Source organism: Pogona vitticeps, chromosome 2 (assembly GCF_051106095.1).
Source record: "Pogona vitticeps strain Pit_001003342236 chromosome 2, PviZW2.1, whole genome shotgun sequence".
NCBI classification, from domain to species: domain Eukaryota; kingdom Metazoa; phylum Chordata; class Lepidosauria; order Squamata; family Agamidae; genus Pogona; species Pogona vitticeps.
In genome coordinates this window covers 290,959,784-291,103,962 of record NC_135784.1, presented here as the reverse complement: position 1 = coordinate 291,103,962, position 144,179 = coordinate 290,959,784, and the positions used below count along the sequence as shown (strand labels likewise).

At 42.5% G+C, this 144,179-nt stretch overlaps 1 protein-coding gene and 1 long non-coding RNA gene across 2 annotated transcripts; one reads left to right on the top strand and one right to left on the bottom strand.

Moving 5' to 3' along the window:
- Positions 1 to 46,809: 46,809 nt before the first annotated feature.
- OXCT1 (3-oxoacid CoA-transferase 1) lies at positions 46,810 to 135,817 on the bottom strand. The gene is made up of 17 exons (XM_020783632.3): positions 135,559 to 135,817; positions 126,453 to 126,561; positions 124,533 to 124,623; positions 111,898 to 112,033; positions 108,666 to 108,815; positions 100,198 to 100,304; positions 94,373 to 94,433; positions 86,454 to 86,561; positions 75,923 to 76,037; positions 74,820 to 74,914; positions 72,426 to 72,474; positions 69,986 to 70,058; positions 69,180 to 69,255; positions 61,108 to 61,197; positions 52,635 to 52,715; positions 50,741 to 50,842; positions 46,810 to 48,164 (listed from the first exon to the last, which is right to left on the bottom strand). The coding sequence occupies exons 1-17, from the start codon at positions 135,670 to 135,672 to the stop codon at positions 48,123 to 48,125; spliced, it is 1,599 nt and encodes a 532-aa protein (XP_020639291.3). The 5' UTR covers positions 135,673 to 135,817; the 3' UTR covers positions 46,810 to 48,122.
- Positions 103,686 to 107,096, top strand: LOC140704233 (uncharacterized). The gene is made up of 3 exons (XR_012083361.2): positions 103,686 to 103,739; positions 106,051 to 106,093; positions 107,014 to 107,096. It is a non-coding gene; the product is annotated as an uncharacterized LOC140704233 (long non-coding RNA).
- Positions 135,818 to 144,179: the final 8,362 nt, after the last annotated feature.

Genomic DNA, 144,179 nt, shown 5'->3' with positions numbered 1-144,179 from the left:
CCTTTGCTTTTTATTTCACCTGAAACAGACTAACACAGCTACCATTTTTAAAATTACCGGAAAATGTAGCACAGTGCAATGAATCTTGGCTGGATTTCTCCATGGCTTTCCAGTTTTGCTTCATGGCTTACATTGTTTCCTAATTTGGGATACTCAAAGGAATGCTCTCTATTTATGTGGTAATGAAGCACTCCCCAAAGGTGGTGAGAGCGCTCAGTGAGCATAATGAGATTTTATAAAAACTACTTAAATCGATATGTTGGTTTCAGTCCAAGTTACATCTTGTGAGATGTTAGGGGAGGGAGCTATGATGTTTTCTCCAATGCCTACCCTCGAGGCTACAGAGACCTAATCAAGCTGCACTCCAATGACTGTTTTTTCAGCACATTTCTCCAATTCCTGGTATTTTTATTTTCCTCCACTCTGTGCATGGCAAAGGGTGATTTAAGTACAATTATTGTTCAGTTCTTATCTCCTACTGATTTGTAGCAAGTTCATTTGGAAGTAGGCCCCACAGAGCATTCTCCCAATGAGTAAATTAGACACAGGTGTACAGCCACCAGCCTGCTGGGCTCAGCCCCATATTCTGTTTCTGGTGCCAGCAGAATATGCCATGTAACATGTCAAGAAACAGAATGCCGTGCTATAAGGCGAGTCCAACCCCCTGCTCAATGTAGGAATCCAAATCAAAGCAGATCTGAAAGATGGCTGTCCAATTTCTTCTTGGATGCCTCTAGCATTGGAACACTCAACACCTCCCAAGGTAATTGATTCTATTGTTGTACTGCTCTAACAATTAAGACATTTTTCCTGATATTCAGCCTAAATCTGGCTTCCTGTAGCTTGAGCCCTTGCTTTCCAGATTTTAATAAACAGTCAGGTGGTGGTGCAATTATATTCTGGTTTGCTCCAGTACACTTATTTCAGTATGACTGAAAGTATTACATTGTTCCATGTCAATCCATGTACTTTCTAGGTGTTTATCATTTGATGACATTTCCTTATGGGCATTTTTTTTTCTGCTCGTCAATCGCCACCTCTCCATGTCCTGTGGATGGAGAGTCTGTTGTTCTGTAGAATCAAGCTGCCGCTTATGGATCCCAGAGACAATATCGGATTCTGGTGAGGAGTCTAGTCCATACAGAAGATGCAAGTAAGAACAGTTTGTTAATACATATATATAATAAGCTAACAATCCCTGGTTGATATTTAATCCTTCTGGCATCAGGGATGGGGACTTGAGTCGTGGAGCTTGCTGTCAAGTCGGACTTCAGTCGGAATTGGCTCTAGTTTCTTTTTCAATGACTTCGATTCAACTAACAACTCAGAACCCGCCCACCTCTCTCTTTTTTCTGGGACAAAAGCTTGTTTTAAATAGAGACTTCGACTTGGGGGTTGGGGACTTGGTACCAACGTCTCAGACTCAGAGTTGGGATTTGGGTGCAAACACTTGCCAACATCCCTGTTTGATACGCAGTGGAATTTATTTATCCATCTTATCTCAGCTGTCTCTCCAGTCTCAATTTGTACTGATTTTTCTCTATGACATTCACTTGCAGGTCATTTAAAGTGCCTTGTGAGACTGAAATGTTCTGAAACAGGCTTTTGTGCTGCCATGTCTAATGCCTGATATACAGTATAAATGTAGCAAATTGCCTTGGTATTATCTGAAAGTGACAGAGGTCAGTTCTCTAACTGAAAGGCTGTAAGAAGGCAGGCCACTTTTTGAAGGTGTTGTTTGTTGGAAAGTATGTCCTGTCTAATTCTGATTTAAAGCTTGGGAGGGGGAGCATAAGGATGGAGTTTAGGGACTTGTCCAGTGAACACCTGGACAGCAGATGTAGCGACCATGTCAGTAACCAAGTCACTAGCTTTTCAGCTTAAATGAGATGCACTATAACCCTCTCTAATTTATTAAATCATTTCACATTTTGATCTGTGCATATGAATTAAGTCATGTTGGTGCATGCAAATATTTGCCCTCTGTTTGTCCTCTTTTTTAACAATACCTTTTCTGTACAGTGGTCCCTCGCAAGACAAAAGTAATTCATTCCGCAAGTAGCACTGTCTTGCGAAAATTTCATCTTGTGAAAAGCGGTTTCCCATAGGAATGCATTGCAATGCATTCCTATGGGAAACCTCGCAAGATGAATGAATTATTTTAATCTTGTGAGTTATCGGTCTTGCGGGAAAAAAATCATTTTGCGAAGCACGGCCATAGAAGAAACCGTCTTGCGAGTCACCAACACAATCGCAAAACACTTTTGTCTTGCGAGGTTTTTGTCCGGCAAGGCGTTCATCTTGTGAGGCACCACTGTATTCTCGAATGCTTTCACAGCTGGGATATGATGGTTGTTGTGGGTTTTTTGGGCTCTTTGGCCGTGTTCTGAAGGTTGTTCTTCCTAACATTTCACCAGTCTCTGTGGCCAGCATCTTCAGAGGAAAGGAGTCAGAACAGAGCACAGACAGATTCCTGTCCTCTGAAGATGCTGGCCAGAGAGACTGGCGAAACGTTAGGAAGAACAACCTTCAGAACATGGCCAAAGAGCCCAAAAAAACCCCACAACAACCAATACCTTTTCTCTCTTTTTTATGAGGAAGCCACCCATCTGATCCTCTTAGACCCTGATGAGCATCTTGCAGCTATTTCAAACCTATGTGCAGAACTAGGGACAAGTTAGTTTTTTGGACTGCAATTTTTGAAATTCCCTGGGCATGCTGGCTGGTAGATTCTGGGACTTTAACTCCAGGAAGGTGAGGACTCCAAGCTCAGCTTGTGCGTGGCAACTCAGAAGAGCCCCTGTGCTATACTAGCTGGACACTCCCTTAAGCTCCACTCATTTCAGGGCAGTAGCAGCAAAAAATTTCCAGATTCATTGTTGTCTGAGCTATAGCAGACCATGAAATGGTATGTCTATCTATCTAGCTAGCTAGCTTTCTTTCACTTTTACATTTCACTTCCTTACAGTATGTCTGGACACTCCTTTTCCACAACTACATTTGCTTGTTCATGCTCTATTCCTAAAAATAGGTTTGGTGAATATTTCAACCTTAACTTTATTTTACTTCAATTCTATTTTTGTGCTCCCCAAAAGGTAAGTTGCTGTTATATGGAAACGTTTCAAATGAATATGCTGAAATATTTTCATTAAACTTGGCATCGTTTTGGATTAGAAAGCTAATTAGGTGCTGGAAATGTAACAACAGTGGGGAAAATGAGAGATGAATTGCTAATAAAAAGTGCAATCCCTGTGGGAATGGATCTCATTATTTTTTCAATATAAGCAATGCGCTTTAGCTACAGGGTCTTGGAAAGTAAACTTACTGCCATTAGCAGAGAAGGATTAAGCAAGAAGCTAGCCTTCGGGAAACTTCTTCCATTTCCTCCTGAAAATCTAAAAATATTGTTCGGACTTTAAAATAAACAAAGGAGCAAAATAAAACTCAAAAGCTACAGAGTGAAAAATCCAGATGCATTCCCTTGAGAGCTCACATCCTGTAGGCAACACATTTATTTTTCTCAATCTGCATCCTTATGTAAACAATCAAGCACCACTTGAGCAACACACAGGTATCAGTAGATTGGAGGCAGGCAATTATCAAAATACAACTAGGTTTATGGAAGTACAGCTAAAGTTTGGGGTGCGGATATCTAAAAGGGACCAGTAATCCAAACCAGTCTACTGAAGACTGAACATGTAGCTCAGTGGTTTAAATATCTGGCTGCGGAGCTACAGGTTGGGAGTTCAATTCCCCGCTATGTCTTCTTGACAGGGACTGGCTTGGTGATCCATAGGTTCCCGTCCAGCTCTGCAGTTCTAAGATTATGCTGATGACAACTTACGATTGCTCTAGGAAGGCTTGTTTGTTTTTTGGTGTTTTTTTCCCATTTCCAATGGGTCTTGGGGGGGTTGTTTGCTTTTTTGGGTTGCCCCCCATTTCTTATAGGTCTTGTGGGGTTTGGTTGCTTTCTGCTTTGCTTTTTTTGCATTTCCGATGGGTCTTGCACAATTCACTTGCTTTTTGTTTTGCTTTTTTTGCATTTCTGATGGGTCTTGTATGCTTTCTGCTTTGCTTTTTTTCCATTTCTGATGGGTCTTGCACACTTTGCTTGCTTTTCTTCCACCACCCCCTTTTGGCTGGAACGGATTAACCACGTTTCTGATGGGTATTGCAGTGATATTGGGGGGGGGGGGGTGTTTGATTTTTTTCCTTTGGCCAGAATGGATTAATTGCATTTCTATGCATTCCTATGGGAAATGGTGCTTTGACTTATGACCATTTCGAGTTACGACCGGAGTTACGGAACCAATTAAGTTCGTGAGTTGAGGCACCTCTGTACAGGTCTCTCAGGTCCTGGTGCCAATGAGGAGTGGGAGGAAATGGGCATGCAATGCCCTATGATTTTTCTGCATGTGTAATCAGGTAAGCCTGACAATTTGCTGAGACTTTAGACAGTGACCTGAGACATGACACTCCCAGCCATCACTCTCACAGACATCCCTAAATGCAATATTGGGCTGAGGCCTTGGGAAAGGAGGAATTCAGTTCATTGTTGATAGGGTTAGAAATCTCTTCCCCTGAAACATAACAATGTAATGCCTATCTGTTTCTCTAGGGTACAAAAGATGTGGCTTTTGATTGGAAGGTTTTATGAAGTCATATTTTATAAGCCATGCTTGAAACAATTCAGAGGGGAGGATGAGAATCCTGCTATTTCATATGATTTTCAAGTTTTCATGTAAATTCTCTTGCACCACACACTGTCCTTGACACTTCATACACTTGACTTGCTGTTTTGAAATCTCTTGTCCTTTTTCTGCCAGATGTTGGCAAAGAAAAACCTTGTCTTTACTCTCTTTCATTGTTTAGCCATTTTCTGAAGTGCATGTTAACTTGACTTTATCCTATATGAAGTAGCCTTTCTTCTGAGTTCAAGTATATAATGTAGGCCCTGGAAACCTCAGATGCACCTGAAAGTCCTTATACACCAATTACCCAAAGGTTGTTTGTATATTTTATTTGGTTACAGGCAGAAATGAAGCTGCTGGGATAAATAAGTGGCTGAAAAAAATTAGGTCTTTGGTTGAATATGACTGTTCAGCCTTCCACTTGTTTCTGTGTTGATTCGCACGTAACCACCCAGTTGTACAACTCAAGGCTGTTGAGCATTGACGTATCAGGTATCTGGCACATCTGTTCGAGGTACATAGAAACCAGGGAGGGGACTTGAGTTGCAGGATTTGCTGTTAAGTTGGACTGAAGTCACACTCATGACTTTGACTCAGCTTGGGGGGGGGGGTTTCAATGACTTAGGCTCACCTTATGGCTTGGAATTCACCCACTGCTCCCAGCTCTATAGAAAACGAAAAACTGAATTGCCACTGAGCACCTCCCTCTCTCCCTTAAGGTCCAAATCCAAAACAAAACACATTGTTTCCTTTGAAAGGTTTAGTGTACAGTCACGATTAAACTCCTGTGAAGAGGAATCCTGTGACAAAGAACCTGCAGTTATAGAAAGTGAAGAGAAAGCTGCTCTGAAAGCACTAGGAAAAAATAAATTACCAGGGTAGATTGGATACTAATAGAACTATTTGGAGCCACAGAGACTGAATCTGTCAAAATTCTAACAAGAATATGCCAACAAATATAGAAAACAAAACAATGACTCACAGACTCTGAATGCTCAATATGCATTCCAGTCACCAAGAAAGGAGATATCAAGGAGTGCAGTAACTATAGGACTCATTGCTCTAATTTCCCATGCAAGTGAAGCGATGCTCATGGTTTTGCAACAAAGGTTTTACCTTATATGGAGTGAGAAATGCCTGATGTTCAAGCTGGATTTCAAAAAAGGAAGAGTCACTCAAGATCATATTGCAAATATCTGCTGGCTATTGGAGTAAGTTTCAGAAGAAGATCAGAATACAGCAGATAACAAGAAACTATGGGTTGTTCTGAAAGACATGGGTGTGCCTTAGCACTTGATTGTCCTGATGCATAACTTGTATTGTGGAGAAGAAGCTGCCATTAGGACACAATATGGAGAGACAGAATGGTACCTTTTAGGCAAAGGTGACAGACAAGGGTGCACTTCATCCTCTTATCTGCTCAACCTGTGTGCAGAACATATCATAAAAAAAGTCAGGCTAAATTCAAATGAAGGAGTGAAAACCGGTGGAAGAAATCTCAATAATTTAAGATATGCTGATGACTCCATCTCATTGACAGAAAGCGGCATTGGCTCTCCCCCCCCATTAGAAGACATGTCGTTGATGCTGTATCAGGTAACATGTTATTTCTCATCCAGTAATAGTAGTTTATCTTTTCTTTTCTTTTCTTTTCTTTTCTTTTCTTTTCTTTTCTTTTCTTTTCTTTTCTTTTCTTTTCTTTTCTTTTCTTTTCTTTCTTTCTTTCTTTCTTTCTTTCTTTCTTGCTCTTGCTCTCTCTCTCTCTCATATTCATCTCAGTCTCAGCTGGGTAAGGGATACTTCCTTATTCTGTAAGAGAAATGAACGGTTCTACCTTCTGCTAAGGTTCCTTTTTTATTATTATTATTTGTGCATTCCTGGGCTATTTATAGATTAATGGCCAGGAACCCACCTGGGAATTTTTTCCCAACAGTAATATAAAAGTCCTGCTTGGCAACCTAATTTATTCTATTGTCCTGAAGAGATCCAGAACCATATATTTATTATCAGCTCAGCTCTTGTGATGATCCCTCCCATGCTGTGGGGAAGAGACACAATAAAACAGTGAGTCTGGGTAAAAAGGAAATTTATGGCTTGGTCAGAGGCAGTGCAAGAGAATGGGCTGTTTCCCTGCTTGAGATATGATGCCCCTCCCCAAAGCAACAGCTCATTGCACTGGCCCATTAAACTGGTAAATTAGAAACTTTTTGTTAATGTTCTGGAATCAAAACTCATAGGTTGCTGCTGATATGATATAGCGCTATCTTTTATCAAATGTTACTTTTTTTGTAAACAATGTAGAAAGGCTCCTGTTAATCCAGCTGGCAGATGTGAAAAATACAACACCATTTCTCTCCTTCTGGATTCATTTATTTCCTTAAAGTACAGCTCCTGAAATTGAAACAAAAGCTTACTGAGGGTGCTTTGAAGGATTACCGTCTTAAGATGTACTACATTTTGACAGAAGTGATATGGCATTGAGGAGGGAGAGAGAATTAAGGGGATTCTGTTATCATGAGGGTGAAATATTTATTTAAAAAGATTTGTGACTGAACATGAAGGCTATAACAGAAAGCCATAAATCAATGTTTTCAGTAGAGCTAGTGAAGTTCACTCAATTCGGGTAAGAAAAAAAAATGAAAATTAGATGGGAGAATAATTGTTGGCACAGTTAATATCTCCATTCAATGGGGTCACAGTCCCCTGAAAAAACTGTTAGTGTCATGGTATCAATCCAGTAAAACCCGCCAGAGCTGACAAGCAACTGCTAGATTCTTGGTCTTTCTGCCGGCCATGTAACCCTGTTGTTGTCTCTTTCCTATATGTGACTTTAGCATTGCTAAACTACACTTCCTGGGCCATCCCTGTTTTGTGTTATTGGTACTGGATTGATTTGATTCTGGACTGTTCTCTGACTTTGCCTTGGGATCTCCAGTAGGAGTCTAGTTGCTTGCCTACATTCCCTACACCCTGGTTCTGGAATTCCCTGGTTAGATCTGTGTTGTCCTTCAGCCTGTCAAAACCTGTCTTCGGAGCTAGCTTACCAGGGAACAGCATCACAGGGGAGAGTTAGTTAGTTAGTTAGTTAGTTAGTTAGTTAGTTAGTTAGTTAGTTAGTTAGTTAGTTAGTTAGTTAGTTAGTTAGTTCGTTAGTTCGTTAGTTCGTTAGTTCGTTAGTTCGTTCGTTCGTTCGTTCGTTCGTTCGTTCGTTCGTTCGTTCGTTCGTGTACCACACCCATTAGTGCCTTTGGGTGGTCCATATAAAACATAGAATGAAAGAGCTAGAATGATAAAATCATTAACCCAACCATATAAAAACGGAGTGACCCAGAGCATTAATAAAACTGCCTAAAACAGAAAAAATAACACAGATAAAAGTAACTGAGCAGAGTACCTCAACTCAACTAGGGTGAGAATGGAAGCCCCCCCCTCCCCGAAGAGCCATGTCTTCAGTGGCCTCTTAAATGTAGCCAGGGAGGAGGCCAGGCAAAACTTCTCTAGGAGCTGTTTCCATAATGATGGAGCCACCATGAAGAAGGCCTACCTCTCACAGAAGATTTATGGGTCTCCCTCGGGGTGCCTACCAGAGGAGCCTTATCTATGGGGACCTGGTGGGTCAGGCAGTTGACATTGGGGCAAGCCACTCCGACAAGTAATGTGGGCCCAAACTGTGGAGGGCTTTGTACCTGAGAGTCAAAACCTTGAACTTCATCTGGAAACATATGCCAAAGTCCTTCATGGGGACAGGCTTTGTTCATTGCTTTTCCAAAAGTGAGAGAAATAGCCCAAGGGGTAGAGATTCCTCCTAAGGAAGGGCTTGTTATCAATTAAAATAATAGTAGAACCTCATTTTTAAAAAGTTCCAGAACAATAATGAGAACTTCCATTGGTGTTCACAAAAGATTACTGGAAGCCATAGCCAGCTGCATCTTTGAAAACTATCTCAATAAACCAGCTTTGTTTTTTTTCAAATTTCACAGTATACATCACACCATGGCATTTTTATGTTTCCCTTAAACAACTCCCTCACTGGGAAAATGATAAGGTTTTAAATGGCTTGGATTCTAATTATCTCAGGGATTCTCTCCTCCTACATGGAATATACCTCCTTCTAGCCTTTAAAGAATACCAATGAATCCCTCATTAAAGTATCATAGGCTTAGCCTAACTACTATCACTAGTACCAGCTACAGTCTGGAGTCTATCACCCATCTCCTGAAAAGGACAAAAGCTGATCTCATATCCATAAATACTCAACTCCCAAACAAACTGCACCAGAGCACAGAGTGCTGTCCTCTGAAGATGCCGGCCACAGAGACTGGGGAAACATTAGGAAAAGCAACCTTCAAAACATGGCCAAAGAGCCCGAAAAGCCCACAACAACCACCAGCTGCAGTGTCAAATAAATTACCCCTACAGAAACAAATGGTCCAACTGGATAAGACCGCCCCACACCCAATCATTACTGGTTTTAAATAAAACCATTAACATTTGGGATATTTAATTCCAGAACTTTAACGTCACTAGTAGTATATGGTCCAGCATCACTTTTACCTGCCTTTTGGACCTTGAAAAATTTTCAAGTTTAAAAAGAGGGAGGGGAGACAAAACCTTTCAAAAAGTAGTTAACTTCACTGAGAAATCAGCAGTGGCAAAAAGTTAAGCAAGTCAGGAATGTATAAAAGCCAACACTTCGCAATTTCCCCCAGCTTGCCACCAATAAACACCCCTTTTATAAACCACATCAGTGGCGAAAAGAGACTCTTTTTTTAACAACATATGCTTATAGTGTTTGGGAAGAAAGAAGCTGCAAAGAGAAAGAGCTTGTTCATTTTGCAGAACACCTGGTGCTGGCAAAATGAAGGTTCTCCTATGGTTCTGAAGGGAATTACGGATGCTAATATCTTGTACTGAGCTGTTTTGGGAAATGTGGTGTTTTACAACTCACTCAGCAGAAGGCCAAAGAAGAAGAAGAGGTAGAACATATGCTTTCGTTGTCCTCATGCTGAGATTGCTACCCAGCAGTTTCTATTCTTTAAAACTTTAAGAAGACCTGTCTGCCATCTTTAGTTCACTTTCTCCAGCCAGTTACTTTGTTCTACTCATTTGAGTAACTATTGATGCAAAATATTTAACAAGACTTATGTAAGAGGATTCGTTCAGTCTTTAATAAAGACATGTGGTGAAAAAACTTCAGTATTTATTTTGTTTTGACGTCTTTGGAGGGCTCATTTTCCAGTTTTTTGGTTGTGGTTCCCTTGATGCCGCTGGAACCTCACTGGTGCAAAAAGGCTGTCACTCACCGCTGTCGCCTCTGCCTCTCCTCCTCCTCCTGTGCAGGCAGACATCTGGGGACCGGGCCACGGCTCACACCAGGGACTGCACCTGGGCACAGGTAGGGCATTAAGCACAATCCCAGCTGGCACACAGTGAGACTCACCAGTCCAGGAGAGGGAGAGAGAGTGGCAGTGAAGGATGAGAGAATTCTGTGGCACCCCTGGCTAGGTTTGCCAACAGTGCACAGATTGGGGACTACTGCCCTACAAAACCTTCAAAATTAGTCAAAAAAAAATCGGGGGCAAGGTAGCAAACAATTATCTATGTCAAATGTGGAGAACAACAGTATATGAGGGGGGGAAATCAGTCATCCATAGACTTATGCAAGCAGTAACAGTACTTAAAAATTCACCTTTATCATCACATCACCATCTTCATCATCCTCACCAATTCATCAGCAGGAAACAATACAGATGAGAAAGAGGAATTATTATCATCATGATCATATTCAAAATAAACCCTTCCCCGAAAATAAGACTAGGGGTCTTATATTCATTTTTGCTCCAAAAATGCATTAGGGCTCATTTTCAGGTGATGTTTTATTTTTTTTCACGTACAACAATCTACATTTATTCAAATGCAGTCATACCATCTTCTGGTTGCTGCACAATGCTGCACAATAGTGGAGGCAGAGTCTCACTTAACTGGAGCTTATTTTGAGGGTAGGGCTTATATTACAAGCATCCTGAAAAATCATACTAGGGCTTATTTTCAGGGAAACAGAGTATCTAACTGTCCCAACCCCAAACTTCAAATATGAGGGAATGAAGAGAAGAGGTGTCGTCACTACCATTTTTATAGCTTCGGTTTAGCAGCAAGGCAGTAGTCCACCAGGTGAAAGAAGGCAGGCAGGCAGGCAACCATAATAGAAATGGTGGCGTAATCCCTCCGAATATAAGTAAAATGAAAGGCCAACACATACAAAACAATTAAGAAATACATAATTTTCATTATGCTCCCTTTTGGAATCTTGAATCTTTTGTACCTCAGAGGCTGTTGATCATATTGCCACAAAAGACTCTGGAAATGAAAGAAAAGGCCTCATTCATGTTTTTTTCCACTCAGGTTAAGTCCCATCTCTAGTCCTTGACATTCCTGCTTCAGTTTTCTCACATGGCCAGCCTGGGAAAGATTGATAGTGTAAGTCACACTCCCCATTGATGGAGACACTCTCCCCCAGAAGGATGAGGCCTGGAATCTAGGTGAGCTTCTGGGCCCAATCCTCTTAATGGAGAAACAAATCCTGGCCATGGCCACATCTCCCCTTTCCCATCTGAGACAGATTGCACATCTCACTGGTTCATGTGTTGGTGATCTTGAGGATTGGCTATTACAATGCTCTTTGTGTGGGAGTGCCCTTGAAGGCAGTTTGGAAGCTGCAGCAAGTACAAATTCCAGTGGCTAGGCTGGTCACAAATACCTCTAACTTTGACCATATTTCACCCATCCTGGACCAACATTAACCCCTGAGTTTCAGTGCTCAGTAGATAGCTAGCTACGGATTTGCCCTGTGCTATTTTAACATTCCAGTCACTTCATTGTATACCAACTTTACTGAATCAAAATTGAACTACAGATCATAAATGCTTCCCTAACATTGCTGCCTTTCCATCATATTCCGCCTTGCTGAGAAGGCAGAATATGTGGCCCCACATGGTTAATGACTTTCTTCTCTCTGAAGTGAGTTCCTATGAGCAAAATAAGGACTCTTAAATAGTTTCTCCCTTTCTCTCTCTCTCTCTCTCTGTGTGTGTCTCTTCCTTCCTTCCTTCCTTCCTTCCTTCCTTCCTTCCTTCCTTCCTTTCCTTCCTTCCTTCCTTCCTTTATTTATTTATTTATTTATTTATTTATTTATTTATTTATTTATTTATTTATTTATTTATTTATTTATTTCTATCCTGCCTTCCTCCCCAAAAGAACTCAATGTGGCTTACATAATTAAACCGATATTTAAAAGCTAAAAACAGTAATTGCAGTAAAAGGAATTAAACAAATATTATATTAAAATGGTAACTAAGATAAATATTAAAACACATTTACAAAACAGACGATAACAATCCACTTGGACCCTTTGGTGTTTCCGAACACCTTCCAAAAGCTGCCCCACATAGAGCGCATTACCGAGACATAAGTAGGACATGTGCCACCCTGGTCAGATCAGATCGCTCAAGAAATGGGTGCAGCTGGCACACTAGTATTAACTGTGCAAAGACCTTTCCTGGCCACTGCTGGAACCTGGGCATCCAGGCTCGGAGATGGAATGATTAAGAAAGCATTGTGCCTCAGTGAAAGGTGAGTGTAAAATTAACCAGATGGATCATCTCTGTAGCTGTGCCATAAAAGAAAAAGAATTGTGGAATAAATCATCTTAATTTGCCCATACTTCAAAGGCAATAAGTTTAAACATTAAAGAGCTCATTTCAGAAACATCAACTTTCTTTCCTCAAGCAGAACTGCTGCTTGGCCCGAGTAAATGAATTTCAAATGTAGTGGAAAGCTCAGAAGCAAGTCTCTTTGAGGGGAGCACTTTACTGGATTCGTGGGTTGGGGGGTGGGTGAAAGATGTATGTCAATCAATAACCTAATGGGAAAGGAGGACTCTTTAAAATGGTTATTTCCTTCCAAAACGAACAACTAATTTGCATTTAGTAAAAGAGAACTCTTTTAGTTCTTGAGGAAATTGTCCTTACTGTAAGACTGGGTGGCCTTCAACTGGGTGGCCTTCATTCTGCAACTATTTTAAATGTTAGAGTATTTACAGGCAGGGTGGTGGTGAGAAGAACAATAAAGGAAAGATGGAAGGCTGCGACCAGAAGACAAAGCTAACATAGTGTCATTAGCAGAAATCTCCCTCTTAAATAAGTCGATCAGAAAATCTCTAGTGGAATCCTATGATGTGGAAGTGCTGCAGCATGATCACAGCTCACCTTTGTTTTCTGTGAGAAGTTTTGTGGAGTTGCATTTAAAGAAGGGCCTCCTGGATGGCATTTATGCCATGGGTTTCAACAGACCATCCAAGATCCAAGAATCAGCTCTGCCAATGATGCTAGCTAACCCACCACAAAATCTCATCTCGCAGAGTCAGTCAGGGACAGGCAAAACTGCTGCTTTTGTTCTGGCTATGATGAGCAGAGTAGATCCAAACAACAAATTTCCCCAGGTCCAAGAGGGACTGTAATAGAAGAACAAATAGTGATTGGAAGTCCAGGAACCTTGCTTGATTGGTGTTTCAAGCTAAAAATTCTAGATGTGAAAAGGATCAAAGTATTTGTGTTGGATGAAACAGATGTCATGATTGACACACAAAATTTCTCAGACCAGAGTATCCGCATTGAGAGATGGGCTGCCTTCCAAGGCTGATGAGCCCCACCTCCCCAGCCTGCTCCCTCAAGGCATGGACGATGGTGGCACCTCCTCCTTCTTGTTGTTCCCCTGAGATGGCAGCCCAGCTTTTCTCCTATTGGCAGCGGCCTCCTCTTCCTCCTCATCCTGCTCTTCCTCCATCCCCTCCCCTCATGGGTCGGGGCAAAAACCGGAGCCGGAGTCCCGGAGGCAGTTCGTGTTCTGTCAGCTCCTGCGACGTTGCTGGAACCAGTTGTATTGTATTGGCTCTTGCCTTTCGATTGGACTATTTCAGAGACGTGGAGAGGGGGGATAGCTGGTTGGGTAACAGCCTATCCTCCATGTTATTTTACCCAAGCTTCATGCCCCGGAGAGGACACGCCAGCTCCTCCATACAGAGCATGTTACCATAGTCTCTCGAGACTGAAGGATGCCTAAGAAGAAGATGGTGAGCCATTTTCTCAACCCAAGAGCAAAATTCAGTATCAGAAGAGATGGGGGGAGCAAGTTCCATGGGCAGATGGGCAGGATAAAGAAGCCTATGAGGAGGTCCCAGAGGGCCCCAGTGTCCTCTCTCGTGCCTTCCACCCCAAGGACCTCTCTTGTGCCTTCCACTCCAAGGACCTCTCAGGAGATTTCCTCCACACCACCCTACTCTTGGAAGGTGGCCACACCACCCTCTCTGAAGCTGCCAACTCTGCTAGAATCACCAGTGGAGGTGGAAGAGGAGAAGATGGCAGAAGGGTCTTGCCCTTCTGGAAAGAGTGAGGGTCAGGGAAGAAAGTGAATGTCCAAAGAATCTAGAAGAGAAGAGAAAAATCCTGAGGCAAAATAGGAGGGAGAAGGCAGTAAGGGAGAGGACAGGTAGCGATGGATTGAGGAAAAGGAGGAAAGGGAGGAAGAACAGGAGACCTGGGTAGAAGCACTGGAGTGGCCCCAACCTGTGCCACCTAAGGAAATGCTGAAACCTTCAAGGTTCAGTCAGCCATGAGACACCATTGCTCAGAGGAGGCTTCAGTAGCCATCTACGTAACCTGGCCTGATGACTCCCACTCCCACCGAGCCGAAACACTGGAGAAGGCAGAGACTATTCAACCAGCCCAGGGAGCTAGAAGGTGAGATACAGGTTATCCATACATGACCTCCTCCTCCTCCCATAACAGAAGTGGAGACAATATTTAATTTCTAGAGGTTTGCATAGGGAGGCTGAAGCAAGTGCTCTGCGTCTTTGGAATTAAGGACTGTCTGTGAATGGACTGAGAGGGGAGGACTAGAGATGGAGTTGTTTAGTTAGAGCAATTTGTAGTTATTTCATTGGTTTATTAAAATTTAATCACAATAGAAACTTTGACTCTGACCCTTAAGTCTAGACCAGTGGACTCCTTCAGCACACCCTTTCCCATGGAGGACTTGAGGACACATATAAATGACCAGCATATTTTGAGCTTAAAGCTCTTACCACCAATCAATAAGGCTTAGATGAAAATTTTCAACTTTATACAATGGGTGAAAATCTGTTAAAATGCTGGGAACTTCCTAAACAAGAAGGACAACATCCTGTTTCTAGAGCACAATTGTCTGTGAGTCCAGAGCAAGGTCCTGTAAAGGGACAGTCCTGTCAAGATGCAAGAAGTCTACATCCCAGCTGAACTTGGGGGACATTACCCAGAGTCCAGAAAGCATGCATGTCAGTGTCAGTTCATAAACCAAGGCCTTGCTGGATCAACAGTACAGTTGGGTTGTGTTAGGGTCCGTAAAAGGTCTAACAGAACAAGGAATACTGAAAGCTGAAGTCAAGGCAGGCCAGAAACACAACCCCTCCATGCTGTTTGGGTCCTGCTTTTGTCTGACTGCAATGAGGTATGTCTTCCCTAACATTTATTTATTTATTTATTTATTTATTTATTTATTTATTTATTTATTTATTTATTTATTTGTTTGTTTGTTTGTTTGTTTGTTTGTTTGTTCGTTCCTTCCTTCCTTCCTTCCTTCCTTCCTTCCTTCCTTCCTTCCTTCCTTCCTTCCTTCCTTCCTTCCTTCCTTCCTTCCTTCCTTCCTTCCTTCCTTCCTTCATTCATTCATTCATTCATTCATTCATTCATTCATTCATTCTATTTATACCCCTCCTATCTGGTCTTGCGACCACTTTTGTACCACTTAGGTTAATCTCATTAGCTGGAATATCTAGTGAGCCAGGATATCCTTTCATGACTGGCTATTTTTCAACTGTCCTTTGAGTCCCCAGCATTCTCTGTGGGCTGGGATGGTGTTCTTCCTCAAAAGTTGTTTGTGGCTGTTTCTGGCTGAGTTAGACTTCAGCAAGCCCTCAACTTCATTCCCTGGGCTCTCCAGTTGAGGCATCACTGTGACTCTCAGAATTCCTTTCTACTGTATATGCTTGCTAAGACTAAAGAGAACTGCAGCCTAACAACATCTGGATGCCCACTCCTGGAATAAACTGAGGAGAAAGAGGACGTTGTTGTTGACGGTGGTGGAGGATCTAGGCTTAGTCATACTCAGACTATGTCTGCTGGCATTTTAGACACAGCTTCGTTACCAGTTCTGGCAATTATTGTCATGGTTCTCCTGGGTAATGTTAAAACATTATGAATCCGTCTGTGCCCTGTAATTCTTTGTAACTGATTAACAGACATAATAAACACAGTATTTATCTATTCATCAGTATTTCGTAATACAGAAGGGAACGGAATTCTCTTTCCTCCCAAGGTACAGTGTTAGACGCACCTGCCTCTTTCCACCCTTAGCCCACACATGGTCAATAAAATTGCCATCTTTTGCCAAGCTGATATTTTACTTTCTGAGCTACATGTGCTCACATTCATCAAATCAAATCAATAGATGTCCGTAACTGATTAATGTCATTGCTGTGTTTAGATTTATTCCCCATGTGATAGTTTAATGACCCCTCACCAGATAATAAAACAGCGTGTTTTATTAAGGGTGAAATTGATCCCAGGAGGATGGATTGGAGAAACGTCTATTTGTTCACAAATGCCATTTCAATCTACATCTGTGGGCTGATCAAAATCTCACAAGTTATTGAGTGCCATTATGGATTTGTAGTCAAATTACTAGAAAATGGATTCACATCATGCTTAGAGAGTTTTTAATGAGTGACTTACCATAAGCAAAACATTGTCTCCTGGCATCAGATCCTCCCCTTGAAAGTCTAACCACAGAGTTGGGGGAAGACATGAACCAAAGTGTGTTGCTTATATACCACCCCAGAGCACTTTAAGTTGTCACTGGGCGGTTTGCAATGTAATTATGCAGGCTACACATTTCCCCACCCACTCAGCTGGGTATTCAATTCACTGACTTCAGAAGGATAGAAGACTGAGTGAATCATGAGCTGGTTACCTAGGATTGAACCCAGATCATGAGCAGAGTTTTCGCTGCAGTACTGCAGTTTAACCACTGTGCTACAAAGCTCATAAATTGTGTGCTACTGGTGGAAATGCACCAGGATTTCAGAGATCATGTGTGAAGTTTGAAAAAGGACATTACAGTATAATTTTAAATGTTATAGTTGTATAATACAAATGTCTAGTTTGGACAATAATGATAATAAAAAATCAGTGTTGTATGTGTTATGTGCCATCAAGTTACGGACTTACAGCAAATCTATTAGAGTCTGCAAAGTAAGTGGGTTGTTCAAGTAGTGGTTTTACCCATTCCAACTGCACCCCATGATTTTCCAGGGCCAACCTGTGATTTGAACCCACGCCTCCTGAGTCCTAATCCATCACTCTGTCCACTAAACCACACAGGTAATCTCAGTATTGCATTGTCCTAGGATGTGAAATAGTACCACATAACAGATATTGAGAGAGAACTGGGCTTGGGGGTTTATCAGAAGTGTCTATGCATTAAAAGAATCCTATTGACTTTCATGTCACCTAAGCGTGATCATGCAAAAGATTCTATCTATTTTGCAGGCTGTCCATCATACTCCTAATCATCCTCAAGTTGTGTAATTGATTGCACACCTGGGCACATAATGGACAATGTACAGTACAAAAGGAGAAACTGTTTGTGCAAATTGCCCTCTTCCCCCCAGTTTTCCTCAACAGAATGTTGGACACTGAAATGAATAAATGTTGGGCAAGATCCTGAGGTAGAGTTCCACCACTTGGGCGGGGGGGGGGCGCAAAATTTAGCAGAATCAGTTCCAATGGTTGAAGAGGCAAATCTCACACAGGTCTAAAGTCTGCTTGTCTCTTTGGCTATAGTAACCACTCCAGCAAATAAAATACACATACAAAAGCCAGGTTTTGGATTCTCTTCATCCAGCTGCCTAGCATGTGCCAGTGAATGAACTATGATGAACCTTGTTGATGTTTAGTTGGTAAGTCGTGTCTGACTCTTTGTGACCCCATGGACCAGAGCATGCCAGGCCCTCCTGTCTTCCACTGCCTCCTGGAGTTGAGTCAAATTAATGTTGGTAGCTTCGATGACGCTGTCCACCCATCTCATCCTCTGTCATCCCCTTCTCCTCTTGCCTTCACTCTTTCCCAACATCAGGGTCTTTTCCAGGGAGATTTCTCTTCTCAAGAGATGGCCAAAGTATTGGAGCCTTAGCTTCAGGATCTGATGACGAATCTTACCCAGGTGAAATACGTATAGGTTTTACCAATGAGCTAAGAGCCATTCCATTCTTGAGTGGAAGTAATGTTAGACATCTCAAAGATAATTCTGCTGCCCTGGTTGCCCTCTGACATTTTCCCAAACTTGATTTTTAAAAAGCAAAACATAAGCTTAGCCTCAGGCACTACTCTTTGGAAGAAGTTCCCTGGGCTCAGACACAAAATCAAAATCAAGACATTGACCATTCTTTTGAGGTGTTGCTTCAGAATTCTCTATATCCTGTTGACAGTGAAAAATAAAAAGAGGGCTCTTGGTTCTGGTACAATGTGTTGCAGCCTGGCAGGATGGCATTCAGCAGTAACAAAGAAATAAAGTGTAGTGCTCTTATCATGTAGCGCCACTATATTCTATAACAATACAATCCCTTAAATTTCTTCTCCTAAGAGGAAAATATTATTGTGGAAAAATATTACACAGCTACATTGTCTCCACTGACTGCTGTCTCGGAAAGATTTAAGGCAGGTAGCTGTGTTCGCCTATTATAATAAGTACAAGCAAAAGTCTTGGCATAAACATCTGTAGATTGCGTTAAATGCCAGTGAATTGGGCTGTTATCCATAAAATCTGTTTGGCTCTTTTCTGCTTGTTTTGGAAGTACTGCTGTTTATTTGAGACAAGATAGATTGATTTATCAGTGGCCAGCCAGCCTGTGTAGCCTTGGACCAGCTGCACAGTCCCAGGGAGCCCCAGAAGAAAGAAATGGTAAAACACTTCTGGATAATTCTTACCTTTAAAACCCTGGAAAGGGCAGCCATAAGATGGTCCCAAATTATTGTTTTAATAGACAACGAAGAAATGGAAAATGATAAAGGTTTTGTGTACCTTGGTTCAAACATCAGTTCAAATGGAGACTGCAACCAAGAAATCAGAAGAGGGCTGAGACTTGGAAGGGTGGCAATGAAGGAATTAGAAAATATCATCGAATGTAAGGGCATGTCACTGCAGATCAAGACCAAGATCATGAAAAATAATGTACAACTATTTATTGTGTGAAATCTGGATAGTGAAGAAAGATAACAGAGAAAAATTGATTCGTTTGAAATATGGTGCTAGAGGAGAGCTTTCTGGATACTTTGGACTGTCAGAAAGACAAACAACTGGGTCCTAGATCAAACCAAGCCCATACTTCCTCTGGAGGCAAAAAATATCAAATTGAGGCTGTCAAATTTTGGCCATGGCATGATAAGGCAAGAGTAGCTGGAAAAGACAATAATGCTAGGAAATGTTTAAGGCAAAAGGAAAAGAGGAAGACCAAACATGAGATGGACTGATTCTCTAAAAGTAGCCACAGGCTTGAGTCTACAGGAGCTGAGCTGGGCTGTTGAGGACACAGTACATTTTGGAGGTCATTCAATCACAGAGTCACCATAGGTCAGAGACAACTTGACAGCACATAACAACACAACCATTATTATTTAATATTATTCTTTAGAAATTCATTTTTTAAAAAAATTTGACTTATTAAAACAGTTTTTTAAAAGTCAGAAATATATTACTTGGCATATTGACTACATTAAACCTGTAGGTTGTAGCCGCTTCTAAAAGAGGAACAATGGCTCCCCAACACTGTTTTCCAAACCCTACATTCCTGAGAGAAGTAACTCACCATAATAAGGAGCCCAGACAATGAAATTAGTCTTAGACACCTGCAGTCAATGATCCTGAAGGATGCTTCTATATCATTGACTGCAGGTGTCTAAGACTAATTTCATTGTGTGTACACACACACACACACACACACACACACACAAAGCTGAGCAGGGCTCAGCTATATATATAGAAGCATCCTTCATATGGCTATTTACTCTCCAGTTGTGTTTAAGTTCATGAATTGAGTTAAAATTGTGGGAATCTGGCATATGAATAAACAGATGATGGTCGTGATGATAGATTTTTCCTACCTTTAGCCACAAGCAGGATGGGTTCTTTTTAAGAAGAAAGGTGGGATACATACATACACGCATGCATGCATGCATGCATGCATGCATGCATGCATGCATGCATGCATACATGCATACATGCATACATGCATACATGCATACATACATACATACATACATACATACATACATACATACATACATACATACATACATACATACATACATGTCACCAGAAAGAGACAATGCTGGGATATAGCTTATAAAATTTCATAGGACCTCTCCACCACAATCAGTATGGAGAAGTACAATTCGAAGGGGACAATGTGAAAAAATGTGGAATTCAAGGCTTGAAAAAGCTCATTTTTTTGAACTAAAATTCCCAGACCACCCCCACCCCCAGGCATTGGAGTATTCTTCTGTAGTCCAAAAATGAATGTTCATGCTCTGATTTAAGGAATTTCTCACTAGCACCTGTTCTAAATAGCTTACTTTGCCTTTCTAAAAAAAAAAAATCTAGTTGCATAGCAACCTTTCTTGATCTCTGTCTTCCTTCATTTACATAGATGAATCTTAGCCTTTTGAGGCCATGCATTGATCACTTATATTTCTTTCCTGCATGCCAGTTTCAAAAAGTTTAGTGGAAAATATGCCCATGCTGTCTTGTAACCAGAGCACTCCAAGTGCTTTACTCAGTTTTGTAAATGGCTATTATGACAATACATTAGGCTTTCCATGCATTACTCTACGGTGTGAGAAGCAGAAGCACCTCTGATATTCATGGTTGATCCCAACATTAGAATTAATGGTGGAGAGTAGCGTTCCCTCTAAGCCAAGCAGGTGTGGTGCTCCATCAGGCATGCACTGTTGAACCAGTGTTGCCACCCATTTGTTGGATGATCAAGCAATCTAGATGTAAATTTCAAAGGGGAAGGGCCTGCAACACAAACTAACTTGTTTGCTTGTTTGTTTACATGCTGACCAATTAGAGGGAGTTTGTTGTTGTGGGGCTAGGGTAGCTCCACCCCTGTTTCCGGCCCTCCTGGCCATGAGGTGTTTGAACCACCTTTGTTGGCCACCATTCCTGCACACGCCTTTCACCTGGAGAGATGTAAGACTCCATGCCGGCCCACTGAGCCTGGAGATCCCTCCAGCCACGTGGGGCCAGAATAGAAGAACATTGTATTTGCTGTTTTTATTCCTGTATCTACCTGAAACCTTCTAAATGCTTATCTTCATGAGTAGAATATAGATTTCTTTCTTTTATACAAAAAGGCCTCCTGAGTGTTATTCTTAAGTGCTAGTGTTTGGTGAGGGGCGGGTACAAAAGGGAACTTCTAGCTAATTCTGCCTGAACCGGCTGGCACTTCTGCTGCGCATTGTACTGGAATTCAGTACAGTACCAAACTCTCAACACCATTTGCTTCCAGTTGCGTCTGGAAACCCACAAAAAGAGAAGAGACTCCACACAGAGCTCTGGAAAATTAGTGGGTATGTTCATGGAGAGCCATGCAAAAAAGGTAACTTTTTGGACAACAAATCCCAAATGTTCACAGCCAGGATGGCCATTACATTATTGGATGTGGGATTCTAGGAGACACGGTCCTTATTTTTCCTGTCTAGTATTGAACATCTTCTCCTTGGATGTGTTTGGAATTAACTCAACAGTTTCAAGAAGTTATTATAAATTCATGAGAGAGATATTTGTGTCCAATATTTTCTCGTCGCTCTTATTCAGAGCTTGAAAATGTTCTTTGTAGACTACCAAAAAAATAAAAAAAAATAAAAAGTCCAGTGCTCAGAAGTGGATCTGGAAGCTACAGTTCAAAAACTTCTCCAAGGTGCCACACATTATCATCTTCTGCCCTTAGAATTGTGACGGAGAGATCCTACCAAATTCTGCACACTTCTCCCTTCACAAGGCAATTAAAGTTAGTATATACGGGTTAGAAAAGGGCAACAAGCAGCTGAAACCTTTGGAAAAAATAGCTTGGCTGTGCAGTTCAAGCAATCAATTTATTTTATTTGACAGTAAAGGAGAAATGTTAAAGAATGCTGCATTACATGCCTGAGACTGAACTGCCTATTACAATATCGACCCTTATAAATCTTACCTTAGCTCTGCAGAGCTGGAAGGGACCCAGTGGATCATCCAGTCCAGCCCCTATCAAGCAGGCACAGTGTGGAATCAAACTTCCAACCTCTTGTTCCCTAGCTAGATGCCTAAGCCACTGAGTCCTTCAGCAGTTCAAAAAAGGGATGTATTTATTTTAAAGGGGAAAAAATTATCGTAGGACTCCAACTTGGAACATGCCTCTAATCTGCACCACAGACATGCAACAGTCCATTGCCTAATTTCTATCCCACTCCCATTTTTTTTAACCTTCAGGGGATTCAGCAGTTCTGGACCTAAAGCTGGATTAAGAAAAATATTCAATTTCATGGCCTCCACTGCTGTTTTTCCCCCTTCAATTGAAAGATGCTGTTGAGCCTAGAAATCAACAGAAGTGGTTCCCTACAGCAAATCTGCCTTACGGATAAGTGGCTTTCTCAGGGTCAAAGTAGACACCAAGGAAACAATAAATGCATTTTCTCTTCTACAACAAGATTTCTTAAGAGATATAAATACTTCAGCAATCGGACTCAGAACATAAACCTGTGCTATTTGTTTGTTTAACTTTTATGCCACTTTCCTCCTGGTGAAGGGATTCAAGGCGTCTCACAGATGGTTAAAACAAAAAAAAATGTAAGCAAAATTCATTAAAAAGTTATTTGGAAATATTAAAATCATTATCTAAAAAACAGATGTTAAAGTGTAAAAGCATTAAAAACACATTAAAAAAGGATACAACAGCACCAAGCCTAAGGCATCTAGTGATGCTAAAATTAAATATTAAAAGCCTGCCTGAAGAAAAATGTTTCCAGTTGTCTCTGAAATGAGAAGCAAAGAGGGTGACAGCCTGACCTCCTGAGAAAGGACATTCCGTAACCTGGGGCCAGCCACTGAGAAGGCTGTCTTTTGGGTCCCTAACTGGCATAACTGTAAAGGTGAGCTGCCTCTCTGGAAGGTCTTAAGACCTGAGGAGTATTACTTTACCATGGTGATTAAAAAAATTAAATTCACTGAATGATATGAAGTTAAGGAAAATCACATGGTATGATACATATATGTCTTCCACCATTTGGAGGAGCAGGTCTGTCACTCCACTAAATGTGATTTCATGCATCATCTAGTTGAACCCTCAGACAAGATAAAAGAGTGTCAGATACTGCCCCTTCATTTTGGAGCTTGATTCCTATTCACCCATTAAACTGAAAATCTTTCAAACATGCTTATTAACAAAAAAAATTATTTCTGTGTGAATTTTTGTGGCTATATAGACCACTTCTCCTGACAGCCTTGTCTGTGAGCAGTTTAGCTAGTCATAGTTATAGCATTACTGTTACTTTTAGTATTTTCACTGGCATGGCAATACAATTTTTATGGTATTGTGTATGGATGGGTTTTATTGGACAACAGTTCCCCAAATTTTGGGAGCGGTATTCCAAAGAAGGCAAATCTGCATGCGTTTTAGAAGACTGAACCAAATCTAGTCCAGAGGACTAAGCAGACATCACATCTATGTGTCAGATTTACCTGGCTTCTGAATCAGCCTGTCAATAAAAAATTCCACCTTCTCCTCATGAAACCATTCATACACTCCACTCACATTCTGTTCATAGCACCTTTGTAAAATAAACACCCACCAAAAAAAGCAACGATACATTAAGAGCATCCCATTCACTCCAGGACTCAGCAATATGTAAGTTGCCCAACCATTCAACTAACAATTTATAGACCTGGCATCACATGGATCTTTTAGTGTTGCATTTTAAAACTAGCTTACATCCTTGTTCATCTTCCTATGTGAAAATAGCAGCAGCTCAAGAGATGCAAGGGGAAGGTGCTAAATCTCCCAGGGGTGCACCTTATGTTCCAAAAGCTGCAAAAAGAAATTGAGTTTAAGGTGTGAATCTGCCTCTCCCCCTCCCCAGTCACAGTAGCCTAGGAATGGAGAAAAGCCAACTGGGAATTAAAATAGCCTGAAAGTATCCTTTTAGTAAACTTTGCTGCAGAGGACCGGAATTTTTTTTTAAAAAAATCTTCAGTTACAGCTTGACCTTTCCTAAAATAAAATCCTTTTACAATCAAGAAATGTGTCTTGGACTGGTGCCAAGAACTGGTATACAGTTCTTTAAGGAGAAAAAACAACAATGGTGCTTTGACCAAATTCTGCAAGTATAACAATACTCGAAAGCTTTCAGTCCTAGTTCTGTCAGCCAAGTAAATGGAGTCAGCGTTTTGTATAAGGGTTAATCAATTAATTGCATACATTTGCATGTGAATAAAAAATAGCAGTTCTGAAGAACCAGGCACACATTTTTTTCTTTTTTAAGTAATGTATTCAGAAATGTACATGTTCTTCTACTCCATAGAAAATTACATTTAGAACCCTTTTGAATGCAAGTCTGCTATCATGATGCTGTAGCCCTTCTCAAAATGCTATAGCCTTACTCAAAAGTTGTTGCTGTTGTTACATGCCATAATGGCACCTCTGACTTACAGGCAACTCTATGAATGAAGGACAGATCCTGGAATGACAGATCCTGAAGCTGAGGTTCCAATACTTTGGCCATCTCATGAGAAGAGAAGACTCCCTGGAAAAGACCCTGATGTTGGGAAAGTGTGAAGGCAAGAGGAGAATGAGACGACAGAGCATGAGTTATCGAAGCTATCAACATGAAATTGACCAAACTCTGGGAAGCAGTGGAAGACAGGAGGGCCTCGCGTGCTCTAGTCCACTGGTTCTTAACCTTGGGTTACTCAGGAGTTTTGGACTGCAATTCCCAGAAGCCTTCACCACCAGCTGTCCTGACTGGGGTTTCTGGGAGTTGCAGTTCAAAAGCATCCGAGTAACAAAGGTTAAGAACCACTGCTCTAGTCCATGGTGTCACAAAGAGTTGGACATGACTTAATGACAAAACAAAAAAAAAAATGAATGAGTGACTTCAAACATGTCCTGTCCACAACAACCCTGTTCAGCTCCTGTAAAGTCAAGCCTATGGCTTTCTTTCTGGAAGTCCAGGGTATCTCCAACTTTCCTCCAGCACCACATTTCAAATAAATCTCTCTCTTTTTTGTATTCTCAAAGGCTTCCATGGCCGGGATCCAATGGACACAGAATGTGTCCCCTCATTGCTCAGCAGGTGCCCCATTTGTTCCTTAGGATCGTTTTCATACAACATCTCCCATGTGTCCCCTCATGGCTCAGCAGCTAAGTGCTAGAAACAGACCATTCTCAGTGATCTACACTTCCTGGTTATGGAATGCTTTTCTCCAGGAAAACCTATGTGATGTCAACATTATTTTCTTTGTATCATCATGCTTAAAAAAACAAATCTCATGTGTCCTTTAAATTTTGCTATTTAATCCCTATGACATTTGGTTATTTGAATTCCAGTTTGTTTGCTTTCAGCTCCCCTGTTCCCAACTTGAATTTTACTTCTGTTGACTTTATACTGGCTTTCAATTATTTTGGTTTAGTGATTACCTTTGCATTTTTATTGTTTTGCCCTTCCATATCCTCTTTAAGCCACTGTTTCTCTATTGCTTGAACTGTTGTTTTACCTTAAAGTTGTATTCTATTTGTTTTAGAGGTGTCTTATAAATATAAATATATGCCTACATAGTGATGGGTGAGTTCAATGGCTGAAATCAAATTGTGAAAAACTGTAACAATGTGTGTGTGCACATGCGTGCATGCACGCGCACACGTGTGTCACTGGGAACATTGTCGGTTCTGTACAATCAATCAATCAATCAATCAATCAATCAATCAATCAATCAATCAATCAATCAATCAATCAATCCCTGGTGATAAACATACAGGGTAGGAGTGTTTAATCCTTCCCCTCATGATTTTCCTACAGAAAATCCCTCCTCCAGCTTGTATTTGCAACAAAATAATACCTTACACCTACAGGACTGAACAACAGATTGTGAGCCAATGAGTGCACAAATGGCACAGTGGAAAGGGTCGAAAGAAACACCCTATCCTCACCCTCAGCCACTATTTTAGATGTGGCATGAGAAGGCAATGAGAAATAAGAAGGAACCAAACAGTGCCCTTTTAAGGATAGGAGACACACAATTGAACAGCGTCCGCTCGCTGAGATCTGTCCAGGGTGCTGAACAGCCTGCCCTCTCCTGTCAGTGTGTGTCTGAGTGAGGGTTTGGCCCAAATCTACTTCTAATCTGATGATTGGTCCACCTCATTGTTCAGCTCCCTGTTTCAGACCCATTTTTGCCATCTGTTCTTGTCACATCTCCTTTTTCACAAACCTTCTTCAACAGGGTTTTCCTTGTGTGTGTGTCTCCAACACCCTCCATGGATGAGGAGGAGTTGAAGAGCTCTCTCAGAGTGGTCATCAGACATGGGAGAATACGCTAAGCAGCAACCAAACAGTCTTTATTGCAAAACTATATATGCAGGCCCTCTGGCCTTGAGCCCAGGTCCCTGAGGGGTGGTTTAAGTCCGTCCAGCAGGATTCACCCCCTTTCCCTACTCTGAGCTCTCAGACCCCTCAGTTAGGGGGGTTCACAAAGAGGTCCTGGCCAGGCTTGGACTTTCTTTAGCTTTGCCCTGCTCTTTACCCTCCAGCAGCTGGTTGTTGGTCCTTCTATGGCCTGCTCCAAATACCTCGGCCATTGAAATGTGCTGCTGCAGCCAGCATCACAGTTGGATCAGGGTGGGTGATGACACAGTGGCACGGCTGGCCAAGGATGCCACATCCTCAGCCAAGTGGGTATCCCCACGCCTTTGGGAATACCCACTCCCATTTCCTCTGGCAAGCTGGATTCCATGAGATCCATGGAGAGAACCCACAGTACTCTTGCCTGTGCAGAGACAGGATTTTAACTGTTATTTTTATTTCCTTGGGGATGCAATTAACATATTTAACCTCATTGCAACCTGAAGCAATCTACAGCAGGATAAGCCAGACCATGTGATTTTGTATCATCTTATGATGTGGTGAATGAGTGGATGAGAGAAACCCTAAAGTATACCACCCTCTCCCTGGAGAACAGCAAGTTTTTGAAAGGTGTGACTCCCAAAACCTAGAGTGCATGTTTTTAATGAAGGAAAGGTCCTGTATTACTCATTTGCAAATTGTGCTTTTACATTATTCAAGAGATGGAAATGGAAAGGTGGAACCTGTGAATTCCTCCGCCATATTCAACACCTCAGCTTCCCCGTCATTTCCACTTAACAGGCTTTTCTGTGCGAACTTTTATTTCATCAATTTCATCACTCTTTTCTGTCGCCCATAAGGGTGGCAAGGAGAAAATATGATTCAGGTTATAAATACAAATCTTGCTATTCCTGAAAACATGGAAATATAGAAACATAAGTAATGCAAGCAACATGATGATAAACTGTTCTCTAATCTGGGAGGCGGCACGACACATCCAATAAACGCAATGACTAATATATTTCTTCTGTACCAGGAAAAGAGATGGTAGTGTCCTTAAATAAGACAAAAACCACCCCTAGGGACTGTGAAAATAGGTAATGATTCTCTCTACAGTGCATTGACCCATTTACCATAGCCATCTGTGCATGCTTAACTGTCTGTTGAATTATAATGTACCCACTCCTTGGGGGCAATTGTGTGAAAGCTACCACAACTGATTGATGCGGGGGGGGGGGGGTTGCATGTTGGTCACATGTCCAACAGGCATTGGGCACTTCATTAATTAGCCATGGTGACACCTCCAAATTTCCCTTCCTTGTGTAGTTATAAACACCTCTGTATGTTATTATTCTTAGCCACACCCAGCACTATTTTTACTGGGAAAGTTGGATACAAATTTCATTTCAAAATAAATGTAGTGGGTTGAATGATGGAGCACGATTCTGGAGAACAGGGTTTGAATTCCCATTTGGTCATGGAAACTCACTTGGGGAATGGAACTGGTAAAAAACACTCCTTAAATAACTCACCTTGAAAGCTCTATTAGGGTCATTATAAATCAATTCCAACTTGATGACACAGAACAACTAGCCTCATAAACAGTGCCTGCAGCCCCTGTTTTGGTCACTTCAATATATGTTAAGGAATCAAGGGCCTCAGATCATGAAGTGAACCACGTTCAGATTCCATTGTCTTTCTTTTCACTCACAATACTCTGTAACCCAAAATAAATGTGCATAAGATACCTGGAGAGAAGGACTGCACCTTACTGAGGGTCTCCAAAACTTTCAGCTGGCCAGATATTGATACCATGCAACTAGAACTGTGTAGTCCTAGGGGCATATGACAAGAACCACAGATCACTGATTTCGGGGGAGACAAAATGGAAAACCACACCTCCAGAGGCTTCTGGGAGGCACAGTTCTGTATTACATCTTCTATTTCATTCTTTGAGAGGCCCAGAATGCAAAAAACCAAATGGTTTAAATAAATGAATGAATACACAACAACAACAACCCAAATAGAAAATTTTAAAAACTCAAAGTGACTAGCATATCACTTTCAGACTGGGATAAAAAATCAGTTATAGCTTAACAAGGAGGAAGAAATGAAGTGGGTGTATTCCCCAGATCTTCTGTGACCATTTATTATGCTGTAGGGTTACACCAGTGGTTTATAGTGTTGTGTTATGTGCTATACACAGAACTGGTTATGGGCCTTTTATGCATGACAACTGATGAGAGCTCTAAACTAAAGATGGGCTGAGAGATAATCAATATATCTGGATGTGGTAGCTTAGAATTAGGAAGGATGATTCATGTTTTATGAAGCACATTTAAAATCATCTTGTAGTTATCAGGAAACTTCACCCACACTAAGGTTCTGACAGCATGATACTCAGGCTCACATCTATAGCTGATTTAATATGCTTGGAGTGCCATGAATATAATATTTAGCAGCAACGGGCTTATTAAGTTTAACCTGTAACTACATATGTATGAAGTGCCAGCAGATTCTCTAAGACTCTGGCTATGCCGCTGACCAAAGGATCACAACAGAAGTTGAGGAATGCAAGAGGCAAAGCAATCTGGAGTAGGTGGAGGGGTTAAACACAGACGCTGAGGGCTTGGGCAGGAACTCAACCCCAGAAGGGTGTGAGTGGTAGAGAATGGATTCATGGAACAACTCCAGTCTGATTATCATCCCAGGACTATTTAGTTTAGGGGGGAAGCGGATAAAGGAAGAGATGACAGAAACGGACCCAATTCTGCACAATGTGAACAAACAAAGTGGGAGAACACTTTTCCTTCTTAAGATGAGATTGAGCTGGAGCCTACATTGCAGGAGATTCAGAGCATATACAAGATATGTCTTTGTGTAGACCATAGCCAAGTTGTGGAATTCACTGCTACAAGAAGTAGGGATGACTACCAACTGCGAAAAGGAGCGACGAATTCATAGAAAAGAAAGCTATCAGTGGCTTAAGAGTCATGATTATCGCACGCTGCTGGCAGTCTCAGCAGCACAACAGTTCTGTACACCTAATGTGTGCAGCCCATGCAGAACAGTGGTGCTGCATTAAAGTCCTGCTTGCAGGCTTGCGTTGGCATTTGGTTATCTGCCAGGCGAATAAAATTAGGGCAAAACCCTGGACTAGGGTGGCCTTTTTCATTGGGTGCAGCTAGGTTTTTCTTGTATCTTCAAGGCTGTTGTAGGCTAAATGTCTGTTTTATAAAAGAGAATCAGACGTACAAGGAGGCTTAGATGAAGTTTCTCTCCTCTCTTTTTTTGGCCAAAAATTGCTCTTCAGCAGCTGACAAAGGTTCATGTCTGAAATGCGGTGGACAAGGACAGATCCTGAAATGGAAGGCGATGCAGGAAAAGATGAATAGCTAGATTTGAGAAGGGACAGCTTGGAGGCTTCTGGGATGGGAAGGGAGTGGAAATTCATCACTCTGGGTAGCTCTAGTAGTAACAGCTGCATTCTAATGAATACACATGCTGAGGAGCACTGCAGTGCCATCAGGACATGATCAATAATGCTGGAGCTGTGCGGCTCTGTGTCACAAGGTGGAAAGAAAGCCAGCTCTCTAGGGTGGCTGTAAGTGATCAGGAATAATGATTGCTTTTTTTTTTAATTGGAGCAATTAGTTGCAACAAGACACCCTGCCCACAGTCCAAGCTAAGTGAACTACAACCAGTACTCAAATTCTGCCTCTCTTTGCTTGAAAATAAGTTCCTCTTAAATATCAGTGGAACTTACCCTGAGGTGACCATGCATAGGATTAGGCTGAAAGTCCCCTGGAAAACATCTAGTGTTCAACACATCAAGTTGCCTACCCTATCAGTTTCAACCGAGCACGGTCACAACTGACTGCTCAATACATGCTTACTTAAAAGTAAGCTTCATCCAGTTCAGTAAATGAATAAGTAAATGAAGCTACAAGGGCAACTTTCAGAGGATGGCTCTCTTCCAGAGCTCTTAGAATATGTCTTAGGTTGCCAGTCCTGCTGCATTCTGATTCACCAATGCAAATGTCATCATCACCAACCTGAGCTGCTAGCTATAAAGGGGGGAATGGAGAGATGGTATGGGTAGAGTAAGAGAGTGATGGCAGTGACTGTGTATTGGGACATAATCGTGGGACAAAGGGATAAAGACCAACCTACTTCTCTTGATTCTCTCTTGTGTAGACTGTGCATTTCATTCTCTTTCTTTTTAAGACAAACACACATATACACTTACATCCTTGCAAACATTCAGCTTTGATATGATTTTGTTTCACAGTTCTTCACAGAGGGAAAACATTTCAAAAATTTCAAGTATTTTCTAGCAAAGAACTTTTAGTGGTGATTTTGCAGTAGGAAACCTTATCTTCAACAGCTAAAAATCTATACTACAGCTAGATTATCCTAAAGTGCATGAGTGTTTTTTACAGTCTGCAGAGGTAGCTTAGTCTCTAAGGCAGCTTGATTTCAGTCCATTAAGAACACATGGACTGGGATTGTGCCAAGTGTATATTTAGGCTCCAGTGTTGAGTGCCCTGGTGGTAGTTTCAAAGTTGGATCCCTTACGGAAAAGACACTTTTTATCCATTTATTCAGTACAAATAGTTCTGAGGCTGAAGTGTTTAAGATGCAGTTTGCAGAAAATATTTAAAACAGAATATTCCTGCAGTGATTTCACCAACAACAGAACTACAGTCAGTATCCTGTTCATGTCAGTGTAACACAAATGTACACTCATGTAAATGTGCTGGGCATGAGACCTAGCAGCAAGGAATTGCACTCTGCCGTTGTTCAGCCAGTCACACATCTGTGGCACAACTGATTGTGCAATGGGTTGATGGAAATGCTTCAAGGATATCACTCCTGCTTCGGTGCAGATATAAGATGGATGACTCCCTAAAGGAAGACAGAGGCTTGAATTTACAAGAGCTGAGCACAGCTATTGAGGAAAGGACATTTTGGAAGTTCACCATTCATAGGGGTGCTGTAAGTCGGAGGTGACTTTATGGCATGTAACAATAACAACAGAAACAGAGTTTTGGGTGGAGTAATACTCTTATTGAATCACTAAACCAGGCTTGTCAAACCGGCGGCCCGCGGGCCACATGCAGTCCAGGTCAGCTCATAATGCGGCCCACTGCAATTTTTTATTTTTAAAGAAATTCCAGTTTCAAGTTACACAGCCGGCACTTGCGGCCGGAATGTGGCTGGGGCACGTCACAACGGTGGGGGGGGGAGAGGGAAGGAAGGAAGGAGTGGGAGGGGAGGGGAGAGGGGGCTGCGTGACTGCATTGCGCCATCCCCATCAGTAGGTGGACCCCCTCCCAGCCCCATAAAGCTACCGGAGTTGAAGCTGGCAGCCTCTGCTGTCTGAGATCGCAGCTGCCGGTAAGCGCACTTGGAGCGGGGCTACGGAGGATGGCTAGGGCTGCCCCACCATGCAGCCCAAACCAAATTTATGTGCAGCCCAAACCAAATTTTCATCTTCCAATGTGGCCCAGGGAAGGTGAAAAGTTGGACACCCCTGCACTAAACTATTAAAAACAGGGTGATTTTTCAAGTTCTCCAGAACTCTTTGTCAGGCAAAGATGCCATAAAATTTGGGGCAGATAGTCCAATGACTGGGGCTGATGTGAAGCCCACTGTTTTTGAATGAACTCTATAAAAAGAGTGGGTGGGTTGGCATGTAGATAAATCCCATTGATTCAGTCAGTCTATGCAAGTTGGAGCTACCAATAGCCTTGCATGCTGCTTTTGCGAACAGTCAGACACACAAGCAGTTTAGAGGACCAGTCATCTTTATCCCACCTTGTGAATGATATCTAACTTCCATTGCAGCAACAATCTCAGAGGCTTACTGCTGGCAGCTGGTCGCCACCAAAGGAGAACACAAAGGAGAACAGTCCTTTGGGTCATCCTTGTGGTTAATAAAAGGCTACAAGAGAAGCTACTCTTCTATCCTGAAAAATAAGCAGAACCAGTGCCACAGCAGAGTCAGCTGGAAGGCAAGGGCAAATATTGCTTCTTAAAGCATACATTCCCCTTATACTTTACATTAGAAGAATAAACAAAGAAAATGGCCCCAGGCATCTAACTACTGGCACATAAACTGATGGGTATTGTCTTTGAGGCAAACCAATGTTAGGGGGCAAGTCATTTAGAAGCAGGCCATCAGAAGAGAGGTAAGATATTACTGGTCTGTCTATACTGCTAGATTTGTGCCTAATGGGCAGCTGACAAACCTTTTCTAAAACACCCCTCCTCAACATTCAATCACCCAGCAACCACACCCAACATTTAACAACTCTCCTGGCCCATTGCTCGGAGTGACCTAATTGACGGGGCTCAGCAAGCACAGTCAATCTCCGTAGAGCTGCAAGCAGCCTAGCCAACAAAGGAGCTCCACCTGAAGCTCCCAATACATTGCAGATTTAGTCCCACCTTTTACTTAATACCAGTTCCCAGAAAGATTACGTAGACTCAAAAGATTCTGCAACAGGTTGCTGCACTCTTTAAACTTTAAATATCATATAATACTAACACATTGTACTCTTTCCTTTCCCAGTGCTTGGTTTTTTTTTTTCAATTTTGCAAAAGATCTTTTAAAAACAAAACACTTCTCTTGGCTCTGAAATACTTTGTCCTCAACAGCCCTGCTCAGTCTTGTAAACTCAAGGCTCTGTCTTCCTTTAAGGAGTCAATCCACCTCCCATTTAGTCTTCCTCTTTTCCTGCTGCCTTCAGCTTTTTGTAACATTGCTTTTCTTGGCTGTTTTCATGCATGAATATATGCCATTATATAATTGTTCTGCATCAAAGTCAGAACTGAATCACACTGTGGAAACAACAACTGCTCTTCCTGCTGCCTTAGGTTCTACAGGTCACTGCCTTAAGTGCGGCTGTACCATGCAAACATCACCCAAATCCCTATGATGTGAAAGAAAACAAGGATTCGGTCTTGTGCACATTTAGCTGAAAATATGTGCCACTGAACTCCATATAATAATACTGTACTTCTTAGTAGACATATGCAGAAATGCCATGAAAGTTGGCTTAAATGGAAATAATCCACCCACTAATTTATAGGATCCCAAACTCTTTGGTTCCTGGCATGATCAATGTAACAGATCTCACCTTGTTGCACCTCTGAATGCAGCATGATTGAACACTAAGGTAGGAAAGGAAGCAATTTAAGCTTTTTAACCTGCTTCTGAAAATCCAGAAAGAGTGAGTAATGTAATGTCTTTCATCTAAATGGAACTTAACACATTACCTCTTCTTGCCAATACCTCCTTCAAAAGATGACTTAAGTCAAAAACCGAGGAGTTGTGTGCATCAGCTATTAGGACAGTGGCAGAAGGTTGGCTGTGCAGTGAGAAGATCATTTGGCAGGTTATTGCTAAATTTATTTTGCAGTGACACGTCATGTCAGACACACTTAGCAGCATTCTCGATCCTATATATATCTGTACAATGAAAAGTCTGCTCCTTTCCCACAGCAGTGTTTTCAAATGGGTTATGGCTGAGATAGCTGTATCTCTCTGATGACGTTTATCCCAACTTTTCTGTTGTAAAGAACTCTACAAAAGGAGTGGCTGAACTTTTATTTCCCAGAAAGCAGCATTATTACAAAATGGGGACACAACTTTACACAGAAGCTGGCTGGAGAACTCAGTGGTTTAGGTCAGTGGTCCACAACCTTGGGCCTCCAGATGTTCTTGGACTACAACTCCCAGAAGCCTTCAGCAACACCTCTGCTGGCCAGGATTTCTGGGAGTTGAAGTCCAAGAACATCTGGAGGCCCAAGGTTGGGGACTACAGGTTTAGGTATCAGGCTGCAGAGTCAGAGGCTGGGAATTGGATTCCCCACTGTGGCTCCTTTGAGTAGAGCCAGCCTGTGTAGCCTTGGGCAATCTGCACAGTCCCAGGGCACCCACAGAAGAAAGGAATAATAAAGCACTTCTGAGTATTCTCTACCTAAAAAACCATGGAAAGGGGCACCATAAATCAGAACTGACTTGGCTGCACATGATTGTTATTATCTACACTCCTTATTAGACCTACCTGAGACTGAAGCCAAGTGGTCTAGGCTATTAACAAATTAGCTGATATAAACTATAATTTTAAATAGCTACAATCAAATATTGTAGACAAAGCCTATTCAAGACTATGCTATAGCGTGTTTTTCCTCCCATGTTAGACTGTATGGACACTGGAGTCCCAAACATGAGACTGTCTTCACTGAAGGCTAGGATGTTCATTAAAGAACTATGTAGTTGAAACCTGATAGTTATGCAGTGGAAAATATAGTAAGAAAAATAGACATGTTAAGTATATTTCCTTATTGAGAACACAGCATGCTGTGTCATGCAACACCATTTATGTAAGGGCTAAGAAGTACTTCATTTCCATGCTGAAATCAAACTGTCCAAACCATATTAAAATGACTTTTTTTTGGCTGGCAGCATTTTCTCTCCATCAGTGCTGCAAACTTGCGGGTCCCATTGACTGCAGTGTAAAATGAACCAGTTATATCCACTGGATGAGCTGAATGCTTTGCAGACAATCATGGTGAAAGATGGAGACAGTGGGAGCAGCCACTTCAACTGTACTTAGCAAACACTGAAGATCTGTGTTGGCTTTTGGGGTCAGGGGACGGGCCAACAGGGCATCCAAGCAGCTGGACATACAACATTATTATGCCCTCAAACTAAAGAGAATTAAATAAAACATTTTCTAACACAGCCCTTGGTGCAGCATAAAAGCAAGACATCAGTCAGCCATATCCTCTTTCGGGATATTATTCTTTGTCCCAACAAGTTGGAAACAGTTTATACTGACCCTATGTTGGACATAAAGATGGGAGTATTTGGGGGTGGGAGGTTTGTAGTCCTAAATAGAAACCTCCCCCAGTTTATGGATATCATTTTAAAAATATGGACCCATCTAGAGAACTGCTGGATAGCTCGGTGGTTTTGGTGTCTGGTTTCAGAGTCAGAGGTTGGGAGTCTGATTCCCCATGGTGTCTTTTGACAAAGGGCTGGACTTGATGATCCATAAGATCCCTTCCAGCTCAGCAGTTTTAAGATTATATGTCCACCAGTAATTATCGTTTGAGACGAACATCCCAGAAATATTAATGTACTCGTTGGTGAAACAAATGTCACCTTCACAACCATGGCTTCACAAGCTAAAAGATTTAGGTAACATGACAGTTAGATCTGCACATCAGCGCAGAGGGTAAAGACAGGTTTAATTAGGGCAGAGTAATGCCAAGGTAATGAAATTCTTACACACTTCAATGTCTTCCAGGATAGGGTATGTAAATGGCAAGGCATTTATGAGGAGCAGTGTATGGAGACAAATGGCTTGATTTTTCAATGCATCAGGAAACTGGCACAGATACAAATGCCACCATATGGCTGAGACGTGTTGATGCCAATTGTACGTAAAGGTTATACAATGAGTTCCTATAATGTCTGTAAACTTTCCTTTTAAAAATAAAGTTATGGTATATGCCATCCAAAAAACCCAGCCTCTTATTAGCTATTCTTTCCCGTATACAGTAAAGAACCTGCACATTCCCAGCCATGGGGTAAGCCTGTTTGCATTTGGAAGCAGGCTTTCCTTTTACAGACAAACTCCTGAAGCAGCAGGGTAGGGCCAGGAGACATGACAGCAGGGTGAGGCCAGCATGCAGGGATAGGGAGCTTTCAATTAGTTTTAATCTTTTTAGTGCCATATACCATTTATCCAGCATAACGCTATACAGTGGGGTCTTGACTTGAGAACTTAATCTGTATTGGAAGGCGGTTCTCAAGTCAAAAAGTTCTCAGGTCAAATCTGCATTTCCCATAGGAATGCATTGAAAACCATTTGATCCGTATCTGCTCTTTTCCGTCCATAGAAACTAATGGGAAGCTGCTATTCTGCTTTCGACCACTAGAGGGGGATATTTTGTTTCTTTTTTTCTTAGGTCAAGAAAGGTTCAGGGAAGGCAGGGAAAATACAGTCCAGGCAGTACAGTACCAGGCAGTCTGAAGACTGTCTCCCAATCCACTCTCTAAACGCTGGGAGGAGTGAGGAAGCAGACAGGCACCCTTTTCACTGGCCAACAGTTAACTGAAAGTTCACAGTTTGCACTTTCCCTGCCTCCCACGTGGGTTTTTTTCAGTTCTTAACTCAAATCTAAGTATGTAAGTCAAGTCAATATTTTCCTATGAGAGTGGTTCTTAAGTCAAAATGTTCTTAACTCAAGCCGTTCTTAAGTCAAGACCCCACTGTACAACAGGATCTTACCCATTGTTTTGTCTTTTTATGCTGCAACATCAGAATTGGCCACTAGGGGGTACCAGAGAGATATACTCTATCTTATTCTGGGACTGGTGCGCCAACAATGCAGTGCGTTAGTAATGCAGAGTGCAACAGATTTGAGACACAATAACAATAACAATCACCCTTTATCCCCAAAATAATGAATAACACAGCAAGTTCTTTTTAAACTAACATGTTCCAAACTTTGAAATTAAGGAATGAAAGCACATTCATTAGTAATAATAGCCTGATTGGTTAAAATGCATGACAGCAGATACTGAAAAGATGCAAGAATTCATGTGCAAGATGCCTGTCAATGGATAAGTCCTCCAGCTGCTATTCCTGGCAACCTAATGCTCTTGCAATTAGAGCAGCTCAAGTTGGATACTTGTCTTCCCAAAATTTGATACGAGGAGACAATCTGACAAAAACGTGTGCCAGATATGAAATACCGCACTGCTTGCAATGTGCACCTACCCAAACATGCATGAAATTTTAATTTGAACCACACACAATATTTTTAGGAGTTCAGCTGAAGTGGAACAAGTACAAAAAAGGGCAGATGAAAAATGCAAGAGTAATCTGAGCAGCCAATAGCCAAATCCATTTTAATGTTTATTTCAGCATGTGCTCAAAAGAGGAAGCAGAAAAGGATGTTCCATGGAAGACATGCTGGAAAAGAGAACTCATATAGAGACAAGAATAAATAGAATGGATAGTAAAACTGGGAGGAAACAATTGTCATTTTTCTTTGGCTGATCTTCAGAAGCTTCATATTCACAGTTACAGCATACCAAGTCGTCCCTGGTTTGATTTTTTTTTTTTTTGGACTAGAAAACAGCCATTTGCAGGGGACAGAACACAGGCCATTACAAAAAACATTGATGAAACACAAGCATTCTGATATTGGCTGCTATCACCTAGAACTGTTTTGTGAATGGGCACTGTTAATAACGTAATTGTTGTCTATATTTTATTTTTCTCAATCTGTTCGGCATTTCTTGTCCCGTGCTTGTCTAATCATCAGCATATGAGCCTATAGCCCTGGGTGACATATCATGCCTCTGATGAAATCAGCCATTCAAATGGGCCTAATCTAGCTGGGATTTACTATACTCAAGTAACTCACTGCTTGCTTGCTTGCTTGTTTTTACCCTGCCTTTAGTAAGTGACTGTAAGACAGGCCATGTTTAGACCTTCTCCTAAAAAGGGTTTAGGCAGTTTACATCATTTATTTAAAAGTTAGAGGAGGCCTTTTTGAATCAATGGAATTTTCAGAGGAATTGACTCACCAAATCTCTATTGATTCAATGGGCATACTCTAGAGCAACTGACTACGGTAACAAACAGGACTTGGGGCAGTCTATTTATTCATTTAAGTAGGGTATCCTCTTGAACATCATAAAAAAAAAGAGGACATGCACTGCCCCCAAAAAAGAACATGAAAGAAAATACTCTCGGAAATCCTATTGTACTACTGTGCAGAAGGTTTAATTTTTGGAAGCAAACTGCCCCAAGTTAAGAAATTTCTACAATATGTGTTGCATAACAAGTCACATAACTCCAGACAGTTTCCAGTGTCTACAGAAATTTCTTATCTTGAGGCAATATGCCCCCCAAAATTACTCATTTTATTCAAGAGTGCAAAGGATTTCAGCCACTGATTTGAAGAAAACTGCATACACTAATTTATTGGTTGTTTTTGTTATGTGCCATTAGGTCACCTCTGAGTTACGTAAGCTGATGAATGAGTGGCCTCCAAAATGTCCTGTCCTCAACAGCTTTACTCAGATCCTACAAGCTCAAGTCTGTGGTTTCTTTAGAGAGTCGGTCCAGCTCATATTTGGTCTTCCTTTTTCCTTGCTGCCTTCAACTTTTCCTTGCATTATATCTTCTCCAATGAATCTTGCCTTCTCATGATGTGCCCAAAGTATGACAGCTTGAGTTTCATCTTTTTTTGCTTCCAGAGATAGTTCAGGCTTGATTTGGTCTAGGACCCACTTCTTGGCTATTCTGGCAGTCCAGGGTATCTGCAAAGCTCTCCTCCAGCACCGTATTTCAAATTAATAATTTTCTTGTCAGCTTTCTTCACTGCCCAAGTTTCACACCCATACATACTGTAGAACTCAGGAATCCAACAAGATTGATGATCTTGGTCTTGATTTCCATACACTTTATAGGAACAAACACAAAATTAGAAGTTATTCTTTTATAGTATAAACAGAATTATAGTGCAGCACACTCAAGCAGGCAAGAGTGTGACCAGATGATCTATATGCCTGCTGAATCTGCTGGCTAGGAATTCTCTGTAGGTGAACACCATGAAGATTCTTAAACTACCTCCCCAGTGTTGTTTATTTTCTATGTATGGCTCTTTTGTAAAATGGGACTTATGTACAGTATAGTCTATGATGAGCAAGCATCATATGATGATCAAATGGTAACTATCATTTTTTCCTCTGTTAGTGATTCTCCAGCATGTGCTCAGTGGTCAACTTTAATGGGTAGTTTTCTTTTGTCTTTAATGGATGGCTTCTATTGCTCTGAAAGTCTTTCGGTATCGCTTATGTTCGTTTAGTATAGTATTTGTTTAATCTTTTTTGTGTTTCTCTGTTGTTAACTTTAAATATCAACATTTTAATGTACAGCAAATGACCAACAAGATTTATGCCAATTGTCTTATGCTGGTGTAAAAACTCAATAGGATTTTGTCCAATATCATGGAAACTCTTCAAGTTCCATGGGGTGAAGACCTGCATTCTAAATGCTGTGCAGTGGATTTGCTGTCATTATAGCTGCCATCTTAGTTTTTCCAGTGCATCCCTGCACACCTTCTGTTGTTCTGTCACATCACAGAAGAACAGGGAGAAAACATTTTTGCCAGATTTATGCCAGTTTTATTACACCAGCACTCTGAACTAACAAGTTTTTCATTTCAAGTTGAAATCTTAATTATTGTTGAGTACTCTTAGGGTACCTCTAGGAAAAGATTTTCCAATACATTATGAATCTGTTTTAATTATTCCTGCTTTAAAATGCTAAATGTTTAATAAGCATGGGCACCAGGCATAGTCTTTATTGGGGCTGATGCCTCCAGTTGCTTCAACAATAGAAATAATACGTAATGAAATTGCTAGCAGCCAAGGTAAGACACAGTGAAAAATAACTTTATTATTTAATGATTCCTTACCTGTGTTGCTTAGTCTTCCCACTGAAAGCTGATTAGCATTCTTGGCCATGTTTTCCAGCAGTACCTAATTGTCAACATTGAGCTTTCTATCATCCGGCTGTATGCAGAGGAGTAAATACAACTGCATTTTAACTACTTCAAAGCCAATCAAACTGGGGGCATCCGAAACAGGCTACATGTCGTGTTGAATACTAAAATGAGACAGATGTCACTGTGAACTGCTTTGGCTAGAGCTTGCAAAATTACTTTCCAAGAGGAATGTCTCACATTATTATTATTATTATTATTATTATTATTATTATTATTATTATTATTATTATTATTATTATTATTATTATTATTATTATTATTATTATTATTATTATTATTATTGGGCATACTTGTCACCACTATTGCTCCATTCATATTGCATTGTGCGTCATTAACACACTGGCTGAAATCATATTGTACTTGGAATAGCAAGAAATTGATTGCACAACTAGTTGCACAACTGCATCTGTGGAACTGCTTTTTAGGTACAGCTTCCACCTTGGTGCAAATTTTGCAACAGTTTGCACAGCTTCAAGTTATGGAGGCATAGCTATGCCACAGGATTTACCAACATACCAGAAAAATACAGGAAAATAGCCTCTGGCCCACTGTAGCAGCCAATTCTGTTTGGTCAATATTCTTTACTTGTAGCTCCTAATTTCTGCATTACTCTGTCATTTTGATGGGAGGAGGACAAACTACTTCTTTTTCTTTTTAACCTAGAAAATCATGCAAAGGTTCACCATCAGTCAGAATTGACTCAGTGGTATCTAATTATTATTATAGGCCAGTGGACGCCGCCGGTGCTGCTGCGAGTTAAATCGCTGATCCACTAGGCTGTCAATCAAAAGGTTGCCAGTTGGAATCTGCATGACAGGGTGAGCTCCTGTTGCTTGTCCCAGCTCCTGCCAACCTAGCAGTTGAAAAGCATACCAATGCCAGTAGATGAATAGCTACCACCTCAGTGGGAAGGTAATGGCATTTTGGGTCTAGTCATGCTGGCCATTTGACCACCAAAAGTGTCTATGGAGAAACACCAGTTCTTCAGCTTACAAAAGCAGATGAGCACCTGCTCCTAGAGTCAGACACGACTGGACTTAATTATCAAGGGGAACCTTTACCTTTAGGCAGTGGATGGCTGGGAACAGACTGTAAAACAAAATGTAAAATGAGAAGAAAAAGGTGGTGATATTGGTAGATGGGGATTGGTGGTGAAGGGAGACATTAGAAATGTTTTAATATCACCAACTGTGATTTTAGCATCCAGCTGGCTGGTTTAGCCCTGGGCACTCGTCACCATGTGCAATGTGTGAATTATAGAAGCGATATAGTCTATGAGTATGTGGTAGAAGAAGAGTGCATTAGAACAGAAACAATCACCCTGGTCTGGTGGCACCTTAAGTGACACCAAGTCCGAAGCAATGGGGTGGATGTGCAATCCTGCCATTTCCATCTTAACCAATTTTGCCTGCTATCTTCAGTTTCCAAATAACCCAATTCAGCTTGAATAATCACTGAAAAACAATGTGAAATTGGCTTTTTATGAGATAACAGCAACTTTCAGTTGATTGCTTGTACACTGGAAATTGCTCTCACAAAATGAGCTGTCATAGAGCTCCATCGAGCAAATTAGGTAATGTACAGCAGACTATGATCCGCAAATCCACGGATTTAAAATTGCTCTAGTTCAAGTCAATGGCATTCAGGAGTCCTTCCAACCTGGTACCAACACAACTGCTCAAGTCCATTAACACTTCTGGGAACGAGGATATGCCTGTTGCTTATGGTCCATGTCTCTCTAGCAAGGCAGGAAACATGTTCTCCAAATCTTTTATAAATATTTAGGTAACAACTACATTCCTAAGTGATTTTCTCTTACCTGATGTTTCATAGCAGGAATGTCATTGCCATATTGGGAACCCTGCATGGAATTTTTTGCGGGATTAAAGACTGCCTCTGGAAGGCCTGCTTCTATGAGAATCTTTGTTGTTGTCTGCTTGGTTTCTGTGTCTCCCTCCAGTTCTTATATTCAGTGTCTCAGATCCAGAACAGACTGTTCACAAAACAGAGGAGTTTGCCAGTCTTTCATCCCTTATATCACAATTCTAGGAGGTCTCCCAACATTCATGGGCTCCAATGGAAACTTTTCCCTTTTAAAATTACTTCTCACATATGAATAGGGTTAAATTAGGACTAATGCAGTCACTTGTTCCTCTCTACGCACTGCAGTCGCAATGTGGGGAAATTGTATGCCTTTACAATGTATATATCTGTGGTAACAGCAGACATTGTGCTAAGCACGCAAATCACGTACACAGCTACTAGCTTCCCTAAAGGATGATTCATTAACCTGCTTTGGTATCTAGGATAATTACCTGTCTCGGGGTAAATTGTATCTGTCTCTGTTTACCCTGCTCGTGTATCCAGGAATGTTTACCCTGCTTGTGTATTTAGGATTTACCTGCCTCTGTTTACCAGCCCCTCTGTTTACCATACTTGTGTATTCAAGATATTACCTGCCTGTGTTTAGAATGGTCACTGATTAATTTGTGCAAAGGTAGTAGAAAACAATAAAAGGGGGGCGCGGCGACGGATCGGGAGGAATTCCCACTGAACAGCATGTTGCACAGCATGCTGTTTTGTTCATCCAGATCCCCGTCCTGAAATCACTCGAGTGCCTCGCCTCTTTCTTTCTCCTTGCTGGTCAAGAGGGGAAAAAGGTTTCATCTGCAGATCCCGACATTAAGCTTCATCTGCAGATCCCTACAAGGCTTCATCTGCAGATCCCGACATCGCAATCCAGACCGAGCATTGCCTTTTCTCACTTTTATGTTCAAAGCAAACTACAGATGGCGCCACTCATACATCGACATACAGTTTGATCCTTAGTAGAGATGGGCAAGAGCCGCTGGTTCATCCTTTGGACCAACAGATGTTTGGAATTTCCCAGCCCCGCCCCCTGGCAGGTGCCCACTCAAAGACTGTGCCTGGAGAAGGCAGGGCAGGAAAGCTGGGGCACTGCCCTGAGTGGGCACCCACCAGAGAGGGCAGGTCTGTGAACCTCCAAACACTTGTTAGTCTGAAAGATGAACTGGCACAAACTACTGAACCGCAAATCATGCCTATCTCTAACCCTCAGGATGGGCCAAGATTATATATTTGCAGTCATGATTCTACTTGTTCTTAAGTTCTGAGCATGTTTTAGGTTTGCTAGCCAGAGAACAGAGAAGCAGCACCAATCCAACCCAGTCTAAGACTATAGGTAGACGGTGGAGGTTTCACACTTGCCCCATGTCAACGCTGAACCCCTCCCTGGTGAATCTGTTCTTCTCCCTCATTAAAATAAATGCAGCAAGGAGGGTTAGATAAAGAACAAATGGAGGGCAAGTTTCAGTAGCCAATCTTTGTTTCCTAAAATAGAGTACATCCCACATTTTTAAATATAAAAACTTGGAAGAGACAATCATATGGTGAGTGGATTTTCTAGTCAGGGCATAACTTGGTGTCAGTTTGTGGAAAAATGAATTAGTTTAAGTATTAACAGTCAGCATCTTTCTATAAAACACTTTGTCCATATGTACAGAATACTACATGCAAAGGTAGCGCAACGCTGGAGTATCTAAGTCTGCAATGGTTAGGCTGAATTTACTTGGGAGTACTCCCCTCTGAAATTAAAGTATACAATCCAGGCATACTATTTATTCAAGATCCCACCCCTTTTCCTGTGAAGTAAAGGATAAATGGCACCATGTTTTGAATCCTGCAGATCCACTCATTGTCTTTTTAGTCACTTCACAATATCCAAGGTGTATGACAGTTCAAAGTAGTAGAAATTGTAAAAAGATGTAGGAATTACCTCCCCTCCAGCGAAATGCCTATGTTTGCCTGAACAAAAACTGACAGCAAAGTACACCATCTTTGTGCGATTGTTTTATTAACTGTTTGCAAGTACACAAAAGAGACCTGCACACACAGTTTACAGTACATTCAGTTAGGTAAGCTGGCTGGTTCACTTTTCCCCCTTGACAGCGGACAAAACCAAAAATATGATAGTGCTCCAATCATGAAAGAAAACTTTAGAAATGGGTACAGGTCCAAAATTTCCAATCATCAGTTCAGTATAAGCTGCTTAAAATTCAAACAGGAAGTGCTTTCTAGTGTAAGAACATACGAGATTAGATAAGATGTCTTTGGGTAGTCAGAAAGCTTGAAATCAGTTGTTCTGTCTTTCCACAGTGGCCACTCTCCAGATGTATTAAGCAGTAGTTCCCAGCCTTGGATTCCCAGATGTTCTTAGACTACAACTCCCAGAAGCCTTCACCACTAGCTGTGCAGGGAGTTGTTGTCCAAGAACATCTGGAGACCCAAGGTTGGGAACCAGTGTATTAGCTAGCATATAACTCCCATCACCTGTAGCCATTTCCATTGTTGCCACCAGTAAACTGTCAATTACTTTGTACTACTAATGAAACAAGACATTGCTGTTTCAAGTAAGAGCCACTGAATGACATCTCTCCATCCATCTATAGATAGAACTCTGTCCTGGTCATTTGTCCAATCCTCTTTTAAAGTAATCTGAGCTAGCTGCCCTCTTCACCACATCTTGTGGCAGCAATGTCTATACATTAACCCTTCCTCCTACAAAGAATTGCTTCCATTTTGTTGCCTTGAGTCTACTGCCCATTGATTTCAGAAAGTGAAAGTTGTGATAGAATGAAAAAAATAAAAATTCTCAAGCCACCATACACGGTTTCACTAACAACCACCATTATTTACTTTATTTCTTTTACCTTTAAAAAAAAATGGACCAAAGGTGGCTTATATTATTAAAAACACAATCTCAAAAGCTTAAAGCAGTAAGTTGTGGAAATACAGTGATGCCTCGCAAGACGAATGCCTCATGCAATGAAAAACTCGCAAGATGAAAGTGTTTTGCAATTTTTTTGGTGACTCACAAGACAAATTTCAAAAGATGTTTTTTTTCCCTTTTTGGGGGGGGGGTTGTTGTTTTAAATCGCACAACCGTTAGTACCGTGCTTCGCAAGACGAAAATTTCACAATACATGACTCGCGGAACAAATTAATTTCATCTTGCGAGGCATCACTATTTAAAAAGAATAACATTTTAAAAATGTTAGGTAAAAGTATTACTAAAAACAGGTTTAGAAGCAACAAAATGCAAACAACCCCATTTAAAAATCTCTCCTAGACAATCAGTCACTAAGGAAAGTGTGCCTGAAGAAAAAAGGTCTTTACCTGCTTATGGAAAGACAGCAAAGATGGGACCAGCCAGAGCTTCCCGTCAGAGGGAGTTCCAGAGATTGAGAACGGAAAGAGAGAAGGCCCTCTCTCGTGTCCCACCAAGGGCGCCTGTGAAGGTGGCAGGGTTGAAAGAAAGGCCTCTCTTGATGATCTTAACACCTAGGCAGGCTCATAAAGGGTGACACAGTCCTTGAGACAGCTTGGACACAAGCTGTCTAGGGTTTTATGGGTTAAAACCAGCACTTTGAATTGGGCCCAGGAATGGATTGGCAGCCAGTGGAGCTGCTGTAACAGCATGTAGCATCAAGTGTTCCCTATGACTGGCATCTTTTTTCTAAACCATATGGGGTTTCCTTCTGCTTTGAGACGTTTTGCCATCCAGGACAACTCATACACTAGATTTTTTCCCCAGATTCATCAAGGAGAAATAAAGATACCATCACCTTCCAAAGACCTACCATAGCTTGACTACTACTTATATTGTATATTTAACAACTAAAAGGATAAGCATTTTGAAAGGAGGGGGGTCAAGCTGTCCTCTGTAAATCCTACTGTCTAAAAAGTGGGCACCGTTTGCTGAGAAGCTATCTTTATGTGTTTGCTTTGTCACAGAAAATGGTGACACAATAGAACACATACAGTACTGGTATGCTTTTGAGTTACTCAGCAGTCACAAAAGAATGCCAGTATCTATTTTCTGTTTTAGAAATTTCACACACAAAAAACACAGTATGGTAATTAGGAATTTGCTCTTAAAGTGATAATACTGAGATGGATCTAGACTCAGCCATACTTAGAGTAGATTAGAACTTGGAAAATAATTCCCCAGTCAACATAAAACGTAGGCCATGCTTCCTGGGGGATTCTGGGAGGCATAGTTCAAAAAAATGTAACATTTTTCGACTATGGTAATGGTGATGTGAAATGGGGGAAGGAATGGATTAGTGCATGAAACTTGAACTCATGTAAAATGTGGCCGGAACTCAATATTAGGACAACACCATGCACGAAGCAAGCTTTCCAAAGGAGCATTCAAAGACGAAGCATGTGTCCATGAATGAAGGATGCTATCTTTGTTTTTTTCTGTTTCTCCACCACCACTATGAAGGTAGTTACAGAAGTGGAAAATAGGGGAGGTGAGGCAAGGCTTCTTGAGGACATTTGTGTGTGTACATACAGCACCATGGAAACCCTGTTTCCAGGATAGTTTGGAAAACTTTGTGAAAACAGCCCCCTGACTGTAATGGCAAAGAAGCAGAACACCAGCTTCCTAAGACTATTTCCCCAGAAGAATATCCGATGAGCTTAACAGCTGAACCATGCTTTGAAATGAAGTTACCCAAATCCAGACCCATACCATACTGGTTTTCAGATTAGATCACTCACCAGTTAGAGTATGTGACTTCTCTAAATTGATTCCTTAAAGAAATCCATTACTGATTGTGTATGGCATCATCGCTAATTCGTACATTTTCACCTATTAATTCCTGATTTAAAGAAGCTTCGGAGTCAGAAAAAACGAGGCAAGGTAGACTTTTGGTACTGCCCAGAACAAGAAAGAAACAGAGACATTATCTGCCACTGTTTTAATTTTGATTTCAAATGGTTAAAAACTATACAACATGTAAATGGCACATACATTGAAGTAAAAAAGCGCTATTTCCCTCCCGGTGGTTCCATTGGACTTTGTGCGACTCAATTCACTGTTAATAATGGAAAGGCAGTATCCACACATTAGACAGACATTTGCAATTATGTTCACATTTAATTATGAGACCAAATCAAAAACCTCTCACCATGAGACCATCGTTTTTACAATATCCATTGCAACAGAAACTCTCCTATGAGAAAGTTGGTCAACTTCCCATCTCTTTCCTGTGTAACCCAAGATTTTGCACATTAAATTAAGAATAAACATACAATACCATTTTTGCAAAAAGTACCAGTATTTATGCTTTGCATATTTTTATTCTGGCTAGGAAGTTTATTTTTACCTTTGCACCTTCAGAAAATAAGTGCTATGAGTTCAGCTGATGGACTTATGTGGAACATTTGACACCCCAGCTTTTGAAAATCAAAAGCAAGCATTTTAACCATAATATATCCCACAGACTTTAAAATCTATCTTTTCACCTCTGTTTACTAGAAATATAAGGAGTTATTAAAAGTTTGACTTCCGATAGATAAAAAGTCTGGTATATTGCTTTTTTACTTATGTGACCTTTTGCAAACGGAACACCTTATGCCCATCAATAATTGCCCTATACCTCTTTAATTGTGCGTGTGTTCACAATTTCAATCATATATAGGCACTTGCAAGTTACCATGGTCTGTGTGTGAAAGCGACCTTTCCACAATGTGACAGAATCAAAATCACATCTAGAAGGCATTGACTGCATTTGGAAAGTTTGAAGTTAGCTTAAGATCCTGCATGTTTCTCCAGCTGGTAACCACATTTCCTCACTTCTAAGAAAATGAGAACCTGGCAAATTAGTGACTCCCCAATGTATCTCATATGAAAGAGTTGCATATACAGGGAAAAATAAGTGCATCTTTAAGAACTGCATCCACATGCTTTTCTCAGATTAATAAGCAAAGATATGATCACCCAAACAAGGTTATTTTCTTTTGCCACTGTATATTAAGGGTCAGATGTGCAGGACTATAATCATAACTATCCAGCTACCATACAGGGTTCATTTTTTGAAGCTGAATCGTACTGATGTGCGTGAATAAACATTTACAGGGTAATAGTTACAGAGTCAGCCTGATATGCTAACTACCAAAGGAACTACTTACAAAAAACTCTTTAAAATGCATAATTGCAAAACAGACATTTGATTCCCATTCATTGGACGCATGGACGATACGTTCGGTCTGTTCCTCAAGTTGAAATCTGCTTTATTGGCATAAGGTTGGGTGAAACCTAGTGGGGGAAAACCGGGGAAGGAATTAGAAAATGATATATAAATATTTTTATAATGCAACATACCTATACAAATATGACTTTTCATTCTTTTTCTTTTTTCCCCCACAGTGTTGTAATAATGTCTCTTATAAACTGGGTCTGCACAACAGATTGTTCTGCCAGAATGATCTAACCAGTTAAATCTGATTTAAGGATACTGATGACTTAAGGGTCTGATGTAAACACTAGGGAAACTCAGAGTGAACTGCTGTTGCTGATATAATGCTATGTTCATAATAATTATAGGTGGCTCTAACTCACTTCTCCTTTGTCATTGCTAGATATATTGTGTGGAAGATTTTTTCCCCTTTAAAAATTGCTAAAATATGAATCTACAGCTACATGTCTCCCCAAAAACCCACAATGTTGTTATGTAGATTTTCTTCTTAATGGATCTATTAATTGATCTTTAAGGAGAAGGAATTTACATAAACAAATCTGCCTAAAATGGAAGGCACAACAACATAGTTGTGGAGCCAATGGCTAATTTCCTGGCTGATTTGAACAATAATAAAACAAAATTCCACACTTTGTTTTTGCTGGCACTATGAAATAATAATCAGGTTTGGATTTCAAAACAAAATAAGGAGGTTAAGCAGAGAAAATATCCAGGTTTGAGGCAGTTACGAATCAGAAGGTGGGGGCCGGGGAACAATTTTAAGTTATCTTCCTAAGAAAACCCCTTTTGGTGACAGGCAAGACTCGTACTATGTTGCTGGCACTGGAAACCAAGCCACTTTTATGCCAAGGTTTATTGTGATAAATTGCTGCTCAAAATTATTGGAGTACAAATAATTTCAGGGTGTGTGAACAATACATGTAGGATTTGCTCCTCTTGCAATTACCTTAATAAGTTTTGCTAACTAGGAGACAAATACTATTAGGGGCGAGCCTCATGGTGCAGTGGTTCGACAGCAATACTGCAATCAAGCTTCTGCTCACAACCTGAGTTTGATCTCAATGGCCTCAGGTAGCTGGCTCAAGGTTGACTCAGGCTTCCATCCGTCCCACATCGGTAAATTGAGTTCCCAGCTCACTTGGGGGAGGGCAATATGTAGCTTGCATAATTAAATTGTAAATCACCCAAAGAGTGTGTTAAGTGCTATGGGGTGATGCATAAGCAACACACTTGCTTTAAAAGATATGGATTTGAAAGGAATCTTTAAGAGGTCCTGCTCAGAAAAGACTGACACGGAAAATTTCAAAGAAATCTAGTAGTAACTTAGGGCTTCACTCTTTGAAAATCTTCAAAGTAAAATAAATTATAAGAGAGGATCTTTGTATCCTTCTATTGACAAAGGGGCCGGCCCCCACCCAGAGTCACCACTCGCTATTGTCCTCTGACTGGGTGCTGCATTTTGCTACTACTGCCTGTCACCTCTTCCCGAATATGTTTACATGGAAGTTGGTGTTCCTGGAGAAGAGACAAGCCACCAGTTTTGTAGCATTGTCTATGGGCCTGGTGGCCGCTGAAGATCAGAGACAAATAATAATTCCCATCCAAAGTCCTACTGCTGCCCAACAAAACATCCTTGGTATTTGTGAAGGCTTTCACGGCCAGGATCTAATAGTTGTTGTGGGTTTTTCAGGCTCTTTGGCCCTGTTCTGAAGGTTGTTCGTCCTAACATTTTGCCAGTCTCTGTGGCCAGCATCTTCAGAGGACAGGAGTAGCACTCTGAGTGTTACTCCTGTCCTCTGAAGATGCCGGCCACAGAGACTGGAAAAACATTAGGAAGAACAACCTTCAGAACACGGCCAAAGAGCCCGAAAAACCCACAACAACCAAAACATACTTTTTTCCTCCCCTCCCTCCCTATCACTTTGTGATGTACATCATGTCTTTCAAATGGACAGACTGAGGTCAAGAACCATCTTGTCCTTGATATTTGTAAACCATCTCAGGAGTATTTTTGCCTGGAGAGCAGAGGAAAAACACATCAATCAAACTAACAAATCCAGAGAAAAGCAATGAAGTCTGGAATAAATGCCCCCAGAATTAGCAATCTTCTAAACCAGTGGTTCATAACCTTGCGTTCTCAGATGTTCTTGGACGAAAACCTTGGATTGAAGCCTTCACCACTACCTGTACTGACCAAGAACACCTGGGGACCCAAGGCTGGCAGCTACTGTTCTAAACCTGTTTCCACTCAACTAACCCCCTGTATCCTCCAGTCCCTGACTGTCAACAAAAATTGGTACTCCCAAATGTCCTTCCATATTCCCTTCAACTGCATGCTAATTTCACTTAAAAGCCCATGCACATGTCAAGCCACCTGTCCCATTCTCCCCACCAACATAAATCAGAAACCTTGTTCATCCCTGAAGCTTGTGTCTATAGGGCAGAGAGAAAGAGAGAGCTTTTTCATAAATAATTTCCAAAACATTCAAGAATATTTCCCAAATAAATCCCCGTAACAATTTTTTTTTTCAGAGCAAGAGGACTAATGGAAACTAGGACAAAAATTGCTGTTTGTTTATTGACAAAAGTAATTCTGAGCCAGAGATGAACGACAGTCAACCCAGTAATGACTTACCGTGAAATCAGCGCCAGTACTTTTCTTAATGTCATCCACTGTCAGCCCTTCCCAGATTTCAATCAGGGTGAGTCCCTTTTTCTGATCGACATCAAAAACAGCCTGCAGAATTTACATTAATTGTAATAAAATATTATAAGAAGAAGGAAAGGTAAAGGTTCCCCTTGACAGTTTTTGTCCAGTCGTGTTCGACTCTAGGGGGCGGTGCTCATCCCCGTTTCCAAGCCATAGAGCCAGCGTTTTGTCCGAAGTCAGTATTTCATGGTCACATGGCCAGTGCGACTTAGACACAGGACGCTGTTACCTTCCCACTGAGGTGGTCCCTATTTATCTACTCGCATTTGCATGCTTTCGAACCGCTAGGTTGGCGGGAGCTGGGACAAGCGACGGGAGCTCACTCCGTTGCGTGGATTTGATCTTACGACTCCTGGTCTTCTGACCCTGCAGCACAGGCTTCTGCGGTTTAGCCCGCAGCGCCACCACGTCCCTTAAGAAGGAAAGCCTTTGCTAAATAAAGAAAAACCCTTCAACCAATGTTGCAAGTTGAGCATGAACAATCACTCTTTCCTCCACTTGTCTAATGCATGGTTCCTCTTTTGTCCTTCATCTTCCTTCTCATATCAGCCCTTGTGTATTAATTTTGGCACTGGCATCAACAGCAGCCTTAAGAGAGGAGCTGATGATTGCCTTTTCTTTCCACCACAGATCTCACATTTGAGACAATTGAGCCTCTATAACAATCTATGATCAGAGCATGGAAAAAGCTACGATTTCCACAATAGGCCATGTTAGCTGAAGGATTGTGGTAAGTACAGTCCAAGCTCTGCAGGTAACTGCCCAAGATCTCACTGCGACTGCATGGCTTCCACTTGTACAAGGAGATACTGGACACTTTCTCATGCAAACATGAACAATAGTATGTTGTGCGAATTGTCCGAATCGGCATGATCTTCGTCGCAATATTTATGTGGCCCATGATGTAGGTACAGATATTAGGTCGGACTACACAGGGAAGATTTGCTTAAAGCGGCATAGTTTCAATGGGTACCTAAAACTCAAAATTATAAGTACATGTTGAATTTTTGAGGGAAGGATACTCCATAAAGCAGGGCACCATGACAGCAACACAGGCCTAAGGAAGAAGGCAATCTCTGAAGCACCCAGTCCTGTGATGCTGGTTTTCATAAAGTAATAACAAATCTTTACCAACTCTGATATCAAATAAGAGCTAGAGCATTCCCACAGCCACAATGTTGTGTGGTGGTGACAGGTCAGAATATTGAATCTCTGAGGAACAGTCAATGACAGAGCCAGGCTGTATTCTGCATTCCTGGGGGGGAAATGTTGCTTCCACCTCAAAGCAATGAAAATAATCAGAAACTTTGCACCAAAGCAGATGCTTGGCATAAATCAGCATCGGTGCTGATGCAACTCCAGTGCTAATCCCCAAGATCACATAAAATGACAGTACACTGGTGGAAGAATTCTTGATACTAGCATTCCACAAACCAGTAGCTGAGACTGACAGTCACTTCTTAAAGCAAAATAAGCAGCCTGTTCATAGGATATATTTTGACTGCCATACTCAGGCTACTGCCTCTGATATCATCAAACCAGAAATAAACTCTCTTACTTAGAATACACAGCTTGAGACATGAAGTGTGAGAAGAGCCGGGGGTGAGGAGTTACCTTCTATTAAGAGAATGGAATCAGAGCAGAGTTTAAATGAGTTTCTCACAAATGAAGCATAGGATCCTAACTATCCAGAGCTTGCCTTAGGCAACTGGCTGCCTAATATACTTTACAGGATTATTACATAGATAAAAAGACCCTTTGAAGTTCTTTGAAGGCCCCTGATTTTAAATCTAAGTATTTAAAAAGTAGAATATATTACCTTTTCTGTTATGATGCGATTCACACAGTTTTTCCCAGTAACTGGCAAAGTGCAGTTCTCCAGAATTTTGTGGGCATTACCCTATAATGGGGGGTGGGGAGACAGAAAAATTACCTTTTACAGAACATCTGAAATATATGCCAGTTTTGAAACACCTGAAATATATACCAATTCCGACAACAAACCATCTGCTATGATTGAACCTTTTATTACAGACATGGTAAAGCATGGTGTTTTTGCTTCAAAAAAAAGGACAGGTTACTTACCTGTAAACATGGTTCTTCAAGTGGATTCTCCATGAATACACACTAGTGGGTTTAGACAGCGCCTGCGCTGGCCTCTCGGAATTTTCTAGAGCTGTAAGAGAAAAGTAACAATGTTTGAGGCTACCCTTTACCGCGCATGACCAGCCCGCCAACGGCTCAGTTCCATATGCCCGCCACAAAGAAGAGTTGGGACTCGATTCCAATGACGGACATGTGGGGAGGCCGGGCGGGACGTGTGTATTCATGGAGAATCCACTTGAAGAACCATGTTTACAGGTAAGTAACCTGTCCTTCTTCAATGTGGTTCTCCATGAATCCACACTAGTGGGTGACTAGCAAGCAAACTTACTGGATGGTGGGCCGTCATTGTAGCAATGACGTAAGGACAGCCCTTCCAAACTTGGTCTCATTCTTGGCCCGAAGGTCCAACTTATAATGGGTGACAAATGTGGACACATTAGACCAGGTAGCCGATCTGCAAATCTCCTGAATATCGACTCCTCGTAGCAAAGCTGTAGACGTGGCCACAGCCCTAGTTGAATGGGCTTTAAGACCCTCAGGAATAGGTCTGTGTTGTAGTTCATAGGCCAAAGAAATAGTGGAGACCAACCACCTAGAAAGGGAGGACGACGAAGCAGCTGAACCCTTTTGCTGACCATAGAAGCACAGGAACAGTCTAGGAGACTTCCTAAAATCTTTAGTCCTGGAGACATAATAGGCAAGTGCCCTTCGAACGTCCAAAGAATGAAGCATGCGCTCAACATCTGTCACTGCTTCAGGAAACAATGTTGGTAAAACTAAAGGTTGGTTAACGTGGAATTCAGAAACCACCTTAGGGAGAAAGGAAACATCAGGATGCAAAACAACTTTATCCTTGTAGAATTGAAGATAGGGAGAATCCGCGCGCAAAGCTGCGAATTCACTAGCCCTCCTGGCCGAAGTGATGGCCACTAGGAACAATGCTTTGAATGACAGGAACTTAAGGTCACAAGAGGTCATAGGCTCAAAAGGAGGTCTGGTGAGGCTATATAAAACAGTCTGCAAAGACCATTGTGGTACTGGTTTCTTCAACGGTGGTCTCATATTGTTTAAACCCTTGAGGAAGGCTTTAAGCGTTGGATGCGAAAACCAGCGAGATGACTCAGAACCCTGAGGTTGAAAAGCCACAATAGCCGCTGTGTAAACCTTCAGGGTAGATTTGGACAGTCCAAAATCAAAAAGATGTCTGAGGTAGAGCAGGAGAGTAGACAAGGACACCGGGGACGACTGTAGGTTGCGTTCCTTAGCAAACTTCAGAAAATTTCGCCATTTGTATTGATAAAGCAACTTTGTTGCTGGTTTACGAGCTTTATCAATGACTTCAATTAGTGATGGGAAATCCTCCACGCTGTCAGATGGAGGGTCTCCAGGTCGGGATGCAGAATCTTCCCGTCGTCCAGAGTGAGAAGATGTGGATGCAATGGTAATGTCATGTAGTCCACTGCACTCTGAAATAGTGTGGAGAACCACGGTCGACGTGGCCACCAAGGGGCGATCAAGATTGCCTCTACTTTCATCCGCAGGGCCCTGATGATAGTTCTCTGCAGAAGAGGTAGCGGAGGGAACAGGTAGACCAGTCCCACGGCCCAAGGGATCATAAAAGCATCCCCGAGGGAGTCCTGTCCTCTCCCGGCCCGAGAAGCGTAATGCAGACACTTCTTGTTGCTGAGGGTCGCAAACACGTCTACTCGAGGTCGACCCCACATCCGACAAAGTTGGAGGAACACCTGTTGATCTAATTCCCACTCGTGGGTCTGAGCAGAGCGGCGACTCAAGTCGTCCGCCAGCTGATTGTCTGTTGTAGCAATGTGGATGGCTACCGGAAAGATGTGTTGCTGGTAGCACCACTCCCACAGCTGAACAGTGAGGAACAGAAGGGACTTTGATCTTGTGCCTCCCTGCTTGTTCACGTAGAACATCGTGGTGGTGTTGTCCGTGACTAGTTGTATGGCCCTGCCCTTCACCAAGGGAAGAAAAGCCCTGAGGGCTTTTATGACCGCCAACATCTCCAAATGGTTGATGTGCAGTGTCGATTCCTCTGCGGTCCAGAGGGCATTGATCCGATGACCCTCGCAGTGGGCTCCCCAACCCGTCGGGCTCGCATCTGTGGTGACCTGCCTGGTAAGTAGAATGGGTCTGAAAGGTCTGCCGACCAAGAGATGGGGAAGGAATGTCCACCACTGAAGTTGACTTGCCAGTTCTGGTGTGACCCTGAGACGCTTTCTTTGGCTGTCTGTCTCTGGATCGAACAGGGTGAGGAGCCAAATCTGTAGGGAGCGCATCTTTAACCGTGCATGAGACAAGGTGGCTGTTGTCGATGCCATGAGGCCAAGCAGATGTTGAGCTAGCCTGGCCGACACCGTGCGTCGTGGTTTGAACTTGTGCACTGCTTTTATGATTTTGTGGATGCGCTCTAGAGGCAGGAACATGCGGGCTTGCACTGCATCGAGACGTGCTCCTATGTAGTCCATCGTTTGGGAGGGCTTTAGATGAGACTTCTCGTAATTGATGGACAGACCCAAGGCTTGAAGAGTGTTGAGGACATAGCGAGTGTCCCGATATGCCCTTGCTTTGGATCTGGAGACGATGAGCCAATCGTCGATGTACGGGTAAATTTGGATGCCCTGCAACCTCAGGTAAGCCGCCACCGGGGCCATACATTTGGTAAAGGTCCTCGGTGCCGAGGCTAGACCGAAAGGAAGAGCCACGAATTGGTATACCGTGTCCTTGAACATGAGACGGAGATACTTTCTGTATTTCCGGTGTATCGTCACGTGAAAGTAGGCATCCTTGAGGTCCACCACCACAAACCAGTCTCCTTTTTTCAACAGGTGAAGGATCCCCTCTAAAGTGACCATCCTGAAGCGACGAGGCCTGAGGTAAGAATTGAGGTCCCTCAGATCTAGTATGGGACGCAGACCGCCGTCCTTCTTCGGAACAGTGAAGTACCGGGAGTAAAACCCGTTCAGGATGTCTCGCTGAGGTACCACCTGGATGGCCTGCTTCTCCAGAAGGGTGAGAATCTCGTCCTCTAGGATGGGATCGAACGAGGTAGGCTTGATCCAGCCTAGAGGAGGTAACTCTATAAACTCCAGGCGGTAGCCGGAGCTTATAATGTTCAAGACCCAGGTGTCTTGGGTAATCTTGTTCCAGTTCAGAAGGTAAGGAGAAAGTCTTGTGCGTGACCTGATGGACCGGATGGGATGATGAAAGTCAAAGATATTGTTTTGACCTTTTCCCCCCAGGTTTGAAAGACTGACGCTTGTAGGCCTGAGGCTTGAAGCTGGAAGCCGATGAAGAAGCCTGAGAAGAACGTGGGGCTGCTTGAGGGCGGAACGAGCAGTAAGTTGAAGGACCAGGTTGTTGGTAGGCCTGCTGTTGGTAGTGTTGTTGCTGGGATCTAGGCCTCCACTGAAATTTGGAGGTCTTAGATTGCTGCTGTACTGCATAGGATTTCGCTGTCTTTTTGCTTTTATGCAAGCTTTCAAGGTTCTCATCAGTGGAGCCATTGAATAACCCTGTGGCATCAAAGGGTAGATTCTTGATCCTAGCCTTGATGTCCTCCATAATGTTAGCGGAGCGTAGCCAGGCATGTCTCCTCAAAGTAACAATGGATGCCAGGTTTCTTGCATTGGCATCAGCTACATGGCGAGAGGCTAAGCGTTGGTGTTTGGATACGGTCAAGGCCTCCGCGTGGGCGTTGAGACAAGTCTGCCTGATGTCTTCTGGAGCTACTTGTAGAGCTGGTAAAACTCTCTCCCATAGTTGTTTCTGATATGCACCCATAGCTACTAAGTAATTGAGAGCTCTGAGCGCAAAGGTAGTCATGGAATAGAGGCGTCTACCCAAGACCTCCAAGTCCTTGCCCTCCTTGGTGGTTGGAGTTGGATGACCCTTAGCTGGCAGTCTGGAAACACTAGACTCTACCACCAAGGAATTAGGAGCTGGATGCTTCAAGAGGAACGAAGTGTTATCTCCGTGCACGCGGTACATGTTCTCAGTACGTCTGGACATATTAGGAGGCTCCGCAGGATGTTCCCAATATTCCTTGAGAAGGTCCATAAGCTCAGGCACATAGGAGAGACTGACGGGACGAGACCTGGCTAAATGGATGTCTCCAAAAATCAGGTCGTCCGCACGTGAGGGGGATTTCTCTACTTCCAACTTAAGCGCTGCAGCCATCCTTGAAACCATCTGAGGGTAAGAGGAGAAGTCCTCAGACGGGGAGGAGGGATGGATATCCGCTGCGTCTGAACCCAGGGGTTCTTCTGGAGGTGGCAATTCCAGAGAAGCCTCAGAAGTGTTGTCATCCTCTTGCTCAGAGGAGGTATGGGGGTCCTGACTATCCTCATCAGAAGACTGGAGAATGTTTGGACGCGAGTCAGTATCCTTAGCCTTGGAGGCTTTACGAGGTCGAGGTGCCTGGGGTACAGGTTCAGGCACTGGGCGCACCGGAGGAGAAGGCGGCGTCGGTCGACCTGGAGGATCAGTCGGCTTAGCCGGTGCCGAGGGGACAGGTTTGTCCACGACCGGACGCTTGCCGTGTCGACCTTTCCTAGGCGGCGAAGTAGAAGAGGATGAGGAAGAAGTATATCGAGACCTCTTCCGACGTCGACGCCGATCGCGTGAAGTCGAAGACGAGGACTCGGTGGAATAGTCTCGTCTACGACGCCGACGATGGGACCTCTTCCTATCCCTGCTATCATCAGAGTCGGAGGAGGAGTAGTCCCGATGTCGGTGTTTCTTATGCCTATCGGCACCAGAACCGCGTTTACGCTTGCGGTGGCGCCGGGGCTTCTTAGGCGCTGGCTCCTCCTCTAACTCGGATGCTGGAGGCCGAGGAGAGGGGGCCGGAACAGGCTTAGCAGGTCTCACTGGTGTGGATGGAGACCTGGAGCCTTGGGATCCCGGTGTGGAGGATCGGGATCCTGTCCCTAGCCCGGTCAGGATGGGGCTTCGAGGGACGCCCGGCAAATCAGCCACTATCTTCTCCAAGTGGCTCGTTGTCGGCGACTTCTCGACAACGGGGGGTGGTTCTTGATGAGGAGGCAACGAGGGAGCCAAGTCCGAAGCCGATTCTCGGTCCCGAGAAGAATCCTCAAGAATAGGAGAAGGCAATGACGTCGAGCAAGATGGGACGACGAGAGTAAGGTCTTTAGCCCTCGATGTTGACTTTGTCGACACCTTTTTCTTTTTCAGATATTCCGACACCGGTGGGACCGAGGACTCGGCCGATGAAAAGAGGGAGACCGATGCGGAGGTAAGAGCTGACGGGGTCTTCCTTTTCTTAGGCTTGTCTTTCGAAGACTGCTTAGGTCCCTTTCCCTTAGATGATTCCGGCGCCGAGACGACTTTTACTTCGGAGCGCACGGAGGAGGTAGAGGGTATAGCCTCCATTTGAGAAGGTTGGGAAGCGGACAAAGTCTGTTTCCACAAAAAATATTTTAGGCGTTGCTGGCGCGCCTTGAGAGTGACCTTTGTAAATTGTTTGCAATGCCTACAGTGGGACACCGCGTGCGATTCCCCCAGGCAGTACAAACAGAGGGAATGTCCGTCCTGGAAGGGAAGTTTTCTGGAACACGCGGTGCAGAGGCGAAAAGGTCCTCTCCTGGGGGACGGCTTTTCTTTAGGAGGCATAGACTAAGAGGAATAACTGACCGAGTAGAGGATCCGATCGACTGAGAGGAGAAGCGCGGCGAAACGAACGAGGAAAGAGGCTGAATAGACGATAATTGAAAAAATCCTGAAGGCGCGTGGCGCCTCAGCGGGAGGCCCGTTAAGGCCTATTAGGCCCCAGCGGGAGGCCGCCTGAATCAATCAGGGCCGGAGACAGTCAATCAGGGTCGGAAACCGTAAGAGTTCACCGAAAAAATCACCAGGCAAAAGAGTTGTCGAAGCGTTCCGTAGGTCAGGGTAGCCAAGTAAATAGAAATAGAAAATTAGTTCACTAGGAAAGCGAACTAATACACGAAGCTCTAACGAGAGGTCCCAACTTCACTGGTGGAAAAATGGAACTGAGCCGTTGGCGGGCTGGTCATGCGCGGTAAAGGGTAGCCTCAAACATTGTTACTTTTCTCTTACAGCTCTAGAAAATTCCGAGAGGCCAGCGCAGGCGCTGTCTAAACCCACTAGTGTGGATTCATGGAGAACCACGTTGAAGAATCTAAGTTTTGCCATTTAAACCCCCTCTAGCATTTTGCACAAAATTGTTTTTGCATTAAAAAAATTATTCCATGAACTTTTTGTGAAACATTTCAAAATTGAGGGGAGGGTCACAAGAACTCTCAGAATTTCACAGAGCATGGAAACAAGTTTTTAAATTTTCCAAAAAAGTAAAATTTATACTCCCTCTCTTAGAAGCTTCCTGTACAGCATAGTAAATGAAGGATGATAGGAATAGTTGTTAAGTAACATCTGAAAGACCACAGGTTCCACATCCAAGCACGTATGACTGAGTGGGGGTTACAATTCAACAAATACCTTTATCTAGAAAGGCTACTTTACCTCCAGATAAATTGCCTTGCATTTTAATTGGCAGAAGCAAACAACAACAACACAGTACTATTGTCTCCATTGTTTTTTCATCTACTCTCCACGTCCTTGAAGTGTTTTCCTATTGTCCATTTAAAAATAAAAATAATGAACACCTTGTTCATGGAAACAAATATTGTTCCTTCATCCATTTCCCGGCTTAGTTCTTTTTCCCCTCTTTGGTGAAAACCTGAGTGTAGTTACAGACGCATGCAAGCTATTTCAATATGTGCAGACCAGCAAAGCATAACACCTCTAATTATAGCGATAATTACTAAACAAATAGCTGCAGGTATTTTCATACATGGCATGGGCTGGAATACTAAACTCACATTCATTTTATTACAGTAGCAAGTCAGAAATAAAAGATTATTCATCTCCGTGTCTAGCTGCAAAGAATGACAATACATACAGGTGATGCCCTTTAAAAATTACCAAAACCAGCTTTTATGTGTCTTAATTAACAGCATTAATTTAAATGTGTGCATGCTCATACTAGCCAGTGATTAATTTTCTAGATTTCACAGCAATCAACTCCACTTATCACTGGGGCAACAATGTGTACCCTTGCTTTAAACGACATGTACTGTATTCTCAGAGATGGCACTCCCAGTCCTGTTCTTTCCTCTGCGGTAGAGAACAATAGATTTATTCCAATGCAGGCCATTTAACATATGCATCTGCTCTTCAAACAATCTACCTCCTTGATGAAAATGACTAATATTGAGGACAAATATCTGGAAGATCATCAGCAATGCTTTATTCAAGGTCTTGTGAGTTCTGATTCCTGCTAAATTAATTGTTTATTTGTACTATTTTAAAAAGATTCTTTTGGGTATACCTTTGAAGCAGGGCTGACAAACTCAGGTAGATCCAGAGCCTGATTTTCTACCTCTAGAATAATTCAAAATAAGTCTACTTCTAGCTTTAAGAAATAGATATTTTGGGGTGCAAAAAAGTAAAGAAAGGCACTATTTATAAAATGGATTGCTCCTCCAGGTTGCTTCTCCCTCTGCCCACTGACTCATGGGCATATAACACACACAGCACTGTCACTCCTAACTCTGCCCTGGAGAAGCCCCCTCTGGAACAGGTTTGGAGAACTGCTGGTGTGTTGTAGCTTTTAACCTATAGAAGCAATGTACAGTGGTGCCTCGCTTAACAATTACCTTGTTAAACGACGAAACTGCTTGACGATGAGGTTTTTGTGAACGCTTTTGCGATCGCAAAACGATGTTCTAATAGGAAAAATTTGTTTCATGATGATTGGTTCCCTGCTTCGGGAACCGATTTTTCGCTAGAGAACGATTTACAAACAGCTGATCAGCGGCTCTAAAATGGCCGCCCGCTGTGCAAAATGGCTCCCCGCTGTGCTTTAGGACGGATTCCTCACTATACAGGCACCGGAAGATGGCCGCCCAATGGAGGATCTTCACTTTACGATGAGGTACTTAGCCCATTGGAACGCACTGAAGGGTTTTCAATGCGTTTCAACGGGTTTTTAAAATTCACTTAACGACGATTTTGTTTAACAGTGATTTCGCTGGAACAGATTAACGTTGTCAAGCGAGGCACCACTGTATGTTCTCAAGCTGTGGGAGGAAGGCAAAATCTAGAAGAGATTGTTAACATTTTACCTTTGCTGAATGCTCCATTGTGACAACTACTTTTGTTCTTGCACTGGACACTAAGTCCATGGCACCACCCATTCCTTTCACCATTTTACCCTAAAAAAAAGCAACACATGTACATTTCAAACAATGAAAGGAAACACAGTTAAGCAGAAATAACAATACACTGAAGATGTTTGCTTTGTTTTTCAAAATTTGCAAAATAAGTCAACTCAACACTAAACATACACAGATATAAAGTGTATCAAATAGTCACAAAATAAATGATTGTAATAATCAGTTCTGGAGATTTGTTTGTTTGTTTATTAATTATATTTTTATATCACACCATCTAGCAGCCTTGCCACTACTCTGGGAAGGTTCCAGCTGTAAAAAAACAAACAAAGAACAGCCAAATCTCATCTCCCCCCCCCCAAAAAAAAGAAATATATACGTACATAACAAAAAAGAAAAATCAAGATGGCAGCAATGGATGAGATAAAGGTTACAGGGTATAACTGTCAAAATAAAACTAAATGACCAACAATTATAAGTGTCTCCCTGAAAAGCAAAGTTTTATGTGCTTCCTGAGCATTAGGAGGGAAGGAGCCTGGAGTACCTCCACAGCTAGAGCATTCAATAAAGACATTTAACTTTTAATGCTAAAATGCTCACATCTGTGTTAATTTATTTATTTAACATATTTTTGCCCTGTCTTTCTCCTCAAAAGGTCCCAAGGTGGCTTATCGGGAGTACATGATAAAATAACACACCAAAAGGGATATATAATCAAATAAACTTACCTAAAAATTAAGTGCTAGTTAAACAAAATACTATACAATATTTAACACCCAAAAGATGTTAAATGAAATGTTATGTTCTTCTTCCACCAAGCCTGTAAAATAATTACACTAAACCTAATGTTCAATTATGTGGTATTTTTGCTGGTTTCGAAATCATTTCCATTGGCAACAGCTACCTGTAAAGAGGCTCTGAACTATTCATTTTCTTCCCCCAGTGAATATATTTCCAGCAGAACATTTTCTGTACAATTTAAAATATATTGGCATCAACTGACCAATACTGCAGCTTAAGCTAAGGAAAAGAAAATATCAGCGCCACCTTAGGCGGGCAATTCATTTTCTGTTTTAGCAATAAAAAGTCCATGACTTGAGAAGACAAACAATAAATTGCTTTGAATTATATTTTATCTGTCACTTTCCCCCCCATTGACAATCAGCTGCAAAATGGCGCCATTATGGAATTACTGTCATCATACTGCTATCTCTGACAGCGAGATTAAAAGGAGAGGGAAAGGAAAAAGAAGGGCCCAGACAGCAGTCTCCGGGAATGCCAAGAAATCTCATTTTTTTTTCTCCAGTAAGAAGAAGAAAAGAAACCACAACTGGCTAAAGAACTTTGGAAGAAGATGCCGAAAGATCACAGGCCATTTCAAAAACACATGCTCAGCGAAAACACAAGGAATCAAGCCGGGCAAATGGCCCATATTGTGATACCTTCACTCTTCTTTCTAAGGTCCTAGGCAGCAAATGTGTTCTAAAACCTCTCTCTTCAAATTTCAAACGTTGCTCTCTTTGGCAAAATTCTGTTCTCAGCCCAATCAATTTCCTCCTGTTAGCAAAATGTCCCTGGACCTAGAGTTCTAAGATAACCAGTCCTGTGCCCACCAAAAATTGAAAAAGGAAGTCTTTAACCAGTGGCAAATCTACCTAGCAAGATTTTGGCCAATGTATCTATTTCCTGTCTTACTTCCATCACAGAAAAGAGTACCGTGGCACCTTAAAGCCCAACAAGCTGCTTATGACATAAGCTTTTCTGGGGTAGAGACTACCTCACCAGATACATCCAGAGATGCAGTGGTGCCTCGCTAGACAATGATAATCTGTTCCACTGAAATCGCTGTTTAGTGAAATCATTGTCTAGCGAAAAGCATTTCCCTATTGGAATGCATTGAAACCTGTTTAATGCGTTCCAATGGGGAAGAATCGTCATTGTCTAGCGAAGATCGGCCACAGGAAAGCCGCTTTGTGAACCGCCGATCAGCTGTTTAAATCGCTGTCTTGCGAAGCTTAGGACCCGAAAACACTCGTTTTGCAAGCACGGAGGGAGCTGTCAAAATCGTTGTCTAGCGAAAATTGGTTTGTGAAGCAGGGACCAAACATTGTCCAGCAAAATTCCCCCATAGGAACCACTGTTTTGCAAATCGCTATAGCGATCGCAAAAAGTCAATGTCTAGCAAAAAAACTGTCGTGCGGGTAACTGTCTAGTGAAGCACCATTGTACCCTGACACTGAGTCAATATTTCCCTTAGTAAGATGGATGCATTATATGCCCCATCCAGACCACTACTCCTTTTTTAAAAATGTCCATGTGACAAAAAACAAAGATCTCTTTTTCTCATCACTCCTCCCTCCTTCAAAATCTCTGCTCCAAACTGCCCCCACTGGAAGACTGGTTCACCATCTCCCAGCCATTAACACCTTTCCATCATGGATACTATGATTTTTGTAGAGCATGATGTTCTCGTTCGTTCTGCCCAGCAACCTCTTTTCTCTCTCTAGATGTGCTTCCAGCACGCATATCCGTAAAAAGATTTGTTTGAGAACCAATTCACACATGACAAACTCCTCCTCCCCCAGAATGAATTCATATATGAACCATGCATGGAGATAGTTTTCCAGGAGCCTCATGGCACGGTGATTAAACTGCAGTCCTGCAGTCGAGACTGCTCACAACCTGAATTCGATCTCGATGGGCTCAGGTACCTGGCTCAAGGTTGACTCAGTCTTCCATCCTTCTGAGGTCAATAAACTGAGTACGTTGCTCACTGGAGGCAAGGGCAATGTGTCGCCTGCTTATTTAAATTGTAAACTACCCAGAGAGTGCTTTAAACGCTATGGCGTGGTAATATAAGCAGCACACTTCATAATCCAAAGATGTGCAAACTTGATATGCATGCCAACTTTGTAATATCTGTTTATTTTTTCCTCTTTTTTTAAAAAAAACAAACATTAAAAAAATTTAAACTCTTTTAAAAATCAAATAATACAACTGAGCAGATGTGGGATATTACAATTCATGTTTTACTTAAACAGATCAACAGGTCATATTAAGATTTTACAAAGTCATTATTTGCACTTCAGTGGATCTTAACTTTTATTTAATGTTTTCCCCATGAAATGTGGATTGTTATTGTTTCATACCAGCAAGTCTCTTCCTAAGGTATCATGTAATGTTGTGGGAGTAATGAAGACTACCTATTCTTTGCATTTTCAATGAATAGATATCAAATACCACAAAACTCATTTTCCTTAGGATGGTACAAGAATTAATGCCAACTTTGCACTTAACGGCCCCTCTCATAGATGGAAAACATTACAATCCTGTTTCTGTTTAGCTGGAATAATTTAACCTACCATTTCTGAAGTGGGAAGCCACAATCTAACTCGTGGCGCCCCGATATTCACAGGGATGGTTGTGATGGTGACAGAGACTAAGAAGTTTAAGGTTATACTGAAAAGAGCAGTACTAGGGATTGTTACAAGGAGGGAACAGAAAGATCTCTCGTCTGACTCCTTAGCTGCTATAGGAAGAGGCTTGACTCTGAATAAGGCAGCTTCAACGGTGAAATTGAACCCAAGATAAAGAGCTTCCATAAGGACCCATTTCATAAGAATCATTTCTAAATACTGGGAAAGCATATAAAAAGTTGGCATCAAGTTTGTATACATACAAATGCCAACCATGGAACTTTGTCTGGATTTATTCTTAAAGATTCATCATGTTTGCCTAAGGGCATCTGCCACTGGCTCAGCAGTCTATTCACTGTTACATCATATCAGCAACACCAGTATTTATGATATTAATATTCATAAATCCCTAGGAGACCTCATCCATCACTTTTAATCTCTCTTCTACTTCTACCCCACTACTCTAGAAGTGGGATTTTTACTGGCTTTACTTGCCACTCTAAAAGCATCATTAGTCAAAGGAACCACAATAATCGTATTTAACGCTTCTCCCCCTGCCCTACCCATAGCACTATTTTCTCTCCAGAAAGACCACATTATTCATTGCAATGTGTGTTTTGCACTGCAGCAATACTTGGGAAATTAGCCCTGTCACCAAACAATTGGTGCAACTACTTTAAAAACAAACAAACAGTAAAGCTTTGGCATGAAAAGTTTGATGAAAAACCAATGGTTATTGACAGTAATTCTGCCTCCCTTTCCTGCTGCCCTCTGCCGCCTGTCCCCACTGCCTCTGCCGCTGCAGGAGGCAGTGGGGACGGGAGGCAAAGGGCAGTGGCAATGGCTTTGGAAACCCGAGAAGCTGAAAGCCGCCCCGACCGCCGCGCTGGGTGCCGGCTTCCAAAGGACTGGCACCCCACGTGGTGGTCGGGGAGGTGTTGGAAGCCCGGCAGGCTGAGCCTCCCTTTTCCTCACCATTGGGGCGAAGAAGCAGCCTCTTCGACACCAACGGTTTGAATTTCCCACCCTTTTCCCCTGCCTTGTTTCATTCATACGTCGAAGTTCCGGCCGCAAGTCAAAGCAAAATTTTGCGGCCGGAGCTTTTCGTAACTCGAAATTTTCATAAGTAGGGACATTCATAAGTCAAGGTCCCACTGTATTATCGGCCTCATTGTGTACAGAGTGCTTAATGCGATATGTGAATCCTTTCAGTTTCAGAATGCAGTGCTGTAAGTGTCGGCTCAAAAGCAGGCAGTCTTGTGTTCAGTGGGACTTGCTCCTACTTATGACAGCACACAATTGTACCCAAGGGCTTCCAAATAAGCCAGTGCTAAATCAACCAAGAGCAATATGAGCCAGAACTGAAGGAGGCTGCAGTAGAGAGCATCTGAAGGGAAGAAGGCTTATTATTAACACAGCAGGACCCTGTTATTAATGGGATCAGTATCTGCTGATTCTCTTATCCACAGTCTGAAAATATTAAAAGAAAAATCTCAAAAAATGCTTCTCTTAAAACGAAATCATATTTTTAATGATGCAGTTACTAGAACTGGCCATTAAAGGGAGCCAAATACTATGCTACAGAGAGTTCATTAGTAGAGAAATAAATTTACACTATGTCATTACCAGAACTGGCCACTAAATGGAGCTAGAGACCACGCTATAGATAGCGTTTGCTATTAAACTAGAGTTCCATATTTTCAAGTATCCACAGAGGGCCTTGGAACGGATCCCTCATGGATATGGGGGTCCTACTTCATTTATTTTATATAGTTCATTTTGGGTTGAAAAAAGATATATTATGTCTGATTTATTTAAAAAATCACTATAGCAAAAACAGTACATTTATTGTCAAAACTCTATTACATTCACAGTTGATACAGGGAAAAATTATCTCGTCCTTCATATACAGTGGTACCTCGCAAGACGAACACCTCGCCGGATGAAAAACTCGCAAGATCGCGATCACGATCACGATCGTGTTGGTGACTCGCAAGACGCCTTCTTCTATGGCCGTGCTTTGCAAGACAATTTTTTTTTCGCAAGACCAATGCCACACAAGACAAAAATAATTCATTTGTCTTGTGAGGTTTCCCATAGGAATGTATACCAATGAATTCCTATGGGAAACAGCTTTTCGCAAAATGAAAATTTCACAAGACGGCGCTATTCGCGGAACGAATTGCTTTCGTCTTGCGAGGCACTGCTGTATTGAAATTATGCACTACAATGCATGCATACAGGAACTGGGGGAGGAGACATGGATTTTTAATGGTAGGCAGTTTCTCAACAAGGCGAGCTACTGCCCTGTTGATACCTGCAACACATGAATACTAGTTTTCCTGGTTTGGACTTATAGAGTTGCAATCTAAAACATCTGGAAGGCATCTGGGTTTTCCACCCCTGGGAGGACAGGATGAAGTAGGACTCTCTTACTGATCTTAAATGTTCAGACAGATTCATATGGCCCTATTTTTAGTCAAAGAAATGAACTTTCTATTAGGCACCCTTAAAGGATAGGGCTCTTTAAGATACCATGTTGCTTATATCTGAAGAAAAGCAAAGAGCCTCTAAAGGTGAGGTTCTTTTCACCTTTTCCCAGATAAGCCTCATGAGTGCATCAGGCTGTTTTCCTTCCTCGGATCTCTAAACTGGTGTCAGCTGAGGATGTCTGGAAAAGCTGAATTGCTAACAGTGAAATACCACAAGCAGCAGGCTCACAGTGGGAAGTGGATTGACTCTGAACTTCAGTCCTACACAGTAATAAAAGGAAATTCTTGCAGGAAGAAAACAATCAGGCAGGTTTTGAAAACTTTTTTTTTTGCTCCCTCTCTTTCTTTCTTTTTAATTACAAATGGGTTTACCTTTGGAAACTGGTTAAATTCCTTCTGTCACTTATACTTTAGTTTTTATGTTGGTTTGGCTATGAAGAGCTAGTTTATTTGCTAGAAGGCGAAAAAACAAAAACTACCATGTCTGGAAGTGACCAGAACATAAAGGAGACGATCAAAGAGGCTTCAGCTGGCGGCTGACCACTGTTTTCCTACACAAAAGAGGACATTAAGGGACACATGGTCCTAAAAACCACCCCCTCAGTTGTGTTATAGGGGAGATGATCTCATGTATACAAAAGGTTACCAAGAAAAACAATGACCAAACCACCTGCTATAGGTACTTGCTTCCTTTCTAGATTTAAGGACATGCAAAAGTGGGAAATTTGTGGCTCTCCAGATACTTCTGCAATCACTGCTGAGAACCAGCCAGAAAGGTGGCAAAGGTGAGCCTGGCGGGCGTAGCATCCAACAGTATATGTAGGATTACTCTTGTTCATGCTAAAGTTAAAGAACTGATTCCAGGTCTCCACTTTACAGTGGACCCTCAACTTGCACACGGCTCCACTTAAGAACTTTTTGATTTACGGACTTCTCCGGCCGCACAATTTAACTTCGACTTGCGGCCGGAGAATCGACCTACGGACCAGAAGGAGGAGGCGGGGAAAGCGCCAAATCAAATTTGGCCTTTCCCTGCCTCCCCCTTCCGGTCCGTAGGGTGCCGATCACGCCCCTGGATGCCTTCCAGGGCTTCTCCACCGCCATGGGAGGCATCTCGGAGGTCCACCACCACCACCACGGATCGGCGGTGGAGTGCACCTCTGAGATGCCTCCCATGGTGGAAGAAAAGCCCTGGAAGGCGTCCAGAGGTCCCCCTCGCCGCCAATCACGCCTCCAGAGAAGCTCCAGAGGCACAATCGGCAGCGAGGGGGACCTCTGGAGGCCTTCCAGGGCTTCTCCGCCGCTACCAGAGGCCTCTTGGAGGTCGTCTGCTGCCAGAGGCTTTCCCAGGGTACACCGGGCCTACAAGGGGAGGGCTTCCCCCAGTAGGCCCGGTCTACTCCCTGGGAAAGCCTGGTAGACCGGGCCTACCACCTGATAGGCCCGGTCTACCAGGTTTTCCCAGGGAGTAGACCAGGCCTACCAGGGGAAGTCCTCCCCTAGTAAGGCCCGGTCCGCCCTGGGAAAGCCTGCATCGGTGGCAGTGGACAACCTCCGAGAGGCCTCCGGCAGCAGCAAGGAAGCCCTCCAAGGCCTCGGGCAGTGGCGATGGCGGCAGCAGGGCACCCCTGGAAGGCTTCGGACCGGTAAGGTGTATTTATTTTCTTTGGGGAGGGGTATTTTTTTTTCTTCAGCCGGTTACGGATTACAGGGTTTTCAATGCATTCCTATGGGAAATGGACCCTCAACCTACAGACTTTTCGACCTGTGGCCACCATTCCAATACAGATCAATTCTATAAGTCGAGGGCCCACTGTACCTTTGCGTGGGATGATTTTGAGAATGATTACTTTGATTACACCACAAAAATGCTTATTTTCATGGATTACACCACAAAAATGCTTACAACACAAAATCCTGCATCATGGGGTTTTTTTAAAAAAGATTCTCAATCACAAAAATATCGTATTTAGGTTGCTGAATGTCTTGTGTCAATTAAATGTGCACATGTTCAAAAGTAACCACCACACCTAATATATAATATAATATACAGTAATTTGTCCAAAATAAATGCAGTGATAAGAAAGAGAAATTAAGCTCTTCTCTATTTACTTACAGGAATCATCCAGTTGGCTAGATCACCATATTTAGACACCTGCATTGCTCCAAGCATGGTCAAATCAACATGTCCTCTGTTAAAAGAGCAAAGAGGGTGGGGAATCAACATAAGTTTGGATCAGCAACAGAATCAAGAATTTTGGCATGATCATCAGTTCTATCAACAAGCCCTCTAAATGTTCTTGAACAGCCTGAATACCAGCAGTGGGGACTAAAATTTCACTTTATGTGTAGCTAAATAAAGGCAGAACTGAAATACTAAGCACATTTAGGAACAGATCCCACTAAAATCTGCAGCTGGGACTAGTTATTTATGTTAAGCATTTGAGAAAGTTAACAAATATATGAAGCTATGTAAGTCATTGTCATGTTGTTATAAAGTCATAGTACAGTGATTTAGTTATCTGGCTGTGGAACCAGAGGTAGGATGTTTGATTTCCCCACTGTGCCTCCTTGACAGAAGCTGGACTTGATGATCCATAGGATCCCTTCCAGCTCTTCAGTTAGAAGATGATGATGATCATACCCTACACAATGCATGGAATCTTTGCAACAGCATGCTTACTATGTTCTCTTATTCCCATGCTGCAAATGAGTTGATCTCACAACATTCAAAAGTCACCTGTGTTGACTATTTTCAGATCCAGCTTCCAGCTATTAGGTCTATTGAGCTCCAACAGCCAGCTCCAAATTGCACAATTCTTTTGCAGGAGACTGATACATTAAGGTGTCTTACTAATAAGTTCAGCTACCTGCTGCATTTGTATTCCTGACATTCGACAAATTAGTTCTTTCATTACCTACCCTCGAATCATTGCAAAAGATTCATCACTAGAGAAGTACGAAGCTCCTGGAAGCACGGTGACTGTCTCTTTACCTATAGAAGAAAAACAAATGGCAAATGGCAAAAGCTTGGAGTGATACTGGAAATGAATCCTGTCTTTATCAACAGCCTTTTGCTCAAAGTACTGCAAAACCGTTAACATGGGCCCAAATCCAGTCGGGATGTTATGCCAACATAATGCAAACGGCGTAACTTTTGGGGACAAATTTCGTCAAGTTAAGATGGCAACATAGACATTACGTTGCTTGCTGAGTCACGTTAATCAGTGTGCAGCAGACAATGTCTACATTGATTTCTGAACTCAACACAGCTTGTCTCCCAAAATTATGCCATCTGTGTTACACTTGGGGACATAACCAATACAATTAGGCTGTCACGTCATGTCACATGGCAGCAGGGAGGACATAAAGGCAAGAACGTATACTTCTCCTGCAATGACAGGAACACCACCAACGTCAAGAGGACTATTTCAGAGGACCAAGTTTGAGAAAAGAATCCATGTCAGTGACTCAGAAGAAATGACAGTTGTGCAGCATGTCTTCTATCACTGTCAGTAACATTTTTTAAAAAAGTTGCACAGATATGAAGTCTGTAAGGAATATATGATAAGGTGGGCACAGAATATTGGGCACAATATAAGTTTGGATCAGTGGAAACAAATATGGAAAAACAATATAAAAACTCACTAGGTCAGTAGCTTTTAAAGAAAAAATATATAAAATGTTTTATAGATGGTATATAACTCCCACAAAACTAGCCAAAATGGATGCTAATATTTCAAATCTTTTTCGGACATGTAAAGAAAATGAAGATTCTTTTTATCATATGTGGTGGCCATGTGGGAAAGCTCAAAAATTTTGGGAAAGGGTTGAAATGCTTTTGTAAGAGATTCTAGAGACTCTGATAACTGTAACCCCTGAATTTTAGAATAGAATAGAATAACACTTTATTGTCATTGCATGTGCAATGAAATCACCAGAGTGCTACCCAGACAGTGCATCACTCGGTCAGCTAAAACTCCATATAAACTCCTTACAAAATGCCAACATAATACAACAGCAACAAAACACATTCACATGCAACCGTACTATAAATTAGATTAAATCTTAACTGAATTTTTTCTAAAAAGAATTTTTTTTCCTTCTAAATATAACCTCGGCTTCAATAGATCCAATGGAAATTTAGCCATCCATATCTTGACAGCTGCAAGAATTCGCTTTGTTATACGTTGGAAAGAGCCAGAGAATCCATCACAAGAGGAGTTAATAGCAAAAATCTTGGACACGGCAGAAATGGATAAACTATCAGAATAGCTAGACTCAACAAGAAAGATGAATCATGAAGATTGTTGGCATAAATGTTATGACTGGCTTAGAAATAGAATGCAAATTAATATTTGATAATTGAAAGCCTAAGATTAATTTAGAAATAGAATATGTATTATAAGTTATGCCTGAAACTTATGTATCTTTGAAATGTAATAGATAAGAATTAGTATTGTCAAATGTTCGTGTTGATTTACAACCCTTGTTCAATCCCCTGTCCCTACACCTAACCTATAAAATAATTAAAAAGGGAAAAAAAGAAAAGAAATGGTCTGTCTGAAAGCCAGTATGTTATAGTGGAATAATGGCCAAATGTGAACCAGTTAGGTCTGATTTGAAGTTCCAAGGCAGAAATGAAATTTGCTGGAAGACCACGGAATACTTTTTGTCCCTAACGTATCTCAGGCTGATACCCAGTGGTTTTCTCAATTCCGCGGGGTTCTCATTAAACCCATTCTATGGCTGACATTCTGTTGCTTAGCATAGCCATGTCACAACTAAAACAGGACTGGTGGATCAGTGGGGATATGGTGAGTCAAGCCCTCAATACATTCCATTGATTCCAACAGGCCTACTCTAGTGCTGTAAGTTACAACCGGAGTAGGCAAATTTAAATCAATGGAAATTACAGAGTTGGCTCACCAAAGTGCTGTTGATTCAGGGGACCTACTCTAGTGCGACTTACTACACTCATCAACAGAATTTCAGCCTACCTTTTCCTTTAAACCCTGAATCCTAAGCCCACCACCACTACTTAGCTCAGAGGATTCCAGCACTATTAAAGAAATGCCCTCACCCATTCCCGCCATCATGTTTGTTTTCCTCACAGCCTTTTGGGCTCTTTGACCAGTTGTCATGCTTTACAGCCTGTCCGTAGCCTATTACTACCATTTCATCACTTCGGCAGTAAACAAATATTTCCACACACCCTGTGTGATTCATCTCGTAATTCTCCCCAGCTCTCAGTAGTCTGAACTCTTTTCCCACTTTCCTCTACAGATTCCACCTGGAACCAAAGAGAAGACTTTTCTGAAGGAAGGCATGGATGGGAAAATGACTGATGAAACAGACTTACCGGCATTGATGAGGTCAGGGTCAACTTCGTTTTCAGTTGGATATGGTCCCTGGTTTGGCAACAAGAGAAGACAAAACAACCCAGAATTAGCCTTCTGCCCAAGCACTGAATGCTAGATATTATATACACATTACAGTGGTGCCTCGCTTAACGATGTTAATTGGTTAAAAAAACATTGCTATGGGAAAACATTGTTAAGCGAAACACCATTTCCCATAGGAATACATTGAAAACCAATTAATCCGTTCCAATGGGAACGAATTACCGTCCTTAAGTGAAAATCCTCATAGGAAACATCGCTAAGTGAAACAATGTTTCCCCCAACGGAAAGCCATTGAAATGCATTGAAGCTGACTCAATGCTTTTGAATGCCTTTGAACGGACAGTTCAATGGATTTAAATGGGGAAAACAAAAAATCACCAAAAATTAACGAAGACTCAGAACAAAGCCAAATTACGTTTGCACGTGTTTCACAAGGTGGACTACCGATTCCAAGCATTTAAAACAGGTTTCAAACATTTTAAGACACTTAAAAATGAGCGAAAACGGACATCGTTAAGTGAAAATCCCCCACAGAGAACATCGTTAAACGATGCGGAAAATGCCTCCAAGAAACACATCGTTAAGTGAATTCTTCGTTAAACGAAGCAATCGCTAAGCGAGGCACCACTGTATATAGTTACAAACACATTAACTCTCATGGCTCCATCCCATAGTACTACAAGCGAAGACCACCTTGGAGTTGTTGTAGATCACAAGCCGAATATGAGTTAACAGTGTGATGTAGCTACAAAAAAGGCAAATGCTATTTTAGGCTGCTTTAACAGACATATAGTCTCCAAATCCTGTGAGGTACTAGTTCCCTTCTTTTTGGCACTAGTTAGACCTCATCTTGCGTTCTATGTCCAGTTCTGGACACTGTAATTCAAGAAGGATGCTGGCAAATTGGAACAAGTTCAGAGACGGGCAACAAGGATGATCAGGGGGCTGGAAACCAAGCCTTGTGAGGAAAGACTGAAATAACTGGGCATGTTTAGCCTTGAGAAGGAAAGACTGAGGAAAAATATGATAGCATTTTTCAAGTACTTGAAAGGCTATCATACAGAGAAGGGGCAGGAACTGTTCTCAATCATCCCAGAGTACAGGACACACAAAAATGAGCTCAAGTTACAAGAAACCAGATTTTGGTTGAATTTCAGGAAAAACTTTCTGTTAGAACAGTACAGCAGTGGAACCAATTACCTCGAGAGGTGGTGAGTGCTCCAGGACTGGAGGCATTCAACAGAAACTTAGACAACCACCTGGCAGATATCTTTGCTTTGTATTTCCACATTGAGGAGGGGGTTGGACTCGATGGCCTTACAGGGCCCTTCCAACTTCAAGATTCTATGATTTGTAGTGTGATTGTGTATTAAACAATTCTTTGCTATCGATCAAGCGACTGCAATAGAACTCTCTAAGAAAGACTGTAACTGTAGATATGATATCCAAAATCCTACATAGTTGAAGCCACTGGCATAAGCCAAACTGGAGTTACATCTTACTGGCGAACTGCTGGAGGCGAGGAAGTTAGCATATGCATTTGTAGTTGCACCACAAGCCATATGACTTTGCAGCCAGCAGCGAATGCCTCTGCTAACTTGCAGCAATTCAACAGCAAAAAGTTATGCCAATTACATTCCATTGGCATTACATTCCACTGGCATAGAAACCCAGCAGGATTTTGGTTATTCTACAATATATTACTATATAATTTGTTGCCTCGGGTCAACAGGTTTTTGGGGATGAAGGTGGGATAAAAATTAAGCAAACAATAAGATGCTTCTTTCTGCCCACGAAGGCCAGGAGCTTTAAAAGATGTGCTGCACTTTCGTATTAGTTAATGGCAGCTTCTGTTTTTAACCGTGATGTTTGAAAATGGTTTTTAACTGCTTCCTGTTTAAAATAACAGCTGATTTATATTTAAAGCTTCTTTTCATCTAGCTACATTTGGTCCTTAGTTATACAGTACTATAGGGACCACGGTATCGGTGGGGATCAGTTCCAAGCCCCCGCGACAATGGTGAAAAACGCGGACGCAGGGAACACTGTACATACTAGCACTGTCTCTAGCTCCCTCTAGTGACTGGTTCTGGTAACGATACTGTATTATTTAATATTTTCAGGTAGTGGATAAGTGAATCTGTGGATGCTGATCTAGCAGATAGTGGGGTCGTACTGTAATCGGCCTTGGATTCCAGGTTTGGAAAGAAAGGCATGACGCAAATCAAATCAAATCAAATCTTATAAATGTTGTGCTATATTTATTTTAAAAATCCTTTCTCTGCCCCCCCCCCAAACATAGACCTCCAAAAATTACAGTGGTTTTTATAATAGCATCACTATTCTCTTACCAGGCCAAGGACTCCATTTTCACTCTGGAGATGAACTGTTATGTCTGGACTAATGAAGTTGCTGGCAAGCAATGGAATGCCAATGCCAAGGTTAGCTTAAGTGGACGAGTCAAGGTTTAACACATCCTTTACAGAATTTTATTCATTCACCTGTGTCTCTAATGATTTTTTAAAATAAAATTTAATAAGATACAATATGCTGAGGCCTAAAATAGTTATAAACCATCAAACCCTACATAGTAAACATATCAAATGCTATTACTAGCTAGCATAACTCACATTTCCATAAATCAGCATGAGTCGCTGGCAGGTTGCTAAGAGAATCAGTACAGTTATTACAATACTGAATAAAAGGAAGCCAGATTTTATAAAATGAGTCTATACTGGAATTCTGGTACCTCAGTTGTTAGTGGGCAATGGGATTTTCCATCAAAACTAATTTCCATGTGTCTCTATACCCTGTTTTCCCAAAAATAAGCCCTAACCTGAAAATAAGCCCTAGTATGATTTTTCAGGATGCTTGTAACATAAGCTCTACCCCCTAAAAAGCCCCAGTTAAGTGAAACCCCACCCTCCACCATTGTGCAGCAACCAGAAGATGACATGACTTTAAAATAAAACATCCCCTGAAAATAAGCCCTAATGCGTTTTTTTGGAGCAAAAACTACTATGAGACCCTGTCATATTTTCGGGGAAACATGGTAACCATAATATTCAGACAAGATGGGGGAAGGGAAATGAAATAAAAAACAAACACACGGAAAAAGTTCAGACATGTCTAAAGAATAATGCTTTCCAGTAGGTAGGTAGGTAGGTAGGTAGGTAGGTAGGTAGGTAGGTAGGTAGGTAGGTGGGAAGGAAGGAAGGAAGGAAGGAAGGAAGGAAGGAAGGAAGGAAGGAAGGAAGGAAGGAAGGAAGGAAGTGGACACACCGAAGAAAGCTCACATTGAAATATAACAGCTAGTCTTTATGGTGCCACAACATTTTTGATTTGTTTGTTTTTTAATTTGGTACAGATATGTTTGTCCAGACTAACATGAGTACTTTTTTGAAAACTCTAACAATGCGAGAAAGCAAAGGCAATAATTGCTGCCAAAGGATACCATACATGCCATCCTCAAATTCGAGTGCTGCTCGTCTAATGATTCTTTCTCGCACATTATCGCCACCTTTCTTCTGCTTCGATTGGGCATCTTCAGGTTTGCGAAGTGATAATCGCTGGAAAAAGAAGCAAAGCCAAATAAGTGGTGGTTAATGCCACTCTTACGTGGGTTATTACGTACTTACGATCTTCTGTTACAGATTGTGTCTTTTTTTTTTTTTCAATCAAGCCAAGCCCTGGGCACCTTGAAGGAGCAAGAAACACACGTTGTTAACTCATGGCAACTCTATGAAATAATGACCTCCAAGAGGTCCTGTCGGTGACAGCCCTGCTTAGCTCTAGCAAACTCACAGTTATGACTTCCCTTATTGAGTGAATCCTTTCTCATATTTGGTCTTTTCCTGGTGCTTTCAACTTTCCCCAGCATTGTTGTCTTTTCAAGTGAATCTTGTCTTCTCACGATATGTCCAAAGTACAGTTAGTTATTTCAGACTTTGCACTTAGTTTCTATGGGGCTCACCATCCTTAGAGAGTTAACATGTATTACTTTACAAAAAACACCTATTCTGCTCAATAGAGGACTTTGACACATACATACATACATACATACATACATACATACATACATACATACATACATACATACATACATACATACATACATACATACATACATACATACATACGTCATCTACTGCTCCAACTTTGTATAAATTGCCACTCACCTACCTAGCCCAAGGAAACACTGGCTCTGAGACAGCTGTTCTCAAATAGGGGGGTCAGAAAATGTGTGCATGCATGCACATGGATACATGCGCCCACACACTTCATTCTCTGAAACCAAACACCCAAGAAACGTTTTGCTCAAACTGAACATAGAGGGAATACAGAATTACAGAAGCTAAGAAACCTAGGCTTGGTTTTGCAGTAAATTATACAGTGGGGTCTCGACTTACGAACGGCTCGACATACGAACGTTTCGACTTACGAACTTCTCTCATAGGAATATATGGACTCGACTTACGAACTTAGATTCGAGTTACGAACTCTTTTTTTTCCCTTTTTTTAAAGCTAAGTCATCTTAGGTTAAAAGGAAAAAAGAAAAAAATATCCCCCTCTAGTGGCAGAAGGCGGAATAGCAGCTTCCCATTAGTTTCTATGGACGAAAAGAGCAGATACGGATTAAATGGTTTTCAATGCATTCCTATGGGAAATGCAGATTCGACTTAAGAACTTTTCGACTTGAGAACTGCCTTCCAATACGGATTAAGTTCTTAAGTCGAGACCCCACTGTATTGTAGAAGTTGATTCATTTGAAAAGTGATGCTGAAGGAGAGCTTTGCTGATTCCTTGGATTGCCAGAAAAACAAACAAGAATCCTAGATCATATCAAGCCTGAGCCACCTCTGGAGGCAAAAATGTTGAAACTTGAGGCCACCTGACTTTGGGCACATCATGAGAAGACAGGATTCTCCAGAAAAGACAATAATGCTGGGAAAGGCAGCAGGAAAAGAGGAAGACCAAATATGAGATGGACTGACTAACTAAAAGAGACCATGAGCTTGTGTCTGCAAGAGCTGAACAGGACAGCTGAGGACAAGACATTTAGGAAAACACTCATTCATAGGGTCGACATGAGTCAGAGGCGACCTGATGGCACTTCAAGCAGACTGCTTAGCTGGTGGCCTTTTTATCACTCCTTAGTAATGCTGCTGGATTCTGCCTTCTTCCACAGAGAGTGTCATTGCTTATATAAATGAGGTATTCTTAACCTTGGAAGGGAACCTTATCTGTGGATAGCCCCCAGATGAGTTGTCAGGGGCTTCCTGATTAGGGAGGAAGAAAGAAGAAGAAAAAAGTATGCAAAATTTTGTGTGCGTTTATGTGCATTTTTCTAGGGAGGAGGTCCATAGCATTCATCAGATTCTCAAAGGGATAGGTGACCCCAAAAAGGTTAAGAACATCGGTATACCCTAGACAAATTGAGAAGAGCACCAGCGTAAACATTTAGCAGTTCTCTCCTTCAAATGTCCTAGACGTGGGAGGATAACTGGGCCATGAATTGGTCTAACCAACAAAGCTTGGTATCTTGATTACAGCCAGCATGGGCCCACTGATGTCAGCTTATTTTTTCCACCCCTGTTATTTTGCTTGGCTAAACATACTTGAATCTCAGAAACATGCTTTCATTGCGAAGAACAGATTTCCAATAGAGACCAGTAAGGAAAATCCAACTCTCTTCATCTTCCCCTTTAAGGCACATGTAAAAGAAGCCTACATTGCTCCTACTTCTAGCATGCAGATCTGTAAGAACAGTGGTTCTCAAACTGGGGTCCTCAGATGTTCTTGAACTGTAATTCCCAGAAGGCTTTACCACTTGCTTTGTTGGACAGGATTTCTGGGAGCTGCAGTCCAAGAACATCTGAGGACCTAAGTTTGAGGACCACTATTTTAGCAGAGTTTGGAAACATTTACCTGACTATGTTTATGAACTACAACTCCCAGAATTCCTCAGTAGGCCTGGCCACAAAACCACCCAGTGGGGGATTCTAGAAATTATATTCCCCCCTTCCAGCAAAAAAAGAGATCTTTCTCATCTCTAGAAACCAGAGGCAAAAACTGGGTAAGAGCCAAATCATTTCCATGTTGTGCTCACCTGCCCTAGCTGCATAAAAAAACAAACAAACCCACAGACAGGGCTTCTGGTCTAAACCTGTAACCTGTCTGGAGCATCTGCTTTTTTCAATTTTGGAAATTATCAAGAAAACAGGCATTTGACAGAGCTACTTAACAAAGCTTTTAAAAGGAATTAGGTTCCCTTTTTTGCTATGTCGCTGTTCTTCCAACTGCAGCCGGGCCAAATAAATGACTATAATCATCCATCTTCTAATGTGATAAGAGCATATCTTCCTTTTCCAGACACTCTGCTTAAATCTGCTTCACATTGGAATTCTCTTCCCAACACTCGTGTGAGAAATGCATTCCATCCGATACAATTTATGTTTGAAATAATGCAGCTGAATCCTCCAGGACTGATGTTATGTTTATAATCCATCTCCCTCCCTAGCTCCCTCCCTCCCTCCTTTTCTCTCCAGCTGGTAAACACAGCAGCTTGAGGCTTCCTTGCCAATTTGACAAGACAAATCCCTACCAGGCTTGTAAAGTTCAACAGACCAAAATTAATCCCTGCTGTAACTTTGGTCTAGACAATATAAAACACTTAAAATGAGGCTAGGAACATTTAGAAAAAGTGGTGATGGGGCTGGAAGAGAAAAAGAATCAGGACGAAGAAGAGAAAAAACAGAAAACAATGGAAAATATGGCTAGATTTTGAAAGTCATCTCTCTCAGAAATAGACAATTCTGGTGTCTGGAGGGGGGGAGACGGTCTCCCAGCTCTGCTAGAACCCACCAAGGGCCGCCGTACTCCATTAAAATTTGGAAACAACCTACGGAGAACAATTCTGCCAGGTTCTGCCCTGCTCCTGAGTTGTTTTATGCCTAGGAGAAGCCTTTATTCAAAAGGACAAGTTGCTTCCAGTTTTCAGCAAAGCCACCGCCACCCCACCTAAAACAGCTCAAGGAGCGAAAAACATGGCAAAAATGCCTATTCCTGCCCTGCCAGAGGGCATGAGCGGACTTCCTGAGCAATTTTTAAAATTGATTTTGGAGTTTTAAAATGGAATGAGGGGTGGAGATTCTTGAGGGGAGACATGCCAGGTTGCCCAAACATGGGCCTTTGGGTACCATATGTAGCCCACAGTCCAGGGCAGAGCTAGTCCTACAAAAGGTCTAGAAGCCTTCCCAGCTAGGCCTTTTCTCCAGGTGAGCCATATGTCAGAATCTGTAGATGTGGTTCTGTTAGGTGGACCACTGAGAATGGAATCAAAAAATCTCGTGCCTATATATGCCAGGTGTGACAAACCCAGACCTACTGGGATGTGCCACACTTTCACTAAGCTGCCACCAACCATTCCCTGTAAGGAGTCACACAGACCAGGGATGGATTTTTAACAAACAAAGGAATAAGGTTTATTTAAACAACACACAGGGAAAATAAAATGATCAAGTGAATAAGATACAGTAACGTGGCTTAGTCTCAATCATACATACACCAGTTTGGTTCACACAGAACACCTTTAAATAAAGCACAGACCCTGAACCTATCAGTTCTGGCTACCCATACAGACACCTGAACCTATCAGGTAGGTACTGACTGACACACAGTAGTACCCTGTCTGACACACAGACTCCCACACCAGCTTCTTCTCTCAGCTCTCCTCCAGCTTCTAAACTTCTCCACACAAGCTCCACATATATATACAGTACAGCCCCTCCTCCTGATGTCCCGCCTTCCACTCCCCATAGGATGGAACTTTCCCTCCAAACCCATGACAGACAGGTAACATCAGTGCTGTATGTAACACCTCCCCTCTTTATAAGTTGTTTTGTAGGGGGAAAGCTAAAGTGCTTTTCACCAAAAAACAACCTGGATCCAAAACATACAAAAACAGTTATACATTAACATACACTACCATACTTACTTATACTTACACTAGGATAAACATATCAAGTAGGCATTTAAACATTTACCATTTACAATACATCAAGTTACCTTTATTCATACAAACCAAACATGTTTAATAAACAAGTACATTTAACCTTTGGTCACCAAAATATATACATAGTCCATGTTTCTTTCGCCGTCTTCATTCTTCAGGTCTTCTTGACAAGGCGTCAGCAACACAGTTCACTGACCCTCTGACCACCTTCACTTCAAAGTCATAGTCTTGCAGGTTTAAAGCCCACCTCATAAGTTTGCTATTGTGGGTTTTCATTGTCTTTAACCATTGCAGTGGTGAATGGTCAGTGCACAGAATAAAATGTCTTCCCCAGATGTAAGGCTTGGCCTTCTGGATCGCGTAGACTATGGCCAGACACTCCTTTTCCACGGTTGCCAAATGTCTCTCACCTTTCTGGAGTTTCCTACTCAGGTAGGACACTGGATGCTGGTCACCATTTTCATCCTCCTGGCAAAGAACTGCTCCTACCCCGCTGTTAGACGCATCGGTGTAGATGATGAACTCCCGGTCGAAGTCTGGAGCACGCAGCACTGGATAGTTGATGAGGGCCTCCTTCAACCTCTGGAACGCCTCCTCACAGTCGCTGGTCCACGGGATGCGGTCATCAGTCTTCTTCCGCGTCAGATCGGTCAGCGGAGTCGCTATCTCGCTAAACCTCGGGATGAACTTTCTGTAGTAGCCCACCAACCCAAGAAATGATTTGACTTTTTTCTTGGTGTTGGGTCTGGGCCAATCACGAACTGCTTCTATCTTGGCCTCTAGGGGTTTTATCACTCCTCCCTCTACTATGTGACCCAAGTATTTTATTTCTGGGCTACCCAGCTGACACTTGCTCGCCTTTACTGTTAGCCCTGCTGCACTTAACCTCTGCAGCACTATCTCCAGGTGTTTCAGGTGATCTTCCCAGGTATTGCTGAAGATCCCTATATCGTCAATGTAGGCCACAGTAAAGTCACTGAGCCCTGCTAAGGTCTGGTCCATCAGCCTTTGGAATGTGGCTGGTGCATTTCTGAGACCAAAACTCAGGACTCTAAACTCATAGAGACCAAAAGGGCTGCAAAAGGCGGTCTTTTCTTGATCCCTGGGATCAATCCTTAATTGCCAATATCCCTTTACCAGGTCCAATGATGAAATGAACCGACAACCCCCTATGGTTTCAATCAGGTTGTCTAGCCTGGGCATTGGGTAGGCATCAGGAGTGGTTACGCGGTTTAATTTCCTGTAATCTACACAAAACCTAATGCTCCCATCAGGCTTGTCCACTAGGACGATCGGAGAGGACCAAGGACTAGAAGAGGGGACGATTATGTTCTCTCTAAGCATCTCGTCCAGCTCCTTCCGCACCTTGTCCCTATAGGGTCCCGTCACTCGGTATGGGGATACTGCTTGCGGGGGTGCATCCCCTGTGTGGATCCGATGCATCACTCCCTTCACTATCCCCGGCTTATTGGAAAACACCTTTTGATATTTGATGAGCAGCATTTTTAGTTCTTGCTGCTGGTCTTGGGTGAGTGCAGGACTGATCTTTACCTCATCTGGGTTGTATTTTACTTCCCCTCTACCCTCCCAGAAAGGTAATTCAACTTCCTCACTCTCAGCTGCTTTTATTGCGAATAAAACCCTCTGCTCCCCTCTGTAGTAGGGTTTTAGGGCATTCACATGTACCACCCTCCTTGCTTGGTTCTCCTCCTGCTCTATAAGGTAGTTCAGGTCTGACATCTTGGAAATGACCCTGTATGGTCCTGCCCATTTGAGCTGCAGTTTGTTCTCTCTGCAGGGCCTAAGCCAAAGCACTTCCTCCCCTGGGTCAAAGTGCCTCTCCCTGGCTTTGTGGTCATACCAGGTTTTCTGTCTGACCTTCTGAGCTTGCAGGTTCTCTGCTGCTAGCTCTAGGTTTCTCTTTAGGTCATTCATCAAGGTGTCTATATATGTCACCACATCTTGTGGGTCATCCTGGGTGATCTGCTCCCAATTTTGTTTGATCAAATCGAGTGGCCCTTTCACCCTTCTCCCAAACAAAAGTTCAAACGGACTGAACCCGGTACTGGCTTGTGGCACTGATCGATAAGCAAACAAAAGGGATTGCAGCTTCTGGTCCCAATTGTTTGGATTCTCTGCCAAGTAAGCCCTAATCATGCGCATCAAAGTCCCATTGAACTTCTCCGTTAACCCATTACTTTCAGGGTGATAGGCAGTGGTTTCCTTGTGTTTAATTCCACAGATTTGCCATAACCGTTTCATGAGCTTCGATGTAAACGATGCGCCCAAATCTGTGATTATTTCTGAGGCGAATCCCATCCTGGACATATACCCCACCAAGGCATCTGCCACTGTGTTAGTTTCAATGTTAGTCAAGGGAATGGCTTCAGGGTACCTCGTGGCATGGTCCACAATGGTGAGAATGAACCTGTTCCCCCTCTTTGTGGCCTTGGGCAAAGGTCCCACAATATCCACCCCTATGCATTTGAACGGAGTGTCAATCACAGGCAAAGGGCACAACTTTGCTTTGGTCCTGTCACGGTTATTCCCCTGCCTCTGACACACATCACATTGTTTACAGAACTCCTTGATCTGCTTCCCTATTTCAGGCCAGTAAAAATTCTGTGTAATTCTCTGTTGTGTTTTGTTCACCCCTAAGTGCGCAGCAAACATGTCAGAGTGCCCCCTTTGTAAGATCATGGGGCGATACTTTTCAGGTACCACTAGCTGACTTCTGATCCCATCTCCCCCTTTTGAGATATTCCTCAGGGTCTCTCTATATAAAATTCCCTTTTCCTCTCGAAATCTCACTGGGGTTTCAGGTGTTAGCTGGGCATCTGTCACCTGTTCAAAACACTTTTGGAGAGTGGCGTCTGCCTTTTGCTCTTGGCCAAATCGGCTGTCTGTGGTTAAGGTTTCCACCACAGCTTCGGAACTCCCCTCTGCTTCCGTCTCGGGCTCATCAGTACCCCCCTGAACTGTCCCCGTGGTAGCTTGTGAACGTGTAATCACTAGCACCCGTTTCACATGTTCAGCCAGGTCATTTCCCACGAGCACGGCTGCTGGCAGAGTCGATGAAATCGCTAGCCGCCAAACTCCCCTCCAGCCTTGAAAGTTCACAGGTACCTCAGCTACTGGCAGCGAGATCACCTGTCCCTCAATCCCTGCCACCTTTATGCTCTCATTTGGGATTATATACTCCCTAGGAATAATATCTGGATGGCACAGGGTCACCTGGGAACAAGTATCCCTTAGCCCCCTATACTGATGGTCAAGTATTCCTACGTCCACCCCTGCGGTTTCAAACAACTGCGAATCTGTTCTCACTAGCAAGCAGCGCTTGACCTCCACAAGAGGACCATTTTCCTCAGCCTGATCAGCAGATGTAACTGTTCCAGATTGAGTAGCCATGGCAACAGGCTCCCTCAGTGACAAGGAGCTTTGCTCTTTCTGGACACAGAACACAGCTTTTGGCTTGGTTCCACTCAAATCATGAGGCACATTTCCCTTTATCTGCTTCCATTTCTCACACTCTGAGATTAGATGGCCCTTTCCCTGACAGAAATAACATTTTCTGCTGTACTTGGAGTCTTTCTCATCTGGTTTTGGTTTTCCCTCCAAAATCTGGTTCCTGGACTGGCTCTGCCCAGAAGTTTTATCAACAAAATGGCCGCCCATTTTTGGCGGGCTCTGAACTAACCCTTTGGAGTACTTAGGGTCCCATGTTTCCCTCATGTTTTCTTCAGAATAATTCAGGTTTTGATGTTGTGCCTTAACCTGTGTGCCTTCTTTTGGTTTCATGTCTGAGGGCTTCCCTTCACCATTATTGTTATTCCTATTTCTACTCATTATTTCCTTCTTCTTCAGCTCAAACACCATTTGGTCTACTTCCAACAGTCTCTGTTTCACTTCCCTTTCAAACGCCAGTTCCCTCACCCTCAGTTCACGCAGTTGGGCTCGGAGCATTTTTCTGATTTCTGGGGTCAGTTCTCCCGTGTTCTCATCCTGCACTGAGCCAAATTCATCCTCAGAACCTTGGTCCACCTGGGGTTCCCTCACTTCACCCATTTCTGCCATTTGGCTTCGAGTCAAGGGCATAATCCCCCCCCCGAACAGGCTGCTTTCAAAAGTCAAGCCTCAAAATAAAGCGACCACTTTTTTTTTCCTTTTTCTTTTTTTTTTCTTTTGCCTCAGAACCAGCCTTCTATAGATTGCTGCTGTTCTTCAGCACTAACTTGCAACTGTTGCCAGCCAGAGTCCACCCCCCTCTGCTAGGCCTCTCAGCAGACAGGCTAGATCACTGCTACTTCCCTCAGCTTTGCCTCAGCCTTTTCCCGCCAAAACAGGTTGCCTCAGAGCTCCCTAATCTAGTCCCACCAATCTGAGGTTACACATTCTTCCACTAGCGTACCTCCCCGTGAGGTAAGCCTAGAAGATTACCTACGCGCTCTCAGATTGTCCCTGACTAGACCCCCCTTGCTCTGGGCACACTTGCCAAGGCTTTGCTGTACCACTGGACAACTGGACCAGTCGTATCCCACACGCTGGACACCAATCAATGTGACAAACCCAGACCTACTGGGATGTGCCACACTTTCACTAAGCTGCCACCAACCATTCCCTGTAAGGAGTCACACAGACCAGGGATGGATTTTTAACAAACAAAGGAATAAGGTTTATTTAAACAACACACAGGGAAAATAAAATGATCAAGTGAATAAGATACAGTAACGTGGCTTAGTCTCAATCATACATACACCAGTTTGGTTCACACAGAACACCTTTAAATAAAGCACAGACCCTGAACCTATCAGTTCTGGCTACCCATACAGACACCTGAACCTATCAGGTAGGTACTGACTGACACACAGTAGTACCCTGTCTGACACACAGACTCCCACACCAGCTTCTTCTCTCAGCTCTCCTCCAGCTTCTAAACTTCTCCACACAAGCTCCACATATATATACAGTACAGCCCCTCCTCCTGATGTCCCGCCTTCCACTCCCCATAGGATGGAACTTTCCCTCCAAACCCATGACAGACAGGTAACATCAGTGCTGTATGTAACACCAGGTTTCTTCCTAAGCTGAAATATGGACATCGTTTTTTTTGTTTTGTTTTGTTTTGCATTAGCTGAAATCCAACCACTGAGTCTTAGCAAAGAATATTTTACACAGCTCTAGGTTTGGAGACTGTAAAATGAAGGTCATATATGACTGATTATTAAGAACAGGTTTTGTGTTTTGTTTAGTGAGGCGGTACCAAGTTTCACTGTGCATGCTGAGTTTTTGCAGCGACACAGAAAATATTGTATAGGGTACACAATCCATTTTCATGAGAACATCTGTCTTTCTTTCTAGGCCTTGTAACTGAGGAAATGCATGCAATTTCAAGAGTCTGCATCTTTGAAATTTCAGAATTCAGAGAGGTCAGACCAAGCCACCTTTGCTGTGCTTCGGACCACCTGGCTCTGTCATGATCCCCACGTGGCCCATTTGTTTCACCAAACTAGGAGCTCATGCTATGTGCCCCTCAGCTGCCACCAGTTGATTATATCAACACTACCTATTATTAATAATCAAGGTCCAGGCCAGATGTCATTTTCAAAGAACCAAATAGAAATTGTTTATTGTTACAGATGTTGATGGGACAAGCAACGTTGTTAACTCTTAAACAAACACCCTCCTTTATCCACTCTCAACCACCACTCTCCAGCCCAAACTCCAAAACCCTTCAAACTCTCAATCTCAACTTCTTCACTACTAAACTAAAAACCCTCTCCTGCTGAGTCATATCTCATGACTCCGCCCCTCCAGCACTCCCATTGGTCTATGCAGATATCATATGAATATTCATGACCTGGGCGGACGCCATAGACTCTTTGTCTTTCCTCATAAATAATATAAAAAAGCATAAAATGAGCTAAATAAAAATGTTTTTACAAATATCTCTACCCCCGTTTTAACTTACCTCAATCCTTTTTTCATACTTCTCCCCTTTGATGAGGCGATGAACATAGATCTTAGGGACATGAATGTCTTCTGGTGCAAAAGACCCAACATCAACTATTTCTTCTACCTGTGCATATATGAAAAACAGGAACAATTGAATCAGAGCGTGAGTGCAATATGATTTTGCAGATGGTGGCACACTAGGTCCTTCAGGTGCTTCTGAGTTAGCCAAGATGCCAAGAAGCCGCAGAATGGGAAACTGTTCCTGCAGTTCCAAGGTTTAGTCCATGCTCTCTGTGACAAGATAATTCATGAGAACAACTGAATGGTCTAAAGCTGAACCCCTTGGTTGGAATCCTTTGTGCAATTACCTGAAAATAAAGTTTCATCTTAAGTAGAGGCTGCAACAAGTCCCCCGTTAGAGAGCTGCAGGACATCTAGTGTGGCCCCAGGAAGTTGACCATCCCCACACTGATGGGTGGCCACCTCATATGGTCTCCTTTCCTGAGCATCAACTCTTAGCCATGGACATGCTGACTCCTAAATGTTTTGTAACTGATAAAAATAGAGCAACTACATCAGATCCCTCACATATTTTTGACATCTGAGGTCGCAAGGAAAAGAAACACAGTTGTGTCGTGCCAAATGGGATTTAGTGAACCACTAATACTCTGTAGACCTCTTCAGCATGCAGGACCTTGTAGAACATACAGTTTAAGACAGGGTGGACAAAGAGACCTAAATGTGACCCCACCCACACCCCTTTGGCCCTAACCTACACACACAGACAGACAGACAGACAGACAGACAGACAGACAGACACACACACACACACACACACCAAATTTTACCTCTGTAGGCAGAAAAGGTTCAAAAGTTCCTCTGTCCCTAACTCAGGGCGATTTCAGCAACTTTGCTTGTATTCTTACACACACAGCCTGGCTTCTCTATTTCTTCACATTCTAAAAAATATTTTAATGGCCACTAGAGGGCATGAGGAGGATTTTTCTACCAAAACGTCTTTAGTATACATTTATTATACCTAATATATACATGGCTGGATAGCTCAGTGAGTTAGGTATTTGGCTATCGAGCCCCCTGTTTGGAATTTGGTTCCCCACTATGTCTCCTAGGAGTAAAGGCAGCCTAACCAGTCTTGGGCAAACTGCTCAGTCCCAGAGTAAACCACTTTTAAGTTGTTGTTGTTTAGTCATGAAGTTCTGTCCGACTTTTCGTGACCCCATGGACCAGAGCACGCCAGGCCCTCCTGTCTTCCACTGTCTCTCGGAGATGGGTCAATGACACTGTTCAACCATCTCATCCTCTGTCGTCCCCTTCTCCTCTTGCCTTCACACTTTCCCAACATCAGGGTCTCTCAGTACTCTCTACCTAAAAAAACCTGGAAAGGGATGTTTTAAGTCAGAATTGGCTTGTAGCCATGTAAGTAAGCTGACTAAGCAGCTAAATGCCTCCTGGAAGGACCGCCAGCCTTTGTAGCCTTGGGCAAGCTGCACAGTGCCAGAGTGCTTCCTGAAGAGTAGAAAGGTAAATCACTTCTGGAGTATGCACAGAAAACTCTCAAGACAAGGTTGTTATAAATCAGCCCGAGTAGCCTATTATGACTCAAAATACATACAGTATTCCCACATTATAGTTGAAGCATACCTGTTTCCCACAGAAACTCTAAAAAAGCCTGTGAAGTACCCGGGGGGGGGGGGGGGACAAGCAATTTCCAATTTGGCAGAAGAAAACAACCTTCCTAGTTTACAGAACAGCAGCAGGTACCCAGCAGAAACCAAAACATCACAGGGTCTATCACATTCTGTTCTAGTCTTCAAAAGTCTATTGAACAATCAATTTCATCCTTGCTCTTCAATATAACAAAACTCTTAAATTCTGGAATTGAAACACAAGGGAACAAAATTAGTGTTTCATAGCAGTACATAAATGTACTTGTATAATCAAAACATGGAGGAACAACAACATGGATTCCTGTTCCAACAGTTTTGTGTATCACTATAATCTGGTGGATCTGGATCTCCTGGGTTCAAATACTTGTTCAAGGGTGGATATTGCAGAAAGGTCTCAGTTTAGTAACAGTCAAGGGTCTATGATTTTAAAGCTTATGCAGCAGGAGTTTGCACTGAGTGAGTTGTGAGGCATCTTCTACCTCAAAGAGAATTCAAATTTATGGAGGGTTATGGTTGTGGTTAAGTTTTCATATTTCCAGATCCTCATGAGTATTCCAGTCTTTCTCACCATGACTGGTATTAACCTCTTTGTAATCACTTCAACTTATTTCTGCTTCCCTGCAACATATTTTTTTTTCTTTGCTCAAATATTCAGTCCTAGAGGGGACGAAAACATACTTCAATTGCAAAAAGCAATGATTCTGCTAGACTTCCTTTCCATGGATGTTTTTTGCTTTTAAAAAGCACACAAGACTGGCTGAAATTCAGCAAAATTGTTTACAAACCATTCAGGTGGCAAAGTCACAAAAAGCCTGAATTTGTGTCTTAGAAATGCAGAGCTGGAAGGGATCCTATAGATCATCAAGCCCAGGCACAATGGAGAATCAAACCCCCAACCTCTGGCTCCAAAGCTAGATACCTAAACCACTGAACTATCCAGCCAGTTGGTAAGCATGTTTAGTTTCTTGTGAATTCTGCAACAAAATGTAGTTCTTGGGGATTAAGCCCCACCCTGCTGCAGGTCAGTTAGAGAGAAGATGGGATTTACAGCATGATGGAAATTCAAGGAGTTTATCAACGTCTGTTCATTTTATTGTACCATTTATAACTTCTTAAATGGTAAAAATTGCTTGGAGAGTTTTCAGTTTGGAGTCAATGAAACACCATTATATTTCACCTGAAGAGTGAATGTACCAATCCTAATGCTTGTTCAAGTGGCACCAAGCTATGGCTTAGCATTACAAGGTTGACCTTAGACTCCCCTCAGTGTTTCATGTTCTCCTCTCTCAGTTTTTCTGCAACACAGCCCCTAAGGAAGAAACTGGAAGCTTTCATTCTAATTTAGATTAACCACATATAGGTGAAATAAGCCTGCTTCACAAACTGTTGTTTGAAGTTGGCTTGCCTTTACTAATCACAGTTAAGAGTAACCATAATGTTTAGAAAATGAAGCAGAGTGGAATTAATCTAAACTAGAAACCAAATTTGAAATCTTCTTGGAACCATGCTGGAAGGAGGGTAAGTTCGGTCTCAGCCCAGTTCCCACTAAGCCCTGAAATTGGCCAAGGATTTAGGACATACAAGGTGTAGTGCAAGAAAAAACCCTTAGGTGTAAGGATGTGCCACTGGAGGCAAAAGTCACCCATATAATGTTATTCCCAATTACAGTGGGGTCTCGACTTACGAACTTAATCCGTATTGGAAGGCAGTTCTCAGGTCGAAAAGTTCTTAAGTTGAATCTGCATTTCCCATAGGAATGCATTGAAAACCATTTAATCCGTATCTGCTCTTTTCGTCCATAGAAACTAATGGGAAGCTGCTATTCCGCCTTCTGCCACTAGAGGGGGATATTTTTTCTTTTTTCCTTTTAACCTAAGATGACTTAGCTTTTAAAAAAAGGGGAAAAAAAAGAGTTCGTAACTAGAATCTAAGTTCGTAAGTCGAGTCCATATATTCCTATGAGAGGGGTTCGTAAGTCGAAACGTTCGTATGTCGAGTCGTTCGTAAGTCGAGACCCTACTGTACTATGTATGGATGTAAAAGCTGGACAATGAGAAAAGCTGACAGGAAAGACATGGAATTATGCAAAACATGATGTTGGAAGAGAGCTTTATGGATACCACAGAAAGACAAGTGAGTGGGTTCTAGATTTACCCAAGCTAGAACTCTCACTGGAAGCTTAAAAACATTGACGTTATATTTTGGATACACTGGCCAAAATACTGTTGCTCAGTATCGCAAATAACATTAAAGTAGTCCCACTGAGTCAATGGAGAGCTGGTGAGGCAGTTCCTCTGTATGTTCCATTAACTCAAACATGTCTATTCTACTCTCAACTGATTTTAGCATATGAAGTCATTATTAGAACTTGTCTATTTGAATCAAGGAACTTATGGAGGAATTGACTCATTAAATCTCCATTGATTCAATGCGGCTCCACTTGAGCAATTTGCTACACTAAGCAACAGAATTTTGGCTACTGTGAGAAAGAGACTGAATGGAAAAAAGCAGTAATGCTAGGAATGCTTAAAAGGCAGCAAGAAAAGAGAAAAATCTAACATTGAGCCCTTTGGCATCGTGGTTGAATTCCATAGTGGTATATAAATAACAACAACATGAAACGGGCTGACTTAATAAAGGAAATCACACATTTTCTTCTGTGAGACCTGAGCAGGCCAGATATTGGTAGGACTTTTTGGAGGTCACTAATTCATAGGGCCACTGTTAGGTTGGAAGCAACCTGACAATACATAACAATAGCGCAAGAAACATGGAGGGCACCAAGGTGGGGGAGCGTTGAGCTAAACTGTGGTTTAGCCTTATACCTAAACCACACTTAAGAGTCACTATATTCAGCTGGACAGGCCTGGAAACGTTTGATATGACTCCATGACATTTCAAGTGGTTAGCTGTTAAGATGATAAACCATAGCCAGTATTTTAAGCTGAGGAACACTTTGCCATGCATGGCAGGATAGTGGGGCGGGTTTTCCCACCGGAAGTACAGTATTCCATTCTAGAAAGTTTTGACGATTGTTTATACAGGCACAGAAGCACATTTCTGTGAGATACAGAGACCACAACGATGAACACAATGCATTTTTGGAAATGAATCACAGATGTTAACTAAATTAATAGGGTAAGGTCCCCTGTCTCTCTTGTGCTGATGCTGCTGTGCTAAGAGGTATGTGTAGGCAGGCTGCCACCGTGTGGTCTAGCAGCATTGCTAGGCTTCTTTTTAAGACTGCTCCAAGACAGATAGGTACAGATGTCCTTCCAAATCCTTTTAGAAAAGGCACAATAGACACATCTCAGATCTTGTAAAATAGAATTAGAATTAAGACACACAGATTACAGTTTTATTCATTATTAAAGTGTGTTTACAAGCACAGCTATTTCTCAACATCTCTGTTAACAATAAAACAAATGCCAAAATTTTAGGTAACTAATAGAAACCATTCATTTATGTTCCACAACATAATGAGGTCCATTGTACCTGTGATAGCAAAATGATAATGAAGCAGCAGTGTTGTTGCTAAGCAACCAGGGATAAATTGTAGGATTTTTAATTACATTTACTTAATGAGTTATGGGTGAAAGAGCAGTTCTTCACAGAATTGTAAGTTCCACCCTCTATGCGTTCCTCTTTCTTGCTACCTCAAAGGTAATCTCAACCCCCCTGACTATTCCAAAGTAAATGTATGCCTCAGAAATTTTTATAAAATGAACCTTAGTTATTCTTCCTTCTCCTCTATCTTTTGCTGGGTTTTTGTTTACATTTTTCAAGAACATTTTCCATTTATAAAGCATAGTCTGGGAGGAGACAAACTGGGGCACAAAAAAGATGGTGGAAAAGGAGAAAGAAGCAATTGAAAGCATATTAGGATACAAATACTGAATAGATGAGGTTCATTTATATCAGCTGAGTCAGACAATCACTAATCAACCTAGCTCAATGTTATATATACAATTCTTCGCAATCAAGAGCATTAGGCTCCTGCAGCCCAACATTCTCACTTCACAAGATACCCCTGCTGTTGACTTTAAATCAGTAGCAAACTTCATAAGATCAATGCAGAGTTCTCATTCTCTTTGTTCTCCAAATCCAGAGTGTGATCAGATGAGGAGAAAGGTGTGCAAAGGATCACCTTCCCACGAGTGACCTCCCTTAAAGCAACCCTTCTGTCTATCAGGGTCACTCACTCCAGCCCAGCCCCTCAAAATAGTAGCCCTCCTGCTGGACCAGAAAGGGCACAGGTCAAGGTCAGGCTGGAAGGTTATTGCCTGTATGTCATGTGATTGCTGGGAAAAAGCTCACACCCAACCATGCCACCACAAGCAGTCCAAAAGGCAAGCGATGTGACCATGTGATCACATCCCAACTGTGTGCTGGGCAAGGCCAGCCCTGCAATTAATCACCTCAGGCCGCAGATTCTGGATGTCAAAAACGCAGAGCAAATTACCATCTAATTCATCATTGCCAGAAATCTTTTCCTTATATCTGCATATATAAGTCCATTTGTGTAAATTTCAGAGGCGAACTGACACGAGTTAAGAAATTGGAGGTTGCTCTCTCACTGCGTAGCAGTCACATACACATTGGGGCATGACAGGCTATGCAAATGCCGACTTGTTAATTATTTGCCACTGAAATGTAAGCCAACGGCCTTGCACCAGTACAAATACTCAACTGGATTCCAACCAATCTTCAATGTTTCACTGCCAGGGAGTGATGTCTGTGAGACTGGCTGTGTCCGGTGCCAGTACAACTTGATTGGCTTTGGGCAGAACATACGAATTGTTCCAAGCCAAGTGATAAAATATTTTGGGCTGGACCTGCTTGTTGGCTACTCTTCATAAAGCTGTGTGCCTGTGCTATTCTACTTCAGAGTGCAAAGAGCAGCCCCCACAACTGAGTGCTCATCAGTTTAAACTAATCCCATCATGTTTTAAAAGAGACAAAACCTTCCTTATTTTACTAGTTTATGTGCAAAAGACTAAGCTGGAACCTTTTTGCATGGTTTGGCCAAAATCCTTTCGGCTGAAATCCTGTTGCGTATCTATGTCTGTGTCACTTCATCAAGTTACATAAGTGGCAGCAAAATTCATTCCAAAGTGTACATCATATTCAGCAAGCAGTTCCATAGGCAGAATGGGCAACTAGCTGCACAGGGAACTGCACCGTTAATTGTGAAACTCCCTGAAAACATTCATAGGCATAACTTTATGCTACACCACATGCAATAGGATTTCAGCCAATGGGATTTTATCCTAGTATATATCTTCGGGAGTGTAGCATTGGGTTTTACGCTGGAGTAATGTAAAAAGCATACAAATTACCTCAATTTTTTAAAAAATTACTGTAAGTAGTCTCTGTTGTGCACTGAATTGGTATCTACACCAATTTTATAACTTGGGGCAATCTGCCTCCAAAAATTACACTATTTGTGTTGCACTTGTGGGCACAGCAAGCAGGATTTGAGCCAACATTTTCTTTGGGAAAGATTTTGTTTTCTTTATATTTATTTATTTATTTGTTTGTTTATTTGTTTCCCACCTGTCTGGACTACCAGACGACTCTAGACGGCTATATGGGGGAACACTCAATCATGTTGGCCACTCAAGTATTTCGGTCACATGCGGAAGTCCTACCTCTATGTGGATGCCAGCCCACTTTCGGTCTGGTCCCTCCCACTGTTGGATGTGACTTCACCCAATGTGGAGCATCATAGGTTTCAAGTGAGATACTGACAGCCCAATAGGAAAAAGGTTTCCCACTGCTGCTGCTATGGAATAGCTTAGACCTCAAGGCACCAATCAGCTTTTTTCAGTTATTCTTGGAAACGTGTGTTCACTCATAATAATCCCATTTCTGCTCCAAGTGAAGGCAATATTAACAACTCGCCACTGTCACCAGCTGCTTGGTTTCAATTATGTATGTACATCATGTACAATGCTCTTTAAGCTCTGCACAATGGCCTAAGGGTCTTTGTAAACGGCTGCCAAAGGAGGCAAAGCACAACATGTTCTCTCATATGGACAAACACCCCATCTCACGAGATGAGGGAAAGCAGGCGAAAAGGAAAAATCAACAAAGACAAAGAACAACATTTGCAACAGTACATCTAATCTCGCATTAAGCCCTTCTTTTATCAATGGATTGCACCATGAGAAGGATTCATGGGTTTAAGCTTTGAAGAAAAATGTACAAATGATACAGGTGGAAAAAAGGATTTGTTCTACATTACCTCCACCACAGTTGTTCTGGCTGCTTTACACATGGGTTGGTTGAAATTTCTTGCAGTTTTCCTGTTCAAGAAAAAAAAAGCGGGTCGAAAGTGGTAAGATGGCTTAAAATAACAACTGTTCTGTTCATATTTAAGTTGCTGTTACATATTTTTGCAATACTAGGAAAAGCATTGTGCCAAATGAAAATAATTATGGGGCAAATATTAAAAGACTCTTCTGCCCAAGTCAACTTTAATGAAGATCTTTAAATTTTTTGACAAACATTGTACACACATAGCATTTGGAGAGAGGTCTTTCCAGAATTAAATTCTGTCAGGCTTACTCTCAGACAATGGTGTAGCATGGGTTGCCAGCAGGAAGAATAAAATAATAGTGATCACATACTGTCAAGCCAACTCTGACTTTCAGTGATCCATTTCAGGGTTTTCCAGGTACAAAATACTCTGGGACTTTGCAGCTTGATCAAGCCTTAACTGTTTTAAATTTTTGTCTTCAGGCTAAATTCAGTTCTTAGTTTGTTTATTTATTTAATTAATTAATTCCATGTTCAGAAGAGCAACACTACTTGTAGAAAACATTCAGTGGACAACCATGTAGTTGTGAATAACCTTTACTATATCACTGGCACCATTCTTTTAAAGATATTCCTCTGCTTGTGTTTCTCAGAAATGCTAACCTGCGAAAACTGGTTATCTATTTAATGGTGTAAAAATAATAATTTTGTAAACACATATGATTTGCCCAAATGTGGAATTTTCTCACAACATATTTCTAATGATAATGTAAGCCTTTGTGGAGAAGGATAAATAAAGAAGTTTCAAGAAGTTCTCTCTTAATCAAGAGCATCTCATTTATTGTAGAAAACTGGGTTTTTACTGCCCTCTCCTGGTTATTTCTGTTGTTTACAACAGTGGTTCTTAACCTGGGCAATATCGCCGATCCGGGCGTAATTTGGTTTTTCAGGGGGGTGATGGAACGAAAAGGGGCAATGCAGGGATGAAGGAATAGAAGGGGGGGCGATATGGGGGTGATGGAGTGAGCCAAACGGCGGTGCTGGCAGCGGATCCAGAACTCCCAACTTCTGACTAACGTGCTATTAATGAAAGGTTTGGTTTTAGGATGGACATGATGAAGCTGAATGTACCTCAAAACGGAAGTAGGGACTTTTTTTTCAGTGGCAGTCTACCGGCGTTCTCAATGTTCTTCCAGCGTTATCCATATAGCTTTGCAACAGGAGACATGCCAAGATGTTCTGGCTACAGAATCATATGTAAATTCTGACTGAGCCAGTGTAGAGTATAATTGTTTGAATATTAGATTTGGAAGAGATGGATACGGGTTGAGATCCCTGCATAGTCAAAAAGCTTAGTAGGTATCCCATAATATGGATGCTGGTTTTGGGTATCCATTTTTATTGATAGCAACAGAACTTCCTACAAATCTAAGTGAACCCCAGTGGGACCACATGCACACAAACACACACACACAAACACAAACAAGCAGTCGTTTAATTTTGTAAGCTACCAATGGCCCTTTTCAGAAGGAAGGCAAAGTAACAATATTTAAAATAACAACAACAAAAAAGATATGTCTTTACTGTGATTTTGGTTACGAACATTTCCTGGACTCCTCTTTCAGAGACCACCTAACCACTGTCTCTCACAACCTGGCCTGACCCAGGCTTCCATTGCAATAGTCCAAAGAATTTTAAAAAACGATGGTTCCAAAGCAAAGACAAGTGCTTTCTGTATACTTGTGTCCTTGTTTTCAATTTGCGACCAGTAAGGAAAACAAAGCAGGCCTCCCATGTTTTGGGTGCAGGGGCAACAGTACCTCAATCACTCTTTGTGATGTTACTTTGTGATGCAATTCATCACCTTCACAAACCTCTGGTCCAGGACAGCAACCATCCACCTGGTGGGTGACCAGCGCTCAGTCAACTGTGTTGATCCAGTGATGGTGAAGACCCAGCGCACGCTCCTGGTTACTCTCGGGAAAATGCTGGCAGCCCCAATCAGATATCTCATCTTTCTTCTTGTTATCACTTTGATAACATTATGTAATCAGCTTGTTCTCCTTTGGAAACTCCCTGCAGAGTTTTCCTTTGTTTCAGAACACGTTTGAATCCATGAGGAGGCTCTTTGCTATCACCATCTATTTGGTGGGTCACCCGCGCTCTGGCAGCTGTGTTGATCCAAGGATGGAGAAGACCCAGCATAGGGTTCCGGTTGCTCCCAAGGAAGCATTTGCAACCCTAATCAGATACCTCAACTTTACTCTTATTCTCTTGTTCATAACATTATGCTATCATATTGTTATCCTCTTGAAACTCGTACAGAGTTTCACTTTTATTCAAAAAATCTGTGAATCAACCAAGAGATGTTTCAGGTGCTTCTTTGCTGTCCCTGAAATGCCACCCCAGCTTTCCAATGACCAAACAAAGGTAGGTTGTTGCATTAGTGTTATCAGCTTGCTTTCCATAAGTAAGCGAAATGCAGAGAGACAGGAATCTGGTGTTCATCTCCAGAAAAAGAAAATGGGAAAACTAGTTTTTCTTTACTCTCATTAATGCTGGACCTTTCTCTTCATTTTCTCTTTATGGTAGGTCTATCAGCAAAGACCAGCAAAGGGGCAAGTGCCTGAGGGAATAAGGATTGGGAGAGAAGAACGGAGGACAAGTCTCTCCACCCCCAATTGAGGTCTGGCGTCTCCCATTCCTGAACCTCCCCAGAAAAGAAGACCTGGAAGCTCACTTGAGGAAGAGAACAGCCCAGCATAGGTGGGGACTTCCCAAATGGGCTCTTCAGTCCTTGAGGGTCCTTCTGACTCCCGGAGCAACTTCTAAAGCAGATTTGGAACACAGAATGTGGCTTCAGAGGACTCCGCAGGCCCTTACTGCCCAGGAAGAAAAAGAGAAGGGATGAAATGAAGAGGAGGAAGTCCATTCGGATTGTGTTCATCTGAAGCATCAAAAATCTCCTCTGGGAGAGACACAGTTTGAGTCTTCAGAAGGAAAGCATTCCGTGTTTGCGAGGAAGGATGGTTTTCGGAGAGCGGGAGAAGGCCACAAGCTCAGAATGGAGAGGTCACAAAGAAGAAATGGTGGCCAGTACCAGCATCCTGGATAGAAAACTGCATCTCCTGCGTCGAACGGAAGAATGGAGGGATAAACAAGGAATCTCAATGTTCACTTGGAGAGAGAAAGGTGGGAAGTGCCAGAAGGAAAGGGGTGTTTCAGCTGCCATGGAGGAAGAAAAGGTCTCCGAGAACAGTTGTTGGAGAACCCTCCACAATGGAGACTCCAGCTGGAGATGATTCAGTTTCTAGGAAAGACAAAGACCTAATTACCGGAGTCAAAGAGGAATCCATCAAAGCCCATTTTCCAGGCAAAGTCCCATTCATCCATAGTGGACCCAGCCCAGCGTTTGGGGTCACCAGAGAGGCAAAGGCCCCTGGCTATGAAGAAGGCCAACGTTCCATCATTAGGAGGTGCATCTTCTGTCTGTGCTGCATCTCTGTGCATGTGTGAAAATCTCCATCAGGGCTGCACACTAGGAGTCGCTCTTGATGCCCATTCAGTTCCAGTTTGGGATGACCCCTTCCCCTGTGTGCACACGGGGTGAGGTTCCCTTGCAGTGGGGACAAAAATTACACAGAACATTGGGCCAAATCCATATAGTGTTATTTTTATTATCATTACTATTATTGTCATTGTTATCATTACTATTATTATTAGTTGAGAAGAGATTGCTTTCCTACAGTAATCACATGTTAACCACTGATCTATTTCAATAAAAAACTCTTTTTGTGATGTATGCTTATGAAGATGCAAATCTGTGTGGCTTTGAGGGGGTCTCGTGTAGGAGAATGTAAAGTGTGCAAACCTCAGAGTCCATTGGAGTTCAGATGTTCAGAACCTGTATGTCTTGAGTCAACGCTCCTTGGCTGTTGCCACCCTGCAACACTCGTGTTTTCCATAGAGGTTGATCAGGCTGAAGAAGTCCCTTGTCTTGCTCAGACTCTTCAGATGCACCCCAGGTGGTGAGAGAAAGGCTGGGACTCTCCACATATGACATCCACTCAGATGTTACCGAATAAGGTATGGTCTCTAATTGTTGTTCGGAATCGACCCTGTCAGGTGAAGTAACTACAGAAGGGTTGCTCGAAAGAACAAAGTATTGAGGACTGGGAGGAGAAGATGTTAATCGATTGACTCTTGTCATCCCATTCCGGTGATTGGGAACAGGATTGAAGAGAGGGGATTCTGTCATCATCAGAAGGCGAACCAATAGAGATTGATTCGGTGGTTTGTTGAGGTTGCTGAGAGATGACTGCAGCTTTAGATTTATGCTGTTGAGGTCTTTTAGGCAGAGAGGGCTTCGGAACCAAAGAGGCTTCAGTGGACATTTGACATTTAGTGGAGGGCTTTGATATCGAGGATTTCGGTATAGAGCACTTCGATTTATGGTTTTTTGAAGTTTTAGACAAAGTGGATGGAGCATCGGAGTGGGATGGTGTGGACGATGGACGTTCTTCTGAGGCTTCAGAAAGAGCCTTCTCCATTGATTTGGTTTGTGAGGTGGCTGTAACGTTCAGCCCTGCCCTCACCTGTCCGTCACAGCTGGGCAGTGGAACAGCAGCCAATGAGGGGACGGAAGGTGGTGCTAAAGGGGGAGCAGCTGGGATATAAAGGTGTGGATGGTGTTTGAGAGTTCAGTTTTGAAAGATTAGAGATGAGAGTCTGAGCTGAGAGTTTAAAGTGATTAGTAGTTAGAGTGAGTGAGGGAGCCTGTCAGTGTGAAATAGTCTGTGTGAACCAGTATTTATTAACAGTGATTGATTACCTGATTCTTTACCAGTGATTTACCATTTTTATTTCTGTAATCAATAAACCAAGTTTTTGTTTTTCAAAGTTACACTTGTCCTTTTATGATTTTTAAGGATAAGTTGGTGGCAGCAGAGGTTTTTAAAGTGAAGTAGCGACCACTCTGTGAAGTGTGAGGGTGGCTGTTACAGTGGCCTTACAAGGAGGTTGGATCATTTTGGTCATCTGAAGGAATTGTCCCCAAAGACGGAGTTTTAATCTGGATAAGCGACAATGGAGAACTCCGCACTTGAAGTTCTTACAATGCTGGCAGGAGGACATCTGGTGTGCCTCTCCCCAGCAAACAAGATACTTGCCGTGGCCGTTGGAGAGTGTTATTTTGTTATCACAGACCATGCAGTGTTTAAACGGGCCCAAAGGGGCCATGAATAGGAGAAAAATAATTTGAGGAGATAAAACTATGGTTGGGGGGGGGGGTGCGGCTGGAGGCCGAGCAAAGCAGAAAGGAAAAAAAATCTGATGACAATGAATATGATCTAAAAGTTTAAAGGAAAAAAGATTGATAACAGGAAGGAATCAAGAATAAATTCTATTTTACTCACAGAAGCAGAACTATGAGGCTCTCAACACAGCGGTTAAAAGAAACTGAAAGGGGAACCTTGGCGCCAAGGTACTTATATGAGGGGGAGGGGCCTTATTCTAATGTGGCTTTTGCTACTGCAGAAGCTCTAGAACTTTCCAATGAGGCTCCGCGCAGGCGCGGATCACCCAGAGTGTGATTCACAGAGGCCACAAAGAAGAACCTTCATAACACAAACTCAGAAATTGCACTGTAGCCATCGATACTAGCCATGCCTTGGTAAGCTATCTCAGACCAACATTACCAAGCACCATGCAAGAGGTCTACATAAGTTCCAAAGAAACTCAGAAGATTTTCTGGGAAATAGTTTGAAAGCCACAGTTTTGCAAATTTGTGTCTACTTTGGGAATATACCATACCTGAAAATAATATTTCCAGCACGATCAGACTTCCATGCCTTCACTAGTGCAAAATCACCTGTGATTGACTTTTCCATGATATAGTGCCGACCATCAAACTCCTTCACCTGTAGGGATAGAATGGAGGGGAAAAAGACTTGTCAAATGATTTATGTCTGAAGGGCTGTAAGGCCACAATGGGATCTAATGCAATAGTCTTCTAGAATAACAATAATAACGATAAGGTTATGGAAGAAACATCAGTGGCAATTCACAATCAATTACTGGGTTATGTATTTTTAGAAGGGCAGAATATTAAGTGCTCCCATTTCAGCTTGACAGACGAGAGTAACGGTGCCAACCAACTGGCAGGTTTCCAAACTATAAGCTCAACAGCTGGCAAAAATTATGAGTGTACGGTTATTAACAAGAGGCAATGGGATGGACAACACAACGTATCATCTACTTCCACTGAAAAAACCCAGATTCGAATCATCACATCACATTTGGTGGCTTGGACAAGTTCACATAACTCCTGTATCTGACAGGTTGCTACCAGCATTAAAAATGTGATTCTCCTTCCCCAATATATGCTGTACAGGACAATTCAGAGGTACAGTAGGAAAAAAAATATGATAAACAAAAGGACAGGTTACTTACCTGTAAACATGGTTCTTCAAGTGGATTCTCCATGAATACACACTAATGGGTTAAGTCAGCACTTGTGCTGGCCTCTCGGAATCTTCTAGAGCTGCAAGAGAAAAGTAACAATGTTCAGGTTGCCCTGCACTGAGCATGCTCAGCCCGCCAATGGCTCAGTTCCCACTGTCCGCCATGTGAAGAGTTGGAACCCAGAACACTCCTCAGTGACAAACAAGTGGGGAGGCCGGGCAGGACGTGTGTATTCATGGAGAATCCACTTGAAGAACCATGTTTACAGGTAAGTAACCTGTCCTTCTTCAACGTGGTTCTCCATGAATCCACACTAATGGGTGACTAGCAAGCACACTTACAGGATGGTGGGCCGTCACTGAAGCAGTGAAGTCAAAACAGCCCTTCCAAATTTGGTCTCAGCTTTAGCCCGAAGGTCCAACTTGTAGTGGGTAACAAAGGTAGAAGCATTGGACCAAGTAGCAGACCGACAAATCTCTTGGATGTCGATTCCCTTGAGCAGGGCCGTAGATGTAGCCACGGCCCTAGTGGAATGGGCTTTGAGACCTTCCGGCACAGGTTTCCACAGCAGTTCATATGCCAGAGAAATGGTAGAGACTAGCCACCTGGAGAGGGAAGAGGAGGAAGCAGGAGCACCTTTGCGGGGCCCATAAAAACAAAGAAACAGTCTGTGGGCCTTCCTGAAATCTTTAGTCCTGGTAACATAATAGGCCAGTGCTCTACGAACATCTAAAGCATGGAGCATGCGTTCAACTTCCGTAAGCGGATTGGGAAATAGGGTTGGTAAAATCAATGGTTGGTTAACATGGAAGGTAGAGACAACCTTAGGCAGAAACGTGACATCAGGATAAAGGACAACTTTATCCTTAAAAAAACTGTAAATAAGGAGGATCTGCACGTAGGGCAGCTAACTCACTAGCTCTCCTGGCCGAAGTAATGGCCACCAAAAACAGCGTCTTGAAGGACAAGAATTTTAAGTCACAAGAGGCCATGGGTTTGAAAGGATGCCTCGTAAGACAATGCAAGACAGTCTGTAGCGACCACTGAGGTATTGGTCTTTTAGCTGGAGGCCGCATGTTGTCAAGTCCCTTGAAAAAGGCTTTAAGGGTTGGGTGAGAGAACCATCTGGATGACTCTGAACCCGTAGGTTGAAAAGCCACTATAGCTGCCGCGTAAACCTTCAGCGTTGACTTAGACAGGCCGAAGTCAAAAAGATGCCTAAGGTATAACAGTAGAGTCGATAAGGCCACAGGTGAAGGATGTAGACCACGTTCCTGAGCAAATCTAAGAAAGTTTCTCCACTTGTAGCTGTAAAGCAACTTAGTGGCAGGCTTCCGTGCCTTGTCGATGACCTCTGTCAATGATGGGAAATCCTCCACGCAGTCAAGTAGAGTGCATCGAGGTCTGGATGAAGAACATTCCCTCCGCTCTGAGTGAGTAAGTTGGGTTGCAATGGAAGTGTCACCCTGTCCGCTGACGCTTGAGACAGAGTGGAGAACCACGGTCGACGTGGCCACCAAGGGGCAATTAGTATTGCTTCTGCCCTCGTCTGTAGCAGTCTGACTATGACCCTCTGAAGGAGTGGCAGAGGGGGAAACAGGTAGATGATGCCTCTCTTCCATGGTACCATGAACGCGTCTCCGAGGGAGCCTTGTCCTCTGCCCGCGCGGGACGCATAGAGTGGACATTTCGTGTTGTGTTGCGTCGCAAACATGTCCACCAGTGGATGCCCCCACCGTTGGGAAAGGGAGGTGAACACCTTCTGGTCCAGTTGCCACTCGTGGGATTGGAACGGGCGACGACTGAGTTCGTCCGCCAACTGGTTGTCTGATGTGGCCACATGGATAGCCACTGGAAAAATGTGCCTCAGGTAGCACCATTCCCAGAAATGTACTGTGAGAAACAGCAGAGACTTGGACCTCGTGCCCCCTTGCTTGTTCAGGTAGTACATCGTGGTGGTATTGTCCGTTACTACCTGCACAGCTGTGCCTCTGAGAAGAGGAAGAAATGCCCTGAAGGCCTTTATCACCGCTAGCATCTCTAGATGGTTGATATGCAGGGATGCTTCCTGCGGGGACCACAGAGCATGTATCTGGTGATGTAGACAATGGGCTCCCCACCCCACCGGGCTGGCGTCCGTTGTCACCTGTATGGTAAGTTGTAGAGGACGAAAGGGTCTCCCGATTAGCAGATGCGGAAGAAAGAGCCACCACTGTAACTGCCTTGCCAGTTCTGGAGTGACCCTGAGGCGCTTGTGCTGACTGTCTGTTACATGCCATCAGCCAAGATTGTAGAGAGCGCATTTTGAGCCTCGCATGGGGCAAGGTGGCCGTTGTTGAGGCCATGAGGCCTAGCAGGTGTTGTGCTAGCTTTGCAGATACTGTCCTCCTTGGCTTGAACCTTAGAACTGCTTTTCCTATTTTCTGGACACGTTCTGGAAGTATAAACAGGCGGGCTTGCACAGCATCCAGCCTGGCCCCTATGTAGTCCATCACTTGAGAGGGTCGTAAATGAAACTTCTCGTAATTGATGGATAGGCCTAAGGCCTGTAGGGTCTGCAGAACTTGATGAGTGTCCTGGTAGGCTTGGTGTTTGGACTTTGACACGATCAGCCAATCGTCGATATATGGGTAAATTTGAATCCCCTGGAGACGTAGATAAGCTGCCACCGGGGCCATACATTTGGTGAAGATCCGTGGGGCAGTGGAAAGGCCGAATGGGAGAGCTACAAATTGGTATATGGTGTCCTGGAAAATCAGTCGAAGGTACTTTCTGTAGATCGTTACATGAAAGTAAGCATCCTTCAGATCCACCACTACAAACCAATCTCCTTTCTTGAGCAGGTGGACGATCCCTTCCAGAGTAACCATCCGGAACTTCCGAGGATTGAGGTAGGTGTTGAGATCCCTCAGATCCAGTATGGGTCGAAGACCCCCGTCCTTCTTTGGAACAGCAAAGTATCGGGAGTAAAACCCGTTCAGGATGTCCCTGTAAGGTACCTTCTGGATGGCTCGCTTCTGTAGCAGAGTGAGAATCTCTTCCTCTAGGACGGGGTCGAAGGATGTATGCCTGACCCATCCTAGAGGAGGCAATTCTATAAACTCCAGGCGGTAGCCGGAGCTGATAATTTTCAAGACCCAGGTGTCTCGAGTGATCTTGTGCCAGTTCTGAAGGTAAGGAGAAAGGCGAGTCAGATGGTGGTGGATCCGGATGCTGACTGGGAAGTCAAAGGTATTGCTTGAACTTCCGGCTAGAAGGCTTGAATGACTGGCGTTTGTTGTGTGTCTTGAAGCTAGAGGCGGAGGAAGAAGCCTGAGAAGATCTCGCAGGCGGTTGTGGCCTGAACTGTCGATAAGTGGAGGTTGTACCCTGCTGGTACGACTGCTGTTGTGGCCTGGTACGCCACTGAGGTTTTGAAGGCCTCGGCTGTTGCTGTATGGCATAAGATTTTGCCGTTTTCTTACTCTCATGGAGGGATTTCAAGTTCTCATCTGTTTTCTCACTGAAAAGACCAGTGGCGTCAAAGGCTAGATTCTTAATCCTGGCTTTAATGTCATCCATAATGTTGGCCGATCGTAACCAGGCGTGCCGTCTCAAAGTGATGATAGATGCCAGATTTCTAGCATTGGCATCTGCCACATGTCGTGAAGCCAGACGTTGGTGTTTAGACACAGTCTGTGCCTCAGCATAAGCGTCAAGGCATACTTGCCTGATGTCTTCTGGTGCCACTTGGAGCGCTGGGAGCACTCTCGCCCAGAGTTGTTTTTGATAAGCCCCCATGGCCACCAAGTAGTTGAGGGCTCTGAGGGCAAAGGTGGTCATTGAGTAGAGCCGCCTTCCAAGCACCTCTAGGTCTCTACCTTCTTTGTTAGTTGGCGTAGGATGACCCTTAGTGGGCAAACGTCCCGCACTAGACTCCACCACAAGAGAATTAGGGGCTGGGTGTTTTAGAAGGCACTCTGTCTTTGGACCATGGACCCGATACATGTTCTCAGTCCTCCTGGAAAAGTTGGGAGAATCAGCTGGATGGTCCCAATAGCCAGTGATAAGATCCATGAGCTCTGGCACATAAGAAAGGCTAACTGGACGAGACCTGTCCTTGTGAATGTCCCCAAAGATGAGGTCATCCTCACGAGAAGGAGACTTCTCAACCTCCATCCTCAAGGTAGCAGCCATTCTTGCGACCATCTGAGGATAAGACGAAAAATCCTCCGATGGAGATGACGGATGGATATCTGCCGCATCAGACCCCAATGGTTCAGCCGGTACCGGTGTCTCCAAGGAGGCGTCTGATGTACCTTCGTCCTCGTGTTCAGAAGAGGAAACCGAATCAGGTTCATCCTCCTCCTCCAAAAGCCGAGGGGCGACAGGCTGTGGTATGCCCTCTGTAGGCTTGGGAGGTTTAGTGGGTAACGGTCTACTCGGGCTCGGCAAGGGCGCCGAGGGCTTGTCAGTAGGTGTCGGCGTCGGGAGACCGTGCTTGGTAGACCGACCCTCCGCCGGAGTAGCGCGCTCCTCGTTATCTGGAAGAGGGCACTTTCGACGTCGACCCTTTTTTGGAGGCGGTGTGGTGGAAGTAGACGAGGAGGAAGAGTAGGTCCTCTTTCGTCGACGCCGTCTGTCCCTCGACGTGGAAGAGGAATCAGAAGTATAGTCCCGTTTATGCCGATGACGGCGGCGAGACCTCCGTCTCTCACGGCTGTCATCGGAGTCCGATGAAGAATAATCCCGACGTCGATGTTTCCGTCGTCTATCGCCATCCGCAGTACGCTTTCGCTTGCGATGGCGCTTAGGCTTCTTAGGGATAGTGTCCTCCTCGGTCTCGAGCGTCGGGCGTCGAGGAGGGACCGGTACATTCGGCTCCCCCGGTCTCCTCGGAGAGGGTGTCGGAGACTTAGTAGTCGGCGATCCCGGTGTAGACGACCGGGATCGAGACGCCTGCCCAGGTAGAATTGGGCTCCGAGGCGCATCGGTCAAGCCAGAGATGATTTTGTCAATCTGGCTTGCCGTGGGAGACCTCTCGACGACGACCAATGGTTCTTGTCGTGGAGGAAGAGAGGCTCCAGGCTCCGACGCGGACTCTCAGTCTCTCGAAGAGTCCTCCAGGAACGGAGAAGGGAGTGAGGAGGAGATGGGAGGCACTACCAATGTTACCTCCTTCGATGTCGATGCTCCCTTCAGCTTTTGTTTCTTCTTTTTCAGGTGTTCCGGCTTCGGTGGAGATATGGAGCCAGTCGACGCTGAGGTAAGTACCGTCTTGGACGAGGTTTTCGCCTTGGACTTGGTTTTAGCCTTCTTAGGAACATCCATAAGAGTATCCGATGAGGTGGATTGGACTACCCTAATCTCCGACCGTACTGAGGAGGAGGATTGGGCTACCTCCATTTCCGATGGTTGTGAGGCCGACAACGTTTGTTTCCAAAGGGAATACCTCAAACGTTGCTGCCGAGCCTTCAAAGTCACCTTAGTGAATCTTTTGCAGTGCCGACAGTTGGAGACCGAATGGGATTCTCCAAGACAGTACAGGCAAAGAGAATGTCCGTCCTGGAAGGGGAGTTTCCGGGAACAGGCGGTACAGAGGCGAAAGGGTCCTCTCCTCGGGGATGGTTTGTCCTTTGGAGGCATAGACTAACCGGTAGATGGAAGTAGACCAGGAGTCCCGAGTAGCGGATCGTTTGCTGGGCTTGGTAGAGGTCGGTAGACCGGGAGTCTCGAAGGCTATGAAGCTTTCGACTGATGTAGCGAAGGGTAGTAGACCAGGAATCCCAGGTAAAGGAAGGTAGGCCAAGACGACGGATACCAGAAGATTGAGGAAATCCGGCAGGCGCGTGGCGCCCCGCAGGTGGCCAATTACCGTTGATTGGTAAGTCCAACTGGCGCGTGGCGCCTCAGAGGGTGGCCTAAAAGGCCAAATAGGCCAAAAGAGGAGTAGGCAAAGCCGCCAGAGGCAAAAGCGAAGTCAAAATCCAGTCCAAAGTCAGGGCAACAACAGGCAGATCAGCGATTTCCAGTCCGGTCAAGATAAAACACGAAAAATATCCAAAAAAACAGGAGCTCAGTCCGAGAGGTTCCAACTTTCACAAGCGGAAAAAAGGAACTGAGCCGTTGGCGGGCTGAGCATGCTCAGTGCAGGGCAACCTGAACATTGTTACTTTTCTCTTGCAGCTCTAGAAGATTCCGAGAGGCCAGCACAAGTGCTGACTTAACCCATTAGTGTGGATTCATGGAGAACCACGTTGAAGAATCAATATCCATATTGGTTGAACTGTAGTATACACACACACAGGTACTGTACAAAAGCTGCTGTTTATGTTTTGGCTGTACTAACTTGCTTCATTCTAGAAGAGTGCTTCTGAACCTTTTGGAGTCGTGACCCCCTTTTATAAAAGTCAAGTAACCTGTGACCCACCACCACATTTACATAAAAGGGCATTTTAAAGGGGGTAAAGTATTTCCTTCTCAGAAATCAGCGGCTTCTTTCTCCCCCAAAGGATGTGTTTCTTATACATACACATACACACTAACTTTAATATTGTGCTCCAAAAGATCAAGGAAGAATTTATTTAACAAGGGATACAACACATATAAGGTGATCCAGGACCCTCTTCGGGGGTCACAAACTCCAGTCTGGGAAACAACATTCTAGAAGCAAGGCAAGTACAGTTTAAGTTTCTACTAGTCCATGAAAAGAAAGATTTACAGTAGTTGCAGTAGCTTACGATGAAGAACTGAAAACTCTTCTTAGTATGTTCACAGCATCCTACTACTTTTATTAAGAGAACTAAGTTTTGGATAGCATCACTAAGTTTTAAATACAAAGATGGATGCAAGAATGAGGATATCCCCTCAAATAGGTTTGATACAAATTATATAAGCCGTGAAATGGCAGATATTTTTATATTCCAAGCAAAAGAAGGTGTCACTCTCATGCTCTGGACTGTGCCTCATTTTAAAAGTAACTTTGCTGTATCTATACCAGCGGTGGCAAACCTTTTTGGGCTCACATGCCCAAACTGGGGCAGGGGGGGAGGGAAGCAGCGGAACTGGAAGTGGGGGTGACGGAATCAGAAGTGGCGGCAGCAGAGAGGGGAATCCCGGCATGGAGGTGCCTCACCCCACTCCGGATCCGCTGCCAGCACCAACTTTTCCAGATCTACCTGCCAAAGCGGCAGCAACGTGGCTGCAGCCACCTCTTGAGGTTTAGCTGCACGGGGGGGGGGGGATAGCAATCTGGCGGCCTATGGCTCGCGTGCCATTGCTGATCTATACTATACACCTGATAACACTTTAACAGCCATGGTAGGACAGACGTATCTATTTGTTTTATTTTGCTGCCTTCCTCTGTAAAAAAAACCCAAGGGGGTTTAGCTCAGTAAAAGACAATATTTAAAACCTAAAAACAATAAGTATACAAATATTACAAAAAGAAGCAAACGAGCACCAGACTAAAAAAAAAACTAAACAAAATCAATACCAAAAATGCACGCAAAAGCAACAAGGCACAACCCTCCATTTAAAAACGCTTCTCGTGCAGCCATTAAGGGAAAGCTTGCTTGAAGAGAAAGGTTTTCGCCTGCTTGTGGAAGGACAGCCAAGATGGGGGCCAGCCTGGCCTCCTGTGGGAGGGAGTTCCAGAGTCTGAGAGGGGCGCCAGAGAAGACCTTCTCCCACGTTCCTATGGTAGTGGGACCAAGAGAAAGGCCTATCTCGCGGAAAGGGCTTATGCAAAGTTCTTGAATGCCTGCCCCCTTCCAGTCTCAAGCCTCTGGTTCCAACCATTCCAACCCCATTCAAATCTACAGGAGTTTTTTTTTTACCTCTCTGGGCTCACTCGCAATGGCAACAGAGCCATCTTTGTTGTACTTGATAGGAGCGCCTCCTTCTTGCACCAAAGTTCCATACCCTGTGCTGGTGAAAAAAGCTGGGATGCCGGCTCCTCCTGCTCGAATCCGCTCAGCAAGGGTGCCCTACAAGACGAGAAAAACGATAATGATAGGAACCGATAACAAACACCCACCAAATACAGTGGTGCCTCGCTTAACGAGTGCCTCGCTCAACGATGAATTCGCATAACAATGGCCTTTGCTGGAAATTTTGCCGCCTCACCTAACGATGTTTCCTATGGGGGATTTTTGCATAATGATGTTTGGGACCTTGCTTCACTTAACGATGACAGTTTTAGGTCCCCTGTTTCGCTTAACCTTTTTTTTGACAGCCCTGTTTTCGCTATTTTAAAAATATTCTAAAATGTTTAAAAATGTTTAAAATGCTTGGAAACATTAGTGCACCTAATAAAACCTTCGTTAAAGTAATTTGGTTTCGTTCTGAGTCTTTTTGAATTTTTGGTGTTTTTTTTTTCACCATTGAAATGTATTGAATAGGCTCCTATTGGAACAGATTAACCGGTTTTCAATGCATTCCTATGGGAAATGGTGTTTCACTTAACGATGTTTTTCACATAACGATGTTTTTAATGGAACCAATTAACATCGTTATGCGAGGCACCACTGTAATAATAATAATAAAGAATTTAAATGCCACAATGCAACATTACAGTAAGCGCGCGGTATCCACAGGGATAGTAATATAAACTGCAGTAACAAACAAAACCTTCTGCTGAGAAGAGTAGCACAAATTCCTGCTTATTCTGAACCCACTGTGAAATGAAAAGATAATCACCCAGTGCTAAACAGTCCAAAAATATACGTTATCTGGGAGAATAAAAGCACAGTCATGGACAACTACAAGCCTGGTGGCAGCCATCTTTCTTTCGCGACCTGGTCTTTTCCAGGATTGAAATGATGACTATTTTGGTAGATTCAGAATCCAAATCTTTGGTTCAAAGGCCCACTAATGCACCAGCAGACCTGAAAATCCGTTAAGGAATCAAGTTCTTGGTTTCCGTAAGGCCTCAAAAACTTTCAGCAGATGACTGAAAAAATGAAAATACTTCTTTTCACTTTTGTACATGAGCTTTCTCCACCAGATGGCAACACAGATATTTATTCCAAAATATATTCCTGTCAAGTATATTCCTGGAATGTTCTGGTCCATGGGGTCACGAAGAGTCGGACACGACTAAACGACTAAACAACAACAACAACATATTCCTGTCGGCTGTCTGGATAGCTCTATGAGTTGGGTCTCCGGCTGCAGAGCCAGGAGTTGGGAGTCCGATGGCCCGCTGTGCCTCCTCGGAGTAGATCCCGCCTGTGCAGTTTTGGGCAAGCTAGACAGTCCAAGGGCACCCCCGAAAGAAAGGAGTGGCAAACTACTTTTGAATCTTCTCTACCCAGAAAACTCTGACATGGCTTGATGGCACACAACGACGATGATTATATTTCTGTATATAAAAATCTCCTTGATGGAGGATTCTCGACTATTCCATCTCCCAAACAGATAGGTGTCTTGTGCTAATGGCTCATTTTCTCCCATTTCTTCTCATAATGAAACCTGCCCGCTTACTAATTTTGCCATCCACTTGATTTTACTTTTTCCTGGAAAAAGGAACTCTTCTGTTGCACTGATCAGATTTGCCAGTGTTGTGAACAGGAGAGAGGGATGGAAGGATGCCCTGTGAGACCCAGACATGAAGGAGGATCTTGCACATGCTTCAAACTATGATTCCACAGTTTAGCAATGCACCATAAGGAGTAATACTTATTTTTGTCCTCTGTATCCAACAATTTAGCTTCACTGGATGACTCAATTCTGAAACTACAAGAGTTGGGGGAGGGATCCCTCTATCCTCTTTTTCCACATCATATACAATTTTGCACACTCATGAGAACCAGTGTGATATACTGGATAAACTGTTAGACTAGGACATGGGGAGGGGAGCGGTGGCCCTGCAGGCTAAACCGCAGAAGCCTGTGTTGCAGGGTCAGAAGACCAAGCAGTCGTAAGATCGAATCCACGCGACGGAGTGAGCGCCCATCGCTTGTCCCAGCTCCGGCCAACCTAGCGGTTCGAAAGCATGCAAATGCAAGGAGATAAATAGGGACCACCTCGGTGGAAAGGTAACAGCGTTCCGTGTCTAAGTCGCACTGGCCATGTGACCACGGAAGATTGTCTTTGGACAAAATGCTGGCTCTATGGCTTGGAAACGGGGATGAGCACCGCCCCCTAGAGTCGAACACGACTGGACAAAAATTGTCAAGGGGAACCTTTATCTTTTTTAGGACATGGGGAGGCCTGGGTTCAAATTCCTACTTGCTCATGGAAACTCACTGGCAGTCCTTGAACTTTTCTCATACTTTCAAAAATCTGCCAGGAATGCCATAAGCTAGAAGTGACTCAATGGTACATGAAAAATAATGACTCTTACTTGCATTTGTCTGCCTTTTTCAGCTCTACAATATTCTTTTCAAGATACGGGTAATCAGAACTGTACACAATATCCTAAAAGTTTGGTCTACCACAGAACTATATAAGAAGGATTTTACAGTCAAAATTTATGCAGGACACTGGCTACAAATGGTATTCCCCTTTAACACTCCGCATGAATTATTACCTTATTCTTTCATTAAGTTCTCTTCCCTCTTTCTAGCAGTAAACAACCGAAAGTGGTCCACAAATTATGAAAACATACATATATATCAAAATTATTAAAACAATAATTACAATTAATTAAAATAATAATTACAATTAATAATTTTTAAAAGGTCTTCTAGAGCCCATTCTAAATATCTTCAGAATTTAGAGAGTTGAGATTCCCGCTGCGCATCCCAAGAGTATAGTCTGTGCAACCTTGGGCAAGCTGTACAGTCCCAAGACAATCTCAGAAGAAGGTAATGAAAAAACACTTCTTTTGTTGGTCTAGAGCAACAAAACCCTGGACAGGGTCACATTAAGTCAGAACTGACTTGGTGACACATCATCATCATCATCATCATCATCATCATCATCATCATCATCATCATCATCATTATCATCATCATCAGTGGCACCCTCCCCCACGGACTTCCAGGGCTGAGCAAGAATTCAAACCCAGATTCTATTCCATCATCCTAGCCAGTACACCACCCTGGCTACAAAACCTCATTTTACCTGCGGCGTCAGCTCGACTTCCAGTTCTCCACATAAATACTGCCTCTCAAATTCTGCATTCTCTCCAACATATGATGACACCATACGTTTAATCTGCTTCGTTTGAAGTAGGAGTCCAAGGCCAAAATTGTCTACCCTAGACAGAAAAAGTGAACAGACAACAGTCATTATAAAACAAGACACAAAACATCACGACTGTTCAAGTGGAGGTACTTTCCTTCTCACCACTTCCAACTTCTGGAAGATTATTAATAATCTTATCCAAGATGCAATTCCTTTCTTTCTGCCCTCTTCCTTAATTTTTTTTTACATTAAATGTTTAAGCATGTCTTGGGCTATATACAGGTTTGTGGGGAGGGACAAGAATGTGTGTACATACAATATTCCATCCCCACAGGCTTGAAAATAATATAAATACAAACATTTGATATACTGGACGATTTACATTTATGATGTCATTTCCACTTGCACCCCTAAGGACCATGCTCAGAATCCCATTACTTATTCTTGCTGGTTAAAGTTGGCAGTTTTATTTCCTATCGCACACCATGATTTGATGCGCAAGAAGGACTGAAAATGCCAATTTCTTTCCTTTCCTTCTTCTTTTCCTTTTCCTTTTCCTTTTCCTTTTCCTTCTTCTTCTTCTTCTTCTTCTTCTTCTTCTTCTTCTTCTTCTTCTTCTTCTTCTTCTTCTTCTTCTTCTTCTTCTTCTTCTTCTTCTTATTATTATTATTATTATTATTATTATTATTATCATTATCATTATTAATAAAGTCCATCCATGCTTATTTAACATCATGTCACATGGGTTCCACTTGTATTCCAGCTACAGTACGTATTAAGCCCTTAATCTATACAACATGCTTCTAGCCATTGATAAAACAGGTTCTGAGTTTCTTGATTCCTTGATTAGCGGTCATATATCACTGAAATATATATCAATGGACTTACACCAACACAACTCTTCAATTGGATTCTTACCTTTATTTTATAGGTATTGCACCTTTTTACATACAAATAAAAATAGGTGATAACCAATAATATTTTGCTTAATTTCTCCCCAAGACTAAAGAAGAAAACATGACCCAGGACAGTAATGGTGAACGTTTTTGAGCCTGAGTGCCCAAACTGCAATTATTTATTTCAAAGTGCCAATACTGCAATTAAACCCGAATGCTGAGGTTTTAGTTTAGAAAAAACAACTGCTCCTGCACTGCAAGGCTTAAATGCTTGTTCCCCCCCCCATGGGCGGTATTAATGAATAACTACTTACTGGTCCTCCAATCCCCCATTGGGCTAGACAAGTAATGGTCACCATTGCACCCCTTCACTGGACCACTGCACCAGCAGAGAGGAGTGCTGAAATCCAGGATCGGAGGACGGGTAAGTATTTCTCTATGGTGACTTATGGCTCGTGTGCCCACAGAGAGGGTTATGTGTGCCAGCTCTGTCAAATCTGTCAAACCTACAGTTCAATGCATTCCAATGGGGAGAAAAAAATTCACCAAAAATTAACGAAGACTTAGAACAAAGCCAAATTAAGTTTGCAAAGGTTTTACAAGGTGCACTAACGATTCCAAGCATTTTAAACAGTTTTTTTAACATTTTAAGACACATTTAAAATAGCGAAAACGGACATCGCTAAGCAAAACAGGGGGACCTAAACTGTCATCGCTATGCGAGGCATGGTCCCGAACATCACTATGCGAAATTTCCCCATTGGAAACATCGCTAAACGGAGCGCAAAATCGTTCCAAAAACCTCATCGCTAAGCGAATACATCGTTCAACGAGGCAATCGCTAAGCAAGGCACCACTGTACCGGTACTTGTGAGATGCTAAGGGAGAGTCTCCAGTAGAAGAGAAGTACCCAAGTCCGTGGGAACTCACATTAAAACATAGCAGTTAGTCTTTAAGGTGCCACAATGTTTAGTCTTTTTATTTTTTTTTCTTTTGTTTTTGTGGAAGAGACAGACACAGGGCTTGTCATATAAGTATTTGTCAGCTTTTCCCAGCTTCAACACTACAATGACTACAGCAAAATATATGTTGCCTTCAGTGAGCAGGTGGTACACAGAATAGTCTTAGTGGAGGATATTGAAGTGAACAGAAGGTCAAAGGCAGATTTATTAGGGATGAGAGAGGCTTTTAACCTCATTATTATCAACGGCTGCTCATCCACTGGTGTCCCTGGCTCAAGAATTTAACCATTACCAAATACATCAGCCATGGAAACTGACCGAGGGAATCAAACTGGTAAAACCATTCCTTAAATATCTCACTTTCCTTGAAAGCCCTTTTAAGGTCACTATAATTTGGTTCCAATTTGATGGCACAAAATATACACATCAAGCACATACAGTACCTAAAACAGTGTTAGGAACAGAGCAAGGATTTCTGCACCTATAGCATTTCTGAACTCTTGACCGCAACCTGGCAAAAATTAAACCAAACAAAAACCTGGAGCCACTTGGGAGAGTCTCTACACAAACAACATACTCATGATCACTCAGAGGTTGGACTTCTTGCTTATTGCTGAGTAACTGGGTTTGTCTGTCTGTCTGTTTGCTTAAGACACAATCACTTCTGAAAGCAGGAAAATGAACGAAATTGGGAATTAATTTTAAAGTTCTTTTATTTAAAAAGGAAATTAAAAAAGGACCGAATGTATACTTTTGAAGCCATAATGCATCATTTCCCCCAGACCCAACAATGTTTAAAAGACTGACGTGAAGAAAAGAAGCTGGTATCATTGAGAAGTTTGGCAGGCACATCATACAGCTCCAGCTAATCATCTGTTTTAAACTCCTGCCTTTGATTAGTTGTGTGCTTTTTCTGTACCACATGGAAGGTTGCAGTTGCTCAGCTGCACATGGCTGCTTTTTCCACACACAGTCTTACCCAGTCCCAGAAGAATATCTTGTAACTCTTCCAATATCCTCTAATGACTTCCTGCTTCTTTCCATAAAGAAGTTACTGAAGTCACAACAGGCCTGTTGTAAGTATATTGACTACTGTTGCATGCCACCTGTTTGACAGCTAGGCAGCTTGTATGTGCTCACTCTGGAAATCTGGAGAGGACACGTTTCTGCTCAGATGTAGGTTATACACCTGAGGAAGATCCCCAGAAAATTTAAGGGTTTTGCTTAGTTGTAAAGACTATATGCAAGCAGGACCTTTCACCTGTTCAGACCCAGCATTGAACCATGAAGCATGGGATGATGGAAATGGATAGAGCTAGGCACTCCGCTCTAAGCATATCAGTACTGCCAGGCAGCAGAATACATGAATGGAGTTATGCTTATTTAAAGTTCAGGGATATGTCAAGTGGGGCGGGCTATGGGCTGAAACACACACTAGCACTACCCAGTATAGCTGATGGTGAGAGGGGCATTGTTGTCTTGAACTGTTCTTTGAAACAAGTTGGGTGACATGTGGTCCATGGACTATCTGTGCCTCCCCATGGACCCAAATGCTGCCTTCAGCACTATTCATCCCCCTATATTTTTTTAATTTTAAAAAACTGCATGTTTTAAAGCTTAAATATCCTCTTATGGCCTCTACAGACCACAGAGAGGAATTCTGCTGCACTTTGAGGGGTTTTAGCACCACTGAGTTCCCCCCACCTGAATTTTTTTAAATTGAAAAAATGGTCACTAGATGGCATAAAAAGGCCTGTCATATTTAAAAATGCATCTTCATAAGAAAATGTTCCAAGTGAGGGTCATGGGAACAGCCGTTTAAGATGCAGGGATTTCTGGCAGTTGACCTCCCCTATTTCAAACCAAAGTTATCGGTCCAGGTTCAGGACTGGATGGACCATCAATCTATGCTGTGTTGCTGTGCTCATGAAAACCAGTAAGATCACAAAACCATATTACCAGAAGGTGCCATCAACTCACTCTAAATGCCCCAAAGCAAAACCATGTTATGTTTCAAGTGCCATTAAACTGCGCCCAACTTACAGCAAACCAGTAGGGTTTTCCAGCTAAGCGAGACACTTGAAGAGTGATTTTATCAGTGCCATCTCCCCAGTGAGCTTCCATGGCCAAAAAGGGATGTAGGCAAAGAGCAGGACAACACATGCCAGAGATCCTAGAAAGTGCCCATGCCATTCTAAATTGTGCAATGGGATGGGAAAAGCCCACTTTCCTCCTCCAGTTTTTCCACACAGAATTCTTCAGCTGTTCCCAACATTATGTCAACTAGATATTTTGGACTGTAACTTTTAACATCCACCAACATCACATCCAACGCTCAGGGCTAATGGAGAATGCAAACCAAGAAATGAATAGGTTATGGAAGGCACATTATGCCCCAAGCAACTTCTGGGTCATAGTTACAATGGAAATAAAAGCATCATAGGAGACAAAAATATAACTTTGTTGTTCAGCTAACACATGTCTCCTGCCTTTCTGTTCCTCATCTGCAGCCTGACAAGCATACAAGTTTGTCCACATGGTGGATCATTCGCTGTAAAATACATTTTACAGGAATACTGGGACGATATGATCTCCCCGGCTATTAAATAACTTCCCAGCTAAAATTAGAAAGAACTATTCTGAAGTACAAGATTAACACTGTTAACTCAAAAACAGGCCCAGTCAGGCCCAGCTCTTTACAATGAATGTAATATTGTTGAATTGACTGAGGACTTAAAAATTAACACTCAAACTTTATGCACGTGGCAATCCCAAACTGCACAATGTTTTGCAATGATGAGATGAAATGGATGGGAACAGATCCATTGCTCCAATGCGGCAGAGCAAAAGGCTGTAAACCCACTGCAGCACCCTTAGAATTGATTTTGCAATGCAAAATTTGCACCTGTTTAAATACTGTACTCCAACCCTCTCTGAGCAAGGAAGACCATACTTTCCTCTGTAAAAATATTAATTTCCTCACCAAAAGTTCATTTTGCAACACTTGTAACCAAGTCTTATGATCTGTGAACTTGCAAAAAGGTAAACTGAGTTGCAATATTCAATTTGGATTAACTAAGGGTGGGGGGCTTACACTGTTATATTGAAGAATAATTGAACATTTGAGGGATCCACCTATTTCTTCCCTTACCTCCTGGAAGCATACTGAAGAATTTTTCATAAGTGAACTGTAAGAATACGAAATTTCTAGGCAAGACTAAATTAGCAACACTTTGCAATCCTGGGTTCCCCGGAAACTAGAGGATTATAATTCCCATTGCCCTGACTACTGGCGACTGGACAAGATGGAAGCTGCAATTCCAAATACTGTACAAGAACCAGAAGTTCGGAAACACTGAGTTACCTATTTCTAGAAAACTAACAAGCAAAGTATAGAATAGAGTTATCAATCTCACTATTTCGCCTCAACCTCTGGCAAATAGTGATCTTCCTGGAAACTGAAGTGCCAGACCTCAAACATATATATCTGTCCAGCCAGACTAATGGGCACCATAATGACCTATAGCACTGCTTCAACATTTGTAAACCCATTAGATAAAATATTAACTTGTTCTTTACTGCTTGGGGTTAGAGTTTACGGGGTTAATTTATAAGACATCAGCTGTTTAAAAGATATTACTGTATATGTAAAAGTACACATGAACGAATTGGATGCCACAAGATCTAGAGATGATTGCCAACATGGACAAAATGATATTTTAAAATGCCTCTTTAAAAAAATTGACAAAGCCACCAGTGGCTACTGGGCAAGATGGATATACACTCCCCATATCAGTAAAGGCAGTATGCAACTGCAGATTGACAAATGAGTATAAATAAGTCTATATTATTAGTATCAACAGTGTCAGCTTACTTTATCAGTAATAAATCATCATCAATTAGATTATGTGTTCAAAATAAACTGTGTATTAGTTTAAAATGAGAAAGCAGCATTCCCCTTCTGTAACAGAAGAGAGATAGAATAAAATGTGATTAATTAAATTCTGCTCTATATAAACGTAGTGCCTCCTTGATGGTTTTGCAGAAACGCACAGGATGGTCCAAAGTTCTAACTAGGGCTGTGCTCCAGATTGGAACAAATCTCGCATTCCAGATTGAATGGACCTGATTTCAATCAATTTGCAGGCGGTCCAGATCAAAGCAGAACAGCCAGACGCAGTTCTCATGCAAAGCAAAGCAAACGCACAGACTGGTGCAAGTCAAATCAGATGGGACACAAATGAATTCAACCTAGTAGGGTTTACTTGTGGTGATGACCGGGGGGGGGGGCATAAATTTAAAAGGGCCTACTACACAAACCCCTGAAACTGACTGTCTGATTGTGGGAAGTTCACTTCCCTCTTCAGAGTCTATCATGTCTGCAAATTTCACATATGCCAGTGCAAAATCAAAAAAGTCACCAGCATGTTTACTTTGCACTTCTACAAATCCATTCAGATTGTTTCGGAACAAATCAGGATACATCCTGAAGCCCAAACTGAATTGGGGAAACCTATGTACTGTCCTAACATTTCTCAATTGAATCACTTATACATCACTCTAGATTTATGAGTGCCTGTAACACTTTCTTCTACCCAGACACCCTCTTACTAAAACACAAACCAAGGCCCTGGATGACTCCTTCACAGTTGCAGCATAGGGAAGCTGGGCACAATGTCAGCACAACAATTGTTGGGATATTAAAAATAGTTCAGATGGAAACTTGGCCTACACAGTCAACATGACCTCATGTAACCTTTATCCCTTTTGTCCACTCCCTAAGCAAATCTATGACAGAACAACTGAAGTTCAGTACACAGCCATATTCTTTTACTGCATACTGTCAAGTCACTTAAGACTTAGGATAATCCTTTCCACAGTTTTCTAGGTTATAGAGTACTCGGAAATGAATTACCAGTCCCTTCTAAGGGGGTGCATGGGCACTGTGGAACCATGTAGTTACTCCTAACCTCTGGTTCCACAGGCAGGCACCCAACTGACTGAGCTGTCCAGCCAACCCAATCCTCAACTACAAGAACTGAATTTGTATTCCAGTACGCACCATGCAAAAGACAGGGGTATCGGTCAGCTTAGAGGAATTCCAAGGTTTGCAAAAGTATGAAAGTATTAGTGGGGGGGGGGGGACTCCAAGGGGAGAAAACGAAACAGCCTAATAAAGACTGAACATCCCCAGTTGATTGCTTGATTGACAGAAGAAATTGAATTGAATGGAATGGAGTATCTTAGAAGACGGATGGCTAGCCGGCACCCTGAGCAACAAGCACTCTACACAACCACATTCTGTTGAACATTGCAGGTCACACTTGTGTGTCTTAAACAGTAGCTAAGAACAATATCAACATTCATAAAGTATAACTTCAGCCAAGCCAAGAAAAGCATATGATGCAACAACTATGCTAAAGCTCAGCAAGTCTGTCTCTCATCAGTGACCAGACTGAAGGCAGGCTAAGAAAGATATGTGTGGCATTTTGAGTAACATGGAAGAAATGCAGAGCATAAACCTTTTTGCACAAGAGCAGCAGGAACTGGAGAGATGATACCCTCGACTGGGTGCTGGAACAGATCTAATATACCTTTCTGACTTTTCCAAGCTCCTTGTCTGATGTGAAAGAGAAGTGGGAACAATTTTTGTGACTTTGGAGGCGGCAATGCAAAAAATAAAATGACTTCGTGTACACCGTAGAACTTCATATGACCTTTACATAGACTATCCCAGATGCCCACCGTTCACCCTAAAGTGGTCTGATAAACCCACTTCTATAGGGGTAACACTAATTTCTAACCAAGTGCTAGAAGCTCAATTCTACTGATAAATAAGCAAGTCTATCTATAACTAGGTTATCTCTACTTTACTGCAAAGCAAATGTCACCTTTTGAACCTCAGGGGCGTTCAATGCAGGTCATACTTTCAGTAGATGCAAACAAGATTAGAACAAACTGGCCAATTCACAGCACCAGTCACTGTGATAATACTATCTTGTTAACAACAATTTGTCCATCCCCATGAGAAGGATGAAAGAAACCCACACCTCTGCCTAAGTCTGATCTAGACTCTTTGGCAGAGAATGACCTGTTCATCCTAGGTACAGTGGTGCCTCGCTAGACAATGATAATCCATTCCACCGAAACCGCTGTTTAGCGAAATCATTGTCTAGCGAAAAGCATTTCCCCATTGAAATGCATTGAAACCTGTTTAATGTGTTACAATGGGGAAGAATCGTCGTTGTCTAGCGAAGATCGGCCATAGGAAAGCCGCTTTGCGAACAGCTGATCAGCTGTTTAAATCGCTGCCTTGCGAAGCTTAGGTCCTGAAAACACCTGTTTGCGAGTGCGGAGGGAGCTGTCAAAATCATCATCTAGCGAAAATTGGTTTGCGAAGCAGGGACCAAACATTGTCCAGCGAAATTCCCCCATAGGAATCACTGTTTTGCGAATCGCTATAGCGATCGCAAAAAGCCAATGTCTAGTGGAGAAACTGTCATGCGGGGTAACTGTCTAGTGAGGCACCACTGTAAATAGCATAAAAGCACTGTTAACTAGTGACCGAATGTATCAAATGTGCAGCTGAATGGATGTCATGTGGTTATATTCCTGTATACATTTGACCTCTACTGAATGAAAATGAGAATCTGCTATGCCTGGCGTTTCATGACCTTTTGACTCCAGGAATTCCCCAACACAAATACAAGCTGGTGCATACTTGTTAGTCATGCATACATTTCCCAGCTGAAATCTGGAGATGCAACACTAACAGTCACCTGGAAAGAGAAACTTCTCTTGCAGCTGAATCCGGTTAATGGATTGTGGAAACAACAACATTATCAAAGGGGAGCAATACTACTATAAAAGAGGGAAGTGCAACATATACCAAATTACTCAATTTCACAATCACTCCTCTTTATGTCTCAACTCACATCAAAAGAGAGAACTAACTACAGAATTCTGGTAATTCCCAACCAATGTGGTGAAACCTGCAAATAGTTAAAGATGGTGTTTATATCATTTTAGTTCACCATATCAAGTTCCCAGAAATGACAGCTGGATTGGAATGAAGTAGAGGGACGTGGTGGCGCTGCGGGTTAAACAGCAGAAGCCTCTATGCTGCAAGGTCGGAAGACCAGCAATCGTAAGATCGAATCCACACTACGGAGTGAGCTCCTGTTGCTTGTCCCAGCTCCTGCCAACCTAGCAGTTTCAAAGCATGTAAAAATGCAAGTAGATAAATAGATACCACCACGGTGGGAAGGTAACGGCATTCCGTGTCTAGCCGTGCTGGCCACGTGACCATGGAAACTATCTACAGACAAACGCTGGCTCTACAGCTTGGAAATGGGGATGAGCACCGCCCCCTAGAGTTGGACACGACTGGACTAAATGTCAAGGGGAACATTTACCTTTAGAGAGACTATAAGTGTTTCAATGATGTAAGAATCAGCAATATCTTGTATTTTAGTTACATTGTCAATAGCAGTACTGATAAAGGAGGGGGGCTTTGTTAATTTTTAACTTGTGAAGTATAACACTGACGAATACTGTGCCAGGAAAAAAAAAGCTGGAATACAGGTCTCTCTAATACAAGATACTTGCTCACACCAATAGCACAGGCCAAAATACAACTCTCCATGTTTTGCCTATGATCACAGAACAGCATTTAAACTGTATGGACAATTGGTATTTAAAATTATTTTTAACATCTAGATGCACTTTCAGCCATTTACCAGCTAGAAAGAATAAATTAATTGAAAACTGTGGATTTAGGATGCTTAATAATTCTACACATGAAATAGAAGGAGTCAATGGCTGAAATCTTGTTGCTTAGTATCTTTTGTCACAACAGCAGGGCCACTGAATCACTAGGGATTTGGTGAATCCATATGTTCCATTGATTCAAAGGGATTACTCTATTTGTGACTTACTATGTCATGCAATAAGATTTCAGCCAATGAGTCTAAAAGAGAGAGCAAGGGAACGGGGGGGGGGGGGTTATGAAACTCTAGCGCAGTTCAGAAGTTATGCCTGAATTCAGAAGGATACTGGCTGCACATATGCTTCCCTTCTTAAATCCACCCAAAAGACAGACACCTCTATGTTTAAAACAAAAATTTGCAACAAGCTCTGAGGCACAAAGGCTGTAACTAGGCTCAGGTCAATGTGTTTACAGGCTTCCCTGCAGACCTATGCACTGGATACACAAAGGTCTGAGAGATGTCTGACTGGGTGGGGCCTATATAGGTATCCCCATCCCCACCCTTTTAGCCCTTCTTGAATTCAGACTTGACATCTAAATAGGGTTTGTGTAGATGGCTGTGTGAGGCAGCTTTGGAGAACTAGCTATCCTCACCAGAGGAGCACATAGTCCCCATGAGAGCATCTCCAAGGAAATACAGCCCTTGGCAGGGAACGATTCCTTACTTTTTTTTCTCTTGGCTGAAATCATGTGGCTTATCATAGTAAGCTGCAATAGAGTAGGCCCATTCATACAGTGGGGAACCATAGGTTCCATTTGATTCAATGGGTCTGCTCCAGTTGCTTTACTTTAGTGCACTACGCCACTGGTTCTTAACGTGGGCAATAATGCCCCCCAGGGGGCGATTTCATTTTACAGGGGGGCGGTAGAATTAAAGGGGGCGGTGTGGGAGCGAAAGAACAGAAGGGGGCGGTAGGGGGGCGCTGGAGCGAGCCAAACCTGTGAAGGCGACTGCAGCCGCAGTGCTGGCAGTAGATCCGGTGCTGCTGCTGCCGCCAGATGATCCAGCTCTTTCTACCTGCCACATCTCGCCTTTCTCCTTTAGGGGAGCACTAAGTGTGGATCGGGTGGAAGGAAAGGGTCTCTTGGGTCCTCATCCTCGCCCCGTGAAGCGCTGCCTCGCACCCAGGTGGGGAGGGAGACAAGGTAGGTAGGTAGGTAGGTAGGTAGGTAGGTAGGTAGGTAGGTAGGTAGGTAGGTAGGTAGGTAGGTAGGTAAGATATCACCTCAGGGAGGGGGGCAATGGCTCAAGGGGGCGTTTCTTTCAAAAAGGTTAAGAACCACTGCACTACGCCACAACTAGAGGAAGTCCATTGGATCAAACTTACTCTGTAACTCACAGAGGAGCTGACTCACCAAATCCCTACTGATTCAGTGGGCTTACTCTAGTGCAGCTTACTACACTAAACAACAGGGCTCCAGTCGAAGTGTACTTTAACCATTGTTTAATAGTTTGGGGGCCATAAACATCAACAAGCATTCTTAGTTATTGCTCCAAAGTGTAATCAGAACAAGACATGCATTACAGAATAGGTACATTTAGAGTGGCTTCATTTCTAGAATTCTCTGACACAATGGGAACTGTGTCACCCATCAAGCTAGCTGCCACTGGCATGGAATCAGCCTTTTGAACAAATGCGATGCAACCATCCATACTGAGATTCTGAACACCAGCTGCTTGACAATAATCCAAAACTGAATTAAAGGTGCTTAAGAAGTCTTTAAGCATAGTTAGTTCTGGCTCAATTCAATTCAAACAACATGTTGCATTCCCTTACAAAGGTTCAACTCCTTTCTATGTTTATTTTAACCACAGTTTGCTGCAGTGCCTAAATCACAGCTGACTGAGCTAACCAGGATTGCTTGAAGCCATGGTCTACAAAACCACAAGCAGACCTAATGGGTCCCAGTTGTCACAGCAAACTACAGTCAAAGCTCCAAGCTGATGGAAAACACTGGACAGGGCATATATGTCTACCTTCAGACTAGAAAGACCAACAGTTGGAGTCAGTATAAGGTTGCTTTCTTTGTTCCTAGTAATCTCTACTTCAGCATAGTTCGGGACGAATTAGCCAAGTAAAGATGGATTACCCCAAGCCAATTCTTTGGAAAATGTCTGGAGTTAAAAGCTCATAAAAACTCAAAGAGTAATGAAAAGATAGATGCTAAATATCAGACTAATAGATAATGTAAACACCCACCTTATTTGACAAAAGGCAAAAAAGAAAGCCCAGATATAAAAGAACAAACAGTATCATTAAAATGGAGATGGGTGGGTCACACCGTGAGACAAGCAGATGATGGCACAAAGAAATACATCACTGTGATCTTGAATCACAAGAAGTAACGAATGCAACAAACTGGATTACAGTGGTGCCTCGCTTGATGACGATAATCCGTTCCAGCAAAATCGCTGTACAACAAAATCATCGTCAAACGAATAGTAAAAAAACCCATTAGAATGCATTAAAAACCGGTTAATGTGTTCTAATGGGTGAAATACCTCACCGTCCAGTGAAGATCCTCCATAGGGCGGCCATTTTCTGGTGCCTGTAATGCGAGGAATCCGTCTTTAACACAGCGGGGAGCCATTTTGCAACCCAACGATCAGCTGTTTTCTGATGGTTGTTAAGTGAAAAATCGGTTCCTGAAACAGGGAACCGATCATCGTCAAGCGTTTTTTCCTATTTAAACATCCTTTTGCGATCACAAACACATCATTGTGAAGCGATTTCGTCGTGGAGCGGGGTAATCATTAAGCGGGGCACCACTGTATTTTAAAAGATCAGTAGACTGGCTTGGATTAGAATGGCACAAAAATCAGAAACATATGAAAGTAAAAAGGAAACACCTGTATTAAACATTACACATCAATGGGCTAATAAAGAAGAAATAATCACATGTAGATTTTGAGTAACAGTGCTCTTGGAAGAGATGCACACCTACCCTGCATTGTTACTGACAGCAGTTAATCCTTTTACTCCAGTCTTCAACAGAGCTCCTATGAGATTCTCAGGAATTCCGCAGAGCCCAAAACCTACACAACACAAATTATTCATCAATGGACAGTTCCACGGTTAATGGGGGAAATGCATTCTCAATGCACTCATGAAACGAGAGACTCTGCTCAAGACAACATGAAAGAAATCCTCTATTATGGTGTAGCTCAAGAGAAGGGTTCTGTCTAGATCACACTGATCTTTGCAGCAGATTTCCCCTGCACTAGTATCACTTTGCATGTGAAGAAAGCAGCAATGGAGGAGGAAGGGGCTAGAGGCTCCCTTGAAGTAGGGTGGGCACATCCAGCAAGGAAGTGATTGAATACTTCTAGATTTGTGCTGTGAAAACCCAGCATAACATCCCACTTCCTTCTTCACAATACAAAGGGCAGTACATATCCAGGATAAAAGGGGCCAGTGGAGACCACTAACTGTGGCTCTCTGGTAAGCTACAAGCCCTTATGAGTGTGACTTAATTGGATAGATTACAAAGTGGGGGGAAAAGCAGCACCTGAAACTCAAGAGTTTAGAGAGGACTTTTTAAACCTATAACTCCCACTGGCTGGGAGATTTAACACCCAACCCCCACAAAAAAAAAACCCTTTCATGGGCTCTGTTGAAACTATGGATGGAAACAGAAAGTGTTTAGAGAAGACAAATTTAGAAATTGAGTCCAGCCCCTTCCTATTAAGAGGAAAGAGTCTTCCTACAATTTCTCCCTTTTTTGTTGTACAAATGCAAGCTTGTTCCCTTGTTTCACGACACGGCTCATGACTTTTGGATTCATTGAACTATGCACTGGTTCCTCCCTTCTGGAAATATTGGCCTGCAACACCTCTTCTTTGGCAATAAAGCCATCTGCACGATGCTTTCTTCACTTATCTCTTAAGCCTGTTGATATTTCAGAGCAATTCACTTTTACTGTCTTAACAACTCTTAAGGATATTCAAGTCTTATCACAAGAACAGGACTTGTAAAAAGTTATGCTCATGCTTACTATTACCCAAAATCACACACACATTTTTCATTATGTGTTTTCAAAAACAAAAGTCAGCATGATTTTTACCTTCCCTGAAAGCTCTCTTACACCTACAGACCTCGTCAAAACTAATGGATCGGTGTACAAATAGATAGTTTTGCAACGATAGTGTGCCTGCTAACCTAAATTCTTTGGAAAACTCCAGCAGGTTCCTCTCAATGCTGTACTTGCTTGAACCATTTCCACCTAACTCCCAATCTTGTGAAGTGCCTTGTGTCTATACTCCTTGGAAAAGCTTGGAAACACTACCTTTTTAGACTACAGTTCCTCAGCTCACAGATCCATACGGTACCTGCAGAAACCTTCATTTCACTCACCTGAACAAGGCCTAGGCCTCGAAGGAAGTACTGCATTCTAGGCCTCACTTCCTGCTGCAATGGTCCCCAGGAGAAAGATGGCCTCATTTCCTGCTACAATATTCCCTAGACATGGTAGTCTTATTGCCCTTGGTGCCTCCCAAAGAATGACCATGTCGAGGGAATACTGCTTTCTCCCAGAAAGCATTGCAGTAGGAAATAAGGTCTAGCATGCTAGACAGACTCTGAGGCCTCAGATTTGTGCAGGTGAGTGAAGTGAAGGTGCTTGTAAGTATGGGTCTGTGGGCTGGACCCTCCAGAATTCTGCCTGGGGAATTCTTGGAGAATTCAGGTAGCTCAAGTTCAAAAAGAAAAGAAAAGAAAACCCTGAATGACACACATATCTGTTCCATCAGATACACAGGAAGTGAGAATAATATTGATTATTTGCATAACGGCAAACTCAACATCCTAATTTACAGAGATGAAGGAATAAACTCTCTGGGACAGAGCAGTAAATTCTCACACTTACCACCAACAAGGAGAGTGGCTCCATTGGGTATGTCTTTCACTGCTTCCACTGGATCAGTGTAAAATTTGGTATTATGACAGCTGCTAGTAGAAAAATAGCAGCCACATGTCTAGAAAAATAAAAGCAGAAAACTGTCAGAGTGTAATATTGTGTACTCAACCACAATAAAGGAGCTCTGGTAAGTGCATACCGTTAGCACTGTACATACAGTACAATTTTACATAACTGGGGAGGGCAGTCACAGAATACAATACTGAGCTTTCAAAGACACTCAGCTTTGATCTTTAACAAGTAGCTAGCTCTTGCGCCTATAAATGTATGCTTGAATGTGTTCACACAACTCCCAGTGAAATCCCAGAAGTGGTTTGCAGAAAAAGTTATAAAATAGAATAGAATAACACCTCATTGTCATTGCATATGCAACAAAATCACCAGAGTGCTACCCAGACACTGCATCACTCATTCAGCTAAAACTCCTTATAAACTCCTTACAAAATCCCAACATAATGCAACGGCAACAAAATACATTCACACGCAATCCTACAAGAAAGTCAAATTAAGTCTTAATTGAATTTAGCATAAAAATCTAAATAAACTGTACAATTTATTCAGAGTTATAGATTAGCCAGGGTTTCTGCTCTAAAAGACCCAATTCAGCTTACAAGAATTGAAGTACACAAACAAAAAAAATACACAACCTACAATCAATTCAGCCAAACTCTCTCAAAAGCTGGGTATTAGGAAACCATCAAAGTCTGGAAACCAAGTGTCCATATTCTCTATTTTACAGTAAACAGCCCTATGTCTTCAGGGCTATTTAGAAGACATCAAGAAGAGGTGGCAAGAATACATAGAGGAATTATACCAGAAGGATCTGGATGTCCCGGACAACCTAGATAGTGTGGTTGCTGACGTTGAGTCAGAAATCCTGGAGAGTGAAGTCAAGTGGACCTTAGAAAGCATGGCTAACAACAAGGCCAATGGAGGTGATGGTATTCCAGTTGAACTATTTAAAATCGTAAAAGATTACGCTGTTTCGGTGCTACACTCAATATGCCAGCAAGTTTGGAAAAGTCAGCAGTGGCCAGAGGATTGGAAAAGATCAGTCAACATCCCAATCCTAAAGAAGGGCAGTGCCAAAGAATGTTCCAACTACCATACAATTGCACTTATTTCACACACCAGCAAGTTTATGCTCAAAATCCTACAAGGGTAGGCTTCAGCAGTATGTGGACCGAGAACTTCCAGAAGTACAGGCTGGATTTCGAAGAGGCAGAGGAACTAGAGACCAAATTGCTAACATGCACTGGCTTATGGAGAAAGCCAGAGAGTTCCAGAAAAAGATCTCCTTCTGCTTCATTGACTACGCAAAAGCCTTTGACTGTATGGACCACAGCAAACTATGGCAAGTCCTTAAAGAAATGGGAGTGCCTGGCCACCTTATCTATCTACTGAGAAACCTATATGTCGGACAGGAAGCAACAGTTAGAACTCGATATGGAACAACTGGTTGGTTCAAAATTGGGAAATGAGTACGAGAAGGCTGTATACTGTCTCCCTGCTTAATTAACCTACATGCAGAATACATCATGCGAAAGGATGGCCTGGATGAATCTCAAGCCAGAATTAAGATTGCCGGAAGAAATATCAACAACCTCCGATATGCAGATGATACCACTCTGATGGCAGAAAGTGAGGAGGAATTAAAGAACCTCTTAATAAGGGTGAAAGACAAGAGCGCAAAAATGGTCTGAAGCTCAACATCAAAAAAATTAAGATCATAGCCACTGGTCCCATCACTTCGTAGCAAATAGAAGGGGAAGATATGAAGGCAGTGACAGATTTTACTTTCTTGGGCTCCATGATCACTGCAGATGGTGACAGCAGCCATGAAATTAAAAGAGGCCTGCTTCTTGGGAGGAAAGCGATGACAAACCTTGACAGCATCTTAAAAATCAGAAACATCACCTTGCCAACAAAAGTCAAAGCTATGGTTTTTCCAGTAGCGATGTATGGAAGTAAGAGCTGGATCATAAAGAAGGCTGACCGCCGAAGATGCTTTTGAATTGTGGTGCTGGAGCAGGCTCTAGAGAGTCCCCTGGACTGCAAAGAGAACAAACTTATCCATTCTAAAGGAAATCAGCCCTGAGTGCTCACTGGAAGGACAGATCCTGAAGCTGAGGCTCGAATACTTTGGCCATCTCATGAGAAGAGAAGACTTCCTGGAAAAGATCCTGATGTTAGGAAAGTGTGAAGGCAAGAGGTTTAGGGGACAACAGAAGATGAGATGGTTGAACAGTGTCATCGAAGCTAGCAACATGAATTTGACCCAACTCCGGGAGGCAGGAGGGCCTGGCATGCTCTGGTCCGTGCGGTCATGAAGAGTTGGACACGGCTTAATGGCTAAACAACAACAAAGTCCGAATCTGGCTAAAAGATAAAGAATCACCACATCAGATTAATTAAACAAGACTCCCTCAAAATTATATTTTTCAACATATGGGTTGCTTTCATTGATTATGTTAATAAGAACAAGAAGACTTTCATCCCACCTGCCTGTTGCAAGTCTTTGATGTGATGTTGTAATCTGATTACAGATGGTACTAATGTGAATGTGTTAAGCCTTCCTTAATTTGCACTATGATCTTCTGGAGTGCTGCTATATCTGATTACACATTTCTTGTGAAAGACCTGTATAGTACAGTACTCTTATTTTGATGCTCTTTTTCCTATGTTCTTTCAATACAGTTTCTTAAAAATCACCAAAGCGGAAGGGGAAGCCTTTAAATTGCCCACCAACAGTGAACATGAAGACAGCAAGCTAACAAGCAACTTTTCTAATCTCTGTTCGGGAATTACAAAACTGCTACTTCAAAAGCAAAATAACAATGAAGAGAAAGATTTCCCTTCCACTCAACAAGTGATGGGATTTATTTGTTGTTATTTTCAATAAACTGTTGCACCTTTCAAAGATAAAAGATTTTAATTAACTAATTGACTAAGCTGGTGTGCTCATTACCAAAAAAGATTAAGCACAGCAGTAGATAAGCGTTTCCCAGAAACTGAGATGCTTCTGCATTAATGAACTAATATTTAATGGTTCAGTCTGTAGCTCGAAACAAATATTTAAGGTTAGAAATACTGAAAATATTGCAGAACTTCCTATTTTTTTCCTACTGAAAAGAATGATTCAAAATAGGGAAGCATCCATACTCTTAAGCAATACCGTGTGTTGTAAATTTTGATTTTCACAGAATTTAAAACCAGTTGGGATTTCTAGTATCGTTACACATGCTGACGTGTCAAAGTTAAAGAAACAGTACCATAACAGGCTCTAATACTGTGTCTGAATTATATATAGGCAAAACATTTTCTGTAATCATCCAAGCAGAGCAAAGGTAAGCACATATATTTGACAAAGAAAAAACACACCTCCAGTTCACAAACCAGTGGAATCTGTTACATATTTATGTAAGAAGTATGTATTACTATATTTTACCCACCTCCCAAAGAACATTGGTTAAAAGCTAATACCTGTATTCTAAACCTAAAAATGCCAACTAAAAAAAATTATATGATTGCAGATTAGTTAACTTTGAGAATACAACCCTTTGGATACATATCAGGGAGAAAGTTCCACTGAAATCAACAGAACTCACAAACAATTTGAAGTAATCACATTGAGAACTAGCAAGAGTGTTCAGGGCCACATTGCAAAATGTTACCCTGTGATCAGAAGGAAGAAAAACCAAAAGTCAGCAGTTTCAGCTGTCAGCAGTGATTATCAACTTTCATCTTTTGCTACTACTCTTATACAATCTTTCTTATTCTTATTTTCTTTTTCTTATACTATTAAAGCTTTTCATGGATAACAAACTCTCAGTTCCTACTACAGTAGTATTTATTTATTTATTTATTTATTTATTTATTGGACTTATATACCGCCCCATAGTGCTACAAGCACTCTCCGGGTGGTTTACAATTTTTAATTATACAGGCTACACATTGCCCCCCCAGCAAGCTGGGTACTCATTTTACCGACCTCGGAAGGATGGAAGGCTGAGTCAACCTTGAGCCGGCTACCTGGGATTTGAACCCCAGGTCGTGAGCAGTTTTAGCTGCAGTACAGCATTTTAACCACTGCGCCACGAGGCTCTTTATAGTAATGTTGACTACATACTGTATGAGAAGTGGTGTGCACCTGAACATTAACTCTTGGGGTGCATGAACAGAAGATGCCAATGTATTCATGTCCTACTTATGGGTTTCTCTGTTTGGAGGATAATACTGAACTAGAGGGAGATTTGATCTGCTATAGCATGAACTTCTGATGCTTTGGATCAGTGGTTCTCAACCTTGGGTAACCCAGATGATTCTTGGACTCCCAGAAACCCCAGCCAGCACAAGGGAGTTGCAGTCCAAGAATACCTGGGTTAACCAAGGTTGGGAACTATTGCTTTAGATAAGTGATCCCCAACCTTGGGCCTCCAGATGTTCTTGGAATACAACTCCCAGAAGCCCTCACTGCCACCTCTGCTGGCCAGGATTTCTGGGAGTTGAAGTCCAAGAACATCTGGAGGCCCAAGGTTGGGGACCACTGCTTTAGATCATATCATCCTGCTAATAGGAAACTCCAGTAAGAGTCTGACCGAATTGTAGCTAACATGGACTGATGAAAAACAAGAGAATAGCACATGGGTGGAACTTGGAAAAGTAAATGTACTACATCTCCCAGAATTCCCAGGTAGCTCATCCATGCAGATTGGGAATTATACAGAATACATTCTGAGAATTACAGCCTCAAAAATTAGCTTTTTCAGAATCTAAGCTTGGGAAACCATTAGGACTACTGGGGGTGAAACCTCTTTTCAAAATGAAACCAAAATAAAAAAGCAAAGCATAGCCACGCGCCATTTAAAAAGACAGTCCAGTGAAGACTGAGTATGTTAAGCACCTATGGAATATGAAGTGGCAACTGGAAAATAAAGGACTATATGGGGAAAGGTGTGGAATGCCTTTCTTGAAGAGATCAGTTGAGTGGAATCCTGGATTGAATATAACTTGTTTAATAAATAAGGCTCCTTGCAGTAAAAGCCTATTTACTCAATAGCCAACGCCATTATGTCCAGTGAATCACATGCTAGTAAATGTAAAAGGAATCAGATCTCAGTTTTTAAATCCTATAACCACTTAGCTGGGGGTAAGTCCCATTCAGCTTATTAAGGCCTATTTCTGAGGAGACATACTCAGGGCTGCTCTGTTAAAAAAACAAAACTGTGCATTTTCAATGCATTTCTAAGACTTCCACACTACTTTTAACTGAACTTTAAAATATCTGAGATGCCCTCTGGTCCTATCAAACAGAAAGTATGCTATATTTGCAAACCAGGTTGTTGAACAGGAAAAAAAAAGAATATGTGAAGCAAATAATTTTCTTGATCAATAATCACATTTAAGTAACAAAAATGTTACTTAAATTATTTTGAACAGAAATAATATTGTTTGACATGAAGCTGCTGGGTGATAAAACACTATAAAGAGAGGGGGGAAATGATCAGTCAACAGTTTGTTCTCCACAGTCGGGAAAGTCACATGCCTTGTTTCATCAACACTGGTATAACATTCAAGTCCCAAGAAACCGGTTTGTCTCCTTTCTCCTGCAAGAGAATATTGCTCAGCTAATTAAATTTCACCAACTAGGTTAAAAAGACCTTCGGGATCTACTACAGAACTGCAGTGTTGGAGGGGACCCCAAGGATCTCAGAATTCAAGCTCCTGTTGAAACAGTAAATCCACGGCTAAAACATTTCAGAGAGAGGGCCGTCCAACCTCTGTTCAAAAATCCCCAACGATGAAGCGTTTACCATCTTCTGAGATAGTCCATTCTCCTGTCAAACAAGGGTTCTAAAATTTAGTCACAGCCTCCTTTCTAGTAATGTTGATCAATTAGCTTAGGTCCCATCTTCAGAATCCACACAAAATAAGCTTGCTCCATCTTACACAGGGCAGTCCCTCAAATATTTGAAGACAGCTCTCCTTCACCTTTCCGTCTTCCAGGCTAAACATACTCAGTTTCCTCAACTGATCATCATAGCGCTCCATGCTAACACCCTTCTTCTTAATTCCACATCTAGCTGTTAAAGCAAAGACAGGTAAAATACTGTTGGACTACAACTCCAGACATTGCTGGATTGTAACTCCCCAAAGCCCTACCCAATACAACTGATGGGGAAGACTGCCTGGAAATGCAGCCCAACAAGATCAAAGAGTTGCACTTTGCCCACTTTATTTTAATACTGGCTCTGAGACTTATAAAATGTAAAGTTTTCGTGTGAATATCTCCAAGCTTCTAAGAAGACCAGCAATGTGAATGTACATAACTATATTCCATTCAACACCAACAGAATCCACATGCACATATCTCGGATCATCTAGAAGCCATTCAGATCACTGCCAATACATCCTCAATACAGTATTTTGGCCTAGCCCTGTCAATATTATTCAAGCATTACATTTTTAAGATAGCAGTTTAATTACAGTATATATATTTGATTGATTGATTGATTGATTGATTGATTGATTGATTGATTGATTGATTGATTGATTGATTGATTTCCTGCCCATCTGGCAGCAACGGCGACTTTGGGAGGTTTACAACAATAATAAAACCATAAAATAACAATATGATATCAGAGTTAAAATGCAAACTAAAATATCATAAAGTGAAGGACAACGTTAGAACACAATCCATTACAACTAATATAATTAATAGCATAATATATGGTGGCATATAAGTTAGTGCGTTATCAGATATACTGTTGTTGACTCCGGGAAAACCTGTCTGAACATCCAGGTGTTTAATAACTTTTTAAAGGTGCCTAGTGAGGGAGCCAGGAGAACTTCAGGCAGAAGGGTATTCCACAATTGTGGGGCAACCGCCAAGAAGGCCTGATTTCTGGTGGCTGTTTTCCAAGCCTCTCTTGGGGTCAAAACTCTCAGCGGGCAGATCTAACTGGAAGGAAGTGCTCAGCCAGATATTGAGGCCCCAAACCATTGAGGACCTTGTAGGTTAACACCATCACCCTGAAACTCAGGATGGAGTTCCAGCCCATGGAGGCTCTGGAACTGGGCCTTCCACTGCACCTCAGAAAGACAAACCTCACCATCTCTGATCACTGAATAAATAGGGTAGGCACTGCCTTTCCTCATCTCATCTGAAAAAAACATATTGAATATCACACATGCTTTCTCCTGTTTCAGTTCCTTTGTCCCATTTTAGCCCCTCCATATGCCGATTTGACCTTACATGTCTCCTTGGTTTTCTCTAACTTTATGCAACTTTGATCCCCTTTTAAAGCTTAGGAAGCCACATTACCGCAGTCCAGCATCTGGAGGGCCACAGGTTCCCTTATACCAGCAGCAACTATCCAGAATTTGAAACAAGAGTCCATCCCAGCCTTATCTGTAAATGGTGAACCTGTACCTTTTCCTTCATATCTGAACTACATTCCTCTACTTATTGGTCTACAAGGCTTATTCAAGGCCCTTGTTTTGTTTTTTTCTAAATATATTCCTTGTATGTGTTAATTGCTTTTATTTTGTTTTTATTGTATATATTGTATGCCACCTTGAAAACTTGGCTTTACAACAAATTACACTTAAAACTCCATTAGTGCCAACTGACTGAACATATTTTGCATTTACAGCTCAATATCAACACTTAAAGCTCTCCTATCATCACACTATTAGATGGCACCATTATTTGGCTGCAACTACAGCTCTGAAGACTTAAAAGACAGTATGGCAGACCGGTTACCATTTTGTGGGAAACCTGGCCTTGCAACCCAACACAGCCATTAAGCTTAACAGGGTGTCCGAGATTGTTGTGAAGATAAAACCAGCCAGGTGGCCCACAGGCTGCCTTGAACTTTTTGGGAGGACATAAAACACCGCAAGAAACAATAGGTTTTATTATTGAGGAAAAAGGGTCCCAGGTCTTTGTCATAAATATCCGTATCCATATGACATCAAGTGTTGCAGAAACAACACTTGATGTCATATGGATACGGATATTTATACGAATATAAAGGGACCAATATTGGCCCCTTTCCACTCAGAGCTGCTCACATAAACAAAACCTGCAGGAGGCGAGAAGAGGGCAAAGAAATGTCAGGCGGGCGCGTTAACTGTTTCAAGCGGAGGAGGCGGTCAAGTGGCCTGGAAAGGGGTGACTGACAGTGGAAAAAAGGCTCCTCTTGCGCCTTTACGGCAGCCTTGAATTCAGCAGAGGCTCCACTATGCTCAGCGGACCTTACTCCCGTGTAAAAAGGTGCCTTGAAGCGAGCTCTAGGGAGGGACAGTTCCAGGAGCGCCTTCAAAAAACGGGCCCTCCAACCAGCTCGATGGGATAAAAGCCGACGCAGGCCCTCGAAGTAAAGCTGCCTTCCTCCCCAAGGTCAGCCCCGGCGCGACTCTCAATCTCTCTCTCTCTCGGCGGAACCATGAAGGACGCGCCGCCCGAAGGCACCGGCCGGCCCGGGCGCCTGGATGGCGAGGCCAGCCAGCCATTCATTCGCGATCTGTTTGGCTCCGGGATCGAAACGGAGCTCCCAGGGCACGAACGGGGGAGGAAATCTTTGGAAGCTGCTCCTCTCCTCGCACCGAAACTGGCCACGCTCGTGATCGGCGGCGAGACGCGCGGCCCAGAGAGGAGGCCAAGGAAATGTCAGTAGGGCGCCTTTCTGTTTCAAGCCGAGGAGATCAAAGTGGCCCTGGAAAGGGGGAAGGTGGTGGTGGTGGTGGAGGAGGAGGAGGAAAAAGCCTCTTGCGCTTTTAAGACAGGCTCCGATTCAGCAGAAGGCGAAGCTTTGCAAGGGAAACCGGGCGCAAACTGTGCCCACCTGCTAAGTGGTGCTCTTTTAATGTTCCTTATAAAGGGGTTGGCTGGAAAACCCACTCACCCCCCCCACCCAGTCACCCACCCCATGGAAGGCCACGATCCTCTGCCCTACATCCGAGTAGCTCAAAGAACGTGGGGAAGCTCAATGCCGAGGAGAGTGCAGAGGGCGCGCCTCCCTACCCTCTCCGCGCGCCTTTTTTTTTTTACCTTGGCCGGGGCTCGGAGGATGCGCTTCGCCGTCTCCCCCGGGGAGCCCCAGCGGGAAGCGGTGGGAAGCCAGCGGCGGAACCGAGAGAGGAGAAGGAGGCTCTGAGCCGCCATCTTTCGAGCCGGTGCGAGGCGGAGGGAGGCAGGCAGGCGCCGGGGCAAAGGAGCGACGGCGGATTTGGAGAGCCAAGCCCGGGAGGTGGTGGCCGGTGCCCAACCCACTTGGGCCACGATGCTTGTGGAGACGGGGGGGAGAAACCGGGCCCGCCTGGCCGCCGAGCAATGCGATCGCCCAGAGCCGGGGGAGGGTCGGGGGCTTGGCCTTGACGTCGCCTTTAACTGTTCCCACCCCTAGGAGAAGAAAAAAGCCGGGCTCGCCCCTATAGGCCGGCGGCCAATCCGCGCTTTAAAACAGCCACTGTATTCCTGCAGATCAGCCCTATGTTAATCCAGATTTAACTGTCAATTCCCGTGCCCTTAAGGAAGCTGACTCCTGGGGAGAGATTGAGGCTGCAAGGCTGTGCAGAGGTAATTTGGAATTAGAGTGAGACCCCATGTCTGAGTGAGTGAACACGTTTCAGATTGCGCTGCAGCAACTGGGAAAGGATAATGGAGTTGAGAGGGACTTACTAGACCAGTAGTCCCCAACCTTGGATCTCCAGATGTTTTTAGACTACAACTCCCAGAAGCCTTCACCACCACATCTGCTGAACAGGATTTCTGGGAGTTGAAGTCCAAGAACATCTGGAGGCCCAAAGTTGGGGACCACTGTACTAGACCATCAAGTCCAACCCCCTTGCTCAAGGCAAGGATCCAAATCAAAGCAGATCTGCCAGCTGCTTGTCTAATTTTCTCTTGAATGCCTCCAAGCATTGGAGCTCTTGTCACCTCCTGCGGGGATTGGTTCCATCGCAGTATTGCTCTAACAGTTAAGATGTTTTTTCCTGATATGTACTCACTTCAAATGTGGTAACTTGAGCCCAGGGGAAGAAGAGCCACTGGAAACCACTCAGGTTGGTTAATATGTATGGTGAAGCCCATGAAAGGAATGTCTATTTGCAAATGAAAGCACACTAAAAATTCAAGGCAGGTTACCTACACACTATTAAAACAGATTAAATATTTACAAACTAATGCAAATCATAAGAAATCCTATATTTTTTAAAAAAAAACTTTTAAAATCGCGACAATTAAAACAAAATCAATTAAAGAAAAGGTTTAAAATGCCAGATTGAAGGGATGCATCTTCACACCCTAAAATCAATGAGAATTGGAGATAATGCTGACTCTGAAGAGAATACATTCACTATTCAGGAGCAACACACCAGAAATCCCATTCTCATGTGCCAATCAAGCAGACTTCAGCACCATGTGCTTAAGAATCAAGATTTCAATGCCAGAGATTTAAAAAAACTAACGAGCTGTGCAAAAGCATTCCTGCGCCTCTGCCACCTGACAGTCTTGGGTAGAGCACAGAGTTAAGGAATGCTTCTAGCCTATGAACCTGGCTTTTCAAGGGGAATGCTGTTGGTGTTATTACAACCTCGCATGCTGCCTCTGGGCTGGAGTGACTGTCAATCTATCCAACTCTAGCCAGTCCTTGCTTCCCTGCCTCTGAATTCAAAGAGAGCTCCGCCTCTCTCCTTCTGAGCTTTCTCCCTCTCTCTCTCTCTGTTGGAAGCAGCCAATCATGTTTGTCAGTTTCTGGTGGCAGTTCAACGGTGCATGAGTCTAGCTTTATCAAGCCTGTGATAAATAGACACAACCCCCTGCAGAAATTTCAGCGGTTGCAGTTCTCACCTTTAATGCTGGAGGAAATTGATTTTTTGCCTGTTAGCAGTCAGAACTGCAGGCAGGATGGTGGTGGAGTAGAAAAAAAGATTCAAACTATAAATATTGCTACTCAGAAAATATTGGTAATATCTCAGAACAGAAGAAACCAAGGTACTCAAAAGAAAAAAATTGTGTAGAAGTATAAATCAGCTTCTAACTGCGTAAAACTTGAAACAATAAAGATTAAGATATGGGTTGGGCCATTTATCTCAGCCGTGCATAGACTATCTTTAACTGTACAGACAGATTCAGCACCTAGTACATCCAGTTTGTGGCTGTCTCTTATACCTTTCCTGAGATGTGTCATACCTGCATTCAGTGTTGACAAGTGCATTGCTCTGTAAATAATGGTGGTGCCACACATTGCCCATTCTGAGTATATTTTCATTTTACTGAAAGTTACAGGAGAATACTTGTTCAGATTGGTTTTTTCACATATATTTGACCTCTCACTTTAAAAGAAAATCAGCATTACAAAAAGGAAGATGCAATAAAGTACTTCCAGGAACTCAGCCAGTTTTGCCAGGTGGGTGTGGGCATGCACACATGCATGGGAACAAAAAGCAAACATTGTTACAGCAGTGTCACCCAAAGATACTATATATTATCATATATCTTTTATTGAGCTGCAAGCATTATGTTTCCCAGGAGAATGTGCAAAGTTGTTATTAGATCATTGTAATATAGCACACTGATAAATGAAAAAGATGTGGAAACATGCCTATATTGTACTAATGGTTTTGTGTTTCATGTTGGCAGGGGAAAATGCGGTGCAATCATTTACAAGTTTTTTTAAATGTTTAATTTCACAAAGACTTCTGTAATGAATGTCAGCCAATGCTTTTTTCAAAAGCCCTGATTATACTGGAAAGAGGGACCCATAGAATAATATGTACAAAGGGAAAGGAGACAGATACATCACAAGGAAATGTGTCCTGAAATGGGAACAGGACAAGAAGTGCAGGGCAACCCTGTGGACTATTGAATGCAGTCCTAACTGAAAGAGGCTCTACTTATAAGGGGCAGGCAGAACCCCCGTCTGTTTGTGGAAATCATCTTGTGGAGAGAAAAATGCCCTCATGTCAGCACAAAAACCTTGGGTGGTGATGGAGTTCTTACAATCTCGCATGCTGCCTCTAGTAGGTGTGGCTTGGAGGGACTTTTCTGAGCTGGAGTGACTGTCAATCTATTCAGCACTAACCAATAGTTCTGTTCTGCCTGTGAATTCAAAGAGTCCTACCTCTGCTCAGCTTTTCCCCCCTCTTTAGTCTGTTGAAGGCTGATGATGAAAGCAGTCATGTTTGTCAGTTTGCTGTTTGATCTGTCCAATTGTAAGTAGCAAAATACTTTATTCTTTCCCCTACTAATGTCTTATTGAGTTATTGAGACTGTAAGTGCCGGTTAATGAGAAAAGTGGTGGACTACTCTGAAAGCAACTGTGCTCTGAAAATCCTTCTCAGCCACAGCTTCTCTAAGCAGTATGTGAGGTTGTAAAAAATTCCAACAGATCTTCCCTTCCTTTCTTCCTGTTCTTGTAACACATCTACAGATACCGTAGTTGCTCAGGCACTGTAGAACTTTGCAGTAGCACACTGAATCTCATAACCCTGGCAGCCTTTTTCATTTGCTTCTTTGGGTCTATATTTCCCTGTATTAGTTACATAGTTTTTTAAATCTTTGCTATTCCCCAATTTAATTCAGTATAGTCATTGTGTATATTTTAATTATTGTGCATTCAATAAATTCCCCTGTTGAATACTTATTGTAATAACCCAATCTGTGTCAAGAAACACCATTGCCATAGTTCAAGGATCCCTCATGGGATCCAAACATGTGTGAGTCCATATATGTGCTCTGAGACACATTAGTTGTTAGGAGACACATTAGTTGTAAAATGTTCTTAAATCTTAACCAAAACTGCTTGAATTCCATGACAACACTTACAGTAATACTGGAAATTACTCATGGTAATAGGTAATAGCATTGCCTAAAGTGCAGTTGAAGCAAGAGAGCAGATAAGGACTTATAGACTGAAATAACTGAAAACAATTTTCAAAGCTGAATCAGAATATTTTATTTTATTTATAAGGACACTGTTACATCATTTTCAGTTCCAAAAAATAAATAAATAAATCCCAAAGCACAGTGCAACACTGCCACCCATGAATACAATAAAATCAAGTAATAAAACCGCACAACAAAGATAAACAGTAATATTCCATATTGCCAGGTAACAATTCCTTTTTACAGCTATGGCATATCATGTTGATATTTTTATTGATCACAGTCCCAAGTGCCCTTCCTTGTCAATCTTGACTGGCTCAGCCCCCAACAGTATACGTATTGGTAAACCTAGGAAACTTTGCTTCCGCTTCCAGTCACCCTCCATTTATGGGCATTTTCCAAAGAAAACTGACAGTTGGTATGTGCCATAGAATATAGAAACCAGTGGACCCAGGGTAATCTACTGTATTTGCTGGTGTATAAGACTATTTTTTTTTTGCCCTGAAAAACATGCCTCCAAATGGGTGGGGGGTCGTCTTGAACGCCGGGCGCACTTCAGTTGGGATAAACATAGCTGCCAATTGTGGCCTTCCGATGCTCGCCCGGTGCCCATAGTAGCCTCCTGATGCCTGCCCACCTCATTCTACATACCGTCCAGTATTGCACGGTATCCAGCGTGGCCGCGGCAAGCATCAGCAATGAGACAGGGGTGCCAGCCTTTTCGACGTGACCAGCCTGTTCTGCTCGGCGGGAAGCAGCAGCGCTCCGCCCCGCCCCTTGTCTACGCAGAGCTCACACATGCGCACTTGTGCACTAGTGCAGGTCATAGGGAGATGCAGGGGCGGGCCGGAGGCACTGCGGTCGCGCTGTGGCCGTACAATGGTGACAATGAATAGCACCTTTTATTTGGTGTGTGGAAGGCATGCGGAAGAGGAGGTAGTCTTGTACGGTGAGTATATAACAAATTCTATATTTTGAGTGGAAATGTCGGGGGGTTGTGTTATACGCCCAGTCGTCTTATACGCTGGCAAATATGGTAGTTCCCTGTCAATACAGGAAATCCACAGCCAGAGCCACTCTGACAGATGCCATTCAATCTTCCACTGTGAAATGGTTTCTCTTGCCAGGAAGCCATTTCCATTGCTTAGACAAGATATGTGACATGTCCCAAATGGTGTGATGGACCTTTTGAAGTAATCAACTTGGGAGTGGGGGAGAGGAAAGGGAGAAGAAAAAAGGCATGTGGTCCTTACATCATCTGTTATCTTTCATGTTTCTTCTGCCCCACCCCCAGTTCTATAATACCAGCCGGATGAAGATTCCTGCAGAGTTGAAAGCAAGTGTATTTACTGTATGTGATGCTTTAGTGGTCTAATTAAAATAACCTCCACCTTTGTCTTTGTTTAATTCATAGGGTTGCCATAAATTGAAAACAATTTTATGGCACATGACATCAATGCCAGCTGGGATAGTGTTCACCACTTATTTGTCCTTAGCCGTTCATAGTAGCCATAAAGCTTTCCTATGATCCCACATTCCAAATGAACCAAAAATTTTTCCTGTCTATTCTGTAAATTATTCATGGTCCAACTTTCACAGCAATATTACTAATTGCCTGGAATACTGTAGTATGGACAAGCTTGGCCTTGGTGTTAAGTGAGACATCTTTATGCTTAACAATCGCTTCAATTCTGCAAAAGAGTTGCTTTAAGGGAGATCACTTCTTCTAATTGTTTGCAATGTACATTTTAATTGTGGGTTGAATCAAGACATAAAAGCTTTAATTTTGGTTTCTTCATTATGGGAATTATGCAAGTCTTCTAAAATTTAAATTTGTGTCTTTTTTATCTTCAACTGTAATCCTGCTCTTGCATTTTCTCCTTTGACCTGCATCCACAGTCATTTCAAATCATTAGATTCAGATAAAGAAAGAGAATTTGTGGAAGAAACATCAATAACGTAAAACATGCAGATGATCACATATTACTGGCAGAAAATTACAGAGATAAAAATGCTGTTTTGTAAATTATCCCTGAGTTAGAGTGATGATGTCAAAGCAAGAGAGATTTTTGGAAATCAAAGAGTTCTTGCTTCTGTCACAGGGCTCTCTTGACTCACACACAATCAGTCTCATTGCACATGAGTTGTGTGAGGCCCACGAAAAAAGCTGAAACTCTCTGTTTCAGAAAACCTCTCCTGCCAGATTACACAGATGTACTTTACAGAACAGGATTTTGGCCAGTGATTTTAAATGACCATCAATGAAGACAAACTACCACTTGGAATACAGGGTTGGACTAAGTGGTCCATATATACCCTTTAAATCTGCAGTTCAAAAGAGTGGCTTTAAGGAAGATCACTCCCATTAGTGTCCTTTTCCAATGTGATCAGATGCATGCCTTTGCAGCTATCTGATCACGTGGACCTAACTAGTTTTATTCATCATTTGTTTCGATGTAGCTTGCGGGAATTTGTGGAAATTTTCTTAGCAGTTTTAGTGAAATGGAACAGGTGAGTATAGGGCTGTGAATTAGATGTAATCACCCAAGATGCTCAGTAAATATCTATGTATTGTTCCAAGATGTTCATTCAGGGTAAAGTGTAGGTTTTCATAAAGAAGCTTATACAGCTGTCTTCTATGTGTGCAAGTGTGCTGAAGATCAATGTGGTACAATCTTCGTGGCCTGCCTTCAGTTACAGATGAAAGAGAACCATTTCCTTGAAGAAGGGGTAAGTGAAGTCGGAGGAAACAAACTAAGGACCACAGTCTGCTTACAAAACATGTTTTTGCACCATCCCTGAATGGTGCTTAGACTCTTGAGGGATTGGATTTCATCCACAAAAGTTTGCTATTTGTTTCATTTTTCATGGTCCAATAAAAGATATCAGCTACTCTTGTGTCTGCAAAAATTAAAAGAAGCCAAAATCTCAACCCTCCATGGCTGTCAAGCAAGCAATGGTCCTAACTGATGACTTTAAGCACAGTGTTGCTGCAGTAATTGCAGTTTGAAAGCAGTGGGACTTACTTCTAAGTAAAGATGTTTAGGATTAGCTAAGGTAGCTCTAGAAAATAAAAATTCAGAGGGTAACAAAGCACATTTGCCTGGAATACTGTAGTATGGACAGGCTTGGCCTTCCAGCTTTCTTCTGGAAAAGAAAGAACACCAGCAGAGCTTCAACAAGAAAGAAGAAAGTCTAAAACTTAACAAGGCCTGACTCCCAGCACTGAAAAATACAGCCTGTAAAAGATCAAAGAACCCCACCCAGCCACAAGGGCCAGGGATCATTACACAAAAAATAGCAGCTAAAGACACCCATCAATCACAGTGACAGATAATCTTTCCCCCTTATCAACAGTACATCCACAACAAAAACATGCTGATTACCATCATCACCCTATCACCTGAAAAGGACAAAAGCTGTTCCCACAGCTATAAATACTCAACTATCCAACAAACAGCAACAGAGCATGGACAGAGTTCCTACTCCTATTCTCTGAAGATGCCGGCCACAGAGACTGCCGAAACGTCAGAAAGAACAACCTTCAGAACACGGCCAAAGAGCCCGAAAAACCCACAACAACCTTTCTTCTGGATTTTTATACTCTTAAACAGAAACAGTCCTTTATACAGTCTTCTTTTTAATTCAGAGAAAATTGATAAAATATTTTAATGTGAACATTTGCCCCTCTTTGTATTCAGTGACCTACAGCGCTGATTTTTGTTTTGGAGTCTGGTCAACTTTATAGCACAATTCTTTCTGTCTCTCAGATTATTTTCTGCAGAGACGAATCTCTTGAGGGGTTTTCGGAACAGTCACCATCATGTTTGAGACTCTGTTCTCAGTAAGTCTCTTTCACCCACTCCCTCTGCTGTAGTGCAGTAGCCGTGAGGCTGAGCTACTGATACAGAAGTTCCTGGTTCAACTCTTCCCAAAAATTCACTAGGTGATTTTAGGTTAGGTGCTTTCTTCCTCAATATGCCCTCCTACAGTATGAGGTTCATAACAGTGACCGTCTGTAATGGATATTCCCTAATTTGTTCTGGTGGTGGTGGAAAAGAGCCTTCAATGAGCTCTTGTTGAAATGCCAGGCTCACATCTTCTTTCCCAATCAGGAAATACTATTTTTAACTGACCCTTGATACTCAATCTCCTTCACTCATGACTCTCCCTCTCCTTCTAGAATCAATACATTTCTTAGAATGAATTGAAGTAAAAGGTGAAAAAAAAATCCTGGGAGATGCTTGGTATTCTCTGGACTTGTGTCCTAATTTCTTCTTGCCATCTTCAAGGCTATAACCATAACTGTGTGGGAATTAATTTTTGCAAATTTACACGTTAGTGACCAGAATTCATCCACAACCCCTAGGTGGTCAATACACTTGGGAGCATGGGGGGGGATTTTGTTTTGTTCTTATGCATCATCTACCTTTGGTTTTGTAAATCTATCCAAAGCTAGTCTTAAATACGGACAAAATGATTGCCACCATCAATTTTCTTATTTACTCCAGTATAGCTACTGAGGCCTAATACTTTGATCAGAAATACTATTGGTAATGGGAGGTTTTTCCTACACTTTCTGTCGGCCCCCTGAAGCTGGAAAGATACAAGTAGGTACTAGTATGGAGAGAGTATTAGACTGGAATAAATGATATGACGGGAATGTATAAAGACAGTCACCATCCACAAGTAGATACTAGTATGGAGAGAGTATTAGACTGGAATAAATGATATGACGGGAATATATAAAGACAGTCACAATCCACCAGTGCTCAGCAATCAAA

What these genes read in the sequence shown, in the direction of transcription:
- OXCT1 (XM_020783632.3), bottom strand. Translation starts at nt 135,672, where the DNA reads ATGGCGGCTCAGAGCCTCCTTCTCCTCTCTCGGTTCCGCCGCTGGCTT. An exon ending in AGTATGAAAAAAGGATTGAG is followed by an intron (nt 76,038 to 86,453) that starts GTAAGTTAAAAC and finishes TTCTTTTTCCAG; the next exon opens with CGATTATCACTTCGCAAACC. An exon ending in ATCGCATCATAACAGAAAAG is followed by an intron (nt 50,843 to 52,634) that starts GTAATATATTCT and finishes TAAATTCTGCAG; the next exon opens with GCTGTTTTTGATGTCGATCA.